Raw genomic sequence first — 144,179 nt, 5'->3', positions numbered from 1 at the left:
AGAACAGATGATTTGCCTGCATCGGTATTCCGACGAATATCATTTAGAACTTTGATAAGCTCGGTCTCGGTGCTGTGTTGTGACCGAAATCCAGACTGAAATGAGTTAAAAAGATTGTTTTGCATCATAAAAGTCTGGATCTGTTCGAACACAGCCCTTTCGATAATTTTCCCCAGGAATGTCAGATTTGATATTGGCCTGTAATTACTAATGGTTGAGGCATCCAGATTAGTTTTTTTTAGGAAAGGTTTTATTACTGCAGTTTTTAAAGTCTGTGGAAACTGTCCTGGTAGATTGTTTTCTTCTTGGAGATGAAATGCATGGGGTGGCAGCTTAGCATTTCTTTTTTTTACATAGCGTTTTGACAGTTGCCATCATATTTTCGGAATCAAAGCACTGTGTACCGGAACAGCATTCTGGCCCTGAATCTTATACCGGAACTGCGTTCCTGACCGTTCTGGCCCACTTTCACCCCTGCTAATAAGTATGATCGTCCAAAAGACTAAACACGCGTGTGAACCCTTTAATGGCTCTTATGCTCATTTAGAGCAGAGGTCAAGCTTTTGTAGTCATGTAAGATGACGTAGAGCTCGGCTGAGTGGAAGCCTTTAAGAAGTAGTTGGTCGACTTCCATCTCATTGTGCACATAGCTGCCAGATCTGGTTTCAATTTCTGGAAAAACAATGAATGACAAGGAAAGACGACGGTGTCGGCGGTATGGGAAAAAAAAATCTCTTCCTTGTAAGTCGATTATTGTGGAGGATATATAAGAAATCCAGCTTCAATAACAGTGTTTGTGTAGGATCTGTCCACGTAATCCTCTTGGTGTGGCTGCCCAAATAAACACCCAAACGGAGAGTGAGTGAGCGAAAGAACGAACGCGAGCCATGCGCCCTCCGGCCCAATCTTTTCCAGATGCCAGCCATAGATCACATGATTGACTTCTTCTTCTTCGGACTTTGGCTTTCCAAATGACGGCGCTCTATTCTGCTTCAAATCACCCTCCGTACTCGCAGTCTTTCTCTGTTTCAGTGGCCTTGATTAGGCTCACTTTCCAGGACGCGTCGGTCCGACCGACAGAATTCGCTGAGGCACTCATATGGCTCCCTTTAAGACGTGATCAGCACGCATCGCTTCCATGAGCGTGGCCCGCCACCCGCCGTTCACCCGTAAACTGCGGCTTAGTCATTACACCCCCGTCACGGACAGTTTGCCTCACTCACGAGCCCTAATTGTTTCTCCTCTTCTTTCTCGGCTCGGAGATGAGCTCTCAAGTGTCCCCGCAAAACATCTGGACACGCTGACGTCGGCCCTTTTCTTGCCGAATGGCGTCATTCGCGACGCTGGACCTGCTCGGCAAGGTCCAGTGATTGTTTGAGGGACAAACGCTGCTAAATGAATGTAATAAACCCAGGCAGGGGAGTCCAAACTTTTTCTTTCAGAAGAATCAAAAGGCACAAGGTCCATACAACTTTTTGAAAAATTGAGTAAAAATTAGGGCTGTCAAAATTATCGCGTTAACGCGCGGTAATTAATTTTTTAAATTAATCACGTTAAAATATTTGACGCAATTAACGCACATGTCCCGCTCAGACAGTATTCTGCCTTTTGGTAAGTTTTACAGCAAGGCTTTTTTTGCTGTCTAACAGCGAACTCTTATGGTTGCTTTGCGACATGGTTTATTGTGTTCTTGCCAGTTCAATATGGCTGCACGACGTCTCGGGCTGACGCCTACGTTGTAATATTGTGCTTATATGATCCTCGGACAAGATTTGTCCGTAAGTATAGTTGTTGTAAAGAATGTACATATTATGTTAGTAAGTGAAATGTTATATTTTTTGTATGAGACGCTTTTTGTTTATGTTTAGTGAACCTGTCTAGCGTGCTAAGCTAACGTTGTTGCTAATGCAATGCTTGTGTACTTTTTTTTGTAGTTTTACAACGGTCTAAAGAGGACAATGGTTTAAGCCAAAAACGTTTTGGAAAAATGTTCTCTGGTCGGATGAGACAAAAGTAGAGCTTTTTAGGGAAAGGCATCAACATAGAGTTTACAGGGGAAAAAAACGAGGCCTTGAAAGAAAAGAACACGGTCCCCACAGTTAAACATGGCGGAGGTTCCCTGATGTTTTGGGGTTGCTTTGCTGCCTCTGGCACTGGACTGCTTGACCGTGTGCATTACATTATGAAGTCTGAAGACAACCAACAACTTTTGCAGCATAAGGTAGGGCCCAGTATGAGAAAGCTGGGTCTCCCTCAGAGGTCATGGGTCTTGCAGCAGGACAATGACCCAAAACACACTTAAAAAAGCACTAGAAAATGGTTTGAGAGAAAGCACTGCAGACTTCTCAAGGGTTGCACATACTTGTGCTCCTCACTGTGTATTTCGGTGAGTGTGCAGGCGGACGTGCAGCCATAACTATTTGAGTCTTCATATGTCGTTCACTGGGGCCATAAAAGCTAAAAAAAAAAAAAAACATTTCTGTCCATCCACACCCTTTACAAGACAAACAATAAGTTCTTTTATTGCACGTTCCTCATAAATCACAACACTGCCGTTCATTTCAGGCCAACGTATAAAGCGAGCGTGTATGGATTTGGAAAAGTTTGCAGCTGTAAAAATTTAATGTGTCCCCCATTAATGTATTTGTATATGCCTCCACAATTTAAAACACAGTATGAACATATTGTCTACCACTGACGGTGATAGACATCCATTGTATAAGTGATTTAGAAGCCTGATCATGTTTTGGTTCCATGAATTGAGCTAGACGTCCAACCAATCTTGGGTGCTCCCTTCTCAGTCAAAATGGATTCGATGTTTATTGCCGTGAATGAGTTAATTCTGTGTTTGTGGAATAGTAATTAATCAGAATCATTCATCAATTCCCATTAATCTCAGAGAGTGACCATTTTGGGCAATAGCACCCCTGCTGGTGACTGAAATTAGCATCAAAACTGCTCTACATAAAAACATGGTGGGGGTCGTCAGTCATTTTGATTCAGATCCATTCAAAGCTGGCTATGCGGACGGCCCGAACCGACCTTCATTTGTTGAGGAGCCCGTCAAAGCGGTTGATTTCCAAAGTGCTGACAGCGGTGGTGAGTGCACATTACGCATCTATTATACACGCACACTTGGAAAGGTCGTAGCAGACGTTACACGCCTGCTCTTTAAGTTTTTATGTCCTTAGCTGAATTAGCAAATTTTGCGCTTATTTAAGAAAAAAAAAAAAAGCCTAATCATTTAAGCAGACATCTGCATCAACATCAAAGAGTTCTTAATATGCTCGGCATGGCGTCATAGGATGAGTAATTTTCAGTTGAAATAGTAGCGCAAGTTTTACAAGAAAAAGGTGTAAAATCATTGGACTGAAGAACTGAATAAAAAGATCCAAATGACAGAAAAAAGGAACGGATGGCATAAGAATAAATTGTACTTTACTACAAGAAAAATGTAAGATTACTAATATAAAGTACAACATTAAAATGATTCAAATGTTACAAGAAAACAGGAAAGAAAAATGTCGTAAAGAATTCAAACCGAGCACAAAACACTACAATTGAAAAGTACAAGTATACAATAAACTACAAATGCAAAAAAAACCCCCCCCAAAAAACGGACAAAAGTATTGGCACTCTGAAAAATCATGTGATACTTCTCTAATTTGTGTAATTAACAGCACCTGTTACTTACTTGTGGCACATAACAGGTGGTGGCAATATCTAAAAAACCCTTGCAGCCAGTTAAAATGGATTAAAGTTGACTCAACCTGTGTCCTTGTGTGTACCACATGGAGAAAAGAAAGAAGACCAAAGAACTGTCTGAGGACTTGAGAAGCAAAATTGTAAGGAAGCATGGGCAATCTCACCGCTGCAAGTCCATCTCCAAAGACCTGAAGGTTCCTGTGTCTTCCTTGCACAGTGTCACAAGTGTAAAGCCCATGGCACTGTGGCTAACCTCCCTCGATGTAGACGGAAAAGAAAAATTGACGAGAAATTTCAACGAAAGAACCTCGACTGACATCCAAAAATGTTCAAACTGTCCTGCAGTCCGAGAGTAAAACTGTGTCAACCTGTACTGTCCCTCGGCGTCTGAATGCAAAGGGATTCTATGGTAGGATGTCCAGGAAGACCCCACTTCTGACCCACTGACATAAAAAAGCCAGGCTGGAGTTTGCCAAAACTTACCTGAGAAAGCCAGAAATGTTTTGGAAGCATGTTTTCTGGTCAGATGCGACAAAAGTAAAGCTTTTGGGAAAAGGTATCAACATAGAGTGTACAGGAAAAAAACAAGGCCTTCAAAGAAAAGAACACGGTTCCCACAGGCAAACATGGCGGAGGTTCCCTGATGTTTTGGGGTTGCTTTGTATGAAGTCTGAAGACTACCAAAAATTTTGCGACATAATAAAGGGCCCAGTGTGAGAAATCTAGGCCTCCCTCAGAGGTCATGGGTCTTTCAGCAGGACATACTTTAAAAAGCACTAGAAAATGGTTTGAGAGAAAGCATTGGAGACTTCTAAAATGGCCAGCAATGAGTCCAGACCTGAATCCCATAGAACACCTGTGGAAAGATCTGAAAATGGCAGTTTTGAGAAGGCACCCTTCAAATCTCAGAGACCTGGAGCAGTTGGCCAAAGAAGAATGGTCTAAAATTCAGCAGAGCATTGTAAGAATCTCATTGACGGATACCGGAAGCGGTTGTTCGCAGTTATTTCGTCTAAAGGTTGTGCTACCAGGTATTAGGCTGAGGGTGCCAATACTTTTGTCCGGCCCATTTTTTGAGTTTTGTGTAAAATGATAATGAGTTAATTATTTTGTTCATTGTCTTTTGTGTTTTTTCATTGCAAGCCAAATAAATGAAGATATTACTAGCAAAGCATTTGTAATTGCAATCATTTTCTGGGAGAAATTGAGCATTATCTGACAGAATTTCAGGGGTGCCAATACTTATGACCAGCAGTGTATGCATACGTATATTACATTTTTGCATCGGGAAAAAAATTTTTTTTACTTTGTACTTGTAAAGTAAATTTTAAAGCAAGTACTTTTGTACTTCTACTGAAGTATTTTTTTCTTAGATAGTTTACTTTTACTTAAGTCATTATTAGCACTTTTGCCTGTAGTTTTACTTAAGTAAAAAAAGTAAGTACTTCACCTACCACTGGAAAAGTGAAAAACTCGACAGATTTTCTATGGGGTTGAGATCTGTAGACTGGCTAGGCCACTCCAGGACCTTGAAATACTTCTTACGAAGCCACTCCTTTGTTGCCCTGGCTGTGTGTTTGGGATCATTGTCATGCTGAAAGACCCAGCCACGTCTCATCTTCAATGCCCTTGCTGATGGAAGGAGATTTTCACTCAAAATCTCTCGAGTACATTGCCCCATTCATTCTTTTCCATCCGTCCTCCTGGTCCCTTGGCAGAAAAACAGCCCCAAAGCATGATATTTCCACCCCCATGCTTCACAGTGGGTATGGTGTTCTTCGGATGTAATTCAGTATTCTTTCTCCTCCAAACACGAGAACCTGTTTTTCCACCAAAAAGTTCTATTTTGGTTTCATCTGACCATAACACATTCTCCCAGTCCTCTTCTGGATCATCCAAATGCTCTCTAGCGAACCGCAGACGGGCCTGGACGTGTACTGGGTTCAGCAGGGGGTCACGTCTGGCAGTGCAGGATTTGAGTCCCTGGCGGCGCATTGTGTTACTGATAGTAACCTTTTTTACTGTGGTCCCAACTCTCTGTAGGTCATTCACTAGGTCCCCCCGTGTGGTTCTGGGATTTTTGCTCAACGTTCTTGTTATCATTTTGACGCCACGGGGTTAGATCTTACATGGAGCCCCAAATCGAGGGAGATTATCAGTGGTCTTGTATGTCTTCCATTTTCTTATAATTGCTCCCACAGATGATTTCTTTACACCAAGCGTTTTACGTATTGCAGATTCAGTCTTCCCAGCCTGGTGCAGGTCTACAGTTTTGTCTCTGGTGTCCTTCGACAGCTCTTTGGGCTTGGCCCTAGTGGAGTTTGGAGTGTGACTGACTGTGGTTGTGGACAGGTGTCTTTTATACCGATAATGAGTTAAAACAGGTGCCATTAATACAGGTAACGAGTGGAGCCTCGTTAGACTACGTTAGAAGTTAGACCTCTTTCACAGCCAGAAATCTTGCTTGTTTGTAGGTGACCAAACACTTATTTTCCACTCTAATTTGGAAATAAATTCTTTAAATATCAAACAATGTGATTTTCTATTTTTTTTCTCCACATTCTGTCTCTCATGGTTGAGGTTTACCCATGTTGACAATTACAGGCCTCTCTAATCTTTTCAAGTAGGAGAACTTGCACAATTGGTGGTTGACTAAATACATATTTGCCCCACTGTAATTTGTAAACAGTGATACAATGAAGCACAAAATCTTACGAAGACAAACTACAAATGATTCAAGACAAAAATAACATTTTACAAAAATACCAAAGGTCAAAACCTATAAAAATTACAAGAAAAAGTACTAAAACAAACAAACAAACAAACAAAAAAAAAAGTAAGATTTTTTTGGGGGGGGGGTCGCTACACTAAAAAGGTTAGCATTACATTGTATATTTAGTATCAGGGTTGAATATTCAATTGTAGAATTATTGTTTCCTGTGTTGCCTGTAAGTTAGTCGCAGGCATGCACACTTTTCATCACAGCCTTCAGTCTGTTGTGTGCTGCAGCACAATTGTGCTTGTTCATTTTCATGTTTTGATTCGTGGTTGGTGCTTTTATTTTGTAAATATTTTAATACTAAGAATTAGAGATGTCCCGATCGGGTCTGATCACATCATTTTCAAAGTATCGGAATCGGCAAAAAAATATCGGACATGCCTTTTTAAAAAAAAAATATATATAATATAATATATTTTTTTTAATTAAATCGTTTTCTAATTGTATTTAACGTTAGACATAAAATGTTACACTTATCCAGAGTCTTTAGTTTAGGCTTAAGGTAGGGTTATCAAATTTATCCCGATAACGGCGGTAACTAATTTTTTTTTAAAAATGTATCATGTTGAAATATTTAACGCAATTAATGAATGCGCTGCGCGACCCACTCACACATTGTTGCGCTCAATCTGTAATGGCGCCGTTTTACCTATATAAAGAGCTAAAGGGCAGAGTAAAATGAGTAGAGTGAATTTTGGCAGCCTTTGGAGCCTTGTTTTAAATGGCTAAAGCCTTACAATCCCTCTCCCTACGATTAGAAATGTCGTGGGAAGCAATGTGGGGAAGCAAGGTAGTAAATGATCTTTTTCTTAACACCCTATTTTATTTCCCAACGTAGAGAAGATATATCAATTGGTAGCACTAAGCACAGTCATGGTTGCACTTCCCATCATGCATTTGGGCATGGCTACAGTATCATTTACTGAAAGCTCAACAAATACACTAGATGGCAATATTTAGTCACAACATACAAAGTCAAAAGTCTTTCTATCCGTGGATCCCTCTCACAGAAAGAATGTTAATAATGTAAATGTCATCTTGAGGATTTATTGTCATAATAAACAAATACAGTACTTAAGTACTGTATGTTGAATGTATATATTCGTCCGAGTTTTATTCATTTTTTTCTTAATGCATTGCCAAAATGTATATGATCAGGAAAAATTATCGGGAATGATTTGAATTGAATCGGGAGCAAAAAAAAAAGCAATCGGATCGGGAAATATCGAGATCGGCAGATACTCAGACTAAAATGATCGGGATCGGATCGGGAGCAAAAAAACATGATCGGAACAACCCTACTAAGAATTTCTTTTTCACCTTGGTCACACATATCATTTTCTATTTTCACATCATTTGAAACTTGATCAAGTTTCAATTTGTATGAGAAAGGGGTTTCTATTGTTACTACAAAACATTACATTTACCCTCACTAAAGCTTTTCCACTGGCCACAGATTAAATATTATTTAAAAATATTTCAACTTGGTGGCCCCACATTGGCTTGTGTTGAAAATAGAAGATTCCAGACTATATTCATATTGGGAAAAAGTCGGCATTCCATGCAAGGAGGTTATATTAAATGCAAACATGATGTCTGTTTTCTCTGTTTCGAGTCGGGTAAGGCTTTCTTCTCGACACGCTGCTACTCTGCCTATTGTGTTACATAAATCAAGAAAGCCTCACGTATAGCAAATGATGTGCTCAGACCCAAACAGCTGCCTCTCAGGCGTCAAAGAAAAATCCCACTTGGTGCACTGTAAGGGGAAAATATATTTTCATCAATCTGTGGTTCACCTTTGAGATCAACTATAAAGGACATGGGAAAGGGGGGAAATTGCCAAATAGAGCCATTTTGTGCGGAATAATGTAATTTCTGACCCAGCATGTGCTGTTTGGGTGAAGAAAAGATTTTAAAAAAAAAATAAATATATATATATATATATATATATATATATATATATATATATATATATATATATATATATATATATATATATATATCAGGGCTGTCAAAATTATCGCGTTAACGCGGGGTAATTAATTTTTTTAATTAATCACGTTAAAATATTTGACGCAATTAACGCACATGTCCCGCTCAGACAGTATTCTGCCTTTTGGTAAGTTTTACAGCAAGGCTTTTTGTGCTGTCTAACAGCGAACTCTTGTGGTCGCTTTGCGACATGGTTTATTGTTGTCTTGCCAGTTCAATATGGCTGCAGGACGTCTCGGGCTGACGCCTACGTTGTCATGTTGTGCTTATATGATCCTTGGACAAGATTTGTCCGTAAGTATGGTTGTTGTAAATAATGCACATATTATGTTAGTAAACGAAATGTTATATTTTTTGTATGAGACGCTTTTTGTTTATGTTTTGAGAACCTGTATAGCGTGCTAAGCTAACGTTGTTGCTAATGCAATGCTTGTGTACTTTTTTTTGTAGTTTTACAACGGTCTAAAGAGGACAATGGTTTGAGGCCATTTTATTAATAAATCAGATGAAAAAGAAAGAAGTCTGATTATTATGGCGTCGTTCACTAGCTGTCTAGCTTTGGAAAAAGTAGACGCTTCGGAGTGAGGACAGCATAGGCAGATTTAAATGACAGTAGAGTGAAATGCCCACTACAGTCCTTATGTACCGTATGTTGAATGTATATATCCATCTTGTGTCTTATCTTTCCATTCCAACAATTTATTTTACAGAATATATATATAATTTACAGAAAAATATGGCATATTTTATAAATGCTTTGAATTGCGATTAATTGCGATTAATTACGATTAATTAATTTTTAAGCTGTAATTAACTCGATTAAAAATTGTAATCGTTTGACAGCCCTAATATATATATATATTCATATATTTGTATTTTGCTACAAAATTGCTCTATTTTACCATAATAACCTTGGAATATTTTGCCATTGAGATACATTTTTTTAACCCTAATCATCAGATACAAATGATAAAAAGTTTTTCACATGCAATGCAAGAATTGTCAATAAACTTTGCACGTATTTGCAGTAACTAAACGTAAGCTCTCCACAAATACTGTATATATATATATATATATACTATGAAAAAAGTCAAGAAATTGTTTACATATTTATCATTATATTTATTTACATTTGCCACAAAAAGCCTTCTTTTTCACAGGAACAGTTGACAACAACAACCAAAAAAAGAGTTGTATTTTAGCGGGAAAATCTGATTTTTAGCCCTTAAAATAACTGACAAAAAATATTATTAAAACAGTATTCAAGTAGTGAATGCAAGATCACAAAAAGACACAAAATTGTGTTTTTTTCTTGAGATATAAGTTTAATATGTCCAGTGACCACATTTGCAATTCAAAATAATCTTTCCCTACTAAGGTTACTCATAATGGAAGTCAATTGTACACATCTCAAAGATATCGCAAATAAAGATGTTGGTCTTTGGCCTTATTAGTGCAATGTTTGCAGCAAACTATATACTATCATGTTTTTGTTATCATTACCACGTAGTTAGCACACAAAAAGCTCTATTTGACAACAAAAGATCATTATAATTCAGCTTGGATGTAGAAAAGGTATTTCTTCTCAAAATCAGTGCACTTCAGCAGTAAATTTTTTAGTTCAAATTATGTGTGTGCGCGTGAGAGATTGTCCGAAATTGTTCCAAGGGGCCGCGGGAGTCTGTCAGATTGACTAACGAGCAGAGGAGAAAGTCTCCATCCTCTCATGTCTCTCGTGTATGTCATGTTCGGACGGAGCGGTCGCTGATGGATTGCCAGTCTGGTTCTGATTACATGCTCTTCACACACACACACACACACACACCCACGCCGGCACCCCCCCATACACACACGCAAACTCACCCAAAGATGAAGCTCATCTGACACATTATTTGTATTTAGTGTACATCTGTTATTCACACATGTTTGACATGAATTTGGGAAAGACAACACCTAACAATGAAACAGCCACACCGCAATGTGAGCCTGTGAGTTTTAATTTCGTCAAGCTAATATACTGTCCTGTTTTGTGCTTTGAAACATACACACCTTCATTTCCTCTCCAGAATTAATTCCACCTTAACTCTTTCACTGCCAATGACGATGATCACTTCTTGGCCTCCCAGTCAAACTAGATTAAATGACAATCGTTGTCAATGGCAGTTCATGGGTTCAACAACTCCTCCACCTGTAACGTAAGCGTACAGCACACTACACGTCACTTCCGCTCATTAACAGTCATGACGTTAGCAAGTGTTGCCAAGGTGGGACATGCTCGCGTTTGTTCCTCATTCTAGATGCATGTAAATAGTGTACGAAGGAGATGTTTACTGTGTTTAACCCACAAATTCTGTCTGAAAATGATGTCCCTGGTGCCAAATACACTGGCAAGGACGTAAGATAAGGATGGACTGGTGGGTTCCATGTTTATATAGCAATAGAACAGAATTTTCTGTGGGCCTTGCAAAATCAGTCAAAATCCAGTAAAACGGCCGGGAGCGGAGGGGGTTGCACCGGTGAAAATGGCTGGGAGTGAATGAGTTAAGAAGCGTGATCCGACAAACACTCAAATGCCCCATTGTCTACGTTTAAGAACTACTTTAAACTTCCCTTTAAGAAGCGTGATCCAACAAACACTCAAATGCTCCATTGTCTAATTGATTGATTTGGTGGTTTTGAGATCGCCAGTAACCAGAAAACTTTACTTAAGAAGACAAAAATTATCTCCAAGCTGTGGATGTCCAAAATGGTGAAGCGATGCCCCTTTGAAATATCTAAATTAGAGACGAGGTCAGTATGAATACGATTCTTTCCCAAAGCTGAAAATCAACTGGATTCCATTGTTTAAACAGTCAAGCCCAGCAAAATAAACATGCAAACAGATGTGCTCTCAATTAATGTAAGATTAAGCTAACGCCACAGGCTAATTACAGGCTGTCTTGCCTAACTTGCATATAGAGGCAAGAACATTCATAAAACTAGATATCAAAGTTGCAGTTACTGTGATCGAATATTATCATACAAGGATGTCTTCGCTATAATACTATAAGTGTAGCTGTTTCATTAGTTAAAGTTTGCTAACTTCATGTCTTCGATTCGTTTTTACTAGGGGTGCACGATATCCATTTTTTGAAACAGATACCGATATCGATAACTTCCTGCTCCTCGAAGCCGATACCGATATCAATAACCGATAATAAATATATAATTTTTAAATTTATAACCTGAGTTTTTGAACACCTGGAGGTTTGGAAAAAAAAAATCTAGTGGTGGTTTCAACATAGATTTGCCTTTGATCTCACCAGATTTTTCATAATGACATGAACAAAACAGTGCATTTCATTTCTGCACTGCCCGACAGCCAGCTAAGAATAAATGCACTTCCATAAACCACAAGGCTTGGTCTTTTCTTGCTTTGATGGGAAGACACTCGTCTTAATATTGTGAAAGTACAACAGAAAAATACACATATTTAATGCTCAATATACAACAAACTGTGCAATACACTTATATACACAACTATTATATGTATAGCATAGCACACTAGCTTGAGCTACTAAAGCATTGGCTGACTTCTATAACACAACAACTTATGAAGTTCTGTACATATGACCCTTCACCGCAGATGTAAACATATATTGCACATCCATATGTTATAGTAAACATAAAATACTTACATATATTTCTGAGGCGGAAACGTAACAGAAAGCATTCACGATTGTCAATGCTACCGCTAGACACCGCAATGTGTTAGTGAATGAACCAAACCACTCTAACAAAAAATAGATGCAGCGAATTATTCTGACCAGCAGGTGGCAGCAATGCCCCGCAAATGTTCAACTGATTTCCCATATTAGTGTGTAAACTGCAAAGCAAGCACAGTACATATAATCGGCCCAATTTATAATGTTATTGGATTTATCGGGATGACGTCATATTTCCTATTATCTGACCGATAATTATCGGACCAATGGGCTGGACCAATTACAAACGAGGGCCGATGCCCCCTCCCTCTTGATCAGAGGTATCAGATATACATTAATCAGACATACAGAGAGGAGATAAACAAAATGGATAACTACAAGAAAAGGAAAGGAGGCGCGGAAAAAATTAGAGATAGAAAGAGACAAGCCCTTCATGCGGATGCCGCTAAATGTGTTAAAATAACACAGATATTTGCCGGTGGCGGAGCTTCCTCTTCAGCGACAGCAGCAACCGCAGGTTACGATGGCGGGGGTGGCCGTCAGGTGGATGAGGGGAAGAGGAGAAATGACACGGCGAAGTCGTTAACAGCGAGAGCGCGGGGTGCTGTTGCTGTGTGCAGCTAACATGGAAGGATGTGACTGAGAACTTTTCTACATGTCTTTACATGATCAAACTTAAGTAAATATTCCTTTCTTTAAAGAAAGTTTGTAGTGTTTACTTTGGAATCGCTGCATTCGCGGCCATTTTTAACGTCACGCACATGCGCAAACCCGCAAGGTAGCAATTTTTGATGGGTTGCAATATTTGTCAGAACACCGGCGGTCCGAGTGGAGAGGAATCTGAACTTCAGGTAAGAAGTGTTGAACTGCAGTCTATCTGGTTCAGATATGAATTAAGCGTGGGTGTAGTTTATTTTCATTGCGCTCGCTAACTCTTAACACCGCCAGTAGTTATAATTAGGCCAGTGCTTCTCAATTATTTTCTGTTACGCCCCCCCAAGCAAGACGTAAATGTTTCGCGCCCCCCCAAACTCTCCGCCGCCACTGTAAATAGTATTATTCGTCTATAAAATTACTATTATAAATACGCATCTGCCTAACATTGTGTCCTTTTTTTCTAATAAAGAAAAAAAGTAACAGATCAACTTATAATAAAGTATAACTTTATTAACATTGTTTTGTTTGTAACAGAGAAGACTTGACGTGCATCAATTTGCCTGAATTAAAAAAAAAAAAGTCACATTCAAACTAAAAATACACTCAAGGTATTTTTGACCATTTGATACAGAAAAATAAAATGTAATAAAATCCGTAAATAATAACAAATTCAAATTGATTAGAAACATTTACTCATGAGGACAATATGCCAAAAATTTGACTGAAAAAACAAAAATGAATAAAGGGGACAAAAAGAGTGTCCTTGGACAGAAGGACAGCTTTTATTTTTGCTGCTCACACTCAGTATTACCTCCTTTGCAATGGTGTGGAGTCATTTTGCAATCAGCATGCTAACAATGCTCACTGGTTTACTGATATAACACTGACAAAGCAGGACTATTGTTGGCAATATTCGGCACGTTTTCGCTGAAAAACAATCAAGCGGCTTATCAATGAGATTGGGGTCGAATGTCTTTAAGTGGCGTCTTAATTGATTTGGCTTCTGGCAGTCCGCTATAATTATTTTCAGACACAGTAAACAGTAGTCTTTCCTCATCACCCCACTGTATTAAAAGTCAAAGCTAAAAGGCAAACGGCATGAAAAAAGCGCATTCTCGGCGGCCGAGGTAGAACCGTAGGTGAGGGCGGTCGTCGTGACGATCCCAAGCCGAAAATGGCAATTCTCGGGCGGCGACGTGAGAACCGGACAAGACAGTAGATCGCTGCGTGAGTGAGTCCGGTCGTAAAACGGCTTTCGAAAACGGCGGCGACGCACTGCTCTTCATATCTGTTTTCTGTGTGCTGAGTGCTCTTCCTTAGTTCAAAAATACTGCACGCACTCTGAAAATGACAGCGCCACTGCCACCCACTGAGTGGATCTGCAAGTACACTTTATTCCAGTCCGGCAAAAAAAAAAAAGAAAAAAGCATGTTCCCCGAGGACACATGCGCCCCCCCTGGCATCGCTCTGCGCCCCCCCAGGGGGGCGCGCCCCACTATTTGAGAAGTACTGAATTAGGCCGTTAAGCAATTTAGCTAGCTGTGCATGCAAACTAACATGATGGGGTTTCTCTAATGCTGGACGGTTTCTATGATGCTATTCTAGTTGTAATTATGTTAGTGCTTAAGTAACTTTATTTTATTAATTTAGTTAAGTATTATCTCTATTTGTTAGGTAGTTAAAAACTTTATAAGGTTGAGTGGACGCGCCGGCGCGTCCAAGCACATAACTTTTTTTTTGTAAGACAACACAGGCAAGATCTAGCCTGGTAGTTTCCATTCAAACTTCTGTTAAAAGTGCGAAATCTCAACTATATGACAGTCTATGAGTGGTCTCAATTCGCCAAGTTATATCATATTTATGATAAGTCGATCACTCCATACTTTTCATGATTATTTGTTTCACCTTTGAAGAGATTGTGTTATACGGTTGTACAAATTCTGTTTTATAATATTTATTTGCACTTTTATTAATGCAGTAAATAAATAGTCTATGAAAAAATCACTAAATCTGTCATTTATTCATTTTAATATATTCATCAATGATCATGTCACACTTCTATTCCGTATTAATCCCTGTCCTAATTTCAGGATCCCATCATACGTTGTACATTGTTCAGGAGGTTAACTAGACCATGCAGCCTTTTGATATCCGCTTAGTACTGTATAGAATATTGGGACTGGAAGGATGGTGTATGTTTAAGTTTATGTTTAAGTATATATACACCAACAGGACAGTGTGAAAGCATTGTCACAAGAAAGTTTGTTTTCATTCATAGGCTTAATTGTCTTTCCATCAATACCTGGTGGGCCGGTTTCGGCTCAAAATGCCCGGGCCGATTTTCTGTCCCAGTCCAGCCTTGCACTCCGGTATATGTCTGCCTGCAATGGCTTGTGCCATTGGAGTCCTGAAGCTTGTCAGTTTAGCAACCGTAACTAAGGAGAGTCACAGCCCCGTTTTTATTTACATAATCATACAATTATTTACAATATCTCTCACATTATCACCATGCTTCATCTTTATATCTGTCTTGAAAACATACTGCCACCAGAAGTATGGGAGGTTGCATTGAAAAGAGTACCTTCCTCATCAATTAACATGGTCTTATTGAGTTCAAAATTATTCATAGAGCACACTAGACTAAGGACAGGTTGTATAAGACTTATAAATATATTACTTCTAACTGTGCAGGATGTAACAGCTCATTGACCAACCATACCCATATGTTCTGGTCTTGCCCAACTTTATATAACTTTTGGTTTGAGGTACTTAACACAGTCTCAGAAAAAAATTATACAGCTGTTTGGAACATCGTCAGAAAAAAATGTCTTTGTTACTCTATTAGCCTACAAGCACTTCATACATTATGGTCACACAAGTTGTGAGTTCGAGCTTGCTTTGGAGGATGTATTCCAAATGTAACTGCTATGACTGATGAACAATAAAAAGGTTAAAAAAGAAAAAAAAAACATACTTCCATCTTAATTTCCTCCTCAAACACACCTTATTTCCTACAGCCTTCCAAATTACTTCCACCAAACATCTCACATTCTATAGCTTGTAGATATACAGTATTTATTCGCTTATATTTGTTCATTTTGCCTGATATATTCATTTCTATATTGTTTTGTCTTCTTTCTGACTTTATTTGGATAAGATAAGAGTGCGGCTATCAGCCACCTAAATTTTGTTTTTTTAATGAATCATTTATTTTTTACCAATCACCATCAATCTCCACCTGAAAAATAGCTGGTTTTGTCACTTCACACCAAACTTCACATAAAAATGATCAAATTATCACACTCTTGCTTTCAGTGGCTTCATTGTCAAAAAATATAAGCCAAGAAACAGTTTTATGGAGTTTATATAAAACATTTATTTTGAGTACTTAATAGTTGTACAAGATCTTGGTTTAACTTGTCCGAATTTCACTTCACACAGCCACACACTTCAGCTGCTGTCGACACCATGACAGGCATTAAGATAAGGTGCTGAAACAGCGCTCCCTTAGGGAAAATCACACATTCATTTTGTGTCAATGAATTCAAAAGTGAATTGTAAAACTTATATCAGCGGTCAAGCATAATCACGGACAATGAGTATCAGTCCTTATCGTCCTCCTGTCTATTCCTTATGTCTTGCCATCTGTCCGTCCGTCTATCCTTCCATCATCCACTTGGGTGGCATCCGTCCATCCTGTGTGCACATTGAAGGCCTTCAGTGTCGGCCCAAGCAGTTCCTATCTTTCAGCATCAACATCCACACACGCACACACATTGACACGTTTAAGGCCTCACTCAGCACCTTCCTCCCCCTTCAGAAGAAAGGCTGCTGTTATTATGACAGGTGGACTGCACCACTGAAAAACTACAACCACCATAATAAACACGACGCCAAAGACCAACACCCCACTGATGGTACAATTCGGAATTCCACTTCGGAAAACCACCTTAAACACATCTCTCTGTCTTCGATCACACCTTAACTCACTGGCTGCCATGACCGCCGATAAACGTCCAATCTATTTGAACTGTTAGGGATTGGAAGTGAATGATCATCGGCATCGCTCCCAGTTTGAACGAATTAGGTGTCTGCCAATGCAAATGACATAAAGGGAACCTCGGACTTAAAAACTTGTAGGCTTTAATAAGCCACAATTGTTCTCGTTATATTTTATTGGAAACACATAAAATATTGCCATTGATTTATGTTTTGACCTACAGAGGGCGCCTTGTTTTATGCACGTAATGGACACTTGGGTTGATGACCTAGTTGGCCTGGACTGGGAGAATAGCTGTGCTAGGTAGCAAGCGAAGCTTGTATGACGACTGGCATGATTTTGTCACATTCTGCTGCTGGTCAGACTTTTTTTTTTACAAAACTGTGGAATGAGTTCTCGACGTCCTGCATCCAATTCCAGCTCATCAGCTGTGTCTTTAAACCGATCCTAGGCAGGTTGCCGAGATATTGACTTGCTGCCATTTGGCTGTTTGTATTCTCGATCCTTTCATTGCTTGCCTTCCCCGGTGTAGCACAATTTGACAGATCACCAGTTTTGTCCTATACTCATTTCGTCTCATCTCGTCTTTCAGGTACATTTTGCTTTTACTGGTCGTTTTGTAAAATATCGACACTTATCTATTAAAACTAATGGGGGGTTTTTTGCCTTCAAATAAGTCACTCATTTTATATTCATAATCAAAATTATTTCTTTATTTACTGTGAATCGCAAAATGCATACGAGCACCACTAATTGCTACAATTGGATGTCCAATGGGGGCCATAAAATATTGTCCCATGGGCCACAAATTTGTGAGCCCTGTCCTATATGAATGTAATAAAAACATTAAAGAAAAAAAATTGTGCATGAAAGGCTTAAAGGGCAACTGAAGAGCTTATCGGATTTTTTTCTTGAGTGTTTTATTCGGTTGAATTATATTTAATGCATCATTCCCTGTCTCAAAAAGTCACATTAAAAATAATAATAATAATTGACCGCGTAGTTTTTGAGTTATGGCCATAGCAACACCATAGCAACGAGGGACGCGCCGCCCTGCCGACCGCTACCTGATGACGTAAGTTCCAGGGAGCCTTGCCACCTCTCTGAACACGAAAAAATAGCACCAAGCTGTCCTCGCCATATATTGCAAACATTTTCTGGGTTTTACTCGCGAGATTTGTCCTGCCATCTTGATGTGTAGCGATGAATTGCTCACAGGAAGACTCAAGACTCTATGAGTTGTCCAAAAACACTTCTCCTGCAAAGGTGGACTGTTTTTGTGAGCATGCATACAGGTCCCCAATCGGCTCATTGTTTTCATCATTTCAGCGACGACAGCTTTGAAAACCTACAACAATGCAATCTTGGTTTTACAAAGACTAAGTAGAACAGTACTGGCTTTTCTGATTCTAAAATAGAATACCTTAAACAGTCAACAAAATATGTCAATGTTGTTTACAATTCATGTTTTTATTTATTTATTTTTTTTAAATTGTAATTCATGCCCCTGTCAGTGCTTCAGCCTCCTCAAGTTTGGCTCTCACGTCTGGGATCCCCTGACGACACAAGCTCTTGGAAGGGTAATTACTTGAAGGTTTACAGCAACACCTGGAAAATAAAATCATTTTGTCATTTATTTTGAAAAATCAATAAAATATATCATTTATTTAGCCCCATTTGGGCTAGTTTTACCATATTTAGATCTATGTGGAGAGCATGGAAAATATATACAACCATGTAATCGCATTCTCTCAAATAGAAAAATCACAATGCTGGACTTAGGCTTACCACTCACTCTCCCGTTCGTGAAGTGTCGAGCTGTCAATTGGCATCATGACGACGTCTGCTGTGCCCAGTAAATCGTCGTCATCTGACGCCTCAGGTTCAAACATGTAGGGATTAATTGTAGATCATCTTTCCTGGGAGCCTTTGCCATCGGTAGCGTCACAAAAGAGTGATCCTGAATGGTTACCTACGGTGGAAATATCACTCATATAGTTTTTGCTGCTATGCTAGCTGTGGATACTAGTCTTCTGTCGGGGAATTTACGTCACACTTCCGGGTTTGGGAAGGGACATTTAACCGAGTGCAAAAAAACTAAAAAAACGCAACTTATCCTTGCAATAACGCGGTGATAATGTCATGGTTGTTTTGACGAACTCGTCCAAAGTTTATATTTGTAAAATTACATCAAAATCCAGAAACCTCTTCAGTTGCCCTTTAATAAATATGGGTGACTTTTGCAGTTATACGACCGTTAGGAATGTTCAAACCTGACATGAAATTGTTGCCTATACACTTTATAAGGCCGATATACGAGCTGTGCGGTGTGTATGTTGTATTCGTTGGTGAAGTTGTACCGAGTGATGTGTCATGAGGAGAAAGACAAATGAGCGTGTTGTTGTTGTGCGTTTTTGCTGAAAGCCTTTTGACGCGTTCACTCGTCGCTCGCCCGCTTGCTTGGCCTCTTGCTCTCCTTGGGTCAAACTTTTTTTTCTTGAGGACTGACGGACACGTTGGCCGCTTTGACGCCAAACTTGCTCCCTTTATCACTAAAGGCCAGTGTGCTCTTGTTAATGTTTTTTTTTACCAAGATGCTGCTTCAAATATTATTGATGATGTTACTCATTGGCTGCCGTTGACCACGATAGACGTCTAATCCATTTTGATTGGAAGGGATGACTGAATGATTACAGACAGCACTCCCTGGCAAAATGGATTGAACTGCCATCGCGGTCACTGACAGCCAATGATTAATACGCGTAGTCAGAGGTGGGTAGAGTAGCCAAAAATTTTACTCAAGTGAAAGTTGCGTAACTTCAAAATAATATTACTCAAGTAAAAACAGTCATCCAAAAAATTTACTCAAGTACAAGTAAAAATGTTTTCGGTGAAAAGAATACTCAAGTACTAAGTAACTGCTTACATTGTCTGATTCTATTTTAAATAATGGAATATTTGTTCTCAACACAACATCATCTTTATTAACTGTAATTACTATACTGTACCATACCCTATTACATGACCGTATTAGGCCATAAAATACACAAAAATCACCGAATTCTAACTAAAAAAAATCTACAGAAATGAAACATTACCTGTCCAAAGAGCACGAGTGCCCTCTAGTGGAGAAAGCATATTACCTACCATGAAATTAAAACGATCTTATCTCCTTGCCTGGTATACCAGCAACCGTCCGGCGGATCAAATACCAAGGGCGGAGCAAGCCACAGCAAATTGACAGCGGAGTGGACCAATCAGGGACGGGCAGACGTGACGTTGTTAAAGCAACAAGTAATTAGCGTGAGCGGAGAATGGAGAAGTTTATTCAACTTGGCTAGCGCGAGCCATGTTGACTGTTGTCAATGACTTGTTTCGATGTGTTTTGGGTAATTTAAAACTGGTTTTACCGCGGATTGGAACATATTCTCGGCTCTCCCGTTCACCATCTGTGTTGTTGTAGACACGACTTTTGGCGCGCAAGAGTGACGTTACTCGTTAAGAACACGTCACGCAAATAAATGAATCTGATTGGACGATTGATTTTGTACCTTGCTCGAGAGGCCTTTAATGGGCTGGGTCCCAGACTATTTCTCACAGTGTTTGAAAAATACAGGGAAAATAGTCTGGCTGTGCCAGGCAATTTATCTCCGGTTTTCCGCAGTTTATCGGTGCCAAATGAAAGCTGGGAGAGAGGTTGAAATCTGCATTTTCGAGTTATGATGAAGGCAGCGCAACAGTAAATTGAATATGTTTTTACATGAACGTGATCGCCATTTTAATGAATTAATGACACATTTAATAACAAATGTTTGCATTTAAATCCGTGGCACTTTTAGTCCCCCATACCACAGAACTTTGAAATTATTAATTCCATATTTAATGGTGTATTTATTTAATTAACCTTGGCACTTATAGGCAAGACAAATTTATTTGAAAAGCACAATTTAACACAAGGTAAAAGTGGTTCACATCACATGAAAATAAGCAAGACCATTTTAGTCTCCCATACACTTTGTCCAAATTTTTCTAAAATTGGAGGGGGAGTAAATTTAACTGAAACTAATCCACAGCTGGCCGAATACTGAAAATATTTCTACAACAACAGCCTGGCTAATGATACAGTATAATTTTGCTTTAGCACTAAGCCATATAAGCTCTATGTAAATAACCACTAGCTTGCAGTTGCGCTAAGTCTACGTGCTTATGCTGTTGAAAAAAAAAAACATCATAACAAACCTCTGTTTTTCTTCACGTCTTTGCTCTCTTCTTTCTTTTTCTTCTGACACGGAGGGCTTTTGTCTTTTCATGAAGTTGACTTGTCACCGTAACGTCGCTCAACTGCGAAGGCTAAAAATAGCACCTTCAGGTAGCTCACTCGTCTGCTGAGTGGTGAGTGAGGCAAGGGTCTGTCGTGAAATTATCGCATCACGGGAAAAAGTGAAACGGGCAGAAGGCACACTAAAAAATGATTTCATTATTTAAAGACTTATTACTAACGGTTTTGTTGTTCTTGTTGTTTTAGTGTTTTGTATAATTTGCTGCTATCATCAAATATTATTTGAATATTTTTCTTGACGCCCTTGACGCTGGTGCGCCCTTCGGCGGTTGCTTAGATCGCCTTTGGGCGGCACGGGTCTGGAATGAACGAATGTTCATTCGCTGCCACCCTCCCAGTTCAAATGGATTGGACGTCTACTAGTGATAAACTCATTCCAATTCACAGCAGAAGCTTGTTTTTCTGTTTATTAGTTGTTTGTAGAATATCCTAGAATGATTTGCTGACCAATGTATCAATAATCGTTGTATCGCCATATCGTCAGATCATCATTATCAAGCGCTTTCCCACTCCTAGTTCAAACCGTACAATACTGTTGTGCAATCTATTGGTTTCCTCTTATATTGATAATTAATACAGTTAAAGGGGATTTAATCATATTAAGTTTCATGTCATGCTATTTCAATATCATTAGATTCACATGATAAAAATGTCACTACTGCATTTCTAGTAACCAGAGCTACCTCATTTGATTCATTATTATTCAGCATTTTTCCCCCTCACTGCAAAGAACTTTGCCTTGAGTCAAGTTGAGGAATTTCTTACTGGATCCACTAGCGTGTGTGTGTGTGTGTAGTGGGTGGCCAGGAAACAGGAGCTGAATGCACACACACAACACACACAGACGGAGCAGCGTGTGAGAACACAGCCATGCGGCTCCGTTGCCTCGGGAAACAATAATGAATATGGAATGACGCTTTCCCATTTTGTGCAGCAAACGCAACCAGATGCAGCAGATGTTGCCGACATGAAAGCTCTCAGGTAGTGACGAGCCTTCCCCGCAAACACACCGTCGCGTAACCTGAACCCGCGTGCCGACTAATCGCTGATATAGTCGATATGTGTAATAATAATATATGACGGCCACGCATGGAAAATAGCTCAGCGGTCATGGGAAAATGAAAGGGGAAGCAGTCAGGGCCCAGACACAACAATTAGCATAGCCTCCTGGAAACACCTACACCCACACATTGAGTACCACCTTAAGAAAAACTGGTCAGTCTTCACCTTCACTTAACCTTAAACCACATTTATTTCCATCTAAACACGTCCGACGACCTTCACGTCCACCTTCCATGTCTGCTGCCCACTTTCATTTCCACCTTTACTACACCTTTCTACCCGTTATACAACATTTGACATTCAGAATACTTTACTGTTAGTACCACATGGTTTGTTATTTTCAATGGACGCACATGTTTTTATGCAGATTTCCTTTTTGCATTTTTAACTTTAAGATCTTCTCTATGCTGTTTATAATGCCTTTTCAGTGGTGTTTTTCATGTATGATTGACTCCTGGTCTGTTTTGAGGCAGGATTAGTCTGAAGGGTTGTGTTTTGAGGTTTTCAGAAAAGGGATGGGGGTTTGAAGATATGTGGTCTAGCAATCGTGAAATCTTGTTAACGTGGTCTCATCAGACACATAGGACATGGTTCCAGTAATCTATGTGCTTTGTTGACATGTCTTCAGCAAACTGTTTGCGGGCTTTCATGTGTACCGTCGTCAGAAGAGACTTCCTCCTGGGGTGACAGCCGTGCACACCAATTTGATGTCGAGTGCGGCGTATGGTCTGAGCACTAACAGGCTGACCCCCCCACCCCCCACCTCTTCAATCTCTGCAGCAATGCTGTCAACACTCCTGTAACGAGTCAGATGACATTTTGGAGGGAAAATGACAAACAATACTCAATTTGGACATTGAGGGATGTACGTAGTTTCTAAGGGGTGTACTCATTTTTGTTGCCGGGGGTTAAGATATTAATGGCTATATTTTGAATTATTTTGAGGGGAAAATAAATTAGCTTTATTATACAGTGGGGAGAACAAGTATTTGATACACTGACAATGGGAAAACCCATTGACAGTGTATCAAATGCTTGTTCTCCCCACTGTATAAGCTGCACACAGACTACTTTTCATTGTGTCAAAGTGTCATTTTGTCAGTCTTGTCCCATGAAAAGATATACTAAAATATCTGCAGAAATGCGAGGGGTGTACTCACTTTTGTGATACACTGTATACTAGTATGTATATATAGCAGAAAAAACACTCAGGTGACTTAAAGGTCTGCTCTGAGACCCTCAATTTGGCCAAACTCAAAATTGTCCTGTATGCATGTGTGATACATCATTGGAAAGCTTAAAATCTTAATTTTCTGGGGGAAGAAAAGTTTTGGACAGGAGGGCATTTAAAAATAAATAAATAAATAAACAGCAAAACCCTAACTGGAGGTGAGAGCATGAGGGAGCATAACTAAAGACGCCATGATTTTAACGAGATATTATCGTGCACGTAGCATGTATCACCGAGTGTGAAGACACAGCTGTGAATGGCCACAGCCGGATTTTGGGGGGATTTTATGGGTGAAACATGGTAATATAACAAGGGTCGCAATGCAGAAATCGCAGACATCGAGAGCGGTCGAGATTTTCTTTTTCACGTATTTACCCTTTTAAACCTTTTTTTTTTCTTTCTTCAATTTTTTCTTTGTTTGGATCGATTATTTTATCATCAAAAATATTGGGGAAAATGTGACAGTGACAAAAAAATACAATTAAGCTATAGTTATAGTTGAAGTAGATATCCGTGACCTTTTTACAGACACCACTTTTTTCATTGTGACATAGTTTGTTTAAAAGTTTAAAATATGCAAGTGAATAATATTTTAAAGTCGTTTATTTATAAACTAAATATTCAACATCAAGTAAGCATTCTAAGCTAAGAATGGCACACATTTTGAATAATAAATGTAATTACTGAGATTCTTTTTATGGCTGGGTTGAAACAAAAGCGGTTGCGCAACGTCTGTAAATGCGGGTTCCCAGTTAAAACTGACAAATTAAAAATAGTTTGGGGGGTTAATGCGCCATGAATATTCTATTGCAGCATACAGTATACTAGTAGACATACTGTATATTTCTATCAAACACAACAGTTCTTTTGGCTTAAAATACAGCAGTTTATTTTAAAGAGGGGTGCAAGAGCAGAAACTGCTTTTTCAGTCTTGTCTGTGTTTTCCCAATATATATATTGGCATTTACACTCTGCGTTTTCTGATAGCTGTGCCTTTCCTGGATTCTGTGTCTTAAAGCATTTTGTACAGTGTCTAATATTTTTATTCCTTCATAATAATTACTGCAACAACAAAAAAACACTTCAAAAAAATTATTTTTACAGTACTGTATTATTATTACATTTTGTTTTGTTTGTGCTGAGAACCAGTTTGTCCTAATGAGGCCGCCATACTGACGTCTCCACCCCCTCTCCCTTTGCCCATTTCCAACATGGCGCTACCGGTGCGTGCTAAGCTAACACGACATCTCCTCAGGTCGTCTAAAAGGTTCTATCAACTTAACCAAAGGTTTCTCTGCGACGGCGTCACGTCGGAAAAGAAGGTAAAGAAGGACATTTAAGTTCTGTCAATTTTGGGTATTGATATGTGTGTTTTCCCTATCTTTTTACTGCCTTTGCCCCCCTATCTCCTATCCTCACTCTCCTGTTTGCCCCCACTCATTCACCACTAGTAAAGAGTACAATGATCGCAGATAACGGTCATATTCATATCAGTGGACACAGTCAACGAATGTATTTTTTGACTGAGTTATATGGATAATTTGGTCGGAATGTCATATTAAATTTCCATCCTTTTGAAGTTGCTTTCCACATGTAAAGACGATGTAATATCATGTATGAACACCAGATTCCAGAATATAGTTAACTAAAATATACAGTACTGTTGAGATGTGTGTGCATGTGCCGGTATGAGATTCTGACGGTATGATAATCTAAGGCCAAAATATCATGGTTTCGCGGTATCAAGGTATTGCAATCACAGCTCTAAAATGTGTTACTTTGAGATATCTGGGTTAAAAAAATAAAAAATAAAAACAAGCTTTTTTCCTTTGAACAGGATTTTTACTTTTCAAAACACATTAGCAAATTGGACCATAAATATAATGCCAAGTTTGAAATATATATGGCGGAAAACACTCAGGTGACTTGAAGTTCCACTCTAAGACCCTCAATTTAGCCAATTTACAAAATTGTCTGATATGCATGTGTGACACATAATTGGAAAGCTTAAAATCTCAATTTTCTTGGGGGAATTGAACGAGGGCATTTTTAAAAAAAACAAACAAAAAAAAAACTTTTTGAACAGCAAAACCCTATCTGGAGGTGAGAGCACGCGAGAGTAGAATTACAGACGCCATGACTTTAACGAGATATTATCGCGTACTTACCTGTTTCGATCCAAAAACTGTTAAAAAAAAAAAAAAAAAAATGTAGCGTGCATCACTAAGTGTCAAGACACAGCTGTGAATGGCCACAGCTGGATTTTTGGGGGATTTTATGGGTGAAACATGGTAATATAACAAGGGTCGCAATTAGGGCTGCAGCTATCGAATATTTTAGTAATCGAGTAGTCGACTGAAAATTCTATCGATTAATCGAGTAATCGCATAAAACAAATATATTTTTAGGTGAAGAGCAATTATAAATATACATGAGAAAACAAGACATTTCATCTAATCTTGAACCATTTTCAGTCAATCAATGTCTTTATTTTCGATGTATATTGTTGAAAACAGCCAACAATTGCATCTCAGATGTAACTAGAATTAAAAAAAAAAAAAAAAGACTAATTCACTGCTTTCACTCAAAAAACTTTTAGATCTTATTTAAAAAAAAAATATATATATATATATATATATATATATATATATATATATCTTACCTAAAAATGCCGTTACACTTGATAACACACATCACTTAAAAGTTAGGATTGTTTCAATTGAATTTCTCTGTGTCAAGCCATTTTTAAGTTCTAGTTAAGTTTTAAGTTAGTCTAAACTGTAAGTCCTGATAGGATTTTGAGTTTTTGCAGTGTTCAAAATAGGGCTGCAGCTATCGAATATTTTAGTAATCGAGTAATCGACTGAAAATTCTATCGATTAATCGAGTAATCGGATAAAACAAATATATTTTCAGGTGAAGAGCAATTATAGATATACATGAGAAAACAAGACATTTTATCATTTTCAGTCAATCAATGTCTTTATTTTTGATGTATATTGTTGAAAACAGCCAACAATTGCATCTCAGATGTAACTAGAATTTTAAAAAATGACTAATTCACTGCTTTCACTCAAAAAACCTTTAGATCTTATTTTAAAAAAGTATATACATAAATATTATATACATATATAAACACACCTAAAAATGCCTTTACACTTGATAACACACATCACTTAAAAGTTAGGATTTTTTCCCTCGTTTTTCAATTGAATTTCTATTTGTGTCAAGCCATTTTTAAGTTCTAGTTAAGTTTTAAGTTAGTCTAAACTGTAAGTCCTGATAGGATTTTGAGTTTTTCACTGTTCAAAATAAATGTATGATACAGGCTGTATTGGAGCACATTAGGGACTAGTCCTACTTGGTGTTTTATCCAGCAATGACTACTGAGCTAAAATTGATAGTTAGCATTATTGAGTTTTTATAAATTGACACCCTGATCACTCCACAACGCTGTTATGTTAAAGCCTGTATGTAAGACACGTTAGCCACGCATCGAAAGTGGTCTTAATTAATTGAAACCTAGCCCTCCGCAGGGCTAACGTAAGGTGAGCTAGTAGTGACAGTAACGTTAATCTTATATATTAGCGCTTAGCGCTCTTTATTAGCGCTTAGCGCTCTACTGCTTTAAGATGGCGGCTGTTTGCTAATGCAGCCCAGACGCGGCCTAGTCTGTCATTGTGCATCTAGTTCAACATACATGTGATCTCTATGAGACTCATTGGACGCTACCTGCAACTAACGTAGCATGTGCGGGCTAGTATTTAGCAACGTCGGCGTCGTTTGTAGCGGTTGTCGGCTGCAGTAAGTTATTTTTTTTGCTTCTTCCTCTACGCACGTGACATCAGCGCGTTGTACCGCATTAAAAGTAGTCCGAGCAAAACGTGATGCTTAGAGCTGTCAAAATAAACGATTACTCGAGGTGAATAAAATTACTCGGATCAGTTTTTAAACTCGAGTTACTCGAGTTGCTCGAGTATTCGTTTCAGCTCTAGTCGCAATACAGAAATCACAATCATGAAGGAGTGGTCGAGATTTTTTCATACATTTACCCTTTTAAACGTTTTTCTTTGTTTGGATCGATTATTTATCATCTATCATATCGGAGACAATTAAGTGATAGTTATGAGGTAAATATCCGTGGCTTTTTTACAGACCCCATTTTTTTCATTGTGACATAATTAGTTTAAAAGTTAAAAAAAAAATTATTCACTCACATATTTTAAAGTCTTTTTTTTTTTTTTTTTTTTCAAACAAAAAATGAGACATCAAGTAATGATTCTAGGCTAAAAATGACAGACATTTTTAATGATAAATATAATTAATTACCTTCGTTTTATGGCTGGGTTGAAACAAAAGCGGTTGTGCGACGTCTGTAAACGGGGGGTTTCAGGGTAAAACGGACAAATTAAAAATAGTTTGGGGGCTTAATGCGCCATGAATCTGCTATGGCAGCATATAGACATATTGTTCTATCAAACACAACAGTTGTTTTGGCTTAACATACAGCAGTTTCTTTTAAAGAGGAGTGCAAGAGCAGAAACTGCTTTTTCAGCCTTGTCTGTGTTTTCCGCCATATATTTATGTATATATATATATATGTGTGTATATGTATAATTTCAATAAAATTAAAATATACGCAGTCCTTCAGGTGAACATAAACCCACAGCTGCAGCTCAACATTATTACCATCAGAACAAAAATAATTTATTTTCCATAAAAAGCGCGTTTGTATGACTTGTATCATGTTTACATTATACACACACTGTTTCTCAACACAGACAGTTGCCAGAGAGAAGAAAACACATGTTTTACCGCCGCTAGACATACTAAACACGCTGGAGTTAACTCTTGTAGCTGGTGGGAAACGTTCATGACAGTGTTTACTAAGGGTGTAACGGTACATGTAATAGTATTGAACCGTTTTTGTACATGGTAGTCGGTTCGGAACGGACGCGTACCGAACGAGTTTCTGACGTAATATAACCCTTACTTTTTGAGGCTGTGAGTCGATCGGGTTACAGTTTCTTTGTCTAGATTATATTTACTCCGTCTTCTCTACTATAATGAGGACCAAAACTGTAGGACAGTCCAGAGACGTCAACGGCGTGACAACGTGGCCTCCGCGAGAACGCAGTGAAACGGGGGAGTCAATCAGCCAATGCACACCAGTCATGGTGCGGCCGCGTGTTACATGCGTCCCAGAAGCGGCTCAACGCGACGCACGCGAAAAGAACGGCAGTTTATTATTTGACGCGAGACGCGGCCCTCCTGCATCAATACTACTAGCTAGGATCGGGCCGGAAGTCACTCGTGTAATAATACGGTGGATCCGGTCGATTTTCAAACTAATATGCAATCGTAACCTACTTTTTGAGTCCATCAGATCTCTTGAGTGGTAGATCGGGGCACAGTTGACTTGTCTTTGTTGATTTACTGCTGATAACCAACACGGCCCGGTGTTCAATACAAAACCATCATACCACACCAAAACAAGTAGAAACTAATATTCAAATAGGAACTAAAGTTATTCAACATAAAATATACAATATAAATGAACACTACGTCACATTTGTAAAATATAAACACATAATAAAATAAATAATAGCCCATTTAAATAAAGTAAATTGAAATGAGCTAAAACATCTGTAATTAAATAATAAAAATACACACATCCTGCTTACACAATTAAATTTATTAATTTCTGTGTGGCGCTTTAACTTGAGAAAATCCACCAATAAAGCTTTTGAAAACCGTTCATAAGAAAAAAAAATGCTTCATTGAGGCATTTCATTTGTAAAATACATGTTAAAATCTTTGTCATTGGGATTGCTTGACTCTTTAGCACAGGACTTTTTTTCTTCTTGCTTTCAGAAAGAAAGCTGACCGATACCCGGGGTCTGAAAAGAAAATAGTTGTTGCATTATCTTTAAATACCCGCTACTTTTTGAGCAGAATTCTAGCTTTGTATAGGCTAATGTTCCCATTGTTGAAAGCACAAAAGTGTGTAATAAACAACTAGCACATTTATATTTTGCATTTTGTTTTTTTTTACTGTACCGAAAATGAACTGAACCGTGACTTCAAAACCGAGGTACATACCGAACCGAAATTTTTGTGTACCGTTACACCCCTAGTGTTTACTTCCCTTTAATTTTGTATAAATGCGAAATCATATTAAAGGTATTGCCTCTAGGCACGTGCCGGTATGATATTATGATGGTACGATAATCATGGGCAAAAATACCGCGGTTTCACGGTATCACAGTATTGCAATTATAGCTCCCAAAATTTTTTAGATAAATGGGTTAAAAAAAATAACTTTTTTCCATAGAACAGGATTTTTTTTTCAGACCATAGTTGCAAATTGGAACATGAATATATTGTTAAAATAAATAAATTATCAATAAATAAAAAATATTTTAAACAAAATTAAACTAAATATAACTTACAGACTATACTCACAGCCACAGCTCAATTGGCTCAAGATTAGTGCAAGAACAAAATAATTTCTATAAAAAAGTAAAAACACTTCTGAATAAATTTTTAAAAAAATTTATACTGCATGACATTTTTTTTTTGAGGGTGGAAAGCTTAAGTGACGTTTTGCCATTTTCAGCCACTGTGTCAACTCTAGTCTACATGATGTCATGCCTTTGTGTTAAAAAGAACATAAAGAATTCATAAGTTAGTTAAAAATGTATAATTTAGTTAAAATATCAATATTGTGGAAAGGTTTCATCAAAAAAAAAAAAAAAAAATTTTTTTAAACATTGGGAGTGAGACCTCTCCTTGATCCTTGGATTTGTGCTTAGGGCAAGATCATCTTTCGCAATTAGCGATCTTTGACGCTATCACTTTTTCTCCTTCATTCAAGCAAATCAAGCTTGTTTTCTCACTCTGCGGCTGTCACACTCAACGAAGTATCTCTCCCAGTTAGGCCTAGGCTAACATTCATCTTTGTAAGCTTTTAGTTTGTTTGTATATTGAATTTGAAAGGAAAATGTGTGTTTTGTTTTTGGCGAACTTTTTCCATGGTGCTAATCTGTTGAAGGTACTCACATGGAAAAATCTAATTGTACAACATTTTAAATGTATTCATTTTGTATATTACACTTACCACGATTTGAGAGCTCAATAAATTGAAGAACAGTACGCCTTATGTTTGGAGTGAGTATTTGTTTTTGGGTTAGCTGGCTGGCTAGCCCAGGGGTTTTCAACCCAGTCCTCAAGGCACACTGTGGGTCCTGGTTTTTGTTCCAGCCGATCCAGCAGAGACAGTTGAACCAATGAGGCTTCTGCTAAAACAAGCCACACCTGACTGCAATCAACTGATTGCACTTGTAAAACACCAGATTGGGGAAAAAGTGTTGTCATCTTGTTTGGTAAGAATGAAATCCTGCACCCACAGTGTGCCTTAGTGGAATAGGTTGGGAACCCCTGGGCTAGCCGATAGCGTCACTTTCACACACAGCAACAAACGGGAGGGGGTGAGCGCTGCTGCGCCAAGCAGCTTCTGGCTGTATTTTTGACACAAGAAAAATAGCGAATACCGTACTACGGCCTGACGGAAAATTTTTGTGGTTTTGAAACCGTGACGTTTTCACACCACGGTAAACCGTGAAACTGGTAACCGGCACATGGCTAATTGCCTCCTTGGCGCCAACTTCCACAAACATGTTTTACATGTCGGTTGGCACTCCTCCTCTAAGCCGTGGCCGCCTGCGACTTTTCTGTAGCCGAAGTATTCCCACACAAACTATTTCGTTTTCTTCGATGGGGGGAAAAAAAGTACAGGAGTTTCATCTCCTCCAGCCATTGTGTAGCACAGCTGACTCACTGACACTGAGAAATTACCGGTGGGAGGGTTGAGCCTTACAGCGCAAAGCGAGGGATTTTTCCCTGCATTTTTGGGTCATTAAAAAATAGCAAATACCGTTCGGACGGTATGATGGAAAATTTTTGTGGTTTTGAATCAGCACGTCTAGTTGAGACTGTTAATAATGAACATTGGTTCGTTCACTGCCACCCTCCCAGTTCAAATGGATTGGATGTCTACTAGTGATAAACTCATTCCAATTCACAGCAGAAACTTGTTTTTCTGTTTATTAGTTGTTTGTAGAAAATCCTAGAATGATTTCCTGACCAATGTATCGATAATCGTTGTCTCGCCATATCGTCAGATCATCGTTATCGTGAGCTTTGTATCGCAAATCGTATCATATCGTGAGATACCAAGAGGTTCCCACTCCTAGTCACATCTGAGATGCAAGTGTTGGCTGTTTTCAACAATGTACATCGAAAATAAAGACATTGATTTACCTAAAATGGTTCAATATTGGATTAAATGTCTTTTTTTTTCTCATGTATATTCATAATTGCTCTTTACCAAAAAAAAAAAAGTTTTATCCGATTAATCGATAGAATTTTCAGTCGATTACTCGATTACTAAAATATTCGATAGCTGCAGCTCTAAACAAGTGCATCTGATTCAGGATAATACATGGAGTGGAGGTGGACATTTAATAGGTAGACTAACAGGTCTTTCAGGGTCAGAATTCTAGCTGATAGACAAGTGTTCAAATACGTATTTGCAGCTGTATAAGACATATAAATTGTTTAAAAATCACGCATTGTGATTTCTGGATTATTCTTTTTCGATTATGTCTCTCACAGTGGACATACACCTACGATGAAAATTACAGACTTCTCCCTGATTTCTAATTGGGAGAACTTGCAAAATAGCAGGGTGTTTAAATACTTATTTTTTTCACTGCATAAATACATTCGATATTCACACAACAAAAATTAATTTAAAGCCATGCGATACAGATCACTGGCGGAGTACATGTTTGAAACAAAGTATTAATTTGATTAAATATAGGAAGTTCTTTAATGTTAAATGCCAGATGTCTTATTTCCGCTGTCATTACCACCTAAACTACACATTTCTACTTCTATTTCAACCTTAAATCCACTCCGGCACCTTAATTTCCAGTTTTCCACATTAAATGTACCTCTCCATCCCTCTATTTCCACCTTAAAAACACTTCTCACTGTTATTGCTTCCTTGCAAACACATTAATTGTCTTACAAGTGTAAAGGGAAGTTAACCAGTGCTCACATTAAAATGTTACTCACACGTGTAAGAGTGGAACACGTGACAGAGAGGTAACACTTCATCTTGCTATCAAGTTTAAAAAAGAAAAAACCTCAGCTTGAAAAAAAACGTGGAAGGCGGGCAGGTTTGACGCACATCACACCTCAGTCTGCATTTGGGGAGAATTAGAAGAAATAAAAAGCAACACTTCATCTGCTGCATGCACACCTCGTGCGCCTCAACAAAATTCACACGGCGCAGCTCATACGTTGACCGAAGCTCCAAATGTTTGCCCCATAGCATGTAGTGTTTGGTCAATTCTTCAGAGGGAAAGCTTTATTAACTCTTTTAGTGCCAATGTGTGGTTCTTCTCCTCCTTCCGTTGTGAATTTGAATTTACGTAATTTCCGAAATGCATAGCGACCTCGACTGAAACTGAAAACCGAATATTGGAAACATTTGCCCTTAAACCAAAAGGCAGACAAATACGAATGTACCGTATTGGCCCCAATATAAGACGGCCCCGATTATAAGACGACCCCCTCTTTTTCAAGACTCAAGTTTGAAAAAAGACTTTGAACACCAAATTAATTTTTTTACTGAAAATAATTAGAGTACATCTGAAACAAATGATTATAACAATATATTTGAGAGAAAAAGCATGTTATTTTGCCTCATTCAAATCTTAATATCTGAACATTTAAATATGTAAACTAAAGTGCAATCACATTCGTAAATGAATGGCTTCTGGTTTTTGAAATGTAAATAAACCAATCTATTGTGATAAAACAACAAAATTGTAATATCCGCATTAACTATCAAAGTGAACTCTAACTGTAACAGTAGTCTAAAAACAAATCTGAATCAGGAAAAAAATTGCAATAAAATAATGCAAACTGGTTAAACTTGAGAGTAGCTGAGATCTGTCATGACAGAACATTGCTTCAATGATATCTGGCGCCATCTAGCGTCTTCATTTTTCTTTTGCTACTCGTTTTGTGAAATATCGACAGTGCTGTCATGCTCATTAATCTTCATCTTGGGTTCAAATTGAAAGGGTTGAACAGATGACATGTTTATGTCGCTAGAGTCATACTCTGGAAGCCTGGCAGCGTAACCATATGACCTCACCGCCCTGTGACATCAACAACAATGGCGACCTACTAGTTGAACAAATTTCACAAACTGTATAAAAACGAAAAAATCAAGAGGGGTTTCAATATCAAACATCCATAAATATCCATCAATGAGATTATTACAATGCTCTGCTAGAATTTTAGACCCATAGACTTTATAACCTATTGACATGACACGGTAAACGGGGCCGATTCGTAGGGGGCCTATTTTCAAAAACTTCAAATTCAAAATATTTTCAAAACCAAAGCTGCTACCAACTTAAAACCAAAACAGGCACCTACCTTTGCCATATATTAGTCTCCATGAGCAGTGGCATCAAAAAATTCAAAGTCGTTCCCTTATAAAGTCCTGATTAATTATTTTTTATATAAGTATAACACAACTTAAAATGGCTATAAAAGTCTCAGTTTTTTATTTGCACAAAATCACCAAATGTAGCGATAATCACCTATATTTTCAGGACCAATAGCAATATTTATCATATAAGTTTTTGACAAAAATAGCAACTTAATCTTTTTTTTTAATTTACTGCAAGTTTTCAACAGCTAATAAATCACTCAATTTAACATCAGAAACTTGATACATGAGGAAACATGCAGAATCAATTACAAATAATATGTAAATAGACTATTAGTAAATTCTATCTACATCACAACTTATTATAGAATAGAATAGCCCTTTATAATCATTATCCACTATATATTGTTAGCGAATGAGGCTAGCGGCCGCCTGGCGTAAACACAGCTTTTTTTGGCGAAAATTCTTGTGAATAAATGCTAAAATCCCCGAATTCTTCATAGATATGAACGTAAAACAGTCTCGATTCTTGGTTAAAAGCAAAGAAACCGTGCAGTTAGCATTTATTTTATGTATATTGTCGAAGTACAATGCTACTCTGTTAGCGAATAAGGCTAGCAGCCGCCTCACATAAACAGAGCTTTTCTGGCAATAATTCTTGTGAACAAATGCTTCAATCACTGAATTCTTTGTAGATATGAACGTAAAACTCACTATTCTTTGTTAAAAGAGCAAAAAAAAGGGGCAGACTAGTTACGCATCTATTTAACGTATATATGTCGAAGAATGACCGTAGTGGTTCCCATTCTCCCATTGATTTTTTTTTTCACTATGTTTCAAAATGCAGGCATGGTACGAAAAATAAAATATTTACCTTGAATCCTCGAACAAATCACTCCTGAGACAATCCTTCCTTTTTGTAAGCGCAGGGAACAAACAAAGAGAAAAATATAGTGGCTTATAGTCTAAAAACTACTGTAATTTGTCACTAATAGACATCCAATCTAGAAGTGGGAACCTCTTGGTACCTCACGATACGATACGATTTGCAATACAAAGCTCACGATAATGATGATCTGACGATATGGCGATACAACGATTATCGATACATTGGTCAGGAAATCATTCTAGTATATTCTACAAACAACTAGTTAACAGAAAAACACGCTTCTGCTGTGAATTGGAATGAGTTTATCACTAGTAGACGTCCAATCCTTTTGAACTGGGAGGGTGGCAGCGAATAAACATTCGATCATTCGCTGGCATCCCTCCCACTTCAAACGGATTGAACGTCTATGGTCGGTAGTGGTAGCCAATTCCAGGCAATGAGGTCATTTTCCTGTTGATTTTCAGTTACTTCCTGTTGATTTTGGGGTATTTTATGGGTATCTTCCTGTTTATTTTGATTTACAGAATAGGAAGTGACCTGGTAATCACCCAAATGAATTGGCAGTGACTCAAACTCAACAAAAAAATGACCTGTAAATGCCCTTAAATGAACAGCCAGTGGCTTGTAAATGCCCTGAAAATCGGACAGAATGACTGTGAATGCTTTGGTTTCGAATGAACGAACGTTCCCAGTCTAAATGGATTGGACGTCGAGCACCGTCAATGCAGCCAACTGAGACACGATTATGGTGGAAGATTTTGGTAGCAACTTGTTGGTTCATTTTTATTTTTAAAATTTTTTTAGACATTGACACATTTTTAAAACGATATCTCAATTCTTGGCAGGACCATATCGATAACTTTTGGGATACAAAGCATCACGATATATCACCATTTCGATATAGTTTGTCACACCCCTAGTCCAATCCATTTCAACTGTTCAAATGGTTTGGATGTCTATCACTGTTAATGGCAGCCAATGAGTTAAATGTGTCACGCAACGCTTATATTTGGAATTCTGAATTATATGACCTTTGGGGTTTAGGCCTTTATTATGGCAGTTGTTGTTTTTCAGTGGTCCAGTCCACCTGTCAAAATAACACCTGAGCAGGATGGAATGAGGAACGAAAGGTGCTGAGTTGTGTGACAAAGAGGCACTTGAAAAGCACATATTTTGCCCATTCTACAAGTGTTAATACATTTCAGGTTCTCAGTTTATTTTGTACTAATCGATATGTTGTGCTGTCAGTTGCAAGTGCCATTCGTGTTGCTGCTGCAAAACAGTCACGTCCAGTCAGGCTGTAGGAAACAGGAAGTGACTTGTAATTGGCCTCGCGGTTCTCCCTGTGGCCCCAAAATTCACTTACTCAGGTGTCTGCTTAAAGTATTTTAGTGCCCCCACCTTTTCCACACGGCACATGAGAGATTGCAGCGAGAACCGGGTGACAGGAGGGTTGGCCTTAACCTAGTCCTTATGAGAGCTGTTCATTAACTGCCTGATTTGTTTTCAAATGTCAGAAAGGAGCGCTAATTCCCCACCGTCGTTAGAACAACATATTTACATAACACAAATCAAACTAAGACAGCTTGACGTTCAAAATGACTCCTGCCAAGCCAATACTTCCAGCCAGTGTTAACCTCCCAAGGTGAAGGAAATGAAACATTCCTTTTTTGGAATATATTTTTATTGAAGTTTTGACTAACCTAAAAAAAAGGGGGGGGGGCATAAGTCAGATTTATTATGATATTATTCAGGGAAGCAACCTGCAGAGATGTTTGCCTTCAGCTCACCACTAGCTCTCCGTCCTTTTTTCACACTGCGTGTGTTGTTGTGACTTCAAATTATCTATAAGACCACCAACCCCACTTTCTTCTCTGTCATGTTACCTCCCTGAAGGCAACCGCATCGTGACAGGAGTGAAAAAGTTGTGATGATAGCATAAGAACGTGTCCTGCTGGCTTTGCTTGCATGCGGTTACAAGCTGATTTTAGAAGCCGTTCTCATCGTGAATCTCCGCAACATGCTGCTAGTCTCAATAGTATAGTCTCAAATTTGCAATTTTGCACCCTCAGTGCATCACAGATTTTTTCATCTTGTTATAAGTGTCTTGTTATTTGAAAATGTTTTAAAAACATATTTATGTACACTTTATTTACATCTATGCATTTATGTATGTACAGTTTGACACACACACCCACACACCCCTATCATATGAGAGTGAGAGAATTAATGTACAGTATGTATGTATGTATTGGTATATAATTTAATGTATGTTAATTATATTTTAATATTTTATTTACAAATTAATCTTTAATGTTCTAAGGATAAAATGCATTTATAGGGTTTTATATACACTTTTATATACACTTATACACTCATCTACACACACAAAAATTATGTAAAAAAAAATTGAGGGGGGTTGACACTACGCGTTTTTTCCACTTTACGTGGTTCTGGTCCCCTTTAACGATAAATGAGGGATCACTGTAATATGTTTTTTGTTGCCGTTTAAAAGTGTTTCCAGGTTACATAATAATATTTCTGTTGTATTAACACCGGAGTTGGCTGAAACTTTTTGTCTAAAGGCCACATTTGAGTTTTTAAGCTTAATTTTTAGTTTGATCACTCTTTAAGTACATAAAGTAGTTCCTTTTTATTGAAAATGTATTATTTTAATGATCTCATAAATATAGATATAATGCATTAGCCATGGTCTATTAAAAAAAATGCAACATTTTTAAAAATTGCTCACATTTTTGTCGGAATTTTTATTTATTTATTTATGATAAATCAATTATTTACATTGGAGCCTCGCATATAAATTCAGGATTTGTAAATACAACACACGTACTTGTGACCAATGGACAAAAGCAGTAGTATTTCCCAAGCAGTTCCCACTTCGCATTTCCCATTAACTCGTTCACTCCCAGCCATTTTCACCGGTGCAACCCCCTTCGCTCCTGGCCGTTTTACTTGATTTTGACTGATTTTGCAAGGCCCTCAGAAAATTCTGTTCTATTGCTATATAAACATGGAACCCACCAAAAGAAAGATTAGACTCTCTTCTTTCAGCAGGAAAAGTTAATTCATATGGTTTTCCATTCCTTGGAAATCAGCATTAGAAAATAGCTTAGTTTGAGCAATTTTCCAATTTCTTATGAAAAAACTGAGAAATTCAGCTTTTTGTGAAAGCATACATTTCAAACATTGACTTTAACACAGCTATTTTTTGCTAAAATATCTGAATAATGTTTTCCTTTTACAAAATAACATAAACAACAAGACAAATAGAGCTTTTGATAGCAAAGTAACAATTTATTTACACATAACTAACTGAGAGATGACACTGTTGTGGCCACTTTTCCCTCATTGCCGCCTGTCTCTGCTCGGCATCGTCCTCTGTACTGGTGGTCCCGGTCGTTCTGCTCGGTCATCCAGTGCCTGGCATCCCGGGCATCCTCCCGGCTGTTCTGCTCGGTCTTCCGCCGCTTGGCATCCTGGACGTCCATTCGGTCGTCTTCCGCCGGCGCCCCGGCGGTGCGGCTCGGCCGTTCGTTCCATTGAATCAGGGATGCGGGGTTTACTAAATGCGCTACTGCCCTCCAGTGGCCAGTTTTATTGCTTTAAAATGGATTTTCAGCATTGTGCTTTGGAGCTAAGTTGAATCAGAACCCAGAGATGTCTTGTGAAAAAAAAAAAATGTAAAAGACGTAGAAATACATCTTTGGTACACTGACACAATTAAAAATAGAACGTATTTAAACATTTTTGGGAGCCATAAACAACTGAACTAATTTGGTGTTTCCAGTGGCTATGGGAAGGATGAATTGCGATGAGGTAATGAATTTACAATATCGTATGATAATGTTATGAATGGGGAAATGGATATGCCGTAAAGCAGGCAGTACATTTGAAGTTTTTTGAGTGGCATCCTCCTTGAAGTTGTTTAGTGCCAGTAAAAGTGATACAGACCCCTAGGGCCATGACAGAGGTGTCATTCAACTACTCGATGTCGATGTTTAATCACAAGAGTTAAGAATATGTTTAATGATGGTTGAAAAGTTATTAAATGTGGTTCTAACTATCCATTCGCAGATTTTTAGTGAAAGCCATGTGATTGGTGGAAATCCCTGCCTTTTCATGGTGTTTTTCCTGACACCTGCTTACTCACATTTTTTCCCTAAAATTGTAACCATTATATGCTGATTTTTTACTATTCACAGCCATGCCCTTGACTAGCGGCAGTCCACTATATTAAAAAAGAAACTAAAATGCCAAAAGTAAGCAGGAGATAAGTTTTACCCATATTCCACAGACACCGCTAAATTTAGAGAGCAACCTTTATCCATTGTGTATCAATCCATTCACTTTTTGTAGTTATGCATGATATTGCAATCTTTACCTCAAATTACGTTTGCAACAAGACTTCGCTTGTTACATTTTATGGTTTTAGAGAACTAAATCTGTAATGCCTCCATCCGTTTTTTTTTCTCCTCAATCGTCTGTGATATATTTCCATTTTGGTTCGCTCAAAATGTATGGGTGACAAATTTTTTCCTCATTACTTTCCATTTTGGTCCCGTTGCCTGCCCACCACTGAGAAAACGCTCTATCAAGTACTACTGAAGCCTAGTTTTCCGATGTTTGCCTTCCTTTGGGATTTTCTTAACACACTGTTGAAAGAAGTCCACAAATGTTGCTAAATCACATCGTTTATGGACCAAAGTGTCCTGCTAACTTCTGCTAATTGCGTCGGTCACTTGCGCGTAACCACAGCGACCGCTCGCGAGATCGTATCGTTCATGCAGTTGCCCTCATCAATTTTTGTCACTTTGCGTAAACTGGAAAGAGTCGTTAAAGGTTGAGTTCCTAATGAGGCAGATTACAGTTTCCTGACCCCCTTCCCTCTTCCCTTGGCCTCCTTCCAGGCTGTCTTGAAGTCTGGACCCTTCAGAAGCCGCGGCCCGTTGAGGTTATTTTTGGAGCGATTCGCGTCTGCTGTTTTTGAAGGGCCTCCAGTCCCCATTAATCAGACCGGGGACCCCACGGCGCGAGCGCAGGCCGGCAGCCCTGGCCTGCCACACTGCAGCGTTTCTGTTCCTGCCCCGCCGCCGCGCTCTCCTCACAGTGTGAAGCTCAGAGGAGCCTCATCAATCTCACCTGTCCCGCGTTTCCACCGCAGATTTAATCAAATGCTCTTTTTTGTCCACCCAACCCCCACACCCACCCAAAATCCCTGCCTCCCCCCGGCACCCTCCGTGGAGGAAAAACAAAAAAACACGCTGAAATTTGGAAAGATCTTAGAAAAGAAAGTAATTTCTTGAGAGATTTGTGCTTTTTAAGACACTTGACTTACACTTTTTCTCTCAAAACTCCTTGGCAGAAAGGTACTTCAGGAAAATGCATGACTCTAATATTCCAGGGTTTTCGTTAGGAATAAGGATTAGCGTTTGGAAATAGGGTAAATGCTTAGATTAAAATGAATGACAGTCATATTGTAGGATTACAGTAGTGCTTGTGGTTTACATGTACAGGTAGCCCCAGGGTTACGACGTACCCGATTTACGTGATTTTGACTTGGCGACGCCGGAGTCTGTTTGTTTGTTTGTTTTTTTTTGTTTTTTAATAACGTTAACTTTTGTTTTGGATGCATGCATGCATTTATTTTGGCGCAGGAAGCATAGAGCAGGTAGTACTTCCGCATGTGAGTAAGAGCGCATGTTCACACGAAGAAGAACATATTTGCGCACACGAAGAAGAGCACATGTACACACGAAGAAGAGCGCATGTACACACGAGGAAGACCCATTTGCTCCCACAAAGAAGGGGAAAGAGCTGCAAGCCTGCACGCACATTTGTTGCTTGTGAAGCATCCACAGAGGAAACACCTGTATATACAGTGCCCTCCATAATTATTGGCACCCCTGAAAAAGATGTGTTTTTTAGCTTCTAATAATTTTTTAAAATTCAAATAATATGGGACCTTAATGGAAAAAAAGAGAAAAATCCAACCTTCAATACAAGTGCATTCATTCAGTGGGAAAAAAATCCCACATAAAGAAAAAAATATTTGACATCAAATAATGTGTGTCACAATTATTAGCACCCCTGGTGTTAATACTTTGTACAACCCCCTTTTGCCAACAAAACAAGGTCTGGGGACTGAGATGGCCATGGGAGGAGCTTGATTTTGTGTCTGGTGAACCATTTCTGTGTAGATTTGGCCATATGTTTAGTCATTGTCTTCAAAGCTCAATCTTGGTCTCATCTGACCAAAGCACACGGTCCCAGTTGAAGCCTGGGACCGTGGGTATTTTTGTGTGAGACCAAGATTGAGCTTTTTGGCAACAAACACTCTAAGTGGGTCTGGCGTGCCACGAAAGATGCGCATGCTGAAAAGCACCTCATACCCACTGTGAAGTATGGGGGCGGATCAGTGATGCTGTGGGGCTGTTTCGCTTCCAAAGGCCCTGGGAACCTTGTTAGGGTGCATGGCATCATGAATGCTTTGAAATACCAGGACATTTTAAATCAAAATCTGTTGCCCTCTGCCCGAAAGCTGAAGATGGGTCGTTACTGGGTCTTTCAGCAAGACAATGACCCTAAACATATGGCCAAATCTACGCAGAAATGGTTCACCAGACACAAAATCAAGCTCCTCCCACGGCCATCTCAGTCCCCAGACCTTGTTTTGTTGGCAGAAAGGGGTTGTACAAAGTATTAACACCAGGGGTGCTAATAATTGTGACACACATTATTTGATGTCAAATATTTTTTTCTTTATGTGGGATTTTTTTCCCCACTGAATGAATGCACTTGTATTGAAGGTTGGATTTTTCTCTTTTTTTCAGTTAAGGTCCCATATTATTTGAATTAAATTTTTTTTTTTTTTAAATAGAAGCTAAAAACACATCTTTTTAAGGGGTGCCAATAATTATGGAGGGCACGGTAACACCTTTTGTACTTTTTATTGTGCGTTTTCAATTGTGGTCGAATACTTGGGGCGAGTTGATGCGATTATTTTTGATGGTGTGCAGACGCTAACTGATACACGCTAATCTTTTGTGTGGATTGTTATTGCTGTATCAGCAGCTAGTTATAAACGTAAATTTGAATTGCTATTATTGAATATGAAACTGATTTAATTTCATTTTTATTTCAGTTTCACTCTGCAAGTGTTGATGTCATGAGCTGCTGAATTACGTCAGCAAACCACACGGACGTCTGACGTAGTCATTTCGGAGCTTAGCTTGCTGTCCAGCTAGGACTTGGTGCCAACATCTTGGAGAGGACAGTACAATGACGTATAATACATGTTTTTGGATAGTTGTTTTTTGAGATTTAGGGGGTATATAAGGGTACTTATAGGGTTAATTCCTATTAACGCGGAAATTCGGGTTACGTCGCCAGCGTAGGAATGGAACTCATTCGTATCCCCGGGACTACCTGTATGTAGTTTGAAACCCTAGTTTGAAATCCTAACCTTACTTTAAAACTCTGTCCTTACTTTGAAACCTTACTTTCAAACCTAACCCTAGATTAAAACCCTAGTTTAAACTTGTCAAATTATCGAATTCCTTCCATCTTTGTGTTGGGGTATTGTATTGATTACGGTGAATCCTTTCATCTGTTTAATTGTATATAGCTTGGTTTTTAGAGTTAGTGTTTCAGTGCTTGGGAAAATCCCTCCATTTCTGTTTCAGTTCATGTTCAGTGTATGTTTCAGGTTAGGTTGTGACCTAATACAGTGGTACCTCAAGATACAAAATTAATCCGTTCCGGAGTGGGTTTTGTGTCATGATTTTTTTTTTTTTCTCTCGAATAAACAATCGCGTCTTATCGCCTAATTCATTCCAAGCTTTACAAAAACACCACATTAAATTTGCTGTCATGTCATCTGATTGCATGTCTTTATTTTTAATGCTTTGTCACCCCCTTGTGGTGCTTACGCTTAAGTAGTTTGTTAGCTCGTTCTACAGATGTTATCATATGAGTTAGAGATGTCCATCCCGATCGATCGGGTCCGATCACGTCATTTTCAAAGTATCGGAATCGGCAAAAAAATATCGGACATGCCTTTTTTAAATAAATAAATATATATATATATATATATATATATATATATATATATATATATATATATATATATATGTATATTAGGGCAGTCAAAATTATCGCGTTAACGCGCGGTAATAAATTTTTTAAATTAATCACGTTAAAATATTTGACGCAATTAATGCACGTCCCGCTCAGACAGTATTCTGTCTTTTGATAAGTTTTACAGCAAGGCTTTTTGTGCTGTCTATTATTATTATTTTTTTTATTTTTTATTTTTTTCTTGCCAGTTCAATATGGCTGCACGACGTCTCGGGCTGACGCCTACGTTGTAATGTTGTGCTTATATGATCCTTGGACAAGATTTGTCCGTAAGTATGGTTGTTGTAAAGAATGTACATATTATGTTAGTAAGCGAAATGTTCTATTTTTTGTATGAGACGCTTTTTGTTTATGTTTAGTGAACCTGTATAGCGTGCTAAGCTAACGTTGTTGCTAATGCAATGCTTGTTTTTTTTTTTTTTTTTTTTTTGTAGTTTTACGACGGTCTAAAGAGGACAATGGTTTGAGGCTATTTTATTAATAAATCAGATGAAAAAGGAAGAAGTCTGATTATTAAGGCGTCGTTCACTAGCTGTCTAGCTTTGGAAAAAGTAGACGCTTCGGAGTGAGGACAGCATAGACAGATTTAAATGACAGTAGAGTGAAATGCCCACTACAGTCCTTATGTACCGTATGTTGAATGTATATATCCATCTTGTGTCTTATCTTTCCATTCCAACAATTTATTTTACAGAATATATATATAATTTACAGAAAAATATGGCATATTTTATGAATGGTTTGAATTGCGATTAATTGCGATTAATTACGATTAATTAATTTTGAAGCTGTAATTAACTCGATTAAAAATTTTAATCGTTTGACAGCCCTAATATATATACATATTTTAATTAAATCGTTTTCTAATTGTATTTAACGTTACAGACAAAATGTCTTACACTCATCCAGAGTCTTTAGTTTTGGTTTAAAGATTGGTTCATAATAACAACAAACATCCTCCCCTGCCATTTATTGTCGCACTCCCAAAGTGTGGCACCGAAAAAAACTGTTTATTTAACAGGTTTATTGTTTACATATTTTATGGCACAGTGCCGATAAGCTTTGTTTTGATCCAAAGCAGTAGAACAATGTCATGTTGGACAATAAAAAAAGAGACTTGGAGCAATTGAATTGAGTTTTATTCTTTTTTTTTCTTAATGCATTGCCAAAATGTATATGATCGGGAAAAATTATCGGGAATGATTGGAATTGAATTGGGAGCAAAAAAAAAAGCAATCGGATCGGGAAATATCGGGATCGGCAGATACTCAAACTAAAACGATCGGGATCGGATCGGGAGCAAAAAAACATGATCGGAACAACCCTAATATGAGTACTCAAGCTCATAGCTAAGACAGAGTGCTAAAAAGATGAGTCAACTCGTAAGTTATATTCTTTTGTTTCATATACATGAGCAATGTGTAGCACATTGTTGTGTCTATTTCATTTCTTAATATTTATAGTGAAACAAAGTTACATTATTGCATAGCTGCGAGCGAGAAATATGTTACAGCACCTATTGTCCTTCGTATGAGTTTGTCGTAATATGAAGCGAAAGGCTTCGCAAACATTTTCATAAAAAATTTCTGTGTACGGAATCTTGCATATCTCGAGGTACCACTGTATAGTGAAACCAATAAAATATTAACATATTTTTACCCTTATACCTGTAGTTAAATTTGCGATGGCAGCATATGTGCTCTTAACGTCATTAGCTTCATTTTTCTGTCTTAGTTTCATTCCAGGTAGTTGAGGTTCTTGAGTTCTTATGTTTGGCTTTCCTCCAACCACACAGCCATCGCCAAGATTCCTCGGATGAAAACTTGTCTTCTGCAGGTGCAAATCCACACAAACGGTTTGGAGAACCCTCAAAATACTGAATCAAGCTGTACAATTTTTTTTAAGAACATTGCACTTTTCCTTTTGCTTGACATTTTCTTGCGACATACTCTGTTGTCAAGATGCGGGGTGTTCTCACCTCGGAAAAACACACAATGTCGTAGATTTGGGTTGACCAGTCCAGGGGAATAGATGGCTGAGTTGGATCGGGAGGAAAGGCACGCCAAGGTGAATTAACATCGCGGCACTAGTGTTAACGGGGGAGGATCCGGGACGGAAGGGGAACACTGGACCCTGTGTGTCGGCATACTCAGCGGGAGAGTCGGGATGAGGGGGTGTTGGCGAGAGGGGAAATCCTTCCATCTGCACTCCTGTCGGGATGCGGCGTTGGCAAAGATCTGACGGCAGGGTCCCCCTACAAAGACTTGATGGTCGTTCACAGCTGGGGGGCGAGCAGCGGCCGTCCTGCCGACTTGTTGAAATTGGCGCGGCTCGTCAGTATGAAATGTCTTGGCCGCGATCGAACGTATGAGACCTGAAAGGATGCCCAGAGCACATTGCGGAACAGATATGCTCTGTTGGGTTGTGGTTAATAACGTCAACGGGTCTGGACATGCTGGAAATATTTGATGACAATGGCCAATCCTCAGTTTAAATATTCAAGCTGTTTATCTGAACTCATTGGCTACCACTGATAGCGTTAGATGTTTTATCCATTTAAACTGAAAGGGGCTGGTAGTGAGTGATAACTGATTTTTAGGATGTTTATCAATGTCAATCATGGACAAAAAATTATGTTCATAAACATTGGTTAAAGTGGGATCTGACAGGTATGGGGGGGGGTAAAATTCAGAGTTGTGGCACAGTAGGGAAAATTATGTTCATGATGGCAAAAAATTGTATTTATTCTCAAAAGAGAAATACAAGAAAAACAGACATAGCAATCTAACATGGATAACTAACACAAAGAAACAGCAAAATAACAGCGTAACATGGACAAAGAGTAAAGTAATAAACAGACTTATAGGCACAAAGAAGACATGAGGAGATAACTAAGATGAGGGAAACACGGCAAGTAAACCTAACTACATAGGCTACATAAGGAGAAAATATGTCATATTAAGACCGGCGAAATAAGATCTGACAGTGCAACAATTTAAGTCATCCTCAAATCACACTGACAAAACTTTTCTGGAAAAGAACCAAAGCACAATCTGTGTCAGTTGTCGTAGAAATGCTACGGTCATGGCACAGGCTTACACTGCAGACACATGGCAACAGAAGCACACACAGATAACCACACGGGCAGGTCATCAAACACTCATCCATGTTCCAGTCAAAAAAAAAACTATTATGCATTCTTACTCTGACCTCTATCGTGGACACATGATCAGTTGATCTTCTTCTCAACGCACATTTCATTGCATTACACTTGTTTAGAAGGAGGGTTTTCCGGTACTTATATAAATATTTAAAGCATAAGAATCCCGGCAGTCACAGCCACAACCTCTATTTTTAAGCTAACTGTGATAACCATTAATGTTTTGCCTTTACACAAGGCATATAATCGAAAGCAGCTAGCCATTTTAATATTTATATTCTTCTTATTGGCCGCATAAGTTGCTAAATAGATCGAGAGATCAACAGGCGGATCGGTGCAGGGTCTGCAGTGATGCGGACTCAGTACCAGTCCGTAGTGGTCAAGAAGGAGCTGAGCCGAAAGGCAAAGCTCTTGATTTACCAGCCGATCTACGTTGCTACCCTCACCTATAGTCACGAGCTGTGGGTCGTGACCAAAAGAACAAGATCCTGGATACAAACAGCTGAAATTAGTGTCCTCCGCAGGGTGTCCGGGCTCTCCCTTAGAGATATAGTGAGAAGCTCGGTCATCCGGGAGGGACTCGAGCTGCTATTCCTCCACGTTGAGAGGAGCCAGTTGAGGTGGCTCAGGCATCTGGTTCGGATGCCTCCTAGATACCTCCCTGGAGCGTTGTTCCGGCATGTCCCAGCGGCGGGAGGCCCTGGGAACGACCCAGGACACGCTGGAGAGACTATGTCCAAGGTGGCCTGTGAACGCCTTGGGATTCCGCCGGAGGAGCTGGTTCAAGTGGCTGGGATGAGGGAAGTCTGGGCTTTCCTGCTAAAGCTGCTGCCCCCGCGACCTGGTCCCCGGATTAAGCGGTAGATGATTGATGGATGGATAGCCTTAACAAGTATAAAATCTTAAAATTATGAATAAACAAGCAAAACTGTAAGCTTCGAATCCTTAGTAATCTGAAAATCACAAATATAATTTGTAGAAAAGTTTTTTGCTAGAGATATTAACATATCCACATTTTCTGCAGAAAGTACATATCTGGTTGCATTGACAAAATCTGGCGGATTTTCTTATGTGGAGATTTAACATTCATTGTTGGATTGTGACATATTAAATTGGTTAAAATATGCGTACAGCAGTGTCGATATTACTTTGAATTTACACACCTGTCTTTGTCCATTGCTAAGTTTAACTGGGAGGCCCTGCCACCGGTTGTCACGGGCGCCAGATGCAACCTAGGTGTCCGTTGCAACACCGCCACCCGTTCCAGGCTGGCTTGCTTATCGTCTGACAGTTTAGGCATACGGGCAGAAACTCTCACATTTGGTTCTGCAAGTAGCGCTTAGCTTGCGCTAATAATGTTTTTTATGAGGAAAAAATGCATGAAATAAAACCGAAACGATAAGTGAACCGAACTGATAATGCAAAACCAAAACGATTCAGTACATCCGCGTGAACCGTGACACCCTTAGTAACCAGTGATAAGAAGCTGATTCTGCACGAACATTGAGCGCCTTGTGGCAAATATTTAGTTAATGACATGTACACACAACAGTATACATATACCCCTTGCAGTCTTTGAGCAATCGCCACTGGCCTTTACATATGCGGTATTGCATTACAAAGCTTTTTTAGTTAGGTTGTCTAATGTGGGAGCAGTGTGGTTTAAAAGTTTCGTTATCATTCTGAAACATCCCGACACCCAATGGCATCTGACAAAATGTTAACCCTTTTTGGCAAATTAAATTACAAAAAAAATGAACATCAGCAAGTGGAAGGCTGTCGACGACGCATCACAGACGCGGGAAACGCAGCGCTGCCCCACCTTCCTTCATATTTTAACACCAACAGCAGCAGCCGTCGCGCTACATCGTCGATAAGGTGACGAAAGCTTTTCTCTTTCGCAGCCGCCATATGCTGAAGACATTACACGCTTTGTGTGTGTGGAGTAAAAGTCTAAAGGAGGGGCAGAAAACGCGAAGGGCGACGACTTTGGAAGGTTACGTACACGTTAGCGCCATGTTTTCACACTTTTCCCGGAATAGGTGTTCATTTGTCTGGCGGTGATCGTGTGTGGTAATGTCCGCAGGGGCCGAAGGTCAAGCGCAAACATGGTGTGGAGGAAATGGTTCCGTCTTAATCTTGGACAGATGAGCCTTCGAAAAAAGCTGCCTCACGAACAGCCTTGGAAAAACAACCGTCACGTCATGTAAGGACAAATAACGAATCATATGCTAACGCTGAATCTAGCAGTGGCTTTTTTTCCCCCCACAATTCCAGAGGAGAGACCTTTTCCAACATTTTGCTCCCTTTTCTTGTCCGCCAATGTCTCGCAGCAAAGCCGTGGAACAAGCAACCGCACGCTGCGGTGCCGGCGAGAAAATGTTGGATTAATCAGCCACAACAAAATGACATCCTCGCACAAGAATGCCTAATAAGTACAATGCATCAGAAACCCTTACAGAGAGTGCAAGTTGAACCGTACAAACATTTTAAACTACAGGCGAGGTTTGCACAAGGCCTTGAGGAAGCTGGCAAAATGTTGTCATACCAAAACTAATTTTAGCTTAATTCCACGTTGAGGATATGGGAAGTTCCACTAACATTTTCAACCACAATAACAAATTGAAGCCGCGAACAGCAGTGAACCAAACTCCTTTGAGACTTTTTTTTTTGTGCATCTTTTTATGATAGTTTAACACTGAATCGATTTCGAGGCGATAGTAAATCTGTTTTCAGTGGCTTGTCATGTAGTAAGGAGCTTAGGTTCCATTTTTAGACGTCAACTCAAGTTACCGAGTACACTGTGTTTTATTCTCTGATAACTTTATTGGATGTATGAAATATTGTGAGACAAATCGAGTCTCGAGGCAGCAAACGCTCCATTCGGAGACCTGCTCCTGTGATTTAAAAGTGTATCAGCTTTTACGACTGCTGCGCTTGTGTAGCGGCATCCATCATAAAAATTAATTGCCGTACACCATTCACTGTCCGGCCTGTCGTCGGGCAGGAGCTGATTTACCTCCCTCCCTGGCGCTCCCCCCCTCTTCCTCCAGAGCTCGTCTCCAGACGCCGGCCTTCCTTGGAGGCGTCTGGCCAGGTGACGGTCGCTTAGTGGCCGGTGTTGACTCTGGTTTGACACTTGATTGGCTCAAATGACGCCATTAGCATGTCTGCGTGGCTAATGGCTTCCCTCGAGGGCGGGGGGTTGCCTGTCAGCTGCAGGCGAGAACACATATGAGCCAGACTCGGGGTTTCGTCTGCGCTCCAAATCGACCCCGACACCCCCAAAGAGGCTCGGTGCAATTATCTGGTGGCTAATGACATAAGCGGTCAGTTCCTTCCGGCCTCGCTCCCTGCCGAAGGCTTCACGCTGATCTCGGATCAGTTGTAGTTCCATGGCTGCGGGGCTGTGAGCTACAGAGGCACTGCTGGCAACTGATCTCAGGATCAGTTCAGAAATTGATTGGATGTGATTCTGGTTTCCTCTTATCGCATGAAAACATTAGGGGGTTAAGATTAGTTTTCAGCAACCCCAAAGAATAGGCAAACCTTGTTTCAAACCTCATCCATTCTTGAGTTTGACATCAGAATCTAAACAACGAATGTTCATTCCTACACTTGACCATTCCGCTGATTTTTCATTTCCGTCTGCTCCTCAAGCGGTCGCTCACATAGAGAAAAAGTGTTTTGTTTGGCTTTCGAGGTGATGCATTTTTTGCTGAGGAGCCACGAGCGCCTGCCGACGCCTCTGTGGTGTCAACGTGACACACTCGCTCACTCTCGTTGCCACTTTCTCACATTTTCACGTTTTCCCCTTCTGAGCATGTTTACAGTCTTTTTTGGCTACAGCGTTTGGCAGCAAGATTCTTCAAACTACATGAGAAAAAGGATCTTAAAGCCTATCCTTTGTCTGAAAGCCTTACTCAAATTTAATAGCCTTACTTGAAACCTACCCTAACATTGTTTGAACCCCAAATCTAGGCTTGACACCTTTGCCTGAAATGCTAACCTTGAAAATATAACTTGTTTGAAACTCTACCTATGACCCTGTTGTTCCATAGGAGTCTTCAGGAACCCAACGGGTTTTCTCCGGCATCCAGCCAACGGGCGTCCCCCACCTGGGCAACTACCTGGGCGCCCTGGAGAACTGGGTGTCCCTCCAGGACCGCTACCCATCGGTGTTGTACAGTGTGGTGGACCTCCATGCCATAACGCAACCCCAGGATCCCCAGGCGCTCAGGGCCAACACACTAGACATGGTGGCCAGCCTGCTGGCATGCGGCGTCGACCCACAAAAGGCTATCCTCTTCTGCCAGTCACAGGTGCGGATAACCCTTGACCTTTCCACTGGTTTGTGTGTGTTGTTGTAAATGTCTGAGTCTGGCTATACCTGAAAAAAATATTAATTTCATTGCTCTGTATGGTGCAATGACAAAGTCAAACTGAACTGAAATGAGCCCTTTTTTGAAACCTGAACTCAAGCTTGAGAACCTGATTTCAAAACTTAATCTTGGCTTTTGTAAGATTCTATCCCAAAGTTGTATGGATGGATATTTTGAAAATGTTGAACTGAGTTGAAAATCTTAACTGATGCTTGAAACCTTTATCTGAAACCCCGATCATTGTTTAATTCTATTCTAGTGTTAATTCCTAAGTAGGCATGTGCCGGTATTAGATTCTGACAGTATGATAACCTTAAGCCTAAATATCACGGTTTCACGGTATCACGGTATTGCAATTACAGCTCAAAAATGTGTTACTTTTAGATATCATGGTTAAAAAAAAAAAAAAAAGTAATCTTTTTTTCCATTGAATAGGATTTTATTTTTTAAAACATATTAGCAAATTGGAACATAAGTTTAATGTTAAGTTAAAATAAAGAAAATAACTGAAATTTTCTAAATAAAATTAAAATAAATGCATTTTTTTAGGTGAGCCTAAAGCCACAGCCACAGCTCAACATTAGTAGACATCAGAACAAAATAAGTGAATTATTTTCCAGAAAAAGCTCGCGTTTATGACTCGTATCATGTTTACATTACACACACTCTTTCTCAAGACAGACAGTTGCCAGAGAGAAAATAAACACCACGTTTTACCACCGCTAGACACACTAAACAAGCTCCAGTTAACTCTCGTAGCTGGTGGGAAATGTTCATGACAATGTTTACTAACCTTTAATTTTGTATAAATGCAAAATCATATTGGAGATATTACCTCCTCGGCAGCCACACTCCGCAAACATGTTTTCCATGTCGGTTGGCTTTGCTCCTCTAAGCCGCGACCGTCTGTAACTTTTCTGTTGCCGAAGTATTCCAATACCAGCAATTTAGTTTTCTTCAATGGTGGAAAAAGTTTAGAGTTTAGAGTTTCACCTCCTCCAGCCATTGTATAGCACAGCTGACTCGTTGACACTGAGCAACAACCAGTGGGGGAGCTTTGAGCCTTGCAGCTGCAAGCGAGGGATTTCTCCCTGCATTTTCGGGACAGAAAAAATAGCTAATACCGTAGGGACGATACGACAGAAAGTTTTTGCAGTTTTGAAACCGTGAATTTTTCATACCACAGTATACCTCGAAACCGGTAATTTGCACATGTCTATTCCTAACCCAGGTTCAAAACCCTAACTTGAAACCAAGATTGAAATACTCATTCAAAACCCTTACACTAGTTTGAAGGTCAAACCTATTTTAAAATCCTGATTTACGTTTTAAAACCTTGACTCGAAACCCCAATCCCTGGTTTAGAAAAAAAAAAAATGTACCCGACTCCAAACCTTAATTTGAAGCCACAAGTAGACTTGAAACCTTAATTCAAAAGTAATTTTAAAACTTTAACTCAAACTTCACACTTTTAACGGAAACCTTAACCCAGTGTTTTTCAACCACTGTGCCTCGCCACATTACTATTGTGCCGTGGCGTAGTGTCTGGTCTCCAGAATTGTTAATCTTACTTTAAATTAGTTACAGTTACATATTACAAACTCAATTACAAAAAGTAATTGAGTTAGTAACTCAGTTACCTCAGTGTAAGTGTAACTAGTTACTCAGTAAAGTAACTGACGTTACTTTTCATGTTCTACAAGTTATTACATGGTCCATTCTATGACGCCTTTCACATCAAATACGTTTATATTTACTGACAGAATTGAAAACTTTTCCATTTAAAAAAAATGTAGGTCACGCTTTTTACTTTTTTTTCAAAAATGTTCCCTATATAAGACATATATATAATGTAGTGGTCTACTGGTGGTGTAGTGGTGTTTTTCCTGTTGTTCTGAACCCGCACCGAACCGTGACCCCCGTACCGAGGTACATACTGAACCGTGACTTGTGTGTGTCCTAAAAAAAAACTTATATACTGTAGATATATTTTTCAATATGTAGGTGAGACTCTGAATTTCTTCCCTCTTCTATCTTTGCTCTAGTGGTTTTCATTTAAAGAAAAAAAAAATCACATAAGGTTTATGGATACGTCATTCAAGAAATGTATAGGGCAAGTGGCTATTTTTGGTAATAAAAAACAAATTGTTATTATATTGTAGCATCTACAAGGACAACACCCACATATTATGATAATGCATACTCAACAGGAAAACATGACAACAGGAATCCATTATTTCACTTAATTGTACCCACCTGAACGCCACGAACTGTATGTAAAAAAAAAAAAAAAGTCGCCAGAGAGTTAAAGGTAACGCTCGCCACGCTAGATTCTAATGCTGCCTTGAACGCGAATGCTATGCTATGCTAATGCTCCGAGCCACCTACCATCGCGTTTGCAGCGGGGTCACAACCCTCTTCCCTCCTACTCCCCCCCCCCCCTCCTCTCTACGTGTCTCCTGCGTCATTCACCCAAATTCTAGTAACGTGCGCCTTCACATCCTAAGTAACGATAACAGCGTTGCTAAGATGGGAAAAGTAATTAATTAGATTACTGAATAGACAAAAATAATGCCGTTAGTAACGCTGTTATACTCTAACGCGGTTATTAACAATGCTGGTGTTCTGTGGAAAATCATCCACTTTCACTTAAGAAAATAAAAACTATCACCGTCAGAGCTTTTCCTCTTCCAGAGAGGCGGCTAGAAAGAATCAAAGTACGCACATTCGCCACAACTCCTTTCCGCCCACCTCTAAGCTACTAATATTGCAATACAACTTGAAACAGGAAATATAGACCCTACTCACCAACGTCACAGAATGACGTGTCGCTGTATCCAGCCGCCATATTGTCCGTCAGTGTTTATCAGTATTCTCAATGGTTTCAATTTGTCGTGCAATTTATAGTGCAATTCATGGAAGCCCCGGTGCTTTTAGACGCTGTAAACTCATTGGATGCATTGCATAAAAGGCGTTATGTGGAAAAGCTTCAGTCTATCCCTTCGCCAGATCCATATTTGATGCCTAAATCGATATTTTTCGACCCGCTGTCTTCGCCCTCTCTGCCTGACATCTGCTACCCTGATATCTACAACTATCTTGTCCACACAAAATCAGCCTATTCTCACGAAAGTTTGAAAAACTTTAAGAGCAGCACTCTAAGCAACATTACCCCGTGTGACCCTTTACTTCCAATTTTCTAAAATGGTGACAATCAATAAAAAAAAAAGTTGACTGCAATGGCCGACGCTTCAAGGATAGGTGGATATTGGACTATTTCTTCAATAAAACACGTAACAACTGTGTCTGCCTCATTTGCAAAGAGACAGTCGCTGTTTTCAAAGAGTTCGATGTGACGCAATATTACCAAACAAGACGCTGACATGTACGACAACATTACAGGGAAGATACGCAGCGAGAAATTATAGCAACTTGAAGCTAGTTTAATTTCACAGCAGCAGTATTTCGCAAGAGCCCGACTGTCGAAAGAGAACGCCACAAAGGCTAGTTGCGAGATTGTTGAAATTATTCATTAAAAAAATAATAAAGCAAATGTGACACACAGAAGGGCTTGCTAAAATTTGTTTAAATATATTGTTCTATGTAAATCAGCCAAGGTTAGCCCCCCGCATTTTTACCACACCAAATTTGGCCCCCTTTGCAAAAGGTTTGGACACACCTGTTTAACTTCTTTTACTTGGTACCAGCTAAATATTATTCAAAAAATAATGATGGTGGAAGAAATAAGCATCTTGAATTTGAAACTGTATGTTGTCGGTGATTAGCCTCGCAATGATCTTAATTGTGGTTGTCAGCCCAAAACCCTCTAAATATATATTAAATGCATCTTACCAGATATAAAATGACTACTACATAATCTGCAGTGATCGTTTGGTGCCCAGTTTTCTCGTCGAATTGCAGCAGTCCATCTCGCTCTCCTCTCCGGGTCTCTCGGAATACGGTAGAACTTCAAGTCTCTCCGTCTATCTTCTCTGTTATTGCAACCAACCGCCACACACGGCTTCACCATTTTGATTATTAATGTTAACGAGCAGAAAAACACGCCATAATAGGAGGAATTTACGTAGCGGTAATGCTTAAACCCGACGAGCTGACGGACAATATGGCGCGGAGGCGTGGTTGTGACGTCATGTGAGTAGGGTCTATACCAGAATAAAAGTGTAACAGTGTAAGTGTTTGATTCTCTCCACCACGGCACAGTAGTATGCCCTGCACAGTGATTGAAAAACACTGCCCTAACCCATGTTGAAAATGAATCTTAGAACTGTCATTTGTAACCCAAACCTGAATTAAAAATCCCTTAACTATGTTTCAAACATTAACCGGCACTTTAAAACCATCGCCCTTGTTTGAAACCCTAAACTTTGCTTGAAACCAGGATTCTTCAATGGTTTCTTTTCTATCTTTTAGTTTATTTTACCGCCATCGAGCGCCTTCGTGTTTACTCACACGCCGCAAAGCACTGACTTGATTCTTATCTCCGCATACACACACACATACACACACACAGAGGCAGTCAGGCTCCTTGACAGGGCATGATGGAAAGACAAACAAACAGAAACCACCGAGAAGTGGTCGCTTCAGCCACTTCAGCCACATGAAAGAATCTCGGTGTAAAAGGGGAAAAAAATGGTTTCCAAAAAAGAAGGCATTTAGACCATTTTCAGCAAATTGCAAATGTCAGCGTTACGGCGACGACTAATCCTAACAGCTGCTTTGGGCTCCTTGGATGCTCACCAGGGTACAATTTGTCACCACCAAGTATTTGGATGCACTAACGTTTGCTTAACAGGGTTCTGCAGTTTTACTTTGCAATGTATTCATGCTGCCCTTAGTCTCCTTCCGGATGTAGCCGCCATTATTTAAGGATAGGTGGCTCAAATGACAATGACAAGCTTAGTGTTTTATTAACCCTCCTCTGGAAACATGATTGGTCCTAACTGATGTGTTCAATTGCACATGGATTTTTCGGTTCGTTAATGAGGAATTTTCAGACCGGTTTCATGCCTTACAAAGCATCCCACGTTCTCAATTTTTTTTTCTCCACACGTCTTATTTTTACGGTGTGAAACGGCCATCCCTGAGCTAAGTCCCAGTTATCAGACTTTGACTTCATTCCCACAATGCATTGCTCCAAGCCACTGAGAGAGGATGTCAATGGAGCCAGCAAGCCATAAACTTTAATTTTCCCAAGTGGGAGGATATTTCCCTGAGCACGCACACATCTGTCATCGAAACCGATCGACACACTGCTTACTTTCTAAAATGACCTGATTTGTCATCTTGTTTGAAAATTGCTTAAACTTATCCTCAGCTGGCACTGCGTGGTGCTAACGAGTCATCTTGACAGTCCCATCAAAAGATGATAATGGAGCTTGAAAATCAAGGCGGCGCGTTTAAAGACGTGAACATTTTTCTTTTGACAGGTGCCCGAGCACGCTGAACTGTCATGGATCCTCGGATGCCTGACCAGCATGCCGCGGCTGCGACACCTGCCACAGTGGAAGGTAGTGTATGTTGCTGCATAGTCTTAAGATCATGCTGTTTTGTATTTAAACCCTATTTTTTTACCAACAGCACCGTATATTTCGGACTATAAGTCGCACCAGCCATAAAATGCCCAACAAAGAGGAAAAAAACATATATAAGCCGCACAGCAGTATAAGTCGCCTTTTTGAAGGAAATTTACTTGATAAAATCCAACACATAGAACAAATATGTCATCTTGAAAGACAATTTAATATAAAAATTAGGGCTGTCAAAATTATCGCGTTAACGGGCGGTAATTAATTTTTTAAATTAATCACGTTAAAATATTTGACGCACATGCCCTGCTCAGACAGATTTAAATGACAGTACAGTGAATGCCCACTTGTTAATTGTGTTTTATGGAGTTTTGTCGCCCTCTGCGGGCGCTTGGGTATGACTGATTTTATAGGCTTCAGCACCCATGAGCATTGAGTAAGTAATTATTGACATCAACAATGGCGGGCTACTAGTTTATTTTTTGATTGAAAATTTTACTAATGTTATTAAAACAAAAACATTAAGAGGGGTTTTAATATAAAATTTCTATATCTTGTACTAACATTTATCTTTTAAGAACTACAAGTCTTTGTATCCATGGATCGATTTAACAGAATGTTAATAATGTTAATGCCATCTTGTTGATTTATTGTTATAATAAACAAATACAGTCCTTATGTACCGTATGTTGAATGTATATATCCATCTTGTGTCTTATCTTTCCATTCCAACAATAATTTACAGAAAAATATGGCATACTTTATATATGGTTTGAATTGCGATTAATTGCGATTAATTACGATTAATTCATTTTTAAGATGTAATTAACTCGATTAAAAATTGTAATCGTTTGACAGCTCTAATAAAAATACATTAGAAAACAACATGCTGAATAAGTGTACAGTATGATGTGACATGATGCATGAACAACGAAATGTGAATATACTGTCCTCACCAGGATGCTTCCGCTCGGTCCTGGCTATACAGCGAGCTAAACTCCCAAATGACGATGGTGGACATCCGTACAATTTGCTGAATCAGTTTCGTCCTCGATACCAAACATGTTCGCATAAACGTAAATAAATGATAATTAGGTGCTATTACAGCAATGACACAAACGGTTAGCATGCATTCGCTAGCATTAGCACATTGTTCAAACAACCACACAACTGGCTCTAAGTGTCCGATCGTGGGTGGAAAACAAACAACAACAACAGCAAAGATGATACACACAGGCGTTGCCTCTGTAGAGATATTTTACAAGCATAAACAATGAACGTAGGTTCGCAGCCGTGTTTCTCTCTCTCTCTCTCGCCCACTCACTCAGAGATGCTGCGTAGCTGTCAGTCTTCTTCTGGAAAGCACCGCAAACTAAAAGCATGCATTTCAATATAAAAGAGTCAATAATACAAGAGTTATTCAGATAACTATAGCATAAAGAACATGCTAACAAGTTTATCAAACCAGTGTCACTCCAAAACACCAAAATAACATGTGAAATGATATCATAATGTGTTAATAATTTCACACAGAATTTGCTCGTTGAGTATAAGTCGCACCCCCAGCCAAACTATGAAAAAAAAACTGCGACTTATAGTCCGAAAAATACGGTAGTTATTTGTTCAAGTCAACTAGTAAAATTGACTTTTGTAGTATTTGCATGTGTTTCTTCTCCCGTCGCGTATCCGATTTCCATCCCGCTTCCCTGTCGTCGTTGTCTGTTTTATTGCTTTCTCCACCTGCCAGATTTCTCCGCTTAATAGCCGTCATTTCCCGGCCACGTGCGGTGTCAATCGGACCCCAAGGAGGTGCAGGAGCCAAAAAAGGAAGAAAAAAAATGCAACTTCTTTTTGCCCGAAAAAGACTAGAGTGGGAAAATGTTCCGTTCTTTAATCACCGATTGTACAAAGTATCTCATCCATCTTTTTTTCGTGTGTGTGTGCGTGTGTGTGTGTGTCTCCAGATGAAGAGCAACCAGAGGAATGAAGGCAGCGTGGGTCTGTACACATATCCTGTCCTCCAGGCTGCGGATATTCTTCTTTACAAGTGAGAATTTGGACTTCTGGTACATTAAATTATGAATGAAGATTGGACGTCTCTCACCGTCAATGCATTAAATACATCAATTTCACAGTTTTATTGTCATTTTAGAGCTTGCCCACATTTTTCTCTAGATGACACTTGTTCACTTCTTCCCTGCTCGGATGGCTCTCAGGTCCACGCATGTGCCCGTCGGCGAGGACCAGATCCAGCATCTGGAGCTGGCCCAGGACCTGGCTCGAATCTTCAACAAACGCTTCGGCGATGGCTTCTTCCCACAACCCCAAGCTTTGCTGAGTAAGAATCTGATCATAAACACCGGCCCATCTGCAGTGAGATCAATAAAGCTTCCATTTAGATTCTGATAATAATTAGAAGGATTGGAGCTATTTATAAGTGCTCGCAATTAAACACACACATGGCGCACACACACAAACACTGACAGTCTTAATGCGGTTGTTTATTCCCAAGCATTTTAAAAGTACAAAATGGCGCCAGCAGTTTTGATGAAAGAAGCCTCCTTCCCACCAATAGGGTGATAATTGACTGCTGAGAGGGGCGGGACTTTTGAATGATTGGCGGTGTTGGCCGTCTCATCTTCGGTCGCCAGCAATCGGTCCATTTTTAATCCAGTTTTCAGTCATTGAGGTTGTAAATCTGTCGTTCTACCGTATCTGTCTTTCTACACAAGATTTTCAGTGGTGCATCTCCTCAGATAAGCTAGGACGATCCATCGCTTACCGTGTTTTGACATTTTGCGAAGTAAATACAGGTAGTCCCTGGGTTACGACATACTCGACTTACGCGATTACATCTTTATGACGCTGGAGTGTCGTCAACCCTTCAGTCTCCAGTCTTTTTTTTTTGTTTTACGTCGCACAAACTACCTACGTAATTGTACCTCACTGTATGTTATTTTTTACTTTATTAACATGACTTGTTCTGTCCTCACTAAACGTGAAGTTGTTCAGCTTGACAGACAGCAAACAAAGCAATTGTGCTTTTTGAAGCTTTTTAATTCTTTCACTTTTGACAATTTGTAAAGCTTTAACACACATATATAAACTAAAGTCCGACTTATGCTTCCGCGTAAGACCTGCACCGTCAACGAAGACCCGATTTACGACCCTCCGCCGTAGCCTCTCTGGGTCCTTCTTTTTTTTCTGACTTCGCGTCGCGTCAACGCGTGTGACGTGGTGGAAATGGACTATGATTGGTCCACTCAGACTGTTGTTTCCGGTTCAGCGCGAAATCACCGCCATTCTCAAAAATTATTTTTCTACACGCAAAAATGGACCAAGCCGACGAGAGTATCAACGAAAAGCAAGTAGGACAACTTCTACAATGTCTCGTCAAGACATTATGAAGATTGCCAAATGGCAAGCAATTCGTGGGAGGAGATTGCTGGAAATACGGGGCTGGAGGTCAGCCAGCGATTGAATAAAAAAAAAATGGAAGAACCACCGAGACAAGTACAGTATGTGTGTGTGCGGAATCGAATGGCCACTTGAGGCGGCGACCCAGTCGGCCAAAAACTGCCAGCTTTTTATCACTTTATGTCGTGTTTTTGGTCAGTGCACTTCATCATTTATTGTGTACATATGTTTGCTGTGAGTCTGTGACTTATTTACGTGTCACACTTCAAGTATATGAAGAATAAAGCACAGGTTTGGTGTCAAAAGAGTTGTTTTGATGTTTCATTTTCAACAACAGACAGTTCACACACGATACATCATCACTGATTGAGAGTGCCTCGGTGCTTTTATGATAACGTTAACGTCAAGGCTTCCAACGCAGTTTGGGAAATTCCATAGACGCCAGAAATGTGCTATGGCTTCCCACTGGCTGTTTGTAGGACACGGCAAACAAATCGGGCTGGAGGACTTTGCAGACCTTGGACAAATTGCTGAATGCAGTGCTCAACGCCAGTTTGAAGCTAGCCGCTACAGCTAACTGGTTTCCACCCGAGGCTAGAACTCTCTATGCGGCATCAAAAGTTGGATAGACCGCCTCAAAACAGTCTTCTGCGTCGCCTACGCCTCAACATTTGTTTGATCAACATTTATTCAATGTTAATGAGCTGAAGATCCACATTCAAGCGTTCCATCTTGCATTGTTTATTTTTTTTCTCCGTTAAACTAGACAAGAGGAAGTCAACAAGCATGCCCCAAAACCATACAAACATAACGCCACACCCCTCTAGTGGCTTGGCGGTGAATTACAGAGCAACGCGTCACCTGGACGGAGAACCATCGAATGTCAAATGACGCCGTAGTCACTGTGCCGTCACTGCAACGCGGGAGTATAACTCAGGCTTTAGGATGCAACAATACTCGGTTATATATTGAACCGTTCGATACGCCCTCTTTGATTCAATACGCAAAAACATTCGATCCAATTGAAAAGCTCCCAAAATGTATTTTCCGAACTTTTTTGTGGTATCTCTCGCTACAGTGTCCGGCGCATCCTTGCCTTGTAAAAAAAGGTATGAGAAGGCTCGTTCCCGCTAGCAGCCCCCCCTCCACTCCTCCCCAAAACTTCCTGAAGTGCGGGAGCCGTGGCGCACGAGGATCATTGCTCGTGAGGAACTGCTATGAATAGCCTCAGTTTGACACCAGGCAGCTTAACACCCTGGGACACAGAGAGCAAACTCAAGGTTACATGATGAACAATGAGTGGCAAATTAAGAGCTCTGTACTTCAAACTCGTCCTGTTTATGAAAGTTGATTGTCAAATGCTGGTGTTGTGCAGTAATGAGCAGACGTGTCTTCTGTGGCGTTTGTTAACTTTTTTCAATGCCCACACTCACGCGCACACACTAGATATCATCCAAAAGCATCCCCCCCAAGTCCCATGCCATTGGCTGCGTGAGCCCAGAGTGATCATGGGGACGCGTACTCCATATACTACATCGATGAATTAAAAACCGCCATGACTGAATGGAAGTTAAGCAGGCCTAATCAATCCATACCAGTGACTATAGATAATGCTGCGAATATTGTTAATTCAGTATGTAACACAGATGGACTTGGACCACAAATACGATGTTTTGCTCATGTGGTGAACATAGCTGCTAAATAAGCTGTAGCAATCAACAGTGTGCCCCGCCTCACTTTACAAACAGTAAAGATTGTTATCAGCACTTTTATACAAAATTTCTTCAGATCAGTAAGAAGTAAGCACACAAATATTATGCACTAAAATGCATGTTTATATGATGGCATTGTTATTTTTGCATGTTAGGAAAATCTAAAAAAGTAAATAAATAACACTTGTAGTTTTTGTTTTGGAGCATGAAATGTATTGAATCGAAAATCGTGTTCCTCGTATCGAAACTCGTACCGAATCGTGACCTGACTGTATCGTTGCATCCCTATTATACACGTCTGTTCAAAACGACATGCATTTTAACAATAAAACACTCAACACAAAAAGATTGGTGGTCAAACGTCCATCTAGTCTGATCAATGTGTAAATTTAATAGATTAAATGAGCCAAATTTGCCTCACAAATGTCCGCTAGCTTAAATGCTACAAATGCTATTGTATTTACAGTTTTCAAAGCAAATCGCTCACATGTAACTTCACAAACTGTAGCTCTAAACCTAATTACAAATGCATACACAAACATATGTATTAACTGAAGCAACTTACAGCCTTATGTGGGCCAAACGTGGAAGCATTATTAAACGACACTCAAGCCAAACCCAACGCTCCCACCAGAGGGCAGTGCATTCTCCATCATTAAACAAAATACAATACTTCTTGGATAGTTATTTTGAATTTTCAAAGGGTTAATTCCCACTTACGCGGAAGATCGGGTTACGTCGCCAGCATAGGAACGGAACTCGTTCGTAACCCAGGGACTATCTGTATGTACTTGTGACATGTGACTGCCGTTAAGATAACCGTTTTCCAATGATTTTCAGCTACATTCCCCCAAATTTGGTCATGCGCATCAGTTTTCAGTACCTAACGTACAGTATGTTAATATTTTTAATTGGCTTTTCGGAAGATTTTCTGCAGCAAACATTTTTCATTCACTTTGGCTGCGTTCAGACTGCAAGCATATCTGAATTGAACGGGATTCCTTCCCAAATATGATTTTTTTAGGACTGACTATTTAGACTTTTTTTTAACAAGATTCCAAATCAGATCTGGGCTTATTCAGACTGGGCCACACTGACACACCTGACAGGTTGCTGTGGCTACGAAGGCGTCATCCAGCATAGAGTGACATCATAGCAGATGGTCAAATCCTATCTGAGCTGTTCAGACTGAGAAGCATGTTGTCCATATCTGATATGAAACTCAGATTTCTGTGCTTTGTGACTGTTCAGACTACGAAACAGCCATCCAGTTTAAATCTGGATGTGCTAAAAATCTGATTTTGGCTGCCTGTCTGAAAAAGGCCTTTGTCATGGACAGTGGACCCTTGCATCTTTGCACCAAACTCCTTGACTTATTTGTAGACATTTTTGTAGTACTTTTTTTTTTTTTTTTTTACTACTTGGGATTATTAGGGCCCGAGCACTAGACGTGCGAAGGCCCTATTGTTTTGCAAAGGATTATTATTATTATTATTATTATTATTATTATTATTATTATTATTATTATTATTCTTCTTTTTTCAGGGCAAATGAAAATGGCCAATTTGGAGGCCTGAACATGCACGAAAAGTCACCAAAATTTGCACATACGTGCCGCTTCGCGTAAATTTCGATAATCTTGTGTCGTTTTGAAAAAATGTCAAAAAATGGCTCAGTGGCGCCCCCTTTACCCTTAAAATTTTCAAAAAGGCCTCTCCTCTCAGGTTTTCAACGTAGAGCAATGAAATTTGGGGAGTAGATACCTTATGCCTAACTGTTCAAAAAAGCCTCTTGCACCCATATTCCAAATCCAACAGGAAATCGGATATTTTGGATCAAATGTGAAATTTTTATCGGTTCACAGTTGGGGTTTACATTTGGAGGCCTGAACATGCACGAAAACTCACCAAAATTTGCACATACATGCAACTTTGCGTAAATTTTGATAATCTACAAAAAAATTTAACAAAATCGCTCAGTGGCGCCCCCTTGAAATTTTCAAAAAGGCCTTTCCTATTAGGTTTTTTCAACGTAGAACGATGAAATTTGGCGAGTCGATACATTGTGCAAACCTGCTCCAAAAAGTCTCTTGCACCCATATTCCAAATCCAACAGGAAGTCGGAAATTTTGGATCAAATGTGAAATTTTATCGATTTACATTTGAGACCTTGTCGCTGAAGAAAATAGTTGGATCGTCTTCAAAATTGGTCAGAGTATTCAGGAGACATATGAGATCTTAAGTTTTCAAAATGGTGTGTTTTCACTCAAGGGTCGGGCCTGGGCGTGGTCCCAAAGTCGGCCATTTTTGGGCAAAATACCAAATTCAGAAAATGATTAAAAACTCCGTGATACAACGTTCAATCTTTTTCATTTCTAGCATGTATATGAGATATCCCAGCCTGAACACGACTGCATTGAAATATTACCCATTAGGCCTGGCGCCCCCTAGTGGGAACAGGAAATGGCCTTCTTTACGAGACAGGCTCCTCCTCCAAGGGAAAAAAATCTATTGACCTCAAACCTGTTTCAGGGGAGCCTCAAGACATGTGTTCAGGTCCCTGATAAAAAATATTGAGGTTTCGTTGAAGCGGAGAGGTCCAAACTGGAAGTGAAAATGACCGTCAACAATTTGTCTCGCCAAAAATTTTGAACAGTCATAACTCGGCAGATATGCAACATATCTGCGCCAAACTTTCCGTGTTTGTTGAGAGTCATACCCTGAAGGTTCTTGTAGGGGTCATTTGCATCAACTCTACAGTGCCAACTAGTGGCGAAAGAAAGAAGTTTTAAAAAAGGCCTTTCCTATTGGGTTTTTTCAACATAGAGCAAGGAAATTTGGGGAGTAGATACCTTATGCAAAACTGCTCCAAAAAGTCTCTTGCACCCATATTCCAAATCCAACAGGAAATTGGGTATTTTGGATCGAATGTGAAATTTTCATGGGTTCACAGTAAGAGTTTACATTTGGAGGCTTGAATATGCATAAAAACTCACCAAAATTTGCACATACATGCGGCTTTGGATAACGTTCGATAATCTTGCAACGTTACGAAAAAATTTAACAAAATGGCTCAGTGGCGCCCCCTTGAAATTTTCAAAAAGGCCTCTCCATTTAGGTTTTTCTAACATAGAGTGATGAAATTTGGAGAGTCAAAACTTTGTGCAAAACTGCTCCAAAAAGTCTCTTGCACACACATTCCAAATCCTACAGGAAATCGGGTATTTTGGATTGAATGTGAAATTTTTATCGATTTACAGTGTGCACATTTTACACCTTGGCACCTAGGGAATTAGTTTGATCATTCTCAAAATTGGCGAGCCTGTTCATGAGGCATATGAAATCTTAAGTTATAAAAATGGTGTGTTTTCATTCACGGGCCTGACCTGGGCGGGGTGCCAAAGTCGGCCATTTTTTCGCCAAAACACCGAATTCGGAAAATGACTGATAACTCCCTCATACAACGTTCAATCTATTTTAAATCTGGCATGTGTGTGAGGTATACTAGCCTGAGCAGGACTGGATTGAAAATTTACCATTTGTGCCTGGCGCCTCCTAGTGGGAACAGGAAATGCCCTTTTTTACGGGACACACTCCTCCTCTAAAGGGAAAAAATCAATCTACCTCAAACCTGCAAAAGGGAAGCCTTAAGACCTGTGTTCAGGTGCCTGATGAAAAATATTGAAGTTTCGTTGAAGCGGAGGGGTCCAAACAGGAAAGTGAAAATGACTGTCAACAATTTTTCTCTCCAAAAACTTTGAACAGTCATAACTCGGCAGATATACAACATATCTGCGCCAAACTTCCCGTGCTTGTTGAGAGTCATACCCTGAAGGGCCTTGTAGGGGTCATTTGCATCAACCCTACAGCGCCAACTAGTGGCAATAGAAAGTCACTCGTTTTTCCAATACATGTCCAGTTCTTTTCAGGTTGGTCATTGTAGTTTCAAGACCTATTAAAATACTTATTTACGGCCCATGTCCACGTGTCTCTGTCTGTTGCCGTGACGACCCTTTGTTCGCCATTTAAAGGAAATATTTTTTTTCAGAGACTCAGGCAGCTTATAGAGCCACAATAGTTGGCACACTTGGTCGAATTGGCCCAGTTAGAAGATTAATTTTAGTTTTGAATAAGGGCTTGGCTGCACAGCTCAGTAGTGGCTCCTTTTTTGTAGTACTTTCTCCAATAGGGGTTTTTATCTCTTGGGTGTGGGAATGTAAATAGGCGACTTTCGAGCATGTTAGGTTCTAATGAGATGATTAGAGAGGAGGATCTGCCACCGCCCTGACCTGCACACAGTCCGAGTTGCGTGACGTCCGAGTTGCGCTAGATCGCGAGGGCCCGTTCAGTCCTGCTTGCAGGCCTAGTTATTAGATGAAACCCTATTTTTAGTGTATTTTCATTTATTTACTTTTATTTGATTTTTTTATTTTTTAATGTATTTTACTTTATTTTCTTGTATTTTATTTTCTTAAATTTCTTTTTTCAAGTATTTAGGGCCCGAGCACTAAGCGTGCGAAGGCCCTATTGTTTTGCAAAGGATTATTATTATTATTATTATTATTATTATTATTATTATTATTAGGGCCCGAGCACTAGGCGTGCGAAGGCCCTATTGTAATGCAAAGGATTATTATTATTATTAGGGCCCGAGCACTAGGCGTGCGAAGGCCCTATTGTAATGCAAAGGATTATTATTATTATTATTATTATTATTATTATTATTATTATTATTCTTTTTTCATGGCAAATGAAAATGGCCAATTTGGAGGCCTGAACATGCACGAAAAGTCACCAAAATTTGCACATACGTGCAGGTTCGCGTAAAATTTGATAATCTAGCGTCGTTTTCAAAAAATTTCAAAAAATGGCTCAGTGGCGCCCCCTTGACCCTTAAAATTTTCAAAAAGGCCTCTCCTCTTAGGTTTTCAACGTAGAGCGATGAAATTTGGGGAGTAGATACCTTATGCCTAACTGTTCAAAAAAGCCTCTTGCACCCATATTCCAAATCCGACAGGAAATCGGATATTTTGGATCAAATGTGAAATTTTTTCGGTTCACAGTTGGAGTTTACGTTTGGAGGCCTGAACATGCACGAAAACTCACCAAAATTTGCACATACATGCAACTTTGCGTAAATTTTGATAATCTACAAAAAAATTTAACAAAATCGCTCAGTGGCGCCCCCTTGAAATTTTCAAAAAGGCCTCTCCTATTAGGTTTTTTCAACGTAGAACGATGAAATTTGGTGAGTCGATACATTGCGTAAAACTGCTCCAAAAAGTCTCTTGCACCTATATTCCAAATCCAACAGGAAGTCGGAAATTTTGGATCAAATGTGAAATTTTATCGATTTACATTTGAGACCTTGTCGCTGAAGAAAATAGTTGGATCGTCTTCAAAATTGGTCAGACTATACAGGAGACATATGAGATCTTAAGTTTTCAAAATGGTGAGTTTTCATCCAACGGTCTGGCCTGGGCGTAGTCCCAAAATTGGCCATTTTTGGGCAAAATACCAAATTCAGAAAATGATTAAAAACTCCGTGATACAACGTTCAGTCTTTTTCATTTCTAGCAAGTATATGAGATATCCCAGCCTGAACACGACTGCATTGAAATATTACCCATTAGGCTTGGCGCCCCCTAGTGGGAACAGGAAATGGCCTTCTTTACGAGACAGGCTCCTCCTCCAAGGGAAAAAAATCTATTGACCTCAAACCTGTTTCAGGGGAGCCTCAAGACATGTGTTCAGGTGCCTAATGAAAAATATTGAGGTTTTGTAGAAGCGGAGAGGTCCAAACTGGAAGTGAAAATGACCGTCAACAATTTGTCTCGCCAAAAACTTTGAACAGTCATAACTCGGCAGATATACAACATATCTGCGCCAAACTTCCCGTGTTTTTTGAGAGTCATACCCTGAAGGTTCGTGTAGGGGTCATTTGCATCAACTCTACAGTGCCAACTAGTGGCGACAGAAAGAAGTTTTAAAAAAGGCCTTTCCTATTGGGTTTTTCCAACATAGAGTGAGGAAATTTGGGGAGTTGATACCTTATGCAAAACTGCTCCAAAAAGTCTCTTGCACCCATTTTCCAAATCCAACAGGAAATCGGGTATTTTGGATCAAATGTGAAATTTTTATCGGTTAACAGTAGGAGTTTACATTTGGAGGCTTGAACATGCACGAAAACTCACAAAAATTTCGACATACATGCGGCTTTGCATAACGTTCAATAATCTTGCAACGTTACGAAAAAATGTAACAAAATGGCTCAGTGGCGCCCCCTTGAAATTTTCAAAAAGGCCTCTCCATTTAGGTTTTTTCAACGTAGATGGATGAAATTCGGAGAGTCAATACCTTGTACAAAACTGCTCCAAAAAGTCTCTTGCATGCGTATTCCAAACCCAACAGGAAATCGGGTATTTTGGATTGAATGTGAACTTTTTATCGATTTACAGTGTGCACATTTTACACCTTGGCACCTAGGGAATTAGTTTGATCATTCTCAAAATTGGTGAGACTGTTCATGAGGCATATGAAATCTTAAGTTATAAAAATGGTGTGTTTTCATTCAAGGGCCTGACCTGGGCGGGGCGCCAAATTCTTCCATTTTTTCGCCAAAACACCGAATTCGGAAAATGACTGATAACTCCCTCATACAACGTTCAATCTATTTTAAATCTGGCATGTGTGTGAGGTATACCAGCCTGAGCAGGACTGGATTGAAAATTTACCATTTGTGCCTGGCGCCTCCTAGTGGGAACAGGAAATGCCCTTTTTTACGGGACACACTCCTCCTCTAAAGGGAAAAAATCAATCGACCTCAAACCTGCATAAGGGAAACCTTAAGACCTGTCTTCAGGTGCCTGATGAAAAATATTGAAGTTTCGTTGAAGCGGAGGGGTCCAAACAGGAAAGTGAAAATGACTGTCAACAATTTTTCTCTCCAAAAACTTTGAACAGTCATAACTCGGCAGATATACAAGATATCTGCGCCAAACTTCCCGTGCTTGTTGAGAGTCATACCCTGAAGGGCCTTGTAGGGGTCATTTGCATCAACCCTACAGCGCCAACTAGTGGCGATAGAAAGTCACTCGTTTTTCCAAAACATGTCCAGTTCTTTTCATGTTGGTCATTGTAGTTTCAAGACCTATTAAAATACTTTTTTACGGCCCATGTCCACGTGTCTCTGTCTGTTGCCGTGACGACCCTTTGTTCGCCATTTAAAGGAAATATTTTTTTTCAGAGACTCAGGGAGCTTATAGAGCCACAATAGTTGGCACACTTGGTCGAATTGGCCCAGTTAGAAGATTAATTTTGGTTTTGAATAAGGGCTTGGCTGCACAGCTCAGTAGTGGCTCCTTTTTTGTAGTACTCTCTCCAATAGGGGTTTTTATCTCTTGGGTGTGGGAATGTAAATAGGCGACTTTCGAGCATGTTAGGTTCTAATGAGATGATTAGAGAGGATGATCTGCCACCACCCTGACCTGCACACAGTCCAAGTTGCGTGACGTCCGAGTTGCGCTAGATTGCGAGGGCCCGTTCAGTCCTGCTTGCAGGCCTAGTTATTATTATTATTCTTCTTCTTTCTTCATGGCAAATGAAAATGGCCAATTTGGAGGCCTGAACATGCACGAAAAGTCACCAAAATTTGCACATACGTGCAGATTCGCGTAAATTTCGATAATCTTGCGTCGTTTTGAAAAAATGTCAAAAAATGGCTCAGTGGCGCCCCCTTGACCCTTAAAATTTTCAAAAAGGCCTCTCCTCTCAGGTTTTCAACGTAGAGCAATGAAATTTGGGGAGTAGATACCTTATGCCTAACTGTTCAAAAAAGCCTCTTGCACCCATATTCCAAATCCAACAGGAAATCGGGTATTTTGGATCGAATGTGAAATTTTTTCGGTTCACAGTTGGAGTTTACGTTTGGAGGCTTGAACATGCACGAAAACTCACCAAAATTTGCACATACATTCAACTTTGCGTAAATTTTGATAATCTACAAAAAAATTTAACAAAATGGCTCAGTGGCGCCCCCTTGAAATTTTCAAAAAGGCCTCTCCTATTAGGTTTTTTCAACGTAGAACAATGAAATTTAGTGAGTCGATACATTGTACAAAACTGCTCCAAAAAGTCTCTTGCACCCATATTCCAAACCCAACAGGAAGCTGGAAATTTTGGGTCAAATGCGAAATTTTATCGATTTACATTTGAGACCTTGTCGCTGAAGGATAAAGTTGGATCGTCTTCAAAATTGGTCAGACTATTCAGGAGACGTATGAGATCTTAAGTTTTCAAAATGGTGTGTTTTCATTCAAGGGTCTGGCCTGGGCGTGGTCCCAAAGTCGGCCATTTTTAGGCAAAATACCAAATTCAGAAAATGATTAAAAACTCCGTGATCCAACGTTCAATCTTTTTCATTTTTAGCATGTTTATGAGATATCCCAGCCTGAACACGACTGCATTGAAATATTACCCATTAGGCCTGGCGCCCCTAGTGGAAACAGGAAATGGCCTTCTTTACGAGACAGGCTCCTCCTCCAAGGGAAAAAAATCTATTGACCTCAAACCTGTTTCAGGGGAGCCTCAAGACATGTGTTCAGGTGCCTGATGAAAAATATTGAGGTTTCGTTGAAGCGGAGAGGTCCAAACTGGAAGTGAAAATGACCGTCAACAATTTGTCTCGCCAAAAACTTTGAACAGTCATAACTCGGCAGATATGCAACATATCTGCGCCAAACTTTCCGTGTTTGTTGAGAGTCATACCCTGAAGGTTCTTGTAGGGGTCATTTGCATCAACTCTACAGTGCCAACTAGTGGCGACAGAAAGAAGTTTTAAAAAAGGCCTTTCCTGTTGGGTTTTTTCAACATAGAGCAAGGAAATTTGGGAAGTAGATACCTTATGCCTAACTGCTCAAAAAAGCCTCTTGCACCCATATTCCAAATCCAACAGAAAATCGGGTATTTTGGATCAAATGTGAAATTTCTGTCCATTTCTAGTACAGTTTACATTTGGAGGCCTGGACATGCACGAAAACTCACCAAATTTTGCACATACATGCGGCTTTGTGTGGATTTCGATAATCTCTCAACGTTACAAAAAAATGTAACAAAATGGCTCAGTGGCGCCCCCTTGAATTTTTCAAAAAGGCGTTTCCTATTAGGTTTTTTTAACGTAGAGCAATGAAATTTGGGGAGTCGATACCTTGTGCAAAACTGCTCCAAAAAGTCTCTTGCACCCATATTCCAAACCCAACAGGAAATCGGGTATTTTGGATCGGATGTGAAATTTTTATCAATTAACAGGGTGCACATTTGAGACCTTGTCACAGAGGGAATCAATTGGATCATCTTCAAAATTGGTTAGACAATTCAGGAGACCTATGAAATCTAAACTTTTCAAAATGGTGTGTTTTCATTCATGGGTCTGACCTGGGCGTGGTGCCAAAGTCGGCCATTTTTTCGGCAAAATGACAAATTCAGGAAAGGACTAATAGCTCCTTGAAACAACGTTCAATCTTTTTCATATCTGGCATGTATGTGCGGGATCCCACCCTGAACACGAGTGCATTGAAATATTACTCATTAGGCCTAGCGCCCCCTAGTGGGAACAGGAAATGCCTTTTTTACGAAACAGGCTCCTCCTCCAAGGAAAAAAAAATCTATTCACCTCAAACCTGCATCAGGGGAGCCTGAAGACATGTGTTCAGGTGCCTGATGAAAAATACTGAGGTTTGGTTGAAGCAGAAGGGTCCAACAGGAGAAGTAAAAATGACTGAAGCCATTTCGTCTCACCACAAGTTTTGAACAGTCATAACTTCTACAACATATCTGCGCCAAACATATCGTGCTTGTTGAGTCATAGTCTGAAGGGTCCTGTAGGGGTCATTTGCATCAACCCTACAGCGCCAACTAGTGGCAATAGAAAGTCACTCATTTTTTTAAATATATGTCCAGTTCTTTTCAGGTTGGTCATTGTAGTTTCAAGACCTTTTAAAATACTTATTTTACGGCCCATGTCCACATGTCTCTGTCTGTTGCTGTGATGACCCTTTATTCGCTCCTTTTTTGTAGTCCTCTGTCCAATAGGGGTTTTTATCTCTTAGGTGTGTGAATGTAAAGAGGCAACTTTCGCGCATGTTAGGTTCTAATGAGATGATTAGAGAGGACGATCTGCCACCACCCTGACCTGCACACTGTCCGAGTTGCGTGACGTCCGAGTTGCGCTAGATTGCGAGGGCCCGTTCAGTCCTGCTTGCAGGCCTAGTTAGGGCCCGAGCACTAAGCGTGCGAAGGCCCTATTGTTTTGCAAAGGATTATTATTATTATTATTATTATTATTATTATTATTATTATTAGGGCCCGAGCACTAGGCGTGCGAAGGCCCTATTGTAATGCAAAGGATTATTATTATTATTATTATTATTATTATTATTATTATTATTCTTCTTTTTTCATGGCAAATGAAAATGGCCAATTTGGAGGCCTGAACATGCACGAAAAGTCACCAAAATTTGCACATACGTGCAGGTTCGCGTAAAATTTGATAATCTAGCGTCGTTTTCAAAAAATTTCAAAAAATGGCTCAGTGGCGCCCCCTTGACCCTTAAAATTTTCAAAAAGGCCTCTCCTCTTAGGTTTTCAACGTAGAGCGATGAAATTTGGGGAGTAGATACCTTATGCCTAACTGTTCAAAAAAGCCTCTTGCACCCATATTCCAAATCCGACAGGAAATCGGATATTTTGGATCAAATGTGAAATTTTTTCGGTTCACAGTTGGAGTTTACGTTTGGAGGCCTGAACATGCACGAAAACTCACCAAAATTTGCACATACATGCAACTTTGCGTAAATTTTGATAATCTACAAAAAAATTTAACAAAATCGCTCAGTGGCGCCCCCTTGAAATTTTCAAAAAGGCCTCTCCTATTAGGTTTTTTCAACGTAGAACGATGAAATTTGGTGAGTCGATACATTGCGTAAAACTGCTCCAAAAAGTCTCTTGCACCTATATTCCAAATCCAACAGGAAGTCGGAAATTTTGGATCAAATGTGAAATTTTATCGATTTACATTTGAGACCTTGTCGCTGAAGAAAATAGTTGGATCGTCTTCAAAATTGGTCAGACTATACAGGAGACATATGAGATCTTAAGTTTTCAAAATGGTGAGTTTTCATCCAACGGTCTGGCCTGGGCGTAGTCCCAAAATTGGCCATTTTTGGGCAAAATACCAAATTCAGAAAATGATTAAAAACTCCGTGATACAACGTTCAGTCTTTTTCATTTCTAGCAAGTATATGAGATATCCCAGCCTGAACACGACTGCATTGAAATATTACCCATTAGGCTTGGCGCCCCCTAGTGGGAACAGGAAATGGCCTTCTTTACGAGACAGGCTCCTCCTCCAAGGGAAAAAAATCTATTGACCTCAAACCTGTTTCAGGGGAGCCTCAAGACATGTGTTCAGGTGCCTAATGAAAAATATTGAGGTTTTGTAGAAGCGGAGAGGTCCAAACTGGAAGTGAAAATGACCGTCAACAATTTGTCTCGCCAAAAACTTTGAACAGTCATAACTCGGCAGATATACAACATATCTGCGCCAAACTTCCCGTGTTTTTTGAGAGTCATACCCTGAAGGTTCGTGTAGGGGTCATTTGCATCAACTCTACAGTGCCAACTAGTGGCGACAGAAAGAAGTTTTAAAAAAGGCCTTTCCTATTGGGTTTTTCCAACATAGAGTGAGGAAATTTGGGGAGTTGATACCTTATGCAAAACTGCTCCAAAAAGTCTCTTGCACCCATTTTCCAAATCCAACAGGAAATCGGGTATTTTGGATCAAATGTGAAATTTTTATCGGTTAACAGTAGGAGTTTACATTTGGAGGCTTGAACATGCACGAAAACTCACAAAAATTTCGACATACATGCGGCTTTGCATAACGTTCAATAATCTTGCAACGTTACGAAAAAATGTAACAAAATGGCTCAGTGGCGCCCCCTTGAAATTTTCAAAAAGGCCTCTCCATTTAGGTTTTTTCAACGTAGATGGATGAAATTCGGAGAGTCAATACCTTGTACAAAACTGCTCCAAAAAGTCTCTTGCATGCGTATTCCAAACCCAACAGGAAATCGGGTATTTTGGATTGAATGTGAACTTTTTATCGATTTACAGTGTGCACATTTTACACCTTGGCACCTAGGGAATTAGTTTGATCATTCTCAAAATTGGTGAGACTGTTCATGAGGCATATGAAATCTTAAGTTATAAAAATGGTGTGTTTTCATTCAAGGGCCTGACCTGGGCGGGGCGCCAAATTCTTCCATTTTTTCGCCAAAACACCGAATTCGGAAAATGACTGATAACTCCCTCATACAACGTTCAATCTATTTTAAATCTGGCATGTGTGTGAGGTATACCAGCCTGAGCAGGACTGGATTGAAAATTTACCATTTGTGCCTGGCGCCTCCTAGTGGGAACAGGAAATGCCCTTTTTTACGGGACACACTCCTCCTCTAAAGGGAAAAAATCAATCGACCTCAAACCTGCATAAGGGAAACCTTAAGACCTGTCTTCAGGTGCCTGATGAAAAATATTGAAGTTTCGTTGAAGCGGAGGGGTCCAAACAGGAAAGTGAAAATGACTGTCAACAATTTTTCTCTCCAAAAACTTTGAACAGTCATAACTCGGCAGATATACAAGATATCTGCGCCAAACTTCCCGTGCTTGTTGAGAGTCATACCCTGAAGGGCCTTGTAGGGGTCATTTGCATCAACCCTACAGCGCCAACTAGTGGCGATAGAAAGTCACTCGTTTTTCCAAAACATGTCCAGTTCTTTTCATGTTGGTCATTGTAGTTTCAAGACCTATTAAAATACTTTTTTACGGCCCATGTCCACGTGTCTCTGTCTGTTGCCGTGACGACCCTTTGTTCGCCATTTAAAGGAAATATTTTTTTTCAGAGACTCAGGGAGCTTATAGAGCCACAATAGTTGGCACACTTGGTCGAATTGGCCCAGTTAGAAGATTAATTTTGGTTTTGAATAAGGGCTTGGCTGCACAGCTCAGTAGTGGCTCCTTTTTTGTAGTACTCTCTCCAATAGGGGTTTTTATCTCTTGGGTGTGGGAATGTAAATAGGCGACTTTCGAGCATGTTAGGTTCTAATGAGATGATTAGAGAGGATGATCTGCCACCACCCTGACCTGCACACAGTCCAAGTTGCGTGACGTCCGAGTTGCGCTAGATTGCGAGGGCCCGTTCAGTCCTGCTTGCAGGCCTAGTTATTATTATTATTCTTCTTTTTTCAGGGCAAATGAAAATGGCCAATTTGGAGGCCTGAACATGCACGAAAAGTCACCAAAATTTGCACAAACGTGCGGCTTTGCGTAAATTTCGATAATCTTGTGTCGTTTTGAAAAAATGTCAAAAAATGGCTCAGTGGCGCCCCCTTGACCCTTAAAATTTTCAAAAAGGCCTCTCCTCTCAGGTTTTCAACATAGAGCAATGAAATTTGGGGAGTAGATACCTTATGCCTAACTGTTCAAAAAAGCCTCTTGCACCCATATTCCAAATCCAACAGGAAATCGGATATTTTGGATCAAATGTGAAATTTTTATCGGTTCACAGTTTGAGTTTACATTTGGAGGCCTGAACATGCACGAAAACTCACCAAAATTTGCACATACATGCAACTTTGCGTAAATTTTGATAATCTACAAAAAAATTTAACAAAATGGCTCAGTGGCGCCCCCTTGAAATTTTCAAAAAGGCCTTTCCTATTAGGTTTTTTCAACGTAGAACGATGAAATTTGGCGAGTCGATACATTGTGCAAAACTGCTCCAAAAAGTCTCTTGCACCCATATTCCAAACCCAACTGGAAGCCAGAAATTTTGGATCAAATGTGAAATTTTATCGATTTACATTTGAGACCTTGTCGCTGAAGAAAATAGTTGGATCGTCTTCAAAATTGGTCAGACTATTCAGGAGACATATGAGATCTTAAGTTTTCAAAATGGTGAGTTTTCACTCAAGGGTCTGACCTGGGCGTGGTCCCAAAGTCGGCCATTTTTGGGCAAAATACCAAATTCAGAAAATGATTAAAAACTCCGTGATACAACGTTCAATCTTTTTCATTTCTAGCATGTATATGAGATATCCCAGCCTGAACACGACTGCATTGAAATATTACCCATTAGGCCTGGCGCCCCCTAGTGGGAACAGGAAATGGCCTTCTTTACGAGACAGGCTCCTCCTCCAAGGGAAAAAAATCTATTGACCTCAAACCTGTTTCAGGGGAGCCTCAAGACATGTGTTCAGGTCCCTGATGAAAAATATTGAGGTTTCGTTGAAGCGGAGAGGTCCAAACTGGAAGTGAAAATGACCGTCAACAATTTGTCTCGCCAAAACTTTTGAACAGTCATAACTCGGCAGATATGCAACATATCTGCGCCAAACTTTCCGTGTTTGTTGAGAGTCATACCCTGAAGGTTCTTGTAGGGGTCATTTGCATCAACTCTACAGTGCCAACTAGTGGCGACAGAAAGAAGTTTTAAAAAAGGCCTTTCCTATTGGGTTTTTTCAACATAGAGCAAGGAAATTTGGGGAGTAGATACCTTATGCAAAACTGCTCCAAAAAGTCTCTTGCACCCATATTCCAAATCCAACAGGAAATCGGGTATTTTGGGTCGAATGTGAAATTTTCATGGGTTCACAGTAAGAGTTTACATTTGGAGGCTTGAATATGCATAAAAACTCACCAAAATTTGCACATACATGCGGCTTTGGATAACGTTCGATAATCTTGCAACGTTACGAAACAATTTAACAAAATGGCTCAGTGGCGCCCCCTTGAAATTTTCAAAAAGGCCTCTCCATTTAGGTTTTTCTAACATAGAGTGATGAAATTTGGAGAGTCAAAACTTTGTGCAAAACTGCTCCAAAAAGTCTCTTGCACACACATTCCAAATCCTACAGGAAATCGGGTATTTTGGATTGAATGTGAACTTTTTATCGATTTACAGTGTGCACATTTTACACCTTGGCACCTAGGGAATTAGTTTGATCATTCTCAAAATTGGTGAGACTGTTCATGAGGCATATGAAATCTTAAGTTATAAAAATGGTGTGTTTTCATTCACGGGCCTGACCTGGGCGGGGCGCCAAATTCTTCCATTTTTTCGCCAAAACACCGAATTCGGAAAATGACTGATAACTCCCTCATACAACGTTCAATCTATTTTAAATCTGGCATGTGTGTGAGGTATACCAGCCTGAGCAGGACTGGATTGAAAATTTACCATTTGTGCCTGGCGCCTCCTAGTGGGAACAGGAAATGCCCTTTTTTACGGGACACACTCCTCCTCTAAAGGGAAAAAATCAATCTACCTCAAACCTGCATAAGGGAAACCTTAAGACCTGTCTTCAGGTGCCTGATGAAAAATATTGAAGTTTCGTTGAAGCGGAGGGGTCCAAACAGGAAAGTGAAAATGACTGTCAACAATTTTTCTCTCCAAAAACTTTGAACAGTCATAACTCGGCAGATATACAAGATATCTGCGCCAAACTTCCCGTGCTTGTTGAGAGTCATACCCTGAAGGGCCTTGTAGGGGTCATTTGCATCAACCCTACAGCGCCAACTAGTGGCGATATAAAGTCACTCGTTTTTCCAAAACATGTCCAGTTCTTTTCATGTTGGTCATTGTAGTTTCAAGACCTATTAAAATACTTTTTTACGGCCCATGTCCACGTGTCTCTGTCTGTTGCCGTGACGACCCTTTGTTCGCCATTTAAAGGAAATATTTTTTTTCAGAGACTCAGGGAGCTTATAGAGCCACAATAGTTGGCACACTTGGTCGAATTGGCCCAGTTAGAAGATTAATTTAGGTTTTGAATAAGGGTTTGGCTGCACAGCTCAGTAGTGGCTCCTTTTTTGTAGTACTCTCTCCAATAGGGGTTTTTATCTCTTGGGTGTGGGAATGTAAATAGGCGACTTTCGAGCATGTTAGGTTCTAATGAGATGATTAGAGAGGAGGATCTGCCACCACCCTGACCTGCACACAGTCCGAGTTGCGTGACGTCCGAGTTGCGCTAGATTGCGAGGGCCCGTTCAGTCCTGCTTGCAGGCCTAGTTATTATTATTATTATTATTCTTCTTTCTTCATGGCAAATGAAAATGGCCAATTTGGAGGCCTGAACATGCACGAAAAGTCACCAAAATTTGCACATACGTGCAGATTCGCGTAAAATTTGATAATCTTGCGTCGTTTTGAAAAAATTTCAAAAAATGGCTCAGTGGCGCCCCCTTGACCCTTAAAATTTTCAAAAAGGCCTCTCCTCTCAGGTTTTCAACGTAGAGCGATGAAATTTGGGGAGTAGATACCTTATGCCTAACTGTTCAAAAAAGCCTCTTGCACCCATATTCCAAATCCGACAGGAAATCGGATATTTTGGATCAAATGTGAAATTTTTTCGGTTCACAGTTGGAGTTTACGTTTGGAGGCCTGAACATGCACGAAAACTCACCAAAATTTGCACATACATGCAACTTTGCGTAAATTTTGATAATCTACAAAAAAATTTAACAAAATCGCTCAGTGGCGCCCCCTTGAAATTTTCAAAAAGGCCTTTCCTATTAGGTTTTTTCAACGTAGAATGATGAAATTTGGTGAGTCGATACATTGCGTAAAACTGCTCCAAAAAGTCTCTTGCACCTATATTCCAAATCCAACAGGAAGTCGGAAATTTTGGATCAAATGCGAAATTTTATCGATTTACATTTGAGACCTTGTCGCTGAAGAAAATAGTTGGATCGTCTTCAAAATTGGTCAGACTATACAGGAGACATATGAGATCTTAAGTTTTCAAAATGGTGAGTTTTCATCCAAGGGTCTGGCCTGGGCGTAGTCCCAAAGTTGGCCATTTTTGGGCAAAACACCAAATTCAGAAAATGATTAAAAACTCCGTGATACAACGTTCAATCTTTTTCATTTCTAGCAAGTATATGAGATATCCCAGCCTGAACACGACTGCATTTAAATTTTACCCATTAGGCTTGGCGCCCCCTAGTGGGAACAGGAAATGGCCTTCTTTACGAGACAGGCTCCTCCTCCAAGGGAAAAAAATCTATTGACCTCAAACCTGTTTCAGGGGAGCCTCAAGACATGTGTTCAGGTGCCTAATGAAAAATATTGAGGTTTTGTAGAAGCGGAGAGGTACAAACTGGAAGTGAAAATAACCGTCAACAATTTGTCTCGCCAAAAACTTTGAACAGTCATAACTCGGCAGATATACAACATATCTGCGCCAAACTTCCCGTGTTTGTTGAGAGTCATACCCTGAAGGTTCGTGTAGGGGTCATTTGCATCAACTCTACAGTGCCAACTAGTGGCGACAGAAAGAAGTTTTAAAAAAGGCCTTTCCTATTGGGTTTTTTCAACATAGAGCAAGGAAATTTGGGGAGTAGATACCTTATGCAAAACTGCTCCAAAAAGTCTCTTGCACCCATATTCCAAATCCAACAGGAAATCGGGTATTTTGGATCGAATGTGAAATTTTCATGGGTTCACAGTAAGAGTTTACATTTGGAGGCTTGAATATGCATAAAAACTCACCAAAATTTGCACATACATGCGGCTTTGGATAACGTTCGATAATCTTGCAACGTTACGAAACAATTTAACAAAATGGCTCAGTGGCGCCCCCTTGAATTTTTCAAAAAGGCCTCTCCATTTAGGTTTTTCTCACATAGAGTGATGAAATTTGGAGAGTCAAAACTTTGTGCAAAACTGCTCCAAAAAGTCTCTTGCACACACATTCCAAATCCTACAGGAAATCGGGTATTTTGGATTGAATGTGAACTTTTTATCGATTTACAGTGTGCACATTTTACACCTTGGCACCTAGGGAATTAGTTTGATCATTCTCAAAATTGGTGAGACTGTTCATGAGGCATATGAAATCTTAAGTTATAAAAATGGTGTGTTTTCATTCACGGGCCTGACCTGGGCGGGGCGCCAAATTCTTCCATTTTTTCGCCAAAACACCGAATTCGGAAAATGACTGATAACTCCCTCATACAACGTTCAATCTATTTTAAATCTGGCATGTGTGTGAGGTATACCAGCCTGAGCAGGACTGGATTGAAAATTTACCATTTGTGCCTGGCGCCTCCTAGTGGGAACAGGAAATGCCCTTTTTTACGGGACACACTCCTCCTCTAAAGGAAAAAATCAATCTACCTCAAACCTGCATAAGGGAAACCTTAAGACCTGTCTTCAGGTGCCTGATGAAAAATATTGAAGTTTCGTTGAAGCGGAGGGGTCCAAACAGGAAAGTGAAAATGACTGTCAACAATTTTTCTCTCCAAAAACTTTGAACAGTCATAACTCGGCAGATATACAAGATATCTGCGCCAAACTTCCCGTGCTTGTTGAGAGTCATACCCTGAAGGGCCTTGTAGGGGTCATTTGCATCAACCCTACAGCGCCAACTAGTGGCGATAGAAAGTCACTCGTTTTTCCAAAACATGTCCAGTTCTTTTCATGTTGGTCATTGTAGTTTCAAGACCTATTAAAATACTTTTTTACGGCCCATGTCCACGTGTCTCTGTCTGTTGCCGTGACGACCCTTTGTTCGCCATTTCAAGGAAATATTTTTTTTCAGAGATTCAGGGAGCTTATAGAGCCACAATAGTTGGCACACTTGGTCGAATTGGCCCAGTTAGAAGATTAATTTTGGTTTTGAATAAGGGCTTGGCTGCACAGCTCAGTAGTGGCTCCTTTTTTGTAGTACTCTCTCCAATAGGGGTTTTTATCTCTTGGGTGTGGGAATGTAAATAGGCGACTTTCGAGCATGTTAGGTTCTAATGAGATGATTAGAGAGGAGGATCTGCCACCACCCTGACCTGCACACAGTCCGAGTTGCGTGACGTCCGAGTTGCGCTAGATTGCGAGGGCCCGTTCAGTCCTGCTTGCAGGCCTAGTTATTATTATTATTCTTCTTTTTTCAGGGCAAATGAAAATGGCCAATTTGGAGGCCTGAATATGCACGAAAAGTCACCAAAATTTGCACAAACGTGCGGCTTTGCGTAAATTTCGATAATCTTGTGTCGTTTTGAAAAAATGTCAAAAAATGGCTCAGTGGCGCCCCCTTGACCCTTAAAATTTTCAAAAAGGCCTCTCCTCTCAGGTTTTCAACGTAGAGCAATGAAATTTGGGGAGTAGATACCTTATGCCTAACTGTTCAAAAAAGCCTCTTGCACCCATATTCCAAATCCAACAGGAAATCGGATATTTTGGATCAAATGTGAAATTTTTATCGGTTCACAGTTTGAGTTTACATTTGGAGGCCTGAACATGCACGAAAACTCACCAAAATTTGCACATACATGCAACTTTGCGTAAATTTTGATAATCTACAAAAAAATTTAACAAAATGGCTCAGTGGCGCCCCCTTGAAATTTTCAAAAAGGCCTTTCCTATTAGGTTTTTTCAACGTAGAACGATGAAATTTGGCGAGTCGATACATTGTGCAAAACTGCTCCAAAAAGTCTCTTGCACCCATATTCCAAACCCAACAGGAAGCCGGAAATTTTGGATCAAATGTGAAATTTTATCGATTTACATTTGAGACCTTGTCGCTGAAGAAAATAGTTGGATCGTCTTCAAAATTGGTCAGACTATTCAGGAGACATATGAGATCTTAAGTTTTCAAAATGGTGAGTTTTCACTCAAGGGTCTGACCTGGGCGTGGTCCCAAAGTCGGCCATTTTTGGGCAAAATACCAAATTCAGAAAATGATTAAAAACTCTGTGATACGACGTTCAATCTTTTTCATTTCTAGCATGTATATGAGATATCCCAGCCTGAACACGACTGCATTGAAATATTACCCATTAGGCCTGGCGCCCCCTAGTGGGAACAGGAAATGGCCTTCTTTACGAGACAGGCTCCTCCTCCAAGGGAAAAAAATCTATTGACCTCAAACCTGTTTCAGGGGAGCCTCAAGACATGTGTTCAGGTCCCTGATGAAAAATATTGAGGTTTCGTTGAAGCGGAGAGGTCCAAACTGGAAGTGAAAATGACCGTCAACAATTTGTCTCGCCAAAAATTTTGAACAATCATAACTCGGCAGATATGCAACATATCTGCGCCAAACTTTCCGTGTTTGTTGAGAGTCATACCCTGAAGGTTCTTGTAGGGGTCATTTGCATCAACTCTACAGTGCCAACTAGTGGCGACAGAAAGAAGTTTTAAAAAAGGCCTTTCCTATTGGGTTTTTTCAACATAGAGCAAGGAAATTTGGGGAGTACATGCCTTATGCAAAACTGCTCCAAAAAGTCTCTTGCACCCATATTCCAAATCCAACAGGAAATCGGGTATTTTGGGTCGAATGTGAAATTTTCATGGGTTCACAGTAAGAGTTTACATTTGGAGGCTTGAATATGCATAAAAACTCACCAAAATTTGCACATACATGCGGCTTTGAATAACGTTCGATAATCTTGCAACGTTACGAAAAATTTTAACAAAATGGCTCAGTGGCGCCCCCTTGAAATTTTCAAAAAGGCCTCTCCATTTAGGTTTTTCCAATATAGAGTGATGAAATTTGGAGAGTCAAAACTTTGTGCAAAACTGCTCCAAAAAGTCTCTTGCACACACATTCCAAATCCTACAGGAAATCGGGTATTTTGGATTGAATGTGAACTTTTTATCGATTTACTGTGTGCACATTTTACACCTTGGCACCTAGGGAATTAGTTTGATCATTCTCAAAATTGTCGAGACTGTTCATGAGGCATATGAAATCTTAAGTTATAAAAATGGTGTGTTTTCATTCACGGGCCTGACCTGGGCGGGGCGCCAAATTCTTCCATTTTTTCGCCAAAACACCGAATTCGGAAAATGACTGATAACACCCTCATACAATGTTAAATCTATTTTAAATCTGGCATGTGTGTGAGGTATACCAGCCTGAGCAGGACTGGATTGAAAATTTACCATTTGTGCCTGGCGCCTCCTAGTGGAAACAGGAAATGCCCTTTTTTACGGGACACACTCCTCCTCTAAAGGGAAAAAACCAATCTACCTCAAACCTGCATAAGGGAAGCCTTAAGACCTGTCTTCAGGTGCCTGATGAAAAATATTGAAGTTTCGTTGAAGCGGAGGGGTCCAAACAGGAAAGTGAAAATGACTGTCAACAATTTTTCTCTCCAAAAACTTTGAACAATCATAACTCGGCAGATATAGAACATATCTGCGCCAAACTTCCCGTGCTTGTTGAGAGTCATACCCTGAAGGAACTTGTAGGGGTCATTTGCATCAACCCTACAGCGCCAACTAGTGGCGATAGGAAGTCACTCGTTTTTCCAAAACATGTCCAGTTCTTTTCATGTTGGTCATTGTAGTTTCAAGACCTATTAAAATTCTTTTTTACGGCCCATGTCCACGTGTCACTGTCTGTTGCCGTGACGACCCTTTGTTCGCCATTTAAAGGAAATATTTTTTTTCAGAGACTCAGGCAGCTTATAGAGCCACAATATTTGGCACACTTGGTCGAATTGGCCAAGTTAGAAGATTAATTTTGGTTTTGAATAAGGTCTTGGCTGCACAGCTCAGTAGTGGCTCCTTTTTTGTAGTACTCTCTCCAATAGGGGTTTTTATCTCTTGGGTGTGGGAATGTAAATAGGCGACTTTCGAGCATGTTAGGTTCTAATGAGATGATTAGAGAGGAGGATCTGCCACCACCCTGACATGCACACAGTCCGAGTTGCGTGACGTCCGAGTTGCGCTAGATTGCGAGGGCCCGTTCAGTCCTGCTTGCAGGCCTAGTTTCCTGTTGTTGTTTTTTTTTTGTTTTGTATTGTTTTGGTTTTTCTTTTATTTTTCTTCTCTTTTCCTTTTTATGTATGTATTGTCTTTTTTGACATTCCTTGATTCCCATTCAAGCATTCCTCATGCATTCATTCCCATTCAGTCTCAGTAGCAGCATCGATATGGTTTCACTTTCATGTGGTTAGGTTAGGTTTTAGGTTTGGAGGATATTATCACCATGGCAAAAACATGTCCAAGGACACCGTTTGGAATAGGTAACCAAAGAAAAGGTACTGTCCAGGACAAGGGAAAAAAATAATCAGGGATTAAATTATTAGTGGAAAGCAATCCTTGGAAATGGATTCTGGCATTTCATTTCCGTTCCCACTTGATTCCCATTTTTATTTCAAGTTTTTAGTCTGTTTTGAGTGTAAATGTGTACTTTTTTTGCATCCCGCCTCTCAGTTTTTATCAGTTTTGGCTTTTAATGTCGAATTATTATACCGAAGCGCTATATTATCAAAATCGTTCACAAAGACTAAAATCCATGAATTCTATTAATGTTGCCGTACTACTTTTGTCTCATCATTCATATTATTTTCACACAGTGTAACTACAAATCTGTAATGAATTTTGCAACCTAGCATAATACTTTGTCTCCCACACGCCCTTACATGATTTCCATCCCGTTTCCTCCACAGGCTCCACCCGAAAGGTCAAATCCCTGCGCGACCCTTCGTCCAAAATGTCCAAATCAGACACACAGACCATGGCGACCATTTACATCACAGACTCTCCAGATGACATCGCCCTGAAAATCCGCCGCGCTGTCACCGACTTCACCTCGGAGGTGACGTACCATCCGGAGACGAGGCCTGGGGTGTCCAACCTGGTCAGCATCCATGCCGCTGCCGCCGACATAGATGTGGATGAGGCCGTGTCAAGGGCCCGAGGTTTGGACACGGCGGCATACAAGAATGTGGTGGCCGAAGTGGTGGTCCAAAGGCTAGGGCCCATTCGGGAGCGGTTTGAGCAGCTCAGGGCCGAACATTCCCACCTACAGGCCGTGTTGGACAAGGGGCGGCGAAAAGCAAGAGAGTTGGCCACGCCCGTGCTACAGGAAGTTAGAAGATTGGTCGGATTCTGTTGATGGGCGGATTTGCAACCGGACACTGCCCAATTGAATTGAAATCACAGGTTTACATCCTGCTGACAAGTTTTAAAACATTTTTCTATTTATTCCGACTGGATCATCGTGAAAACAAAAAATACAAACAATATAGAGACATTTTTTTACCTGTGCTGTTGAGGGTCCAGTTTGTCATTAAAAAAAAAAATCCAATAATGCAGAGTCAGTTCCAAAGACTGCTTTTCTATTTATCAAGGATGGATTGTGATTATACAAATACACATTGTGAAATATTAATCATTTTTTCCCAAGACATTTTTAACTTAAAAGGTCTGCCCCACACTCTGCTGGCAATCACGAAAGACTTGGAACAGGTCCATTTTTCTATTTGATCACATCATAGTTTATTTACGCCTCAATTTTTTTTTTCTGTTTGGACTGTATCATGATTACAAGCCATGATATTTAAATATTAAACTGTCATATAAATATTTTGTAATTTTATTGCATGTTTTTTTTTTTTTTTCGGTTACGAGAACTCATTATGGTTAGGTTCTGTTGACTGGCAATTTAGAATTTTTTTTTTTTTTTTTTTTTTTTTAAATTGTTGAACCCATACTGAAATATCAAACATTTTAAAATTGAAATGTACTCCATTTTAGATTCCTCTGCATTTTGAGATAGCATAGCGTGTTGGTTGTCTGTTTTTAAAGAATTGATTTGTAAGAGTATGTTAATACATGAAATGGGTATTATACCAAAATATATATGAAAAAGATATACAAGTTAGTCTAATTATGCAAACTGTTTTCATCATGTAAAAAAAAATTACAATTGTTTTTTTTAATGTGTTAAAAAGAATGGGCCATGGTGATTCTTTGATATACAACATTTTTCCAATTGGACAAATACTACAGGTTAAAAATGTACAACTACAAAAAATTAACGTTTTGATATAAAAACATACAAAATAAGACCCCAATTAACCAACTCCGGGAAAGTGGACACGACACTGCAGAGATAGGTGTTTCTAATCATGCATATAAACAAAGAAACATTTGAGAAAGGAATCCTGATTTAAATTATAACAATTTGTACACGATTTGATTTAAAAACATAATTCACTACACACAAGCACACACTGCTTCGCACACTTTTCAGTAACAACAGCCTAAAAAATGTTTTTCACTTCTTAAAATATATGAAAGGACCTAAAATCCAAAAAAAAAAAAAAAAACACCTTTGGTCTCCCCTTTTTGAAGTACAGTAATGTATTTTATATTGGTTTCTAATTTAGACAATATGTGCTAGAGTGCTTTATGCACACTCTTAAGAACGCAACAAATATAACTAAAAACTGCATTTTCTCCACTTGTTTACTTCAAAATGGTTACATTACTCCACTAAATAATTTTGATGAAGTATAAGTCTTGGTGTGTGTATGCGTGTCGGTGTGTGTGAGGGGAGGGTGTGTGACGAAGATCTCCTTGCGTGGCGCACGCTCGTGCGTGTTTTACAACCCTAATTGATGTTTTTTCCACGCTTGAGTTATTGCAGGGGTCACTCGGGGTCAACGACTAATTGAATACTGAAAGCAGATAGTCCACGCATGCGCACCATGTGCAGATGAAAAGCAACAAAGGCAATCTAAAAAAAATAAATGTTGGAAATAAGGGGAAAAAATATCAGGCCTAAAAAAACTACATTTGACATTTTTTACTGTAAAAAATGTTTCCATATTTTAAAAAAATATAAATTGTGTAACTGTATATATTGATACACTACATGTCATAATGTCATACATAAATGTGTCCTTCTCATAATAAAGCGCATGTTTAATCTTGCAGGCTATACGTGTTTTGCAGGTGAAGCACGTGTAAAGAGCCGCAAAAAACATTTTTTGGACGTGCCTGGTAAATAGCGAATAATTCCAAATTTAACAACATTAAGCACAACCTAGTATTATAATTTCCGTTTTCTATAACTCTTAACATGCATTCGTTGCTGGTTTCTCTTCTTTAGATGCATCATTATTTTTTTAAAAGACACGTCGTTACTCTGTTTTTAATTATCATACTTGGAATGTATTACGTGTTTAAGTAAAAAGGTATAAGGCGCACGCGCATAAATTTGTTTCTCTGAATTGTCCTTTTCACTAATTGGAGTGGTATATAACATAATGCATGTTAATGATTAAATTATAATGTCAATATTATGATTTTTTGTTTAGATGTATATCCTTCTGTTTAACACAGCGCTATTTTTATTTTAATTTGTATAAGAAAATACATTTAAAGCATGCAAATAATAATGACAAGACGCGAGAAATAACTGCATTAGTAATAATGGTTTTATTGTCCTTAAAAGTTTAATCCAACGTTATAGGCGCGTTTGAATGAGTCGATAATTAATGTGAACTACGAAATACAGTAATACGACCAGTTTCATAATAATATGTTGTTTGTAATTAAAATAAATATGTTTTTTTTTTTTTTTTTAACAGTTTCACCTGCTCGTGTACGTCCTCTTACCTCCGATTGCATGGTTTCCTCATCGCGCCCGTTAAACCGTTGAACTAACCCCCCAAAAAAAGATTTTTTTTTTTTTTTTTTGTGAAAAACTTTAGAATTAAATCTCAAACTAATCCATCAGGCGTATTGATTGACACGTAAGGTTTCTGACCAGTGTGCGTGTGATTGACGGCCAACGCGATCCCTTCATTTTGGCAGCAAATCCATTTGGGGTCGTGAGGTGGGAACGGTTTGCACGCTATTGGTTGAAAAAGTTTGCTTGGTACCCCAGCCTCACTCCCGATTGGACGCCAAATGAAGCCCCGCCCTCGTCTTGAAAAAAAGCGCCCCTCCAGAAGTGAGGATCAATCAGAGGCGACTCGCCCAGCAGAGAGACGACGATGGCGGCCTGGGGAAGCTCCACACAGCGCTCCTTCGTCTTCTAAAGTTGTGGATTACTTTTCGGGGGTCTATTCTTTATTTAACGTGTCGCCGCGGTGTGGACCGACCGGGTGCTTGTATCCCTTCCCGACATGAGTGAGAGGAGGCGTTCGGCCGCCGCTCTAAGCTCGCGAGCCCACGCTTTCTCTGTGGAAGCACTCATAGGCTCCAGCAAGAAGAGGAAGCTCCGGGCCGCCGCCGCAGCAGCAGCCGCCGCGGCAGCAGCAGCGGCCGCCCCAGGCTGGGACCACCACAGGGACACCGACGACCTCCATTTGGCCGCCGTAGTGGACCCCGACGACCCGACGCACTGCCTCGACATGGACCCGGGTCAGTGCGCATGCTCATAACACTAACACAACTTTTTTGGTTTTGAATTAAAGACCACCCGTGTTTTGAATCGGCCATTTTACCGGGGACTAACTTTTGGACTTGGACGTGAACGTAGCACGGATCTCAAGTGCACGTCCAACGGAGATAAGAGGACCTTTTTTTCGTGTTTTTATTTATTTATTTTCTTCTTTTATAATAACAATAGTCCATGTTGTCAACAAATATGTACAATCATAAGTATTATGTAAATTCTATTGTTTATTTTTAATTATTATATCTGTCTATAACTGTCAGATATGAAATGTGAAAACGTCGCTCTGAATATATGTTTAAATTTGACTGGCATTCTTTTCATTAATCACCCGATTGCACATTCAAGGAAAACTTTTTGAAGGAAATGGAATGTTTTTGCAAACTAAGGACAAGACGCGTGCACAACAGACAAACTGGCAGTTTTAACGCACGTCAAAATGACGTTTTTTTCACGATTTTCTCCACAATAAGTGTATATTATGTATAAAGTCTTTTTCAGGCATGAATGACTGAAGCCATGTCAACCGAGGCTTCCAACTCACATGGAACAAAATTGTCATTATGATATAAACTTAATTAAAATGGTAGTCCTTTCAAACAAATGGCATTCAATCCACTTAAATTCCACTGAAGGGAAAATTTGAGTAAAGAAATTTACAATGGTCAATATGTTTTTTTTTTTAATCTACAAAATGATAGTTAAAAAATATATAAAAATTATTATTATTCATATAACACAATATAACAGGGTAGTAATCCACAAATGATGAAAAGCTAGAATTGGTGAAAAAGGAAAAGACGGAGAAAAAAAAAAATAAAACCCAGGATAAAAAAATAAGCATACTTTTTGGTGAAAATTGTGCATAAAAAGTGAAAAGGGAATATTTTTATTTACAAAAAAAAAGTCATTAGTAGTCGTACTGTTAACTGTATGCCACTCTTTCCCTGCTTATCGATATAAAACTGACCTTGTCAATAAATCGGGATTGCCTGTTATCAAATACTGTATTTTTTGTGTGTGGCTGACTTTCCACCCTCATCTTAACCGTAAAAGCGACCCTTTCAGTTACATAAGAATGACCGTCAAACTAATCAATAACTACAGACGTGCTCATTTTTTTTTTTTTTTATCGTGTGACTTAAAGTTGATACCATTTTAATGTGTCTATATATATATTTTTTTTTGCTCTCAGCCGGGCCGCAGAGCTCGACGCCGGCTTCCTCTACAGCACAACTCGGCCTCTTTTTTGACACCTCCGGAACGAACAGAACTGAACAAAACACTTGAAACAAAATCTTCACTTCAATGGCCCATCCCACGAAAAATATTACAAATTATGTTGCCTGGATAACAATTTATTTCATGTTTTATTTGTATTTTCAGTCTTGAGAGCAAAAAAAAAAAAAAAAAAAAAAAAAACACCTGGAAAAGCGAAAATAAAGAAACACTGCAACAATGCTGTATTTTGCCAAGGAAAGACATTATGCAAACAATATTTTATGTAACAACACGCTTTATACACATTTAAATAACTACATTTTTACTCTAAATTATGCAAAGATAATCATGACAAGAATTAAAGATGGAAATCCAACAAAATCAAACAAAAAACGGATTGGGGTATTCTTCCAGAAAGAACTATTAAACACAAAAACACAGAACACGTATAGTTGCCCAATGAAATGTTGTAATAATGTTGTAATTTACCCCATAATATACATAACTTTGTGCCGAAAGATTTTCACTCCAAGAAAGGCTCTACCACAAAACACAAAATACAATCGCGGTTTCACTATACAAAACGTCAAGCAAGTGCGTGCATACACGCACGTCTTGAGGAAAAACAAGTGCCTTACAGTCACTAAGTGACCCTCGTGGGGACCCCTCAATTTGAAGACCCTTGCTAATGAACTGCATGCGCGCGTGTGTATGTATGCTTCATGCGTGTGTTTGCTTGTGAGTCCCAGTGTGAACGTGCGTGAGTTCTGTGTGTGTGTTGACAGTCCCTGCGTTTGGCCTCATCTTTTTTCCCCTTCTCTAAGGAATTCCCGTCAACTTTTCTCCATTTATTTTGCATCTGGATTTAGTTCAAGAAAAGCAAAGTGCATATTATGCACCAAATCAATATTTTTTTGCTGTAAATTCATTTTCACGCAGTGTTATAGGTTCCAAAATCAATCAATCAATTTAGCCACAAACTTTGCAAATTATGCACTTTGCTGCTACATTATTACCAGTAAGACCACCTTATATTTATGTGTAGCCAGTGCATGCGACTATATTGCAACGTCCAATCAAATGGAACTGGGAGGGTTGGCACAAATGACCATGTTTCCGTGCCACTTATAGAGATAGACATCCAATTCATTTGAATTGGGAGGAGTGGCAGCGCCATCAGCTCTTTATTTTATTTTATTGTATTTTAGGTTTACATTAGTGCATATATGCAAGTAGCATATTTGTCATTATTTAATATAGGAGTATTTAAGTTTATTTACTTACGTGTGCGTTGGGGGCCTTGTTTACACATTCATTCACGAATTGTATATTTTTCTCCTTATATTTCAAAATATGCTGTTTCTGTTGTCACACAAAACCTAACACTCTAGACAATTTCAATTAAGCATGAAATAAATGGATGAGGTATTATGCATGTAAATTTTACAATAACACACATTCGATTGTGCTCTTTCAATATAATACGAATTATTATTTTTTTGTAATGGTTATCATACTTTATGTCAACTAATTGAAGTACTGATTTCACAATTAGACATCTTTTTATGCCCAAATCAATGTTTGTTACGGAACAATGACCTTGAAGTTACAAAAAGTAAGCCATTTGATTTCATATGTGAAAATTATCATTTTTACAAAATATAATGTATAATATAGTTGGTATTTAATTACTTTCTTTATGTATTTAGGTTGGTATATTTCAATATGTGTGTATGGGTGTGTTTGTTTGTTTGTGCAACGTGCGATAATTGAAATGGACCTTGGAGGCCTTTTCTTGTTCTTAACATTGAGTCGGTTTGTGTTCGTAATGTTTCCATGCAAGTGATTGCGTTACAACACATGCCTCCGTCTTGGTTTCCTTGCAACGAATCCCGAATGAAAGTATCCAACTGCTTGCAGACTCTGAGGCGAGCCCCGGCTCGGACGGCTCCGACCTGGCCGAGAGGACATCGTGCTCATTCGGCTCAGCCGCTTGCGAGCTGCCGGCTGCGGCGGTTGCAGCGGCCGCAGCCGCTGCAGGAGGCCCGTGCGAGGCCTCTTCGCTGGCGGCGTCGGCGTCTGCCTGCTCATCTATGGAGGAGATCCACGTCGAACTTCAGTGCGCCGACCTGTGGAAGAGATTCCACGACATCGGAACCGAAATGATCATCACCAAGGCCGGCAGGTAAAAAAAAAAAAAAAACATCAACAATTAAACGACCATCCTAACAAAAAAACGCCATTTTTGGTCATTGCTTTACCTGCATATGATCGAAAAATAACAACATATACAATAGTCACATTCATATCACATCAACTTGTTGATATTTAGTGATCGATTTTTACGAACGTGTGTTTAGAAAAATAAAATGAATGTGTTTTTGTTGTTGTTGTTATTGCTACTATATGACGTTTTGGCCATCTTTACTTTTACATATGGCGGAAAACACTCAGGTGACTTGAAGTTCCGCTCTGAGACCCCCAATTTGGCCAAATTTTAAAATCATCCATTATGCGTGTGTAATACATCACTGGAAATTTTAAAATCGCTATTTTCTGGGGGAAGAACAGTTTTGAACAGGAGGGAATTTGGGAAAGAAAAAAAAAAGTTTTTTAAACAGCAAAACCCTATCTGGAGGTGAGAAAGCATGATTATCGCGTACTTAATCTTTTCGATCCAAAAACTCCATAGCATGTATAAACGAGTGTCAAGACATAGCTGTGAATGGCCACAGCCGGATTTTATGGGTGAAACGTGGTAATATACAAGGGGGCGCGATGCAGAAATCGTAGACATCAAGGAGCGCTTGAAATGTCCTTTTTTATATATTTACCTTTTTAAACATTTAAAGATTTTTTCTTTGTTTGGACCGATACTTATCATCTAAAATTTTGGGGAAAATGCGACAGTAAAAAAATATATATATATACAATTAAGTGATAGTTATGAGGTAGATATCCGTGATTTATTTACAGACACCATTTGTTTCATTGTGGTGTAATTTGTTTAAAAGTTTAAAATATTTTTTTAAACTAAATATTAGACATCAATTAACGACAGACATTTCAAATAATAAATGTAATTACTTACCTTCTTTTTATGGCTGGGTTGAAACAAAAGTGGTTGCGCGATGTCTGTAAACGGGAGTCTCCAGGGTAAAACGGACAAATTAACAATAGTTTGGGGACTTAATGTGCCATGAATCTGCAATGGCAGAATTGAGTATTGTTCTATCAAACACAAGTTATTTTGGCTTAAAATGCAGCAGTTTCTTTTAATGAGGGGTGCAAGAGCAGAAACTGCTTTTTCAGCTTTGTGTGTGTTTTTCGCCATATACAAAAATCACATAACATAATAATACAAATTAATGGATCTAATTTCAAGTGCCTTACAAAACACTCATTGACACAAGAGATGGAAACAAACAACACATTAAAAGCAGGATAAAAGTGTTCGGACAAAGCAGAGCTAAAGATCAAGGGCTATTACAGGGTATTATTTTAACCCCCCCCCCCCCCAAAAAAAAAAAAAAAAAAATCAGCATTATTTTTATTTTTCATATCCTTTTAGAAGTACCTCGCCCCCCACACACACGCCTCGAAGTTCAAATTGGTGGTTTATCATACAACGTAATCAAAAATATTTTTGGGTGTTCAATCTTGTTAATATTTACTTCCAGATTGTTACGAATATGTGTTAAAAAAAAAAAAAAAAAAAAAAGATTGTGTTTAATTTTTGGGGTTATTCATTACGACGTTCTCCCCATCTTTATCCAATTAATATTGTAATAATAATAATAATGTTAATACATCTTAAAACTTGTGAATATACTGTATCTGATAAAATGGGCAATAATCTCGTTCATTACTGAACAAACACATAAATAAATGTCGTTTTTGCACACTGTCGTTAATTCTATTTAATCTTATTTGGACATTTAAGACGATTTAATAAGTAGCAATTGTAACAACTGCATGTAAAGTCTGAGAAAATTAAGACTTGTAATCTAATGAGTGTACGTTATTAAGAAGAAAGTGATGCGAGGAGGGGAAAAAAAGCTTATTTTGTCATTCAAATGCAATCTGAGAGCTGTTCTTATATTATGACCTTCTCACACGGACATTGGTATGCCTCATAAAGTGACCTCTGACTGTGACATTTTATTTCTCTCATATTTCTCTCTCGTGCGAGTTTTATTTTTTCTTGATTACCCTCCATTTGGTTTTGCCTTATTAAATTTTTTACTATTGTTTTGATGCCTTTCCATCTTTTCTTCATGTCGTGATAAGAACGGAAAGATCAGCACTTATTTTTTTTTTTTCAAACCTGGAGCGAACGCCGTAAAACAGCAGCGCGTCCGAATCCAGCTGCGATGACGTCATCAAGGAATTTTAATGAACTCTGTGGCGCTCGTGAGATCATTTCGACATTTATTGATCCCTCCGAGTCACCGCTTTTCTCACCATGTGCTTCTTTCTTTCCCTTAACTCACTTTCCCTATCCTGTTTTTTGAGTCAATTCTCAACTAAAGCACTGGTTGATATAAAATAACACAAATACCCCATAAATCCTAAATTGCTATTTTGACTTCATTAGAGTCTACTGAATGATCGTGCAGTTTTTTATTAATTGGATGCCATTCAATTGCCACTCCCTTCCACCTAGTTAAAATAGATTGGACGTCTATGGCCGTAAATGGCACTGAAACATGATCATTCATTGCCAGCCTTCCCAGTCATGGAATGGGTGATTACGTCGGGGAACACACCATTTGTTGATTTAGGTTTGATAGCTGATTTTAACTCATCTTGGTGTGCAGAATCCAAATGTGAAAATTCAATTTACTTAGTTTTGTCATGAAACGGGTATTTCTATTAAAAACTTCGGAGAAAAATAACCTAGTGTAAAGCAAAAAGTTTATTTATTCTGCAAAAAAAATGTCATTCAGGATTTTTTTCACCAAATTGTTCCCCAGTGTTTATGCAGTAAATAAAAAGTCAAACTCAAAGACATCTAAACTGATATACTTATATGCGTTATAATTTAATCCTCTTTTTTCCTTCTATTTTTGTCTACCCGACACATCAGGAGGATGTTTCCCGCCATGCGAGTCAAGATCGCCGGCCTGGACCCTCACCAGCAGTACTACATCGCTATGGACATTGTACCCGTGGACAATAAACGATACCGGTGAGTGACAACATTCAGCAGTCAAATGAAAACTATTCGCAGGGGCGCTGGAAGTCACTCACATGTAGCAGGAGGTGCTGAGGATCTTATTTTGTTTTTCCCCATCCAAAACAGCCGTTTCAGTCCAAATTTGTCATGCTCACGCTTTTTCTCCATATGAGGCGTGCACAATGGCAGTACACACGCATGCTGGATAGTTTACGTACTACTAATAGGCTACTACAAAGACAGCGTTCTATTTCACCTACAGTGTGTGTTTGAGTTTTTGTTTTGGAAGTAAAAGCACCCGTGTATTAAAATGCAAACCCCCGCAGCTAAACCGCGCGATGACACGCAACCACATTAGAACACTAAAAGCATAGACTTCATATTGATATTGACAGGGCCAATTAATAGGGGGCGTGCATTGTTGGGAGGCCGTCAAGTGGAATCACAAACAAAGAGCTTTTTTCATTTAAAATTCTTGTGAATAAATGCTTAAATCCCTGAATTTTTAAGAGATATTGACGCAAAACAGTCTCAATTCTTGGTTAAAAACAACAACAAAAAAACATACAAAAAAACCCCCTGCACAGTTAGCATTTATTTTATTTAAATAAATCGAAGTATGATGCTAGTCTGTTAGTCAATGTAGCGGCCGCCATATGTAAACAGAGCTTTCCAGTGAAAATTCTTGTGAATAATTGCTTAAATCCCTGAATTCCTTATAGATATGGACGTAAAACAGTCTCGATTCTTGGTTAAAAAATAAAAGATCGTGCAGTTAGCATTTATTTTACGTAAATATGTCAAAGTACGATGCTAGTCTGTTAGTCAATGTGGCGGCCGCCATATGAAAAAAGAGCTTTTTATGTTAAAATTCTTGTGAATAAATGCTTAAATCCCCGAATTCTTTATAGATATGAACGTAAAAGTCATGATTCTTTGTTAAAAGGACGCAAAACAGTCTCGATTCTTAGTTAAAAGCAAAAAAATAACGTGCAGTTAGCATTTATTTTACGTAAATATGTCGAAGTACGATCCTAGTCTGGTAGTCAGTGTAGCGGCCGCCATATGTAAACAGAGCTTTTGCGGTGAAAATTCTTTGAATAAATGCTTAAATCCCTGAATTCTTTGTAGATATGGACGTAAAACAGTCTCCATTCTCGGTTAATAGCAAAAAAAAAAACAAAAAACGTGCAGTTAGCATTTTTTTTACGTAAATATGTCGAAATACGATGCTCGTCTGTTAGTCAATGTTGCGGCCGCCACATGTAAACAGAGCTTTTCTGGTGAAAATTATTGTGAATAAATGCTTAAATCCCTGAATTCTTTGTAGATATGGACGTAAAACAGTCTCCATCCTCGGTTAAAAGCAAAAAAAAACAAACAAAAACGTGCAGTTCGCATTTATTTATCGTAAATATGTCGAAGTGCGATGCTAGTAGGTTAGTCAATGTGGCGGCCGCCATATGTAAACATAGCTTTTCTGGTGAAAATTCTTGTGAAAAAATGCTTAAATCCCCGAATTCTTTATAAATATGGACATAAAACAGTCGCGATTCTTGGTTCAGAGAGAAAAAATGGGCAGTTAGCATTTATTTTACGTAGATATGTCGAATAATTATGTTAGTCTGTTAGATAATGCGGCGGCAGCCTTACAACAGAGCTTTTTAGGTTGAAAATTCTTATGAAAAAACTAAAAATATGATATTTACCTTGAATCCTCGAACAAATCACTCCCGAGACAATCCTTCCTGTTTGTATGCGGTACAGATTTCGTACTATTTCAACCTAAATCTGCCATTGGATCGCTGCATGTGTCACTGCGACCGACTGCGAATAACTGAAGCGAATTGTAGGATGGCCCCCTACTTGAAGGCGTGGCGCAGTGAAGGTCGAATCTGACCTGTCAATGTCGTTATGAAGTCTATGCTAAAAGGTACAATAAGCCTCGGTTTAACACCCACTTTTCACAATACTCAAATAAATTGCACACAAATACTCAACAGCGCTCTGCCCGGCGGCAGCTCAACACCAACAACACAATAATATGGCTATAATGCAAGCTATTTGAAGTTCTCCACGGTCTAAATCTGCAGCTATATTTTCCTCGCTGGGCACTGTTATGATCATGATCACCTTCATTTTTGACCTCAAAATGAATTTTAGAAAGTTTCACTGTTTTTGTAGAGACAAAAATCGTTAATTCGTTTTTTTGCCATGTTAACTCTTCCTATGTCATAAGTTAACTTTTCAGTTGGAATTGCGCCTTATCCAACATGACCTGGTAGCAAAGTGTCAGGTGGTGACCATGGTGTTAACAACAGCAACAAAACTTTTTCAACATGTATATTTAATCTCGAAAGTGAAATACGCTGTTGTTTCAATGTTTTATTTGTTGATTTATTGAAAAAAAATCTACCAAAACTTTTTATCCCCTTCCCAACACCAGGGGGTGCTGTAGCATCCTCAGCACCCGACTTCCCGTGCCACTGGCTATTTGGGAAATTGTCGAGGCAAATTTAATGTCCCTAACTTTTGCAATGTTGAAGAACCTTACATGGCAAGGTTACAACATTTTCTGAAATTTTTTTAGCCTTTTTAGGAAAACAACAACATTCTGAAAATAACTAAACACAAAACCTCCACCAATTCCATGTTTTTCGGCAGCTACATTTTGTTTTTTTGTTTTCGTAAAAAGAATAAAATGTAATATAGGAACCTTAATCTCACATTATTGTGACTTGTCATGATTGAAACCCCTCTTTTCACAAAGCAAATACATTTTTTAAAAATAAACTTTCATTCAAATCACCCTAATTTTTGACAAATTGCTTCGCTTTTGACCGATTTTTTTTTTTTTTTTAAGTTGTTTCACACAGCGAGGCTTGACCGTTTTTTTTTTTTTTTTTTTTGGAAAAGTTGTTTCACACAGCGAGGCTTACAAAGAAAAAAAAACAAAACAAAGAAACTTTATTCCTGCTAAATTAGGACGTTTCATGTAAAATATGGCACTGTTCTCCCTACACAACATCCTGTAAATGAAACTTCCCTATTTTTTTAGTTGTAGCACAGCACTTTTTTGTCGGTTGAGTCGGGACAAAAGTTCTTCGAGGGTTTTGTATATCATAGTACAGTAGTATGGTTTTTCATCTGAACACTTTTAATGTTACAAAAGAAATCAACAAAGCATGCATAGTTTTCAAAGACTACATCAAAGTAGATTTTGGTAAACATTGTTCTGTGGTACCATGACATACGATTGCGCCGACACGCGATCTTTTCGACATCCAACGTAAAATTTGACTCGCCATTTGTTTCTATATCTGACGACATGCTCGAAATACGACGATTTACTACAGCTAGGGGTGTGACAACATATGGAAATGGTGATATATCATAATACTTTGTAATGGATCCTAAAAGGTTATTGATATGCTACTGCCAAGAATTGAGATATTGTTTTAAAAAGGTGTCAATGTTTAAAAAAAAAAAAAAAAAAAAAAAAAACACCAACCAACAAGTTGCTACCAAAATCTTCCACCATGATGGTGTCTCAGGTAACTGTAAGGCTGCCATTGACGGTCCTCGACGCCCAATCCATTAAACTTGGAACGTTCGTTCATTCGAAACCAGAGCATTCGCAGTCGTTTTGTCCGATTTTCGGGGCATTTACAGGTCACTTACTGTTCATTTTCAGGTCATTTCCTGTTGAGTTTGAGTCACTGCCTAATCATTTGGGTGATTCCCAGGTCACTTCCTGTTCTGTAACTCAAAATAAACAGGAAGTGACCCATAAAAATACCCCCAAATCAACAGGAAGTAACTGAAAATCAACAGGTAAACGACCTTAAATGGCCCAAAATTACCTCATTGCCTGGTATTGGCTGCCAATGACGGCCATAGACGTTCAATCTGTTTGAAGTGGGAGGGTGGCAGCGCATGAACATTCGTTCATTGGCTGCCATCCCTCCCACCTCAAATGGATTGGACGTCTACGAGTGATACACTCATTCCAATTTGGAGCAAAAGCTTGTTTTTCTGCGTATTAGTTGTTTGTAGAATATCCTCGAATGATTTCCTGACCAATTTATCGATAATCGTTGTACCGCCATATCGTCAGATCGTTATCGTGAGCTTTGCATCGCAAATCGTATCGTATCGTGGGGTAACAAGAGGTTCCCTAACTACAGCACCGCAGTTTCTTTGTTTTCTCGCAAGACTGACGCACAGCAAATTTTCTTGTGAGAGAAATCAACATGGGTTCCAAGAATGTTAATGCAGGTGGTGAAAAAAGGGAAAAGGTGACGCTTGAAATGACGATGGAAATGATAAAAAAAATATGAGCGTGTTGTGCGCGTCCGTGAACTGGCTCGACAACACGGCCCTAGAATGTCTACGATCTCGACGGTCCTCCTCCGACCGCCGTTCACCAGTCTTTAAGTTAAGGTGACAATTATTATTATTGTAATATCGCCAAAGAAATCGCCAGCGTCGTCAGGTTTTTAATAATTTATTTCAGAACTTGTGCAACACAACATGTCTACTCTCCGACACAGCTGACACCAACAACAGAACATAAAAAGTGAAAGTAAAAACTCAATGCACCTCTCTCATCATGTCACGTCAGCCACACAGTTCAGGTACAGCACGCAAAACACGACCGCCACATGAAAACCCGATTTGTTACATTATTACAGGTAATATTATTTTTATTTATATCAATATATCATATTTCTTTTTCCAAAACTATTCAGCAAATTGTTTTTCGTGATTAATGTGAAAAATCAAAATTAGTATGTGATTATTAAGGGTGTAACGGTACATGTATTTGTATTGAACCGTTTCGGTACGGGGTGCTCGGTTCGGAACGGAGGCGTACCGAACGAGTTTCTGACATAATGTAACCCTTACGTTACGTAAGGCTGTGAGTGATCGGGTTACAATTTCTTTGTGTAGATTATATTTACTCCATCTTCTCTACTATAATGAGGACGACAACGTGGCCGCCGCGAGAACGCGTTGAAACACGGGCGTTAAAGTCAATCAGCCAATGCACACCAGTCACAGTGCGGCCGCGTGTTAGACACACCCCAGAAGCGGCTCAACGCGACGCACGCAAAAAGAACGGCAGAGTTTATTATTTGACGCGAGACTGCGTCAATACTACTACCGGTAGCTAAGATCGGGCAGACCGGAAGTCACTCGTGTATAAATACGGTGGATCCGGTCGATTTTCAAACTAATATGCAATCGTAACCCACTTTTTGAGTCCATCAGATCTCTTGAGTGGTCGATCAGGACACAGTTGACTTGTCTTTGTTGATTTATTGCTGTCTTCTCTGCTATAATAATAACCAACACGGCCCCGTGTTCAATACAAACCCCTCCTACCACAACAAAACAAGTAGGAACTAATATTCACATAGGAACTAAAGTTATTCAACATAAAATATACAATATAAATGAATACTACATCACATTTGTAAAATATAAACACATAATAAAATAAATAATAGCCCATTTAATTAAAATACATTGAAATGAGCTAAAACACCTGTAATTAAATAATATAATACACAGATCCTGCTTACACAATTAAATTTATTAATTTCTGTGTGGCGCTTTTGAAAAGCACAGGGATAATTTTTTTCTTCTTTCAGAAAGAAAGAAAGCTGACCAATACGTGGGGTCTGAAAGGCAAATTGTTGTTGGATTATTATCTTTAAATAGCCGCTACTTTTTGAGCAGAATTCTAGCTTTGTATAGGCTAATGTTCCTATTGTTGAAAGCACAAAAGTGTGTAATAAACAACTAGCACATTTATATTTTGCATTTTGTTTTCTTACTGTACCAAAAATGAACTGAACCGTGACCTCAAAACCGAGGTACGTACCGAACCGAGATTTTTGTGTACCATTACACCCCTATTATTATTTTTATTACTATTATTATATTAGTAGTCCTATTTTTTATTTCTAATTTATTTATTTTGCTATGTGTAATTGCCATTTGTAATAGTACCAGCAGTATTTATTAAGGATTTAGTGTAGGTTTTCAGGCTGTGGAACGAATTAATGGAATTATCATGTATTCACATGGGAAAATCCTGCTCGACATACGACATTTCGACTTACAAACAAGGTCCTGGAACGAATTAACTTCGTATGTAGAGGTACCACTGTACGTTGTACTCAGTACATCATATTCACGTGCATACTAGCACTACCTCCAGCCAAGCGAGCTAAGTTCAGGGCCATTTCTTAGGTGTTGGCACTCCCACGTCTTTCGCTGGCTTAGTCCCGTCACTTACGTGGCCCAGAGAGGCAACCGCGTGATGGATCGCTCTGGGAACTCGACGAGACGGACCTTTTTTGGCTTGCCGCCGTCGTCGGCCCTGAAGTAGGAGCCAGAGTCGAGTGCTGGGATTGAAATATATTCATCATATCCAGGCGGCCCGGCTGGCACAGCCAGAGTTCCCGCCGCACGAGACAAATAACTCCGTAAGGACCACAAAAAAAAAAAAAAAAAAAAAAACTAAGCGAATTTGCATTGCCGCAGTGCGGAGAAAAAGTAAAACTAATACATCATAGCACATGACTTTCAGGTTTGATTTGTCAGACATGTTTTGATCTGAAGGGTATGCTGCAACATCATAATTTCAATCTTTTTTTATTTGCGTCAGAAGAAGTCAATTAAAAAATTCCTCAGTCACCAAAGAAAGTAATCGTTAATCGCAAGGAATTCATGATATCTATTGCGATTAAATGTTTTCACCATTGCCCTACTCACTTAATGTTTGAATTGAGGAACGTAAGCACACTTTGTATATTGAGACAAGACTGAAAAAGCAGTTTCTGCTCTTGCAATCCTCTTTAAAATAAACTGCTGTATTTTAAGCCAAAAGAACTGTTGTATTTGACAGAACAATAGGTCTTTATGCTGCCATAGCAGATTCATGGCGCATTAAGCCCCCGAACTATTTTTAATTTGTCCGTTTTACCCTGGAAACCCTCGATTACAGACGTCGCGAAACCGCTTTTGTTTCAACCCAGCCATAAAACGAAGAAAAGCAATTATATCTATTATTTGAAATGTCTGTCATTTTTAGCTAAGAATCATTAATTGATGTCTAATATTTAGTTAAAAAAAATATATATATATTCACGCGCATATTTCAAACTTTTAAACAAATTACGTCACAATGAAACAAATGGTGTCTGCAAAAAAGTCACGGATATCTACCTCATAGCTATCGCTTAATTGTTTTTTTTTTTTTTTTTTTTTTTTTTTTTTTTGTCACTGTTGCATTTTTTCCGATATGTTAAATGATACAGTGGGGCAAATAAGTATTTAGTCAACCACTAATTGTGCAAGTTCTCCCACTTGAAAATATTAGAGAGGCCTGTAATTGTCAACATGGGTAAACCTCAACCATGAGAGACAGAATGTGGGGGAAAAAACAGAAAATCACATTGTTTGATTTTTAAATAATTTATTTGCAAATCATGGTGGAAAATGAGTATTTGGTCAATAACAAAAGTTCATCTCAATACTTTGTTATGTACCCTTAGTTGGCAATAACGGAGCCCAAACGTTTTTTGTAACTCTTCACAAGCTTTTCACACACTGTTGCTGATATTTCGGCCCATTCATCCATGCAGATCCCCTCTAGAGCAGTGATGTTTTGGGGCTGTTGTTGGGCAACACGGACTTCTGGAGACTGGCTAGGCCACTCCAGGACCTTGAAATGCTTCTTACAAAGCCACTCCTTTGTTGCCCTGGCTGTGTGTTTGGGATCATTGTCATGCTGAAAACCCAGCCATGTCTCATCTTCAATGCCCTTGCTGATGGAAGGAGATTTTCACTCAAAATCTCTTGATACATGGCCTCATTCATTCTTTCCTTTCCTTTACAGTCGTCCTGGTCCCTTTGCAGAAAAACAGCCCCAAAGCATGATGTTTCCACCCCCATGCTTCACAGTGGGTATGGTGTTCCTCGGATGAAATTCAGTACTCCTTCTCCTCCAAACACGAGAACCTGTGTTTCAACTAAAACGTTCTATTTTGGTTTCATCTGACCATAACACATTCTCCCAGTCCTCTTCTGGATCATCCAAATGCTCTCTAGTGAACCGCAGACTGGCCTGGACGTGTACTTTCTTCTGCACGTCTGGCAGTGCAGGATTTGAGTCCCTGGCGGCGCATTGTGTTACTGATAGTAGCCTTTGTTACTGTGGTCCCACCTCTCTGTAGGTCATTCACTAGGTCCCCCCGTGTGGTTGTGGGATTTTTGCTCACCGTTCTTGTTATCATTTTGACGCCACGGGGTGAGATCTTGCATGGAGCCCCAGATCGAGGGAGATTATAAGTGGTTTTGTATGTCTTCCATTTTCTAATAATTGCTCCCACAGCTGATTTCCTTACACCAAGTGTTTTACCTGTTGCAGATTCAGTCTTCCCAGCCTGGTGCAGGTCTACAATTTTGTCTCTGGTGTCCTTCGACAGCTCTTTGGTCTTGGCCATAGTGGAGTTTGGAGTGTGACTGACCGAGATTGTGGACAGGTGTCTTTTATACCGATAATGAGTTAAAACAGGTGCCATTAATACATGTGATGAGTGGAGCCTCGTTAAAAGAAGTTAGACCTCTTTGACAGCCAGAAATCTTGCTTGTTTGTAGGTGACCAAATACTTATTTTCCACTCAAATTTGGAAACAAATTCTTTAAAAATCAAACAATGTGATTTTCTTTTTTTTCCCCACATTCTGTCTTTCATGGTTGAGGTTTACCCATGTTGACAATTACAGGCCTCTGTAATCTTTTCAAGTAGGAGAACTTGCACAATTGGTAGTTGACTAAATACTTATTTGCCCCACTGTAAATAATCGATCCAAACATAGAAAAATTGAAAAACAATACTTAAAAGGGTAAATACGTATATGAAAAAGAAAATCTCGACCACTCCTTGATGTCTGCGATTTCTGCATCGCAGCCCTTGTTATATTACCATGTTTCACCCATAAAATCCCCCAAAAATCCAGCTGTGACACTTGCTTTACACTCAGTAATACATGCTTCATGGAGTTTTTGGATCGAAACAAGGTAAGTACGCGATAAAATCTCGTTAAAGTCATGGCGTCTTTAATTCTGCTCTTTCATGCTCTCACCTCCAAATAGGGTTTCGCTGTTTAATTTAAAAAACTTTTTTTTTATTTTTATTTTTTTTAATGCCCTCCTGTTCAAAAAAATTTTTCCCCCAGAAAATTGAGATTTTAAGCTTTCCAATGAGGTATCACACATGCATATCAGACCATTTTCAAAGTTGGCCAAATTGGGGGTCTCAGAGCAGAAGTCAACTGAGTGTTTTACACAATATTGATTGTTGTCTTTCTGTTGTTTAACTCACTGACTGCCAGTGACGGCGATAGACGTCCAATCATTTTGAACTGGGATGGATCGCTGCCAGCCCCTCCCATCGTCGACAATGGCAGCCATGGGTCAATGTTTTTCATTGGCGCCGTTTCAGTGTCAACGTGGCAGTGTCAAACGTAGCTTAGATGTTCATTTATGACATTTTAATTTAAACAGCTTAAAAAAATAATTCTGAAAGAGTCAGCGTCTTTTGCTATAACCTCATTGTCGTTTTTCTTGTGTTTTAATGACAACAATTAAAAGCGTTGACAGTTGTAAAACTATTTGCAGGAGTTGTTGATGTCTCTAATCTCTGTAATCCAATGGAGAAATATGACTTCCTTCATATTTTGGCGAACACATGCATGATAGTCGCACAACTGCGATCTTTTTTTTTTTTTTTTTTTAAATGTATGTTTAATTTATTTTTGCCAAAGAAGCCTTAAACGAAAATGCTGACGAACTGAGATTTTTTTTTAAAAGGTTTTAATTGTGAGAAAATACGCTAGGGCGTCAACGCAAGTGACGAAAATAAACACGTTTGGTGAATGGAGGCCCTCTAGTGGTTAAAGTGGTTATGAATAAAAGAAAGAAACTCGTATTTTTTTTCTTGTTACTCTTCTGTGACTCCTGTTCCTTGGCTGCCATGATTTTTCTCCTGCTAAATCAAACAGATTGTTTACTTTTTATGTTTTCAAGTCATTTTTTCTGCATGGAAATACGAGTTAGCATTGAAAATGAGAGGACGTTATAAAAGAATTTAAAAGGAAAAACAAACATCTGTTAACACTTAACGTTAATGGCTAATAAGTAGCCTGTGCGTGTGTGTTAGCGAACCAGAGCAAACAAACGTGAAATTAGCTAAGCCTCATAAAAGGACAGTGTCTTGTTCAATACAGATCATCACTCGTCAAATGATGAAGCTCATTGTTAAAAAGAAAAACATCTTTTATTACTTGAAAGTCCATTACGCTTAATGTGTCAGTGCAACTGCTTCGATTAGCAAACACGGGATACAATTATAGATGATCTATGAAATAGTACCATGAAACAGTCAGTAATGCAGAGGGTAGGCCTTGAATGATCTTGTTTAATTGCCATTGACGGCGATAGATGTCCAAACCATTTTAACTGGCAGTTAAAATTGATTGGAAGTCTACTGATGTCAATGGAAGCCAATGAGTTTAACAAATAAAATATAGCAATTCCAAAACACATTCCACTTTCTATGGTACAGCAACTCATGAATTTTCTCCCCACGTGTTGGCAGGTACGTGTACCACAGCTCTAAGTGGATGGTGGCGGGCAACGCTGACTCCCCAGTTCCCCCACGGGTCTACATCCACCCGGATTCGCTGGCGTCAGGCGACACGTGGATGCGGCAGGTGGTCAGCTTTGACAAGCTGAAGCTCACCAATAACGAATTGGATGACCAGGGACATGTAAGTGATGCGCTCTAGCCTTCATTTCTCACTCACATGCGTCAGTCAGGATGGTGGTGGCACTTTCATGTTGGTATGCATCCAATTTATTCGAGTATTTCAATTCAATGTCTTTTATTGCTGCCTGTGACTTCGATAGACACCCATTGAACTGAAACATCATTCACTGCAAGACGTCCCGGCAGAGGCGTAGCAAGGGTCCCCGGGGGGCCCCAGGCAACAAGCAACATGGGGCCCTTCGAGCGTGTGCAAGTAAGGGGGACAGCTGGACTTGGAACAATTGCATATTTAATAAAATTATAATAACGCCTCGGTCTCATTGACCGCTTTTTGGGACACTCAAAGTGCCCAGATATACTACATTAGGACATAAAACTACAGTAACATAGTACACTTACCGCTGTCTTGCCTCCTTTTGTCCTCTTCTGCTTTTTTTTCTTTCTTTTTTCGCTTCCAGAAGGATGACTTCTTTTCATTTTGGATATACGCCAATTAAAAAAAAGCCAAATCGCCGTTCACTCTCACTCTGAGTCATGTGAGGGAGGAGTGGGGGGAGTGTAGAGCGAGTGAAGGGGCCGTTCAGGGAACTCAGACACAAGGCTTTCACTGGCACTGTCGCACTTGTCGCTGCGACATTGCAGTAAAGCTGCGTGTGCTAAATCTGTTGACCCTCTGGGGGCCCCTGCTGGCTGGCAGCCCAAGGCAATTGCCTGGTTTGCCTAATGGGATGCGACGCCTCTGCCTCGTGGTACAAACTGATTGAACGCCTATTGCTGTCAAAGGAGCCAAGTGGAGTTTGCTTAGTATTATTTTTTTTATAGCATTTTGTTTTGGGAGGCAGTGCGGGTGGTGGTTTCATGTCGTCACTGCATTCTTTTGCACACAGTGAATTCAATTTCAACTACTTAATTTTGTTTTTATTAAAACAACACTTTTAATTGCTTTGGGTCTTGTTTGATTTATTGTGCCGTATTGGCCCGAATATAAGACGGCCCTGATTATAAGACGACACCCTCGTTTTCAAGGCTCAAGTTTGAAAAAAGACTTTTTGAACACCAAATTAATTTTTATACAGAAAATAATTACAGCACATCTGAAACAAATGATTATAACATCATATGTGAAAGAAAAAACATGTTATTTTGCCTCATTCAAATCTCAATATCTCAACATTTAAATATGTAAACTAAAGTGCAATCACATTCGTGAATGAATGGCTTCTGGTTTTTGAAATGTAAATAAACCAATCTATTGTGCTAAAACAACAAAACTGCAATAACTGCATTAACCATCAAAGTGAAGTCTAACTGTAACTGTAGTCTTTAAACAAATCTGAATAAGGAAAAGCATTGGAATAAAATAATGCAAACTGGTTAAACTTCAGAGTAGCAGAGAAATGTCATGACAGAACATCGCTTCAATGATATCTGGCGCCATCTAGCGTCGTGAATGGGTATAATGTCTAGAATGCGAATATAAGATGACCTGATGTCTTATTTCAATGCAAAAAACACCGTCTTACATATGATTTTGATTTAATATAATGACTTAATATGATGTAGATATAATTTAATACTATAGCTTTAATTTAAATTTGAAAAATATATATTATGAACCTTATTTTCAGCTGCCGAAGCGTCGGCAAGGGCACGGTAGACGGGCTGGGGGGAGGGGGGTGCAGCAGGGGAATGACTTGCTGTCATAGTCATAGTCCGCTGAAAGTTGCTTGCCGCCGGAGGCTGGCCAATCGGTGAAGGCAATCATTCCCGCCGCTGTGTGTGACATGAGTCGGGGTAGTTTTGTGTGATTTTTTTTTTTGTGTTCGAGAGGCGAGGAAGAGACTTGGAAGAGCCGCCCGGTTTGGGTTAGCATGTAGCCTAGCTCTCACGCTGCCTCTTTTGTTTACACTCTTTCTCCGTCGCCTAAGACAAAGAAGCCGGACTAACTCCCGTGGCATAAAATACAGTTCGGGAGGTTTAAGAAGTCGGCAGTTTTGACCATTATGCAGTAATTTAGCCTTGTTGAACTGAATAAATGCATTTTTAATATTTCATATTTCATTTAGCACAAGACTGTTATTTGTCATGACCATACAATTTATATAGCAATCGGGGAAAAATACTTAGATACAAAGATTATCCTGTAAAAATATTGGAGTGGATGGACAAAAACAATGATGACATTTTGCAATCTGCCCTTGTCATCAGGCTCATGTTTGTTGTCTGTGTCCCCTTTTTCTCGTTTTGAATCTTCCTCTTCCTCTAAATTCGAGTCAAACATATATGGCTGTGTGTTACTTACTTCCTCTCGATCGACAATATCATTTGAAAAATCCACACTTGAACCAGAATCGCTGAAAAACGCTTCCTCCCCCATTGGGCTCAATGCTAAATCCGCTGATACCGCTCGTTCTATGATGTCATCACCAAGATGGAAGCGCCAGAGCGCTATAATGACGTGAGGAGCTAGACGGCTGATTTAGCGTTTCTCGTCATCTGTGCTTTGCCAAATTGTTGTATATAGTTGAATCATTTCAAAATTCCAATAATAATGCTATTTAAGATTTTTTTTGTCATGTCATATACACTTTAAAAGAGACTTATACAAGTTTCAATCATAAGCGGATTTTAAGGAGGGGGGGGCAGGACCCCCTTGCCTATATACATAAAAGTTGTAAAGCAATAAAACTGCAACAAAAATGAATGAAATTAACAAAAAAATATTTACAATGGGTTAAAATTATTTTTTGAACAAATCATGTTACTAGCACCTTAGACGATCATTTGCTTTGCATACACGGTAACCCCCCCCCCCCCCCCCCCCCCGTTTTTTTTGAACAAATCATGTTACTAGCACCTTAGACGATCATTTGCTTTGCATATACGGTAATTCCCCCCCCCCCAAAATAAAAAATAGTGGAGGGCAATTTTATTTTTCAAATGATTTTTCTTTGATTGAATTTTTTTTTCTTTTTTTTTGATTGATTGAAGCAACTTTTTTGGGGGGGATTGATGTCCTACCCATAATATGGCCCAAACACAAAAAGGATTGCTTCAATCAATGAAAGAAAAAAAGAAAAAAAAAACCTCAATGAAAAATGAAGTGTTCAAATGCAAATTTTTCAATCTGAAATATTTTTTTCGCATTCAAAAACGTTTCTCAAGATTGAAATTTCTTTTTTTGATTGATTTTTCCATTTGAAAATGTATATTTTTTGAAGCAACTTATTTTTGATTGAATAATAAAGACAAAAACGTCCTAGCCAAAATGTGGCCCCAACACAAATCAACATTACTTCAATCAAAAAAGTTGCATCAATCAAAAAAAAAAAAAACTTGATTCCCAAAAAAAAAAAAAAATCAATCAAAGAAAAATAGCTTTCAAATGCATTTTTTGAGTTTCAAATTTATTTTTGCTTTCAAACATTTTTTGTATTATTGAAGCGACTTTTTTTTTTAATTTAAAATATATTTTTTAATTGAAGCAACTTTTTTTTTTAATTGAATAATAAAGACAAAAATATACCTCCGTTTGGCTCCGCCCAGGGGATACAATTTTTGACTGGGGTAACTACATTGGCACGACACCGGCAGGCATAATATATTCAATGGATGACAATCTTGGCGAAAAGTATTGCCTAAGCAGCCTGATTTAGAATTGCCCTCAAGAATGATGGGAAACAAAAAATACTCATTGTCAACTTATTATTATAAATAATAAGTTGAGTTTCGGGGTCATCAACATGTTGTGCTCCCCCTCACCCAAAAGTCAAACTCTGCCTATGGTTTCAATTGGAGTTCAGCTTCTGAAACTTTCCTTGTTAACGGCTTCGCCCTCAGCTGGTTCGCGCTCTTCGATGTTTAAGCGGGAAAAGGAGTACAAACACGGATGTACCAACATAACCCCTCTGCTGCCTGTCGTGAATCAATTCTCATTGGCTGAGTGAATAAGTGATGCATTCAAGTGCAAATAAAAATGTGTTTTGGCAGTTCTCATATTAATTAAAGGTTGAAATGTTTAATATGTGATTTTTCACCTGGGTTACAAGATCGGGCCTTTTCCTGGAACGATTTTCGTCCGCCTTGTGATGGGTTCAACCTGCCTAAGCGTTGGGGAACAACGGCGCCACCACCTGTTGCTTTTGGCGCTTACTTCACATCCTTTTGGTGCTTTTGTTGCATTAGCGCCGCCAACGCCATTCTGTTCACTTGGACTTTGGCGGGTCCAGCTGCGACTTGAAAAGACAAACATTTCTTGTGCGGCTTAAGTGCCTTTGAGTGCGAACAACGACGAACTGTCGTCCTCTGGCTGATCCGCCGCTCGCTACATGTGTGCGCCCTCCGGCGGCTCGCGGCCCCCCTTCGCCAGCTGCGACAAATATGTTCCCTAAAAGATGACAGCCAGTCCAGTCGTGCGAGCTTCAGAAAAACGGGGACGTTTTGGGTCTCGGCCACCTGTTAGCGGAATTTGGGGAATGAAAGGCCGCTTCGGAGCATGTCTGTTCATTCGCCTACCCAGAAAATTAAAAACAACAATCTGTTTGGTCACACACACGAGTCACCAACATTACTTTGTCCATTCATTTCACACATTTAGGAAATGTCTGTTCAATGTACAGTACAATTACCAACAGAACATAACTAACAGTCTGCCAATGGCAGTAAAAGACAACGTTTCAATGTCTTTGACAGACATCCAATTTCTCCAAAGATTGGACGTCTATCAGCGTTAATGGCAGACAATGGGTTAATGCAGATGTCTGTCAATTCACACACATCACATAAAAAATAATCTTAACACTTGTCCATCCATTCACATATATTCTGTTCACTCTTTACATTTGTCTGTTCACAAACCAATACTGAGTTTGCCCATTTACATGTCTACAGAACAACAACACTGCAAATCCATGCATGTACTGTACATGATCTTAACTAGGGGTGTAATGATACATTGATTGGCAGTTTTTTCACAGATTGATTGAAAAAGTAATTTAATTCCTGATTACGCCTCAAAAACGGAATCTAGTTATTTTAGGCCGTACACACACGCTGTCACAAAACATGGCAGCAACTAAGCACTTTACACTCAATCGGACTTACAACACATCCCAAACATGCTAAACGAACATGTCACCTCGCGGCATAAATGTGAAACACGAATATGATGTAAACGATGCTTGCCGACTCGGAGTGATGACTACCCGCTGTTGCAACGGCAAAGCATAGACTTCATAATGTATCGACGGGACACAGCGCCGATAAATAGGGGGCCTGCATTTTGGGCGAAGCCGTCAAAGATGACCGAATGGAATCACAGACAGAGCTTTTTTCGTTGAAAATTCTTGTTAATAAATGCTTAAATTCCTGAATTCTTTATAGATATGGACGTAAAACAGTCTCGATTCTTGGTTAAAAGCAAATAAAAAAACGTGCAGTTAGCATTTATTTTACGTAAATATGTCGAAGTACAATGCTAGTCTGTTAGGGCGGCCGCTAGCTACATTCACTATGTAAACAGTGCTTTTCCAGTGAAAATTCTTGTGAATAAATGCTTAAATCCCTGAATTCTTTACAGATATGAATGTAAAACATTCTCGATTCTTGGTTAAAAGCAAAAAAACACGTGCAGTTAGCATTTATTTTACGTAGCTATGTCAAAGAATGATGCTAGTCTCTTAGCTCTTTGTTGTGATAAGGGGGCTGCCACAATGGCTTTTTCCGTTGAAAATTCTTGCGAATAAATGCTTAAATCCCTGAATTCTTTATAGATATGGCCGTAAAAGAGTCTCGATTCTTGGTTAAAAGCAAAAAAAACCTACGTAACTATGTCGAAGAATGATGCTAGTCCATAGCGGTTAATTTCTCCCATTGATTTTTTTCACAACGTTTCAAAACACATGCATGGTACGAAAAATATAATAATTACCTTGAATCCTCGAACAAATCACTCCTGAGACAATTCTTCCTGTTTGTATGCGGTACAGCTTTTGTACTTTTTCAATCCTAAATCAGGCGTTGGATCACTGCATGTGTTGACTCTGCGACTGACTTTGAATAACTGAAGCGGACTGTAGGGTGGCCCCCCAACTTAAAGGCGTTGCGCAGTGAAGGTGGAATCTGACCAGTCAATCATTATGAAGTCTATGGGCAAAGCTATGAAACAGCCGAGCAAGTAGCGGCTCCAACCTATCGCTGGAACCCTCCAGAATGAAGGAAAAATACTCACGTTCCTTCATAAACGCACACAGATCCACATTCCCTCGCACATCTCAGCAGGTGGCTGCACTCAGATCGAATACACAATCGCGTTCGTCCGTTTCTCAGTCCAAAACAGGAAGTAACTATTAACGGTTAACATGGAAATGAACGAGTTATGGGAAATTTTTAACATTTTCTATTCAAAATGTTCTTCTCACATGACTACAATATTCTTCATTCGTCATAAATTATGAGGCAATAACAAAATAGTAACGCATAGACACTAAGGATATTAATCAGATTACTGGTTTGGAAAAATGATTAGATTAGCGTTAACATTTGTCTTTCTATATATACTATACGCACATTATGTAAATTTGTCCATCCATGCACTTACCACTTAGATGACAGTCCTTTTAGATCAAAATAACACTTTTAATGGGCTCTAAATGGCAGGCAACAAAAATGACAGTGGGTTTCTCACCTATTTCATATTCTGCACCTAACTAGGTTTAAAATGACTTTTTATGTATTGTGTTTTTTTAAAAATATTTATACATTTTAATATAGTTTGTCTGTTATTTAACAATAACAATTCATTTTATTTCAATAGGTCATTTATTAGGATGTATTGTCACTATATTCGTAGTTGAATAGGTAAAAAAAAAAAAAAACAGGCAATAATATCACATATCGCAATACCATATTGGCCCGAGTATAAGACGGCCCTGATTATAAGACAACCCCCTCTTTTTCAAGACTCAAGTTTGAAAAAAGACTTTTTGAACACCAAATTAATATTTATACAGAAAATAATTACATCCGAAACAAATGATTATAACAATATATTCGCGAGAAAAGGCATGTTATTTTGCCTCATTCAAATCTTAATATCTGAACATTTAAATATGTAAACTAAAGTGCAATCACATTTGTAAATGAATGGCTTCTGGTTTTTGAAATGTAAATAAACCAATCTATTGTGATAAAACAACAAAATTGCAATAACTGCGTTGACCATCAAAGTGAAATCTAACTGTAACTGTAGTCTGGAAACAAACCTGAATAAGGAAAAACATTGCAATAAAATGAGAGTAGCTGAGATCTATCATGACAGAACATCGCTTCAATGATATCTGGCGGCATCTAGCGTCGTGAATGGGGAGAGTAGCTGAGATCTGTCATGACAGAACATCGCTTCAATGATATCTGGCGCCATCTAGCGTTGTGAATGGGTGTACTGTCTAGACCGCGAATATAAGACGACCCCCTCTTTTACAGGCTTATTTCAATGCAAAAAACACCATCTTAAATTCGGGCAAATACGGTAATTTATGAGACAATATATCGCCTACTAAAATTTGTTATCGCGACAGGCCTACTTACCAGCACACACCTATTTTGAGCGTTTGACTGTCGTAAACCTACCAGGTATAAAAAAATCTACTCTATTCACTTGCTCACATAATGTAAACATATGTTTGTCCTTTGACTGTTTATTCACACGCATACAGTAAGTATTGTAAACATGTTTCTCCATTCACATGCACACTTAAACATATCTGTCCATTCAAATACAAATAACATTTTACGAAGAATTGCGACCTGAATTTACAACTTCTATTCCACTTTGAATCTGATGACCCATACTCCAAGTTCGCACCACAGTTTGTAAATTCTTGGATTAGCTGGTGTGTCATTGCTTGAAGTCAGTACGTAGTGGAGAGGGGTGATTGTTGTAACCTACACACCCTAATTTGTAAATGATGTGGGTGCGGAGGTCCTGGGCCAGGGGAGGTTTTCTCACGCTGTGATGAATCAGAAACAGCCCAGGGCCCCGTGCGTGGCCTGGAGGGGCCTCGTGGGCCCCGGGAGCCGCCTGACTGACTGATCATGTTCTTGTGATGTCATCAAAGAGATGGGTGTCAAGTTTTCCAGAAGGTCCTTTTGAAAATTTTTGCAGTAGGGCTGGGAACCTCTTGTCATCTCATGATTCGATTTGCGATTCAAAACTCATGATAACGATGATATCACGATATGGTGATACAAAGATTATTGATACATTGATCAGTAGGGTTGTTCCGATCATGTTTTTTTGCTCCCGATCCGATCCCGATCGTTTTAGTTTGAGTATCTGCCGATCCCGATATTTCCTGATCCGATTGCTTTTTTTTTTGCTCCCGATTCAATTCCAATCATTCCCGATAATTTTTCCCAATCATATACATTTTGGCAATGCATTAAGAAAAAAATGAATAAAACTCGGACGAATATATACATTCAACATACAGTACATAAGTACTGTATTTGTTTATTATGACAATAAATCCTCAAGATGGCATTTACATTATTAACATTCTTTCTGTGAGAGGGATCCACGGATAGAAAGACTTGTAATTCTTAAAGGATGAATGTGACTTTGTATATTGTGACTAAATATTGCCATCTAGTGTATTTGTTGAGCTTTCAGTAGATGATACTGCAGCCATTTAACTTCTGCCCAAATGCATGATGCAACCATGACTGTGCGTAGGGGCACCAATTGATATATCTTCTCTGCGTTGGGAAAGAACATAGGGTGTTAAGAAAATGATCAGCTACTACCTTTCTTCCCCACATTGTCTCCCACGTTATTTTTAATTGCTGAGAGAGGTATTGTAAGGCTTTAGCCACATATAATTAGCTCCAAAGGCTGTCAAAATTTTCTCTACTCATTATACACTGCCTTTTAGTGCTATCTATAGGTAAAACGGCATCTTTGTAGATTGAACGCGACAATGCGTGAGTGGTTCATGCAGCGCATGTGTTAATTACTTAACGTGATTAATAAAAAAAAATTAATTACCGCCGTTAACGCAATAAATTTGATAGCCCTACTTTAAGCCAAAACTACTCTGGATGAGTGTAAGACATTTTGTCTGTAACGTTAAATACAATTAGAAAACGATTTCAATAAAAAATATATATATATTAAAAAAAGGCATGTCCGATATTTTTTTGCCGATTCCGATACTTTGAAAATGACGTGATCGGACCCATCCCGATCGATCGGGACATCTTTATTGATCAGGGAATCCTTCGAGGATATTCTACAAAACAACTAAACAACAGAAAAAAAAAAGATCTTAATCCTTCTTTAACCTACATAAGTTTATCACTAGTAGACGCCCAATCCATTTGAACTGGGAGGGTAGCAGTGAATTAACCCCTCCCACTTCCAACTGGCCCCTCCCACTGCTATGGCTGTCAGTGGCAGCCAATGCCAGGCGACGAGGTCATTTCGGCCCATTTTCAGGCCCTGTTGATTTTCAGTCATTGCCTGTTGATTTTGGGGCATTTCAGGGTCACTTCCTGTTGATTTTGGGGCATTTTACGGGTCACTTCCTGTCAATTTTGGGTTACAGATCAGGAAGTGACTAGGGAATGAATAGATAGTAACTCAAATTTAACAAAAAGTGACCTTCTTATGCCCTAAAATGAATAGAAAGCGACCTGTAAATGGCCCGAAAATCGTAAAGAGTGACTGCGAATGCTCTAGTTTTGAACAAACGAACGTTCATTCACCATTCCCAGTCTTAGTGGATTGGGCATCGAGTGCCTCAATGGCAGCCATAGGGTTAAGTAAGACACTATGGTGGAAGATTTTGGCAGCAACTTTTTGGTTCTGTTTTTTTTTTTTTTTTTTTCTAAAACCATTGACCTTTTTAAAGCTAATCTCGATTCTTGGCATGAGCATATCAATAACCTTTTGGGATGCAGAGTATCACGATATAGCACCATTTTGATATTTTGCCACACCCCTAGTTTGCAGTATCGCATTAACTTATACTGCCATTCCTCCCATTTCAAATGGATTGGACGTGGAGCACCGTCAATGGCACTGAAACATAATCATTCACTGCCAGCTCTTCCAGTTCAAATGGATTTTGACCTTTACGCCATCAATGGTAGCCAATGAGAAGTCCGTTGTTGGCATTCCGCCAAGTTATTCATCACAGAATGATGTTTTGGATCTGAGCATCATTTTTAGTTCAGCTGGAACGTAAAAAATGAGTTGTTAACAATCATGGTTGCGCTAGACTCTGGCGCCCTCATTGGAGAATTTATCTGCGTCCTTGGCATTTTGTCCTGCTTAGTATCCATCACTTCTTGTTCTTTTGCCTTTGACAACTCCATTGTTTTTAGTTCAGACGAAACCTTAAAATTGGGTTGTACTCAAAATCCCGTAAGCGCAACACTCCAAGGTCCTGCTGAGAATTCGTGACAGTTTTCGCTTTCTCTTCCCACAGATTATTTGATGTGACATTTCCTTTGTTTTTAGCCTAGGGTGAACAAAAACAATGAAGCAGTATAAACAATATCTGTTGTTGTGGTGTCATTTAAATACCTTCTAGCCACGGTTTCATGCAATTTATCTATCACTTCGTGCTGTTTTGGTTCAGATAATAGTAATCATTTGAGCTCAAATGTAAATAAAGGTCCGTATGCACTACAATGTGACTCCTTGGTGGGGAAAGTCATGGTTGGTATTAATATTATTCCTGCAGATCCTTCACATTAGTTTTAATTTCAAGTTCAAACTTGAAGAATCGATGTCTTTTTACCTATCTAATACATGCTACACTCTTGTGTTCTGTGTCCGTTCTTGGCATTGCTTTCTCCACATGACTTTATGTGGATTGGGCTTTGAAAAAGCCACTGTTTTTATTCGGTTAAGGACTAAAAATGGTTTTGTTTTCCATTCTTGGTGGAGAAAATCTTTCGCAGATCATCTATCACTTATTCTTTTTTTTCTTTGGTGGAAATTTGTCATGATAATAATCCCATACAGGACATACTACACTTTGGCGTCCTGTTATTGGAATTAATAATAATTCTCTGTGTTTTCCTCCTTTCCTTCACTTCATGTTCTTTATTAATTTATTGACTAAAGTGGCGACAGATGTCCAATCTGTTTAAACTGGGAGGGCTAGCCGTGAAGGATCATTGGATGATCATGATTGCCTTCCAGTTCAATGTCATCAATGGCTACGTTTACAGGGACAAAAACCCTTAATCCGACCAGTTTTCAGATTAAAATTATGATCAGATGCACTGCTTTCATAGACACTAAAAAATATTGATCCGATTAGGGCTTGCGTGTTCATGCATCATACTTTCAGTCAGAACAAATTATTTTCACATTCTCAGATTGACCAAATATACCGGAAATAGTAGTAACAGAAGAAGAAGCCGTACCGACTCAACAAATTTACTCCATGACACCAAATTTTTGGTGACCTGTGGTCACACCAAAACAGATAATTAACTGACTATTAATACTTTTGCAATCTAATAATGTATCCAGACACAACATTCGATACTGAGCCGCACTGGACTATTCAAAACAGAGGAAAAAGAAGCGAGGTGAAGTTGGCCCCCTATCAGATGCAAATTTATATAAGAATGGTGTCAATTGTTTGTGCTGTAAAAAGTTTTGTTTGTGCGGCTGCCATTTTTGAGGAATTTACAACTCTTTTATAGATCAATATGGGGTCAACCAGCCCCCTATTTTGATGACAGTAGGGTAAAATTGTTGTCAATTGTTTGTGCTTCGTTTGTGTTGTATAATTTTGTTTGTTTGTGCTACAACGGTTTTAATATATTGTGCTTTTAATTTGTGATGACGTCACGCAACCCCCATATAATGTAAAGTGGTGCCATTCGTTTATGTTACGTTTGTGCTGCAGTAGTTTTACAAATATTGAGATATTCATTTCGAGTGATGATGTCACTCACAACCCTCCTGTATCCTAACTTCCACGTCTTATGGACTGTACCAGCTCTCTCAATAACAGAGGGATGTCCCGACAACTAAATTGTTTGTGCTACATTTTTGCCATTATTTTAAAGATATTGAGATATTAATTTTGAGTGATGACGTCACTCTCAGCCCCCTATTTGCTGCAAAATGAACCCGAAGTGGTGCCATTCGTTTGTCCTACGTTTGCGCTAGTTGCTGGGACACCCTTCTGTGATTGAGAGAGTTGGTACGCGCCGTCAGCTGCGGGAGTTAGGATACGGAAGGGTTGCGAGTGACGTGATTACTAGGAATTGAAGCAACATGCCCCCGATGCACTTACCAATCAAAATAATATTACTCAAGTAAAAGTAGTCATCCCAAAAAATTACTCAAGTACAGGTAAAAAAGTGTTTGATGAAAGAATACTAGTAATGTATGTAATAGTAAACTAACTAATGTGTAACATTGTGAGTAGCTGCTTACGACGTTAGATTTTTATTTCCTCAGCACGACGTTATCTATATGAACTGTTATTATTTTACTTTGAAGAAGAGACTATAATCTAATACATAACAACATTAAGGCAAAGAAATAAAAATAAAAAATAAAAAAAAATCATTGAATTCCGACGAGAGAAAAAAAAAAAAAAAAGAAATGAAGCATCATTCGTTCAAAGATCTTGAGTGACCCCTAGTGGAATACAAATATTTCCTATTATGAAACTACCGTATTGGCCCGAATAAAAGACTGTGTTTTTTGCATTGAAATTAGATTGAAAAAGAGGGGGTCGTCTTATATTCGCGGTCTAGACGTTATACCCATTTAAGACACTAGATGGTGCCAGATATCATTGAAGCGATGTTCTGTCATGACAGCTCTCAGCTACTCTCAAGTTTAACCAGTTTGCATTATTGTATTGCAATGTTTTTCCTTATTCAGATTTGTTTCAAGAATACAGTTACAGTTAGACTTCACTTTGATAGTTAATGCAGTTATTGCAATTTTGTTGTTTTATCACAATAGATTGGTTTATTTACATTTCAAAAACCAGAAGACTTTCATTTACGAATGTAATTGCACTTTGGTTTACATATTTAAATGTTCACATATTAAGATTTGAATGAGGCAAAATAACATGCTTTTTCTCTAATATATTGTTATAATCATTTGTTTCGGATGTACTGTAATTATTTTCTGCATAAAAATTAATTTGGTGTTCAAAAAGTCTTTTTTCAAGCTTGAGTCTTGAAAAAGAGGGGGTCGTCTTACAATCAGGGCCGTCTTATATTCGGGCCAATACAGTAAAAGGATCATGTCTCCGGTTTTCCATGGTCAATCGAGGCCAAATAAAAACTGGGAGAGAGGTTAAGATCCACGCCTTCGAGTCGTATTGACAGGCAGTGCTCTATGTCAAATACTTAAAGCGGAAGTTCAGGATTTTTGACATTAGGCTTAATGTTTGAGTTTAGTTCAGTGAGTTTGTGGAGTTGATTTCAACAAATTCTGTTTCGTTTGCAAGTTATTTGTTAGTTTCAGGGCTCCGGAGTGGCTAAGCTAGCGCGAGTCAATGGCACCATTATTGTTAGTTTCAGGGCTCCGGAGTGGCTAAGCTAGCGCGAGTCAATGGCACCATTATAGCATGTCAATAAAAAAAAAAACAATACAGATCTTTGAACAGATCCAACATAGTCAAATAAAATTCAAAACACAGATCATTGTTTCAAAACACTCATGCGGCCAAAAGAATGTCACACCAAACTGCCGTAATTCATTTCATTCTACAGGACTATTTTTTTAGACGCGTAATACGACCCCAATAAAGAGGAGTGTTTCGGTCACTTGTTCTCACGCTGTATTCGAGGAAGGTGGGAAGTCAAGCCAAGCGAATGTAATCAGCAAAGATGGGTGATCGCCACAAGTTGTTTTTCATTTTGGCCTTCAAAATACATTTTGACCTCCAGCAAACCTGACTTCTCATAAGTGATCAAATAGTGGAGGCGTACTAATGATATTTGTCCACCTCCCTCAAATGCAGCATCAGTCTGCTGAGGTAACTGATGGCCGGCAACATGGCAAAATATGCATTTAGAGTAGACATGTCCAAAGTCCGGCCCGGGGGCCAAATGCGGCCCGTGGTCAAATTTCATCCGGCCCCCAGCCTCTGTCATAAAATCAATAACTTCTGGCCCGCACACAGACTTAATAAATTGGTCATCAGAACTGCAACCAGCATATGAAGTAGCTTACACACGTAATGCTGCTCCTCATTTACCACTAAAAGGCAGCAGCACTTTAACCCTTTATTGCCAAATGTATCACATTTGATACACCTAAAATTTCATGATTTTCAGACTAATTTAGAATTTTGACATTTGTTTTTTGGAGAAACAAAAAGATGGTTGCAAGTCAACACATGCGTCTGCAGGTTCCATGAGAAAAAAAACATGATTTAGCATGGGTTATAGATATTAGAGCGCTTATTACACATATTCATTTTGACTTCTCACAAATTTGAAAAAAAGGTTTCATTAGGACCTTATTTTTCAAATTTTGAGATTCTCTGATAATTGCTTCATGTTGCAGGTATTTAAGGGCTAAACAACATTACTCCGTGTGACCCTCTACTTCCAATTTTCTAAAATGGCGACAATCAACAAAAAAAAAGTTGACTGTGACGGCCGACGCTTCAAGGATAGGTGGAAATTGGACTATTTCTTCACTAAAATACGCAACAACTGTGTCTTGCCTCATTTGCAAAGAGACAGTCGATGTTTTTAAAGATTTCAATGTGAGGCGATATTACCAAACAAGACACGCTGACATGTACGACAAGATTACAGAGAAGATACACAGCGAGAAATTGAAGCAACTTGAAGCTAATTTAATTTCACAGCAGTAGCATTTCGCAAGAGCCCGAGAGTCGAAAGAGAACGCCGCAAAAGCTAGTTGCGAGATTGTTGAAATTATTCATTAAAAAAATAATAAAGCAAATGTGACACACTGAATGGCTTGCTAAATTTTGCTTAAATATATTGTTCTACGTTAAGGACGTCAGCCAAGGTCGGCCCCCCACATTTTTACTATGCCAAATCTGGCCCCCTTTGCAAAAAGTTTGGACACCCCTGATTTAGAGGCTGTGAAAACATACAGAAGGAAAGGGGAAAAGGAAAGTTTCACAAAGAACGAGGAAAAATATAAACTGGTCACTTGCTGCTGGCTACAACAGAAAATCCGCGGTGAAAACCCCCCAATGTGATATCACTCTGCCCTGCTCCTCTGCAGAGCTTCTGGATTACAAATGTTGCTGTTCATACTGCAATTATTGACATGTAATGGTAAGTTTTAATAACTTTATGCTGAAAACATAGCCAACACTATTGATTGCATGGGTCATCTCATGTTGTTTTTTTATTGGCATGCTATAATGGTGCCACTGACTCGCGCTAGCTTAGCCACTCCGGAGCCCTGAAACTAACAAATAACTTGCAAACGAAACAGAATTTGTTGAAATCAACTCCACCAACTAACTAAACCCCCGATAACTCGAAGATTAAGCCTAATGTCAAAAATCCTGAACTTCCGCTTTAATGTTTTACGGCGCTGTAAAGACGCCACGTGATTGAACAGGCCACAGTCATCATAGAACGGGAAGCTTGAGTCTGATTGGTATAATAGAGTCATGCTTTTGTTGCGACGTCTTATTGGGGAAACTAGCAGCGCCACTGTTGGCCTTTCTGGCTAGAAAAAGAAAAAGTAAATTATAATATGTAGAATAAAGAGGGAAAATGTAACAACTAGTGTAGCCCAAAGTAGTGGAGTAGAGTAGCGTTTCTTCTTCACAAATCTACTCAAGTAAAAGAAAAATGTATGGCCTAGTAAAATTACACTTAGAAATACATTTTACTCATAATGTTACTCAATTAAATGTAACGGATAAATGTAACGTGTTACTACCCACCTCTGCTCCCAGGGATAAGAGAAATGCGTATATTGACATTACAGACATGCACGGTAACAACCGTTTGTTCCTAAATTTTGTGTTTTCATGCGCGCTGGTCTGATTATAAATAAACATAAACCAACCCACTCCTCGAAATGGGTTTGATTGGAACATTTTTATTCCGATCAGGCTTTAAATCTGAATTAATGTGTCCATGTAAACATATGGTGACCATATTTTGATTTCCAAAAAAGAGGACACTCGGCCCGGCCTCGAGATACCTGAATTTTGCTCGAAGATCACTCAAAGATGCCTACATCACCCACTTTTTTTTACTCAACTGGTTACTCAACAGGCTTTATTCTTCCTAAAATATAATCAAACAATTTAAAAAAATGATTGAGTAATGATTATGAAAAATAATATAATGCAGACCCATGGAAATGTAGTCCAGTCAATACACACACACAGTAGGCTATGTGCGACCTCAACATTTTTTTTTAAAAATTACTATTAGAACAACTGTCGTTGACAAATTGTTATTCCCACTCAATTTTTATTCTCATTCAATGTTCTAGATTAGATGCAAACAATTACCGAAATAAACTGACAAGCTTTTCAACCAGCATGTTTCCAAACGCAGCAGTTCAAAGCTACATTGCCCATAATGCCTAGCGCGGCTGAGCTCACTGATTGCTCCCCTATTAGCGAGTACGGGAGCTGAGGCAAAATCAGACTTTGCTATAAAAGTTTACCTTATTTTTTGGACTACAAGTCGCACCTGAGTATAAGTCGCACCAGCCATAAAATGCCCAATGAAGAGAAAAAAAACATATACAAGTCGCACCGGAGTATAAGTCGCATTTTGGGGGGAAATTTACTTAGACACATAGAACAGATATGTCATCTTGAAAGGCAATTTAATATAAAAATATAATAGAGAACAACATTCTGAATAAGTGTAGAGTGTACACTTAAACACATAAATACATAGAACAGACATGTCATCTTGAAAGGCAATTTAATATAAAAATACAATAGAGAACAACATGCTGAATAAGTGTACAGTGCATGAACAACGAAATGCCAATATACTGTCCTCACCAGGACGCTACGGCTCGGTCATGGCTATTCAGCGGGCGAAACTCCCAAATGACGATGCTGGATATCCGTATAATTTACTGAATCAATTTCGTCCTCGATACCAAACAGGATCGCATCGACGTAAATAAATGATAATTAGGTGCTTTTACAGCAATGACATGAAAGAAACGGTTAGCATGCATTCGTTAGCATTAGCGCATTGTTCAAACAACCACACAACTGGCTCTAAGTGTCCGATTGCGGGTGAAAAACAGACAACAACAACAGAAAAGATTATACACACAGGCGTTGCCTCTGTAGCGATATTTTACAAGCATAAACAATGAATGTAGGTTCGCAGCCGTGTTTCTCTCTCGCTAACTCGCCCACTCACTCAGAGCTATGTCGCTGTCGGTCTTCTTCTGGCGTGTGAGCGCTCTTCTTCACGTAAAAAAGTGCAAGTGCGTCCCCACGTGGGCGTGAAAGCGCCACAAACTAAAAGCATGCATTTCAATATAAAAAAGTCAATAATACAATTGAACACACATTGCCAAAGGCAGAACGCGAACGTGGCCATAGCTATTAAGTTATTCAGATAACTATAGCATAAAGAACATGCTAACAAGTTTACCAAACCACCAGTGTCACTCCAAAACACCAAAATAACATGTGAAATGATATCATAACGTGTTAATAATTTCAGACATAAGTCGCTCCTGAGTATAAGTTGCACCCCAGCCAAACTATGATAAAAAAAACTGCGACTTATAGTCCGAAAAATACGGTGTAATCATCGGCAGCGCAAAGATGCGACACCAAACGGGATTTGACAGATTACACCAGTACAAATCTCAGACAGAAGTCAACAGTTGCCATTATATACCTATCTATCGTAAAAAAAAAAAAAAAAAAAAACCTAATAAGAAACACAGCTATTTAGAATATAATACCAGCATTCAACCAAATAAACTAAGAATTACAAGACTCACAGAATATATTGCATCTTTGTGTACACATATAACCCTGCACACAACAGAAGACACGTGATCGACATTAACAGGAGATAAACTTACAGAAAGGTGTATGAAGCCACGTCTTTTAGAACTCCTTACTGAACTCCTTAATGTAGTCTAATCTCTCGCCAAACCGTGAGTAGATGGTGGTAATTCCCCATAAAACAAAGGGTAAACTGCCAACAAAAAAGAAGATCTACTCCTTCTCCCGCCCCTACTAGTAGGAGCCATGTCAACGCAGACAATTGCTGCCCCCTAGCAGCCAGAGGGATTCTCTTCAAATTTGTCCCATAAAGATCATAAAAAACAGACATTTTCATGTATTTATGAAACCCAGCTGGACGCTCCGGAGGGCACATAATAAGGACTTGTCTGGGCAAAAGAGGACGTTTGGTAACCCTATGTAAACATATAGCCACTGTCAGCCAATGAGTTAATGACGTACTCTACACAACGTTCTGTATCCATCCTGTTTCTTGCCATTTTCCCACAGATCATTCTTCACTCAATGCACAAGTACCAGCCCCGCGTTCATGTCATCCGCAAAGACTTCAGCAGCGAGCTGTCGCCCAACAAGCCTGTTCCAGGTGGCGAAGGTGTCAAGACTTTCAGCTTTCCCGAGACAGTCTTCACCACCGTCACCGCTTACCAGAACCAGCAGGTACTGCTCGCCGCTCTGTCCTTCACCGCCTCAATCCGATGTTTACCAAAGAGTCATTTTTCTCCACAGATCACCAGATTAAAGATCGACCGAAACCCGTTTGCTAAAGGTTTTCGGGACTCCGGTAGAAACAGGTATGGATATTTGGTTTTCACTCTTGTGCACTGGCAACAGTTGTGTATGAATTTTATCACCCAACACTCCCCAATTCGGCTTGGTTGTGTTGGAAGCAGTCACAGTTTCTATTTTCTACGTTAACATTTGATGAGTGAGACAGCTTCTGTTTGATAGCAACACAGTTCAAAGGTGAGAATAAATCCTGCTTAATTAGTGCATATTTGTAAAGAATGACAGCTCAAAAGTGCGACTGTTGGCTTCTGTTGTTCTTGTCGTTGCATCAGAGGTGACATCATATGGTCCTTTTTTCCTTCTTCCTTTGAATGCGCATGTTAGAGAAATGGGGACTCGGAGGGTGTTTTGAACATGAAAGCAGCCCCCGTCATCTGGTCCGCATTATTGGCGGCGCAGATATCCGAGACATCTTTTTTCGCTTTTCAAACAATAGACCTTGTGATTTATGGCCTAGTGTTAAAAGGAAAAACAGCAACACATGAGAAGATAAAACGCCTTTCACGCTTGCAGAAGATCGTCAAAATGAAAGCAAGAGATCTCGTTTTCTGTTCATGTTGACACCTCGAGCGCTGTTATAAGCGCACCAAATTTGAACTTGATGCGACCTGTGTCCGGAACACGACAAACTTTGGAAGTGACAAATGTGACAAATTTACAATTTGTTTCATTCTCATGATACATCAAACCCAAGATGCCACCTGTGTTCAGAACACAACAAACTTTGGAAGTGACAAATGTGACAAATTTACGATTTGTGTAATTCCCATGCCATGATACATCAAAGCCAAGAAAGCAGAGTTGCCTAACAATGAAAGTAACGAAACTGCAGCGGAATATTTAATGTTACTCCAAAAAACTTTTTGTTCAGATCAAATTCAAAGAATCATAATATTTTGGGGAAAAAAGTCAACAACCTGCAAAAATAGACTTTACAACAAAAAAAAAAAAAAAAATTAGATCGAACGTGTCAGTTAGCTATAGTTTTGGAGATCTGCCCGAAATGTGAAAATCCAACCAAATTAAGCGAAAATGGGTATTAACTGAAATGGAAATGGTTATTTCCGAATACACATATCTACCTAAAAAAAAATGTCTACCATTTGAGAATATAATCATGCAGTGAAGAGCTTTGACGTAATATGCTGTTTTCAATGTATTGCACAAATTCAGATGTTTTGGAAGTGGACAAATTGCATTAATGTAGCCACATTTCATAAGCGGTGGTATATCCATCTAACGACAAATGTAGCAAATTGTAAAACAGAAATTATTCAATCTAAAAAAATAAGCATATTGTGATAAAGTTCATTATTTTCTGTAATGTACTGATAAACATTAGACTTTCATACATTTTAGATTCATTACACACAACTGAAGTAGTTCAAGTCTTTTATTGTTTTAATATTGATGATTTGGGCAAAAAAGTCAAGAAAAAACAAAAATCCCTATCTAAAAAAATTAGCATATTTCATCCGACCGATACAAAAAAAGTGCTTTTTAATACAAAAAAAGTCAACCTTCAATTAATTATATCAGCTATGCACTCAATACTTGGTCGGGAATCCTTTTGCAGAAATGAATGCTTCAATGCGGTGTGGCATGGAGGCAATCAGCCTGTGGCACTGCTGAGGTGTTATGGAGGCCCAGGATGCTTCGATAGCGGCCTTAAGCTCATCCACAGTGTTGGGTCTGGTGTCTCTCAACTTCCTCTTCAGAATATCCCACAGATTCTCTATGGGGTTCAGGTCAGGAGAGTTGGCAGGCCAATTGAGCACAGTAATGCCATGGTCAGTAAACCATTTACCAGTGGTTTTGGCACTGTGAGCAGGTGCCGGGTTGTGCATGGAAGCATGAAGTGATCCAAAATCTCCTGATAGCTAGCTGCATTGACCCTGCCCTTGATAAAACACAGTAGACCAACACCAGCAGCTGACATGGCACCCCAAACCATCACTGACTGTGGGTACTTGACATTGGACTTCAGGCATTCTCATGCCAGTTCTCTTTGCATTGAGCGCTTTTATTTTTGTGAACATTATATATATATATATATTTTTTTTTTTTTTTTTTTGAGAGATAGGAATATTATTTTTGTTGTGCTTTCACTAAATGATACAGTAGCAACTTAACTGTGCATAATGGGAAGTTGGGCAACCATGACTGTCAGGGGTGGCTGGAAATGGTATATGCTCTCTGCGTTGTGTTCAATACAGGGTGAAAAGATCATCTCCTGTCATTCTTTCCCGCGTTGCTCGCCACAATAGTAATAATTGTTGTGGAAGAGATGCCAAAGCTTATACAAATAAATAGCGCGGCTCCAGTGAATCTCCACTCCACTCGCTTGTCTCTGCCTTTTAGCTCTCAATATACTTAAAATGGCGCCATTGTATTCTGTTTGCGGCAGTGCGTGAGTGGGTCGTTCCACGCATGCGTTAAATATTTTAACGTGATTAGTTTAAAAAATTAATTACCGCCCGTTAACGCGATAATTGTGACAGCCTTAGTTAATACACTTATGTAAAGCTGTCGGCACACGAGGAGCGAATGACGCTGGGATACACACAGACACATACAGTAGAGGTTCCTCTTAGCCAATTGGATGCCAGGAATGCTAGGCAATAGCCAATGACAGAGCAGCTAAAAGTATGTTACATTCAGTAAACTTTTGGAGCTGCGAGTACCAGTCATTCTGCATTTTTGCTTTTCTTAACCTGAAGTTTCTTTATTAACAAGAGGCATTATTTTCCCATTGAGGCGTGTCTTCATCTGAAAATTATGTATGTACAGTGGGGCAAATAAGTATTTTGTTACCACTAATTTTGCAAGTTCTCCCAATTGAAATTATTAGAGAGGCCTGTAATTGTCAACATGGGTAAACCTCAACCATGAGGGACAGAATGTGGAAAAAAAAACAGAAAATAACATTGTTTGATTTGTAAAGAATTTATTTGCAAATCATGGTGGAAAATAAGTATTTGGTCAATACTAAAAGTTCATCTCAATACTTTGTTGGTAATAACGGAGGCCAAACGTTTTCTGTAATTCTTCACAAGCTTTTCACACACTGTTGCTGGTATTTTGGCCCATTCCTCCATGCAGATCTCCTCTAGAGCAGTGATGTTTTCCCTCCACAGATTTTCTATGGGGTTGGGATCTGGAGACTGGCTAGGCCACTCCAGGACCTTGAAATGCTTCTTATGAAGCCACTCCTTTGTTGCCCTGGCTGTGTGTTTGGGATCATTGTTATGCTGAAAGACCCAGTCACGTCTCATCTTCAATGCCCTTGCTGATGGAAGGAGCTTTTCACTCAAAATCTCTCGATACATGGCCCCATTCATTCTTTCCTTTACACAAATCAGTCGTCCTGGTCACTTTGCAGAAAAACAGCCCCAAAGCATGATGTTTCCAGCCCCATGCTTCACAGTGGGCATGGTGTTCTTCGGATGCAATTCAGTATTCTTTCTCCTCCAAACACGAGAACCGGTGTTTCTACCAAAAAGTTCTATTTTGGTTTCATCTGACCATAACACATTCTCCCAGTCCTCTTCTGGATCATCCAAATGCTCTCTAGCAGACGGGCCAGGACGTGTACTTTCTTCAGCAGGGGGAAACGTCTGGCAGTGCAGGATTTGAGTCCCTGGCGGTGCATTGTGTTACTGACAGTAGCCTTTGTTACAGTGGTCCCAGCTCTCTGTAGGTCATTCACTATTCATTTTGACGCCACGGGTTGAGATCTTGCATGGAGCCCCAGATCGAGGGAGATTATCATTGGTCTAGTATGACTTCCATTTTCTAATAATTGCTCCCACGGTTGATTTCTTTACACCAAGCGTTTTACCTAGTGCAGATTCAGTCTTCCCAGCCTGGTGCAGGTGTACAATTTTGTCTCTGGTGTCCTTCGACAACTCTTTGGTCTTGGCCATAGTGGAGTTTGGAGTGTGACTGACTGAGTTGTGGACAGGTGTCTTTTATACCGATAATGAGTTAAAACAGGTGCCATTAATACAGGTAACGAGTGGAGCCTCGTTAGAAGAAGTTAGACCTCTTTGACAGCCAGAAATCTTGCTTGTTTCTAGGTGACCAAATACTTATTTTCCATTCTAATTGGGAAATAAATTCTTTAAAAATCAAACAATGTGATTTTCTGTTGGTTGAGGTTTACCTATGTTGACAATTACAGGCCTCTCTAACCTTTTCAAGTAGGAGAACTTGCACAATTGGTGGTTGACTAAATACTTATTTGCCCCACTGTAGTTCTTAAGTAGAGGTACCACTGTATAGTAGATTTAGTCTGTCGTCAATGTTGAATGCCTCCCTGTATATCAATCGGGAAGTTTATTTAATTTAGGTGTGTTACTTCCCCTATGGCTTCACTCGCAATGTGAATGTCGTCCAAAGCCAATTAGCATCAGCGCTAACTCCAGGCAGGAAATGTCGACTCTAAAATAACTCGGCTGGGAGTTTGCTGGAAGTAAATCACACTCATCGCTGAGTTTCGCGTCCACGCTTTCATGCAGATTTACTCACGCTGTAAAACATGGCCTCCCTCTTTAACAGCTCCGGTTTCCTGCGAGTGGGAGTTTTGGTTCCCCCCAATGCGCTAGACTCTTCCGCTGCTCGTAGCTCATCTTTACAATAGCTTTTAGTTTACAGCCAACATTTCCTCTCCAGTTTCCTTTTTGTGTTACGCGTCAACCATCTTGATTTAGGGGTAGGCAACCCGTGGTTGCAGAGCTGCATGTGGCTCTTTTTTGTGTGGTCACAGTAGATTTGGAAGAGAAAAAAGGTACTTTAATATCATTTTGATCTTAATTTTAATTCTGAATGCAATCATTCCTTACTTCCTGACCACGACAAAGGGACTTTTATATTTAGACAATTATTCAAGTTCATAAGATGAAATGGCAAATCCAACTTTTTTTTTTTTTAAATGTTGTGACATTGCTGATATAAGTTCAGTCAGCCCATGAGCTTGCCTGTCGAATGATGTTTTGTGTCATGTATGTTCTGGTTCAGGACGGGCCTGGAGGCCATCATGGAGACATACGCTTTCTGGAGGCCGCCGGTGAGGACGCTCACCTTTGAAGACTTCACCCACATGCAGAAGCAGCAGGGTCAGTACATACCTTTGCTTCGAGTGCCTAGATTGTATTTTGTGATTATTACTACTAACGTTTTTTTGAGAAAATATGCCAGGTTTTAGCATTTTATTTCCATAATAAAATAATCATAATTTATTAAATAATTTCTATGGTTTTCCTGTAAATTTCCAGCGTTTACCACCATTTTCTTGCATATTTAAAAGTGCTATGAAATACTACAGCAAGTGACTTTAAAATGATACCAGAGCATATTTTGGACACAAATCCATCGAAAAAAAAAAGACAGAAAAAGGCTTGATAATGAATTAGATCCTAGTTAGTCTTGCTTTCTCAGCTGCCTTGGCCCACTAAAAAAATCTCAAAACAGAAGATGATGTCACACCTAGAATGAGCAGCAGATTTTTGCAGTCTGCGAGCTTGCTTTCCATGGGCGTTCTATTCTCTTGTTGCTGTGTGACCCTTCTATTAACACTTACGAGCTTGCGCAGCACTAGAACGCTAGACACGGTCATCAATTCTAGTTGTGATGTCACTACCAAAATTGCTGAAAAAAAGAGATGCATTGTTTTTGGTGGAATAACTATGAAATGGTTAAAAAATAAACAGCCAGATTTGAGTGCCTTAGTCGTTTTCTACAAGTAAAATTACATTAATGCAATTATTTTTATTATTTGAAATGGTTACCATTTGAGAGCTCAGAGCACCTTCAAGTGAAAACATATGTACAACAACAACTCTGCATCTATATATATATATGTATATGTATATATATACAGTGCCTTGCAAAAGTATTCGGCCCCCTTGAATCTTGCAACCTTTCGCCACATTTCAGGCTTCAAACATAAAGATATGAAATTAATTTTTTTTGTCAAGAATCAACAACAAGTGGGACACAATCGTGAAGTGGAACAACATTTATTGGATAATTTAAACTTTTTTAGCAAATAAAAAACTGAAAAGTGGGGCGTGCAATATTATTCGGCCCCTTTCCTTTCAGTGCAGCAAACTCACTCCAGAAGTTCAGTGAGGATCTCTGAATGATCCAATGTTGTCCTAAATGACCGATGATGATAAATAGAATCCACCTGTGTGTAATCAAGTCTCCGTATAAATGCACCTGCTCTGTGATAGTCTCAGGGTTCTGTTTAAAGTGCAGAGAGCATTATGAAAACCAAGGAACACACCAGGCAGGTCTGAGATACTGTTTTGGAGAAGTTTAAAGCCGGATTTGGATACAAAAAGATTTCCCAAGCTTTAAACATCTCAAGGAGCACTGTGCAAGCCATCATATTGAAATGGAAGGAGCATCAGACCACTGCAAATCTACCAAGACCCGGCCGTCCTTCCAAACTTTCTTCTCAAACAAGGAGAAAACTGATCAGAGATGCAGCCAAGAGGCCCATGATCACTCTGGATGAACTGCAGAGATCTACAGCTGAGGTGGGAGAGTCTGTCCATAGGACAACAATCAGTCGTACACTGCACAAATCTGGCCTTTATGGAAGAGTGGCAAGAAGAAAGCCATTTCTCAAAGATATCCATAAAAAGTCTCGTTTAAAGTTTGCCACAAGCCACCTGGGAGACACACCAAACATGTGGAAGAAGGTGCTATGGTCAGATGAAACCAAAATTGAACTTTTTGGCCACAATGCAAAACGATATGTTTGGCGTAAAAGCAACACAGCTCATCACCCTGAACACACCATCCCCACTGTCAAACATGGTGGCGGCAGCATCATGGTTTGGGCCTGCTTTTCTTCAGCAGGGACAGGGAAGATGGTTAAAATTGACGGGAAGATGGATGCAGCCAAATACAGGAACACTCCGGAAGAAAACCTGTTGGTATCTGCACAAGACCTGAGACTGGGACGGAGATTTATCTTCCAACAGGACAATGATCCAAAACATAAAGCCAAATCTACAATGGAATGGTTAAAAAATAAACGTATCCAGGTGTTAGAATGGCCAAGTCAAAGTCCAGACCTGAATCCAATCGAGAATCTGTGGAAAGAGCTGACGACTGCTGTTCACAAACACTCTCCATCCAACCTCACTGAGCCCGAGCTGTTTTGCAAGGAAGAATGGGCAAGAATGTCAGTCTCTCGATGTGCAAAACTGATAGAAACATACCCCAAGCGACTTGCAGCTGTAATTGGAGCAACTATAAGCACTATTTTTTTCATTGCGACGTAATTTGTTTAAAAGTTTAAAATATGTGAGTGAATAAATTTTTAAGGTCGTTTTTTTTTTTTTTTTTTTTTAAGCTAAATATTAGACATCAATTAATGATTCTAAACTACAAATGATAGACATTTCAAATAATATAATTATTTACCTTCTTTTTGGTTGGGTTGAAACAAAACCGGTTGCTCAGTGTCTGTAAACTGGGGTCTCCAGGGTAAAACAGGCAAATTAAAAATAGTCCAGCGGCATAATGCGCCATGAAACTGCTATGGCAGCATATATACATATTTTTCTATCAAACACAACACTTCTTTTGGTTTAAAATACAGCAGTTTATTTTATAGACGGGTGCAAGAGCAGAAACTGCTTTTCAACCTTGTGTGTTTTCCGCCAAATATATTTAGATAAGCTACTGTATATTTAAAAAGCCTGTTTTATTACTACAAACTGTATGAAAATGAGCAATTGGCACATTTTTCTGGACGCACAGCTGAAATTTTCATTTTTTTTTTTTTTTTAAATTCTCAATTTTTCCACAGTTCCAGGAACTTTCTACTTTATACTGTTCAGAAAAAAATGAACACTTAAAATTCTTACGTTCTCTTTCTGGAATGATGATTTTTTTTTTTTTTAGGGTCTTCTGCAATTTTTCCTCTCCCCAGACCCTAAAATAACACTTCCCTTTTGCTTCAAAGCAAAGGTATTGCATCATTAAAACATTGTAAAATCCCGTTGGTGGAGATAACAATTCCCCTGGTCTCAATGCGACATGGGTCACCCGATTCGGCCTCCGACACATTGACCGTCGTTGAGGCAAGCCGGGTCGCCTGACGTCACGGTGGGACTAAGTGTTTGTTATCGTTAAAACGTGAACTCTGAGTGTGAACACCATTTTTTCCCCGTCCAGCCCCCCCAAACATCCCCCAAGTCCTTTGGAAACGAAGGAAAACATGACTTCACATATATTTCACGCGTATGCCTTTCTCCCCACGGTGAACCCTCTCTTTCCCCATTCCTTATCGAAGGCATATGGCGCATATGATAATTTCAATTGAGCCACCAGTCTGTGGCTAGTGCTAGAAGCTAACGTAGCAGTCTACATCATTAGATAGTGATAAACATCAAATCCATTTGAAGTGGAATGGCTGGAAATTATTGTTCATGTTTTAGTGCCATTGACGGTGATAGAAGTCTAATCCATTTTGAATATCAAAATGGATTGGACGTCTGCATAGCCAATAGCAGCTGATGTGTTTGTTTTAGGGCTGTCAAACGATTAAAATTTTTAATCGAGTTAATTACAGCTTAAAAATTAATTAATCGTAATTAATCACAATTAATCGCAATTCAAACCATCTATAAAATATGCCATATTTTTCTGTAAATTATATATATATATATTCTGTAAAATAAATTGTTGGAATGGAAAGATAAGACACAAGATGGATATATACATTCAACATACGGTACATAAGGACTGTAGTGGGCATTTCACTCTACTGTCATTTAAATCTGTCTATGCTGTCCTCACTCCGAAGCGTCTACTTTTTCCAAAGCTAGACAGCTAGTGAACGATGCCTTAATAATCAGACTTCTTCCTTTTTCATCTGATTTATTAATAAAATGGCCTCAAACCATTGTCCTATTTAGACCGTTGTAAAGCTACAAAAAAAAGTACACAAGCATTGCATTAGCAACAACGTTAGCTTAGCACGCTATACAGGTTCACTAAACATAAACAAAAAGCGTCTCATACAAAAAATATAACATTTCGCTTACTAACATAATATATACATTCTTTACAACAACCATACTTACGGACAGCTCTTGTCCAAGGATCATATAAGCACAACATTACAACGTATGCGTCAGCCCGAGACGTCGTGCAGCCATATAGAACTGGCAAGAAAACAATAAACCATGTCGCAAAGCGACCACAAGAGTTCACTGTTAGACAGCACAAAAAGCCTTGCTGTAAAACTTACCAAAAGGCAGAATACTGTCTGAACGGGACATGTGCGTTAATTGCGTCAAATATTTTAACGTGATTAATTTAAAAAATTAATTACCGCCCGTTAACGCGATAATTTTGACAGCCCTAGTTTGTTTATTAAATACACATTATTTCACGGCCTATAATCCAGACCAGATTATCAAGCGCACTATCATCAAAGAGTTTATTTTCATACGTAAAGCGCAACGGATTATAAAGCACATTAATGCATCAATCCACCTCATATCTTTGAACATTTGTATTACAGTGATCCCTCGTTTTTCACGGTTGAAAAATCCACGAAGTAGAGGCGGAGTTTATTTAAAAAAAAAAAAAAGGGTATTCAATGTAGGGCTGTCCCAAACGACTAATTTCCTCCCGATTAGTCAGCCTAATATTTTTACGATTAGTCGACTAATCTAATAATTTTTTATTTTTTTATTTTAGTAATTTAATAATGAATTTTTTGTTGAAGCTTATTAGTTCACAAAAAAACATTTTGGAACAACTAAATTCTTTTCTTAACGTATGAATAAATGACATAAATATCAATACTAAATCACAAACAATGAGGTCAAATGCTGCTGGCATTAATTACTGCAAAAAAATGTAAACGGAAACACGGTGACCTCACCTTTTTAACAGGATTCAAAACAATTCTTGCTCTTTTTGTAGTATGTCTATATTGTTCTAAATGTTAAAATGAATTGCAATGTCCCGGACAATCATTTTCAGAATACTTTGTGTGAGTTCAGATGCGCATTTTGGTGCGCATTCCACATTTTTGGGGTGAGGGAAAAACTGTTCAACTTTTGTTTTAATCTGAAAACAGATTAAGCAGAAGGCACACTGAAATATTACAATTATTTAGAATGAAAGGCACACATAGTCATAGTACCGGTAACTAAAAATTAAATGTATAGTACTAATTTGATAGTATACTACTACAAGTGTACACACAATGATACTTTATAATATAAAGTAACTAACATTAGTGCAGTCATGGATTACAGTAACCAGACCAGTGCTGTCTCCATATATATTTTTATTATATTATGTATATACAGGATATATGTATATATTTTCCCCAAGTGGGAGCTTCCATGATCCTAATAAATACAATCTGCATGCTGTGCACAGAGATGTCGAGATCTACAGTTTTCAGGGGCAGCAGCAGAGTAGATTAATAACATGATGTACATGTGGAAAAAACTTAATGATGCAAGTTGAGAAGACGCACATAAAGGCAACTTCAATTTAAAAAAATCATTGCCAACCAGTGCTTTTCAAGGACACTTTCGAGTATATCAACACACGAAATGATGTGTAGTAGACGTGCTGGGGTCCACATTGTCGCGGACAGCAAGGTCGCTGATAGCTAGAAATCCGAGCAGTTCTTGAACGTGGCAAGAGCACTACCTCGCTCATCCGAACACAACCAGAACTTTCTACCTACTCCTTCCTTCCCTCCTACTGCACCTCTGCCCGATTTCTCGCGGCACACCTGACGATCTCTCATGGCACACTAGTGTTGAAAAACACTGCGCTAGCTTGTTGTTTCTTGTTGTGTTCCAAAATTACTCTTGGGTGACGGCGCTTCAAGTGTTCGTTCATTGCCGACGTGTTACGTGCGGGTATGTGAGCTCAGCTTAGCAAGAGTACACATAGTGGCACCCTCCATATTTTCCTTGAAATAATTCCAGGCTCTGGCCATTCTGGTGCGCTTTTTTTCACCGCTTGCATCGCGAGCGCCCACCATTCTAAACTTTATCTGCACGTAATTTTTTTTTAAACCCGTCATTACCCGTCGACGGTATGTTTTGCCCGTCGACGTATTTACGTCATCGATGACGTCGACAACGTCGACTAGTCGGGACAGCTCTACTATTCAGATTCAACACCATTGGAAAGAGATACATACTGTATAAAACATGTTTCCCCTTTTTTCCCCCCAAAGTATAATTAAAAAAAAAACTAAAAGAAACCAAAAAACTCCTTATTTGTATACAGCGGGAAACACTCAGGTGACTTGAAGTTCCGCTCTGACACCCCCAATTTGGCCAAATTTTAAAATTGTCCGATATGCATGTGTGTTATTCATCATTGGAAAGGTTAAAATCTCAGGGCATTAAAAAAAAAAAATTAAGCAGCAAAACCCTAACTGGAGGTGAGAGCACGCGATAGCAGAATTAAAGACGCCACAATTTTAACGAGATATTATCAAGTACCTACCTTGTTTCGATCCAGAAACTCCATGTAGCATGTATCACTGAGTGTCAAGACACAGCTGTGAATGGTCACAGCCAGATTTTTTGGGGATTTTATGGGTGAAACATGGTGATATAACAAGGGTCGCGATGCAGAAATCGCATACAACAAGGAGTGGTTGAGATTTTCTTTTTTATATAGTTACCCTTTTAAATCTTATTTTTCAATTTTTCTTTGTTTGGATCGATTATGTATCATCTAACATCGGAGAAAATGTGACAGAAAAAAAAAAAAAATACAATTTAGCAATAGTTATGAGGTAGATGTCCGTGACTTTTTTACAGACGCCATTTTTTTCATTGTGACGTAATTTGTTTAAAACTTTAAAATATGCGAGTGAATAACTTTTTAAAGTCGTGTTTTTTTTTTTTAAACAAAATATTAGACATCAATTAATGATTCTAAGATAAAAATGACAGACATTTTGAATAATAAACATAATTAATTACCTTCGTTTTGTGGCTGGGTTGAAACAAAAGCGGTTTCGCAACGTCTGTAAACGGGGGTTTCCAGGGTAAAACAGACAGATTAAAAATTGTTCAGGGGGCTTAATGCGCCATGAATCTGCTATGGCAGCCAGCATATAGACATTTTGTTCTATCAAACACAACAGTTGTTTTAGCTTAAAATACAGCAGTTTCTATTAAGGAGGAGTGCAAGACCAGAAACTGCTTTTTCAGTCTTATCTGTGTTTTACGCCATATGTATATTTTAATAAATGGTTTTTAAGCACTGCAATGTAATAATTATGTTATAAATGGGATATATATAAAATAAAACAATGATTTGATCATGCATATATCTTAAAATCATTCAATAAAATACTGGATTTTTTTTTTTTGGGGGGGGGGGACTGAGGGCGTGAAGTTTGAAGCATGATGTAGCGAGGGATCACTTTGTTTGTGAATTTATACATTACTTGTTATATGGTTTTATTTATGTTCTACTTAAATACTAAATTAAACTACTAAACTGCTTAAAACAACTTTAAACAATTTTATTTGTAATTTTTTTATCAATTAAACGTTCTACTGTATATTGTACCGTATATAACATTTCGAACTGCAGAAACAGTTAATTGAATACAGTAGCTGTAATGCGCCAACAAAATAGGTTTGAAGTTATTAAGCACAATAAAAGTCATATATCAGGCGCATTGTCAGTTTTAGGGACAAATCAAGGCAAAACGTGCGCCTTATCGTCCGAAATATATGTTAGCGATAAAGCCATTAGAACAGTAGGAAGGTTGTTGATCAGTTTTCCTTGAGTGTTTTAATTGGTGATATGCCAAAGTTATTGTGTGGTCAGTGTAAAAATTGTCTATTTTTTGGGCAACTCTGAGTCATCTACCACTGTCAGTGGTAGAATTAACGGGGAGGGTGGAAGTTCAAGCAGACCCACGTTGAAGGTGTCTAATTTAGAGTTGCAACAATTAATTAGTTAAGGGAAAACTAGTCCGTTATCAACTAAATTAGAAACTATTTTGTTTATCAATTAGGGATTGGGACATTTTTACGATAAATATCCCAGGATGAAGTATTGAAAAGGTTGTCAATTGATTGTGTGGGAGTTGCAACATCTGTGTGAAAGGCAGAAGCATGTTCCGCTAGCTCAATCCTGAACATTTGCCGTCTTTTGTGTTTTCAGGCGGCAGCACAGGCACGTCTCCGACCACCTCCAGCACGGGGACGCCCTCCCCCTCTGGAGCTGCCCACCTTTTGTCCCCTTCCTGTTCGCCACCCGCCTTCCACCTGGCGCCCAACACCTTCAACGTGGGCTGCCGTGAGAGCCAACTTTGCAACCTTGGCTTGTCCGAGTACCCGGCGTGCGCCCGTGGTAACATGGCGGCTCTGCAAGGATACAGCGGCCTGGCCGACAGTTCCTACGGACGCCTCCAGGCGGCGGGCAGCGGCGTGGCCTCCGCGCAGAATGCCGAACCCTTCCTGCCCCAGAGAACTTCCTCCCTGATCGGCATGCAAGGTGGCACCTCCGCGGGTGCCCCAGGAGCCACCGCTGGCAAAATGGAGGCCTACGGAGGCCAGCTGGGTTCCTTCCCCGCTTCACAGCTGCAGTACGTGATGCAGGCGGGTCCCGGCGGGTCCGGGGGCGCCTCAGCCGCCGCCCCCTCCGGGTCGTCCCCGTCCTCGGCTCACGTGTTTGGCGGGGGCCACCACCACGTGCAGCAGGGCTCCTACAACGCCTTCTCGCTGCACAACCCCTACAATCTGTATGGATACAACTTCCCCGCCTCGCCTCGCTTGGCCACCACCCCTGAGAAGCCCCAGGGGGGACTGCTGTGCTCCTCCGCTCCAGCCGGCGCTTTCGCCGAGCGTCAATACTTGTCCAACAGCAACATGGACACCATGCACATGATCGGCAACGGCGGCGGCGGCCAACAACAGGGCACCGCCGCCTGCGACGGACGCCAGTACGGGACCCCCTCCCAGATGTCCATGCACATGGTGTAGAGACAAAAGGGAGGCGGCGCAGCGTTTCCCTGAAGCAAATTCAAAACATGTGAATTTTTTTCCCCTGGCTGTTAACCTTTTAAAAAAGGATCGTAGCTCGTGAATACGCCCCCTCTTCTTAAAAAGGTTTTTGAGGGGGCGTCCTTACTACTATTTAATTTTATTATGGGGCGGCAGGGACAACAGTAGGTGGTGGTGACGGTGGTGGCATCGTGGATGGCTTAAGGTTTAATGACTCAGGTGGTGTGGGCAGGGGGCGGCGTAAGTGTTGGCAAGGGTGGAGGTGTCTCAGAACAGGGCACCATGCAATGGGATTTGCGACTATCCAATATATGTGCTGCTCTTTGTCACACTTTTCTTGCTGCAAACAGGGGGAGAATCGAGACATTTTGGACGGGAGGGGACATGTTGTCGTCTCTTGACAGACGGAAATCCGTCATCACCATTTTGGAGTGGTTTATATCTTTTGGTATATGAATACATGAATATATATATATATATATATAATATTATATATATATGATGGAGAATGCAATCATTAAGCTTAACCGTGTGAGAAGTTATCAGCAATAGCAAAGCAGAGTTCCTCAAGTGTGTGTTTTGTGGTATTTAAGTGATGAGCAATACCATCATTGCTATACAAATGTGTGGCATAGCAGAAAAGACATTTGGTTTTTGTGTAAATGTAAATAAAAAAGGTGCAAAGCACATAAAAAAGCTCAATAAACGTTTTAATTCAAGTACGTTCTATGCAGTGTTGTTTTCGTCAACGATGACAATAACGAAAATATATCAACAACAACCACAAACATATCTTGACTGACCAAAACAAAACGAGATGGATGCCTGTTGTCGTCTGACACGAGAACGAGATGAAAATTCCTTTCCGTCATAATTTCACAATGTGTGATATTTTCTTATTGTATGTGTAGTTAGCACGCATTTTGCAGTGTTTGGTCATGTCACTCATGTGACGTGCAGCACCGCCCGGTGAGAAAGCCTGTGCCCAATCCAGGCTCCTTTTGTTAAACATTAAGTGTCAGGTGCTGCAAGTTTTGCTTTCTTATCTTGGCTAGATATGCCATGTTGCTTTAGCGTCTTAAGGTCTGTGCTAAGTGATCATCACACACGAAACTAACTTGTAGCGTTAGCATAGCGTTCGCGTTAGCATTAGCATTTAGCGCGGTGACTCGGTGTCTTCTTGAACTCTTGAAAAACATTTTACATACACGGGTTCAATGAATGGTTTTTATTTCCATTAGCAATGTGGCTAAAGCACAGACTTCATAATTATATTGACGGGTCACATCCATCATACACTGCACCGCGCCTTCAAATAGGGGGCCTGCACACATCAAGAGGAGTTATTCTCAAACACACGCAGGCAGTGATTTTTAACGCCGGATTTAGGTTGAAAAAGTACGAAAGCTGTACCGCATACAGTGGGGCAAATAAGTATTTAGTCAACCACTAATTGTGCAAGTTCTCCCACTTGAAAATATTAGAGAGGCCTGTAATTGTCAAAATGGGTAAACCTCAACCATGAGAGACAGAATGTGGAAAAAAAACAGAAAATCAATTTTTTGATTTTTAAAGAATTTATTTGCAAATCATGGTGGAAAATAAGTATTTGGTCAATACCAAAAGTTCATCTCAATACTTTGTTATGTACCCTTTGTTGGCAATAACAAAGGCCAAACATTTTCTGTAACTCTTCACAAGCTTTTCACACACTGTTGCTGGTATTTTGGCCCATTCCTCCATGCAGATCTCCTCTAGACCTGTGATGTTTTGAGGCTGTCATTGGGCAACATGGACTTTCAACTCCCTCCACAGATTTTCGATGGGGTTGAGATCTGGACACTGGTTAGGCCACTCCAGGACCTTGAAATGCTTCTTACGAAGCCACTCCTTTGTTGCCCTGGCTGTGTGTTTAGGATCGTTGTCATGCTGAAAGACCCAGACACGTCTCATCTTCAATGCCCTTGCTGATGGAAGGAGATTTTCACTGAAAATCTCTCGATACATGGCCCTATTCATTCTTTCCTCTACACTGATCAGTCGTCCTGGTCCCTTTGCAGAAAAACAGCCCCAAAGCATAATGTTGCCACCCCCATGTTTCACAGTGGGTATGGTGTTTTTCGGATGCTATTCAGTATTCTTTCTCTTCCAAACACGAGAGCCTGTGTTTCTACCACAAAGTTATATTTTTGGTTTCATCTGACCATAACACATTCTCCCAGTCCTCTTCTGGATCATCCAAATGCTCTCTAGAGAACCGCAGACGGGCCTGGATGTGTACTTTCTTCAGCAGGGGGACACGTCTGGCAGTGCAGGATTTGAGTCCCTGGCGGCGCATTGTGTTACTGATAATAGCCTTTGTTACTGTGGTCCCAGCTTTCTGTAGGTCATTCACTAGGTCCCCCCGTGTGGTTCTGGGATTTTTGCTCACCGTTCTTGTTATCCTTTTGACGCCACGGGTGAGATCTTGCATGGAGCCCCAGATCGAGGGAGATTATCAGTGGTCTTGTATGTCTTTCATTTTCTAATAATTGCTCCCACAGTTGATTTCTTTACACCAAGCGTTTAACCTATTGCAGATTCAGTCTTCCCAGCCTGGTGCAGGTCTACAATTTTGTCTCTGGTGTCCTTCGACAGCTCTTTGGTCTTGGCCATAGTGGAGTTTGGAGTGTGACTGGCTGAGATTGTGGACAGGTGTCTTTTATACCGATAATGAGTAAAAACAGGTGCCATTTATACAGGTAACGAGTAGAGCCTCGTAAGACCTCGTTAGACCTCATTAGAAGAAGTTAGACCTCTTTGACAGCCAGAAATCTTGCATGTTTGTAGGTGGCCAAATACTTATTTTCCACTCTAATTTTGAAAAAAAAATTCTTTAAAAATGAAACAATGTGATTTTCAGTTTTTTTCCCCCCACATTCTGTCTCTCATGGTTGAGGTTTACCCCTGTTGACAATTGCAGGCCTCTCTAATCTTTTCAAGTAGGAGAACTTGGACAATTGGTGGTTGACTAAATACTTATTTTGCCCCACTGTAAAAACATGAAGGGTCGTCTCAGGAGTGATTTGTTCGACGATTCAAGGTAATTATTATATTTTTCGTACAATTCATGCATTTTGAAACATTGTGAAATAAATCAATGGGAGAATTTAGCTGTTATGGCATTGGCGTCATAGTTCGCAATATTTACGTAAAATAAAAGCTAACTGCACTGTTTTTTTTGCTTTTAACCAAGAATCGAGACTGTTTTACATCCATATCTATTAAGAATTCAGGGATTTAAGCATTTATTCACAAGAATTTTCAATGGAAAAGGGTCTTTGTGGTGATAAGGCGGCGCAACAGTGGCTTGAAGACTAGCAGCTAATTTGACACACTTACGTAAAATATATGCTAATTGCCTGGTTCTTTGCTTTTTTAACAAAGAATCTAGACTGTTTTATGTCCATATCTATAAAGAATTCAGCGATTTAAGCATTTATTCACAAGAATTCTCAACGTAAAAAGCTATTTGTGGACATAAGGCAGCGCCACAGTGCTAACAGCCTGTTTTTTTTTTTTTTTTTTGTGCTTTTAACCAAGAATCAAGACTGTTTTACGTCCATATCAATAAAGAAATCAGGGATTTAAGCATTTATTCACAAGAATTTTTACCATGAAAAACTCTTTCTGTGTTTCCACTCGGTCAGCTTTGACTGAGATAGGCCCCCTATTAATCGGCCCCGCACCCCGTAGATATCATTATGAAGACTATGGCTAAAGTTAGCTGTATGACTGAGGTAGCGCTAAAAAAAATTTTTTTTTTTAAACATTTGACAGATTTTAATTAGCTGTCCTAATAACATTGTAAATGTATCGTTGTCCTTTAGTGGCAAAAACTGTTTTGCTAACATTGTGGCGGTCGGTGAAATGAAGTGAAGCGTAACGATGATGCCAAATTCTCTCCCTCTTGTTAACCAGCCTCCCTGGATTCAGTCTGCCGGGTCAATCAGCATCCATTACAAGCCTATTACACGTCTCTCCCCAATCACCAATGAAATGCATGAAATATCATACGCGGGCCATCAGCAGAACACCATGAGGACTGCAGAGACGATTGGAGCCACCTGTTTTTTTCCAAGCGGGAGGGACATTAAATAATGAGCGCGGAGCATGATTTCATAATTTTGGCAATACGCCACCGTTTCAGACGTTATTTCCAGCCTCCGCAGATTCATCAATGACATAATGGACCTTCCGCCATCCATCAGAGTCCCCCAAGTGGAAAAGAATGTCCTGCAAGCCTTTCATCATTCCCGACGTGACGGAGACGGATGAGCGGCTGGCATACGACACCCGAACGGGAAATTCATCGGATCGCCTTCAGAAGATTAAATAGGCTCCGGTGGCCTGATTGAAGGCGATCTTATTGTTGGTGTCAGAATCTGTGCATCTGCAGACCTGGTTCTGATAACCAAGAGTGTCAAATGTATTTTAGTACGAGCCACATTGGCTGTTATGGCTTACCATTGGAGGGCCATTTTGTCTGCCAAAAAGGGCTGTCACAATTAAATACCGTATTGGCCCCAATATAAGACGGCCCTGATTATAAGACGACCCCCTCTTTTTCAAGACTCAATTTTGAAAAAAGACATTTTGAACACCAAATTCATTTTTATACAGAAAAGATTTACAGTACATCCGAAACAAATGATTATAACAATATATTTGAGAGCAAAAGCATGTTATTTTGCCTCATTCAAATCCTAACATCTGAACATTTAAATATGTAAACTAAAGTGCAATCACATTCGGAAATGAATGGCTTCTGGTTTTTGAAACGTAAATAAGCCTTGTGGGTATACAAAATAATAAAAATAAAATATAAAATAAAATTTAAAATGTAAATAAATATTGTGATAAAACAAGAAAATTGCAATAACTGCATTAACCATCAAAGTGAAGTCTAACTGTAACTGTAGTCTTGAAACAAATCTGAATATGGAAAAACATTGCAATGAAATAATGCAAACTGGTTCAACTAAAAAGAGTAGCTGAGATCTGTCATGACAGAACATCGCTTCAATGATATCTGGCGCCATCTAGCGTCGTGAATGGGTATAATTTCTAGACCACGAATATAAGATGACCCCCTCTTTTTCAGTGTTATTTCAATGCAAAAGACACCGTCTTGTATCCGGGCCTATATGGTAATTAATGATCAGTGTTGTCACAAATTACTTGAAAAAGTAATTGAATTACTGATTATGCCTAAAAAAGTAATCTAGTAACGTTACTGATTCCTTTATTATCAAAGTAGCTAAGTTACTTTAAAACTAATTTATCAGTTACATTGTACCGACTTTTCTCACTTTGCTTCCTCAACATAATGACAACAGGAAAATGTCGTTGCATGTAATTGACTTTCCGATAATTGAATTTAAAGGCGAGGATCAGAATTTTTTTACTTAAGGCTTAATCTTCGAGTTAGCGAAGATTTAATTAGTCGATTGAGTTGATTTCAACCAGCAATGACTCGCGCTAGCTCAGTCAATCCGAAGCCCTTAAACTAACAAATAACTGACAAACTTCATGGAATTTGTTGAAATCAACTCCTAACTCGAAGAGTACGCCTAATGTCAAAAATTCTGAATTTAGGGTTAGGGTTTAGGGTTAACAGCATATCAGTGCCAATATAATACAATGCAAATTGACTGGACAATAATCAACAACACACAAATAAACTGCACAGTCCAATAAAAACAAAGGTGGGGGTGGGCGCGGATGTGCGCGCACAACCCGGAAGTACGACCTACACACATGCGGTCAATTTGGCCACAAAACGTGGCGGCAACCAAGCACTTTACACGCAATTGTACTTACAACACATCCCAAAGATGCTAAACGAACACGTCACCTCATGGCATAAATGTGCAAAACGAATATGATGTAAACAATGCTTGAATGTTGTAGTCATCAATACTTCGAATGATGACTACCCATTGTTGCAACAGCAAAGCTACAAAATGGCCACGCATGTAGGGGGTCCAACCTATCGCTGGAACCCTCCAGACTGAAGGAAAAATACTTAAGTTCATTTATGGACGTACACAGACCAACATTCCTTCGCACATTTCAACAAGTGGCTGCACTCCGCTCGAATGTGCACTGGTGCTGGCAGCCTGGCACACACCCTTTAGTACCAAAACACTTAGCACGTGTGACTCGAGACCAAAACAGGAAATAACAGTGAGCGGTAACCATGGAAATGAACACGTAGCGGGAACCTTTCTAGCATTTTCTACTCTAAATGCTCTTCGTACATGATTACAATATTCTTCTTTCTACATACATTATGAGGCAATAACAAAATAGTAACGCACAGACACTAAGAAAACTAATTTTAATCAGATTACTGGTTTGGAAAAATTAACACGTTCGATTACTCGTTACAGGATGAAAGTCATTAGATTACAGTAACGCGTGACTTACTATTAATGATAAATGAATTAACTATTTTTATAGTAAATTCATCATTTAGAAATATTGTTAACTCCAAAATTGTACAGAGCTTGTTTTTCAGGCTCTC

At 39.3% G+C, this 144,179-nt stretch overlaps 2 protein-coding genes across 4 annotated transcripts; both read left to right on the top strand.

Annotated features, from left to right (window-relative positions):
* The first annotated feature begins 24,668 nt into the window (after positions 1-24,668).
* Positions 24,669-86,156, top strand: wars2 (tryptophanyl tRNA synthetase 2, mitochondrial). 3 transcript variants are annotated; one of them, XM_057853487.1, is made up of 7 exons: positions 24,693-24,791; positions 48,296-48,415; positions 50,271-50,531; positions 56,039-56,119; positions 58,102-58,184; positions 58,354-58,475; positions 83,775-86,156. In XM_057853487.1, the coding sequence occupies exons 3-7, from the start codon at positions 50,466-50,468 to the stop codon at positions 84,221-84,223; spliced, it is 801 nt and encodes a 266-aa protein (XP_057709470.1). In that variant the 5' UTR covers positions 24,693-24,791; positions 48,296-48,415; positions 50,271-50,465; the 3' UTR covers positions 84,224-86,156. The 3 variants fall into 3 exon arrangements, with proteins under 3 accessions (XP_057709468.1, XP_057709470.1, XP_057709469.1); XM_057853486.1 differs by lacking the exon at positions 24,693-24,791 and adding an exon at positions 44,819-44,885 and having other exon boundaries at positions 48,114-48,415; XM_057853485.1 differs by lacking the exon at positions 48,296-48,415 and having other exon boundaries at positions 24,669-24,791.
* A 921-nt stretch (positions 86,157-87,077) lies between these two features.
* tbx15 (T-box transcription factor 15) lies at positions 87,078-138,282 on the top strand. Its single transcript, XM_057852538.1, has 8 exons — positions 87,078-87,483; positions 90,659-90,923; positions 93,828-93,929; positions 104,593-104,764; positions 123,276-123,443; positions 123,513-123,577; positions 128,592-128,689; positions 136,770-138,282. The coding sequence occupies exons 1-8, from the start codon at positions 87,246-87,248 to the stop codon at positions 137,588-137,590; spliced, it is 1,929 nt and encodes a 642-aa protein (XP_057708521.1). The 5' UTR covers positions 87,078-87,245; the 3' UTR covers positions 137,591-138,282.
* Positions 138,283-144,179: the final 5,897 nt, after the last annotated feature.

Source organism: Corythoichthys intestinalis, chromosome 12, assembly GCF_030265065.1.
Source record: "Corythoichthys intestinalis isolate RoL2023-P3 chromosome 12, ASM3026506v1, whole genome shotgun sequence".
Classification (NCBI taxonomy): Eukaryota; Metazoa; Chordata; class Actinopteri; order Syngnathiformes; family Syngnathidae; genus Corythoichthys; species Corythoichthys intestinalis.
The sequence above is the reverse complement of the archived record's forward strand: the minus strand, read 5'-3'. Positions and strand labels throughout refer to the sequence as shown.

Coding starts and splice junctions, on each gene's coding strand:
- wars2 (XM_057853485.1), top strand. CDS start 24,681: ATGGCGCTACCGGTGCGTGCTAAGCTAACACGACATCTCCTCAGGTCG. Junction 58,185..58,353: donor GCGGATATTCTTCTTTACAA/GTGAGAATTTGG, acceptor GATGGCTCTCAG/GTCCACGCATGTGCCCGTCG. Junction 58,476..83,774: donor ACAACCCCAAGCTTTGCTGA/GTAAGAATCTGA, acceptor TTTCCTCCACAG/GCTCCACCCGAAAGGTCAAA.
- tbx15 (XM_057852538.1), top strand. CDS start 87,246: ATGAGTGAGAGGAGGCGTTCGGCCGCCGCTCTAAGCTCGCGAGCCCAC. Junction 87,484..90,658: donor CTGCCTCGACATGGACCCGG/GTCAGTGCGCAT, acceptor AACTGCTTGCAG/ACTCTGAGGCGAGCCCCGGC. Junction 123,578..128,591: donor CGGGACTCCGGTAGAAACAG/GTATGGATATTT, acceptor GTTCTGGTTCAG/GACGGGCCTGGAGGCCATCA.